This window comes from Rutidosis leptorrhynchoides, chromosome 4 (assembly GCF_046630445.1).
Source record: "Rutidosis leptorrhynchoides isolate AG116_Rl617_1_P2 chromosome 4, CSIRO_AGI_Rlap_v1, whole genome shotgun sequence".
NCBI lineage: Eukaryota > Viridiplantae > Streptophyta > Magnoliopsida > Asterales > Asteraceae > Rutidosis > Rutidosis leptorrhynchoides.
In genome coordinates, this window is record NC_092336.1 from 606,285,049 (window position 1) to 606,420,176 (window position 135,128).

The 135,128-nt window shown below is 34.3% G+C and overlaps 2 protein-coding genes and 1 pseudogene across 3 annotated transcripts in view; 1 reads left to right on the forward strand and 2 right to left on the reverse strand.

The window, feature by feature from the left end:
- The window catches only part of LOC139904000 (isoleucine--tRNA ligase, cytoplasmic-like), a 13,416-nt gene extending 7,985 nt beyond the window's left edge, over positions 1–5,431 (forward strand). For both annotated transcript variants that reach the window (XM_071885934.1, XM_071885935.1), the window contains 18 exons: positions 1–11; positions 300–389; positions 584–717; positions 986–1,145; positions 1,269–1,352; positions 1,477–1,689; positions 1,807–1,932; positions 2,043–2,180; positions 2,256–2,423; positions 2,613–2,701; positions 2,800–2,941; positions 3,039–3,102; positions 3,207–3,274; positions 3,512–3,634; positions 3,742–3,807; positions 3,953–4,064; positions 4,894–4,985; positions 5,072–5,431. The exon at positions 1–11 is cut by the window's left edge and continues 148 nt beyond it. In XM_071885934.1, the coding sequence (XP_071742035.1) occupies positions 1–11; positions 300–389; positions 584–717; positions 986–1,145; positions 1,269–1,352; positions 1,477–1,689; positions 1,807–1,932; positions 2,043–2,180; positions 2,256–2,423; positions 2,613–2,701; positions 2,800–2,941; positions 3,039–3,102; positions 3,207–3,274; positions 3,512–3,634; positions 3,742–3,807; positions 3,953–4,064; positions 4,894–4,985; positions 5,072–5,179 (1,988 nt within the window). In that variant the 3' untranslated portion in view covers positions 5,180–5,431. The remainder of the gene's footprint in view (positions 12–299; positions 390–583; positions 718–985; positions 1,146–1,268; positions 1,353–1,476; positions 1,690–1,806; positions 1,933–2,042; positions 2,181–2,255; positions 2,424–2,612; positions 2,702–2,799; positions 2,942–3,038; positions 3,103–3,206; positions 3,275–3,511; positions 3,635–3,741; positions 3,808–3,952; positions 4,065–4,893; positions 4,986–5,071) is intronic.
- A 36,979-nt stretch (positions 5,432–42,410) lies between these two features.
- On the reverse strand, positions 42,411–117,305 carry LOC139842989 (temperature-induced lipocalin-1-like; annotated as a pseudogene).
- Positions 117,306–120,192: 2,887 nt separating this feature from the next.
- On the reverse strand, positions 120,193–121,476 carry LOC139842990 (protein ALP1-like). The gene has a single exon (XM_071833083.1). It carries the CDS (start codon positions 121,474–121,476, stop codon positions 120,193–120,195), a length of 1,284 nt encoding a protein of 427 aa, XP_071689184.1.
- Positions 121,477–135,128: the final 13,652 nt, after the last annotated feature.

The window sequence follows — 135,128 nt, forward strand, 5'->3', positions numbered from 1 at the left end:
CAGGAATGAAGGTTGGTTGTTTGCTCTTTCTCACTTACCCTTACAGTTGTGGCTGATTTGGTATCATAATATAGCATCAACAATATTTGATCATTACACCGTGATTTTACCACTTTTTTAGTTGTATGCTATGGTATAATCATTAGAATATGATCACTGGAATCAAATACATAAAAAGCACGATCTAATGACAGTTGTCTTTAATTTGTCCAGTGAAAAAGTGTGTATTATATGATGGTGATTCATTTGTTACTAGTTAAGATTTGTTGAATAGTTGCTGACTAATTTCGTTCTCACAGGTCACTGACTTACATCGCCACAAAATTGATCACATTACAATTCCCAGCCCACGTGGTCCAGAATTTGGTGTGCTTCGTCGTGTAGAGGATGTAAGAAAATCATATTTTCTTCTTTTTTTGAATTGGTTTTTTTAAAATTATATGTAATTAAATTCTGTGAGAAGTATGTTTGTTTCAAAGTTGAAGTTCTATCGATTTTTTCCCTTTCTTTTCCTGTAACAGCATTAGCTGAAGGTGTTTTGGGATTCTTTTTAATTGATGAAAATTTTGTTGTACGATTTCAGGTATTTGACTGCTGGTTTGAGAGTGGGTCCATGCCGTATGCATATATCCATTACCCATTTGAAAATAAAGAATTCTTTGACAAGAACTTTCCTGGACATTTTGTAGCCGAAGGGTTAGATCAAACTCGTGGATGGTAAGATCATTTTTCATCTAATACATCTGCAAGTTAGTGATTTTGTTTCTTTATGTATATATAATTTTGTAATGATATGTTTGTTATAATTTTTAAAACACGGATAATTAAATAGTTTTTTCAAGAAAGTTGAATAAATGAGTGTTGCGGGTCATTCCTATCTGACTCAGGCAATTGACCCATTTTACCAGTTACAAATTTTTTATGCCTTTAAGGTTCTTTTAAAAAATGCATGCTTTACGAAACTATCTACCTGTAACTTTTGCAGGTTTTATACTCTCATGGTTCTGTCTACAGCATTATTTGATAAACCAGCATTCAAGAATCTCATATGCAATGGCCTTGTGTTGGCCGAGGATGGTAAAAAGATGAGTAAAAGATTGAAGAATTATCCTTCTCCTATGGAAGTTATCAATGATTATGGTGCTGTAAGTGCTCTATGTTGAATAACATATAATCGTTATTCTCTTATGGCAGAAGATATGAAATAGACTTGCATCAACCTCATACTTTAAGTTCTTATCTGACTGTTTCCCATGATATGTTTACAGGATGCACTAAGATTGTACATAATCAATTCTCCGGTTGTGCGCGCAGAACCCTTACGATTTAAAAAGGATGGAGTCTATAGTGTTGTGAGCATCTTTACCGTCATATGGCTGATTATAGACACTCTTTGGACCATTTACATGATATCTTTTGTGAAATTTTACCCTTCATTTTTACTTTTTGGTAATTGGATACCTGTCAACTATGCAGGTCAAAGATGTATTTTTGCCATGGTATAATGCCTATAGATTTCTTGTTCAAAATGCAAAAAGACTTGAAGTGGAAGGTTTTGCATCATTTGTTCCTCTTGATCGGCTCACTCTTCTTAACTCAGCTAATGTGCTTGATCAGTGGATCAACTCAGCCACTCAGAGTCTGGTTCATTTTGTTCGACAGGAAATGGATGCTTATCGACTCTATACAGTAAGTTGGTTATTGGCTTAATGTTTCTACACACACACAATGCTCACATGCAAGAGCTTTATGCTAGTACGTTGCGTCTTTATGTATGTTGAGGTTTCTAAATAAGTACATGTGCAGGTGGTTCCTTATCTCTTGAAATTCATTGACAATCTAACGAATATATATGTACGATTCAACCGGAAAAGATTGAAAGGTCGCACTGGAGAAGAGGACTGCAGAACTGCGCTTTCAACTCTCTATCATGTATGCTTTTGAAGTATATATTTGCGTTTCTAAATTGATTTCAAATATAGTTATGTCCTATATATTCATAGTTAGTTTGCACTTAGTTATTCTTTTACAATGTGTTGTAGGTGCTTTTAACTTCTTGCAAATCAATGGCTCCATTCACACCATTCTTCACTGAGGTTCTCTATAAGAACTTGAGAAAAGTATCGAATGGATCGGAGGAAAGCATTCACTATTGTAGTTTCCCTCAAGTAGAAGGAAAGGTATTATTGGTATTTTTAGCACATTTCTTCTTCATTCTTCCTGCACGTAATTGATGATTAACGATATTGCTTCAGGGGGGAAATCGTATCGAGCAAAGTGTAAATAGAATGATGACAATTATCGATCACGCACGTAATATTCGTGAGCGACACAACAAACCTCTGAAAACTCCACTGAAAGAGATGATTCTTGTACATCCAGATGCCGAGTTTCTTGATGATATTACTGGTAAACTGAAAGAGGTATTAGTGATATACTATTTCTTTCTTATAATGAATTGATTATGGGTTAGTGAAGCCATCTGCCATGTTTACAAACAGATGGATTGGGGTACAATAGCTTCTGGTCATGGTGATGTGATGTTTATATTTCTATTAACAATTATATTCCATTTTCTGTATTTTGATTATTTGGTTAAATTTACTTTACAGTATGTATTAGAGGAGCTCAATGTTAAATCTATTGTTCCGTGCAATGATCCTTTGATGTATGCTTCTTTACGCGCTGAACCTGATTTCAGGTACTTTTTAGATCTTTTTCTTACTTTTCATTTTATTACATAAAATTATAGAATGAATCATGGATTAGCTTCTTTGTTGTTGGGGTTTAATGTTCCAGTGTGTTGGGCAAAAGACTGGGAAAATCAATGAGAGAAGTTGCTGGCTCAGTGAAGGCTATGCCACAACAGGATATTTTATCTTTTGAAAAAGCCGGGGAAATTACTATTGCTGGCCACTGCTTGAAGCTCACTGACATCAAGGTGAGTGGATATTCATAAGATCAACTATGTGTGGTATTTGATATTTAAATTGTGTTATATAAATATGTTGATATCGGCAAAAATATTGTCACTGTAGATTGTACGTGAATTTAAGCGCCCAGCTGGTGTCACAGAGGAGCAGATGGATGCGTCTAGTGATGGTAGGGAAACTAGACATTTTTATGGTACTATTATATTTGTGTGTGTGTGTGCGCGCGCTTTATGAGTAACATTCCTGTGTAACGTTTCTTCTATCATTGTTTAGGTGATGTTTTGGTTATAATGGACTTGCGACCTGATGAGTCTTTAGTCGAAGCTGGTTTTGCTCGAGAGGTATCAATATTATTATTTCATATATTTAGTTAAAGTTACAACACATGTTATATTAGTATCAAATCATTATCTTTCCTGTTGTCATTGTTTTGAGAAATTAACATATCTTCATTAGTTCATTATGGAAAGGGTATATAAGCCATTTGGTTTATATTCACACATCTTGAACTATGTCTTGTTAAAAATTGAAATTATCATGGGGAACAGGTACTTATATATTTTAAACAACTTTTATAGGTTGTCAACCGAATCCAAAAGTTAAGGAAAAAGTCTGCACTTGAACCCACAGATTTAGTGGAGGTTTACTTTGAGTCATTGGATAAAGATGCTTCAGTTTCAACTGGAATTCTAAAATCACAGGTAGGTCGTAATCATACCGCGCAATCACGTTCCCTTTAGATATAAGTTAGAGATAACACTCAGTTCAGTAAAAGAAAATCAATAGTGTGTTGTATTTCTTTTTTCAGGAAGCCTACATCAAAGAGGCTCTAGGCTCTCAGTTACTCGACTTCAGCACTATTCCAACCCATGCTGTAAGACCTCTCAAGTCTCAAATACACAGCTAAATGTTTATTGAATGCTCTCCTTCGTCGGTTTTTAATGTTTCTAGTTTCTATTTTTTTACTTTAATGATTAGGCCTTTGCATCCTCATAGTACTTTACCCTCTACATTTTTAGGTAATCATTGCTGAGGAGACTTACAAGAACATTTCAAATTTTGACTTCAAAATAACTTTGTCAAGAGCCGCATTACGATTTAACGAAAATGCAGTCCTTGAATTGTATTCAGGTAAGTGGTTGCTCCTCTTTTTCTGCATATGTGACCATATAAACGTATTGGCAGGAAAAACAGCTTTGTGATGTATCAGAATGAGTCAGGTGTCTTTTGCTTGACCTGTTAAAACCTTTTGTAATAAAATTAAACGATATCTACTTGGTGTCTTTTGCTTGACCTGTTAAAACCTTTTTGTAACAAACTCTGCAAAAACTTTAATAAAACTAACGATATCTACTTGATACTTTTAAACAATCAAACTGGTTTTCAAATTGAGCCCTGTTTGACTAAAAATAGCAGTTTTTATTTTTATTTTTATCTATAATATAATAATAATAATAAATAATAGTGTACACCCTCGAATTTTCGGAATTAATAATTACTACAAATAGTTAATGATAATGATGATTATAAATAATTTTCCATATATATTAGAGAATAAAGATAATTAAGTTTGTTTTGTTTTTATTTATAGAGTAAAGTAATGAGATACGAGAGATGAGAGATAATTGAGTTGTTACAACTTACAAATTAATTGTTAAAGTTGAGTTTGTTACAAATCACTGATTGGAATTAAAATAAATTGTTGAAATTTTAAATCAATATTGGTAGTTGATGTGGAGAGAGACAATTATGACATGTCAACCGAATCAATGATTGAAAATCATAGTTATGAAATCATCTTAAGGTCATTCAATCTTTTGACAAAAGATGACATAATACTGACTATCCTTTATATATCAGATGGCTTGTAGACAATAAAATACCCCGAATTGATGATTTGGAATGCACTTGTCAACATTGTATGCAGTTTTACCTAAAAAACATATTGATTTTTGTTCAGGAGATGCAAAATATGCACAAGGATTGCAGGTATATTTGTTGTCCAGGGACCATAGCAATCTGAGATCAGAATTTCAATTGGGAAATGGGAAGGTATGTGATCAAACATTTGAGCTTTTCTTATACTTTTGTCTCAATTAAGAAGTAATGAATGACTTTTGAAGTTTTCTGGCTTGCAGATTAAAGTGGATTGCATTGAAAATCAGCCTGCTGTCGATGTGGTCCTGGGAAAACATGTGTTCTTGACAGTTGGGGATTATTTTGCTAGCAGCAAAGCTCTTTGGTAATTCGTTGATACAATTTTTGGTCAAAAATTGTTACGACTGGCATCAAAAGAAAAATTACCATACAATTCCAAGTTGTCAATTAAATTCGCCAGAGAGTTTGTATTGTTGGAATCAAAAATCGAATTGCATTTTTTTCTTTTTTTGATATCTTACGGGATGAATACAAACGACGGGAAGAAATCTTATGGGGTAACCTAAGTAATGTGCTATATTTGTTATACGGTTCAGTTTTGAGTGCTAGGGCACTATAATGGTTAGATTTTGTTACTATTCTTATTCTCATTTTTTTTCTTACTGCAAAATTTTTTATTTTTTTACTATATAGCGGTTGGTGGCCTGCCTCCTTTAGGGGAGGTCAGTAGTTCGATCCCCGTTGGCTACATAATCCCTGCTATCCATACGAATTCATAAATTGAGGTAATTCACTTCAACAAAAGGTTAGTAATAAAAAACCCTAGCAATTTCACCATCTCTTACTGCGATCTGTATTTTAATTTCTTCCAAAACCCTAGTTTTCTCTGCTTCTTAACTCGTTTATTTCCTCGTGTCAACCCGAGTATACTTCATCGCACTGCAGATTCACCGCAAAATCTAAGCATCAGATTTGTGATTTCTCTTTCTTCGCCTGTTAATTGGTACGTAAACTAGGGTTTCACTTTTTACTCCGATCTATATTTTAATTTCTTTTCTCACTTTGTAGCTACATACATCACCAGATCGGAAATCCCTCACTCAATCGCAGTTAATTCTCGAATTCAATTCAATTCATTTCCATTCAATTCCATTCTATCCTTTTTCTTAATTTAAAAAAAAAAAAGAAAAAAAAATCATGTGTGTGAGAGAGAGTGTGAGGAGAGAGAGTGAGAGGGGAGAGAGAGTCATGCATACAGGTTTAGTACGACAGGGCAGAGAGATCGTGGAGAGAGAAAGCCTAGGGTTCCGACGACAACAAAGTTTTTCGGACATCGTTTGACTTCATTTATGTTCTTTAATTTCGGTGACCATTGGGCCATTTCTGATCTTTGGCGGGTCTTCAAGCAATTCGGTGATCTTAGGGACATCTATTTGGCAGGAAAACGACTAAGAAATGGACTCAAGTTCGCTTTTGCCAGGTTCCATGGCGTTGGAGATGAGGCACAGCTTCTTCGTCGACTAGAAGGCTTAAAGTTTGATTCAAGGCCAATTAGGGTTTTTCGAGCCGTCAATCGTTCGCATAACCCGGTCTCAAATCGTTTCAATACCAGGCCTGTTTTTCAAGGTAATGGAACGAAAGATAATACTGGTGGTGCTGTCTGGATACCGAAGGGGTCATCAAAGATGGGCACTAGTCGTGGAGATGATTTCCCTGCTCTTAATGAGGTTTTTGGCGGATCTAAATCTAGGTTATTCAATGAACCTAAACTTGTAGAAGATTTAAGAACATTGCTGACCAAATCTAGATCGAAAAAGGCCTGGAAATCGAAAGAAGCTGAAAGGTTTCGTACGGTGGAAGTTGAGGATAACTCTCCATTGGTTGGGATGGAAGATTGTATTATCGTTGGTGAACTGAAAAACTTTGGTGCACTTAACCTTATTTCCACGATAGGGCTGGTAAACGGATTAGATGGTATTCATATTAAATACATTGGTGGCCTACATGTGTTACTGATATGTGACAACAGTGTTATGGCCAAAAATATTGTAAGTGATGTTAATTCGCCGGTGAAAAAGTGTTTTAATGAGTTAAAACTGTGGGATGGCCGTTCAGTTAATTCGGGTAGATTAACATGGGTCGAGATCATAGGAGTTCCGTTCAAATACTGGTCTTGTAGTACCTTTAAATCAATTGCGGAGTGGTGGGGGCCAGCCCTGGAGTTCAAAAATTGCAATATTATTCATGGGAATCAAAATCTAGTTTCCGGAAAAGTCCTGATCCATACTAAGAATGACGAACACATCAATGGAATAGTAAAATTGGTGGCAGGCATATGGTGCAAACATGTTGGTATTCTTGAATGTGATGATAAAGTAGAACTTGATTTGGAAAATGTTTCACAGTCAAATTGGGATAGTTCAGAAGATGAGGAAGGAATTCCGGATTCTTTGTCCGGTGATGAAGCTTCCGATGAACTTGAAGATGGGGAGTTTCGATCGGAAAAAGGTCAGGAGATTAGTGGCGGTCATGGCGGCTTACCAGTGCAGATGGAAGACGATGGGTCTTCCTGCATGGGATTTAAGCAACTTTTTGATAAAGATATGAATGACGATGCTTTTTTGTCCAACGTGAAAGAATCACCTATAGCCGCAAATCTCTCCAAGTCCAAGATTCCAGTTACCAAGGTGAAGAATGATAGTTTTCTTGGCAACTCAAACGTCTCGGGTAAAAAAGTAAACCCTGAGGGTTGTTATTCGGGTGCCAGTGTTGGGCCAACTCACCTCAACTTAAATGGGCCCAACTTCAATAAATCTGGCCCAGTAACTCGTGATAATCCAGCAAAGGAGACTAGTGTTGATGGGTCTAATAATCAAAATAATTCTAATGTCATTAGTTCGGCCGATCCAAGAGATAATGTGGTGATAGAGGACCTCGGGGATACCGATTGCTCAACGAATGAAGATGATTGTAACAGTCCTGTTAAGAATTTCGATGGTGACGGGGTGGAGAAGGCTAACATTTCCGGTGATTCATCCTCTTTGAATGTTATGGATACCGCTAACAACTATTTGCCTAAAAAAGCAAGTAAAGGGGGTGTTTACGCTTCTGATTCATCCAATTGCTGCTGGAATTCCATCGGCAACTGGAAAGCTTCTTCAAAAATTTTACATGCGAAGAGATCGAGTAGGAAAGGAAAAGGCGTTGAGGAACCAAGTGGGATTAATTGTGTGACATGTGGTAGTAGAAGATCGAAACTGAGTAAGAAGTCATCGTCATCTAGGAATAGCAAGAAAAAGGAGGTGAACCAATTGATATCGGAAAGCAGTATTGGAGTAGAGGAATTCAGCACCAATCTTGGTCTAAAATGGACCAAGAAAGATATGTAAGTGTCTTTTTTCTCTGTTCGTATCTCCTTTTTATTAATGAAGATTATCTCCTTAAACATTCGTGGGTTCGGGTCCGGGAAAGAAAGTAAAATTGGTGATGTTAAAAGCTTATGTTTCGTAGAAAGGCCCTCTATTCTAGCGTTGCAAGAAACGAAATGTCATAACCTAGTCGACAATTGGTTATTCGGGCTTTGGGGTTCTAGTGATTGTGGGTATGTTCAAAAAGAAATGGTTGGTAAGTCGGGCGGACAATTATTAATTTGGGATAAAAACATCTTCGAGGTTTCTAGTGAGTTAATTGGTGACTTTTTTATTGCTATACGGGGAAAATGGAAAAAGTCGGGTAATGAATCGATTATTGTCAATGTGTACGGCCCGCATGATGACATTAACAAATGTAAATTTTGGGATTCGCTTGACAAAATTTTGTGTATTGATGGTGTGTCGTGGGTCATTTGTGGGGACTTTAACGAGGTTAGAGATAAGTCGGAAAGATTGAATTGTGAATTTTTTGATAATCGGGCTAAGAGTTTTAACGAGTTCATTGACAGAAATAGTTTAGTGGACATTCCTTTGGGTGGGAGGAAATTTACTAGGGTTAGTGATGATGGGATGAAAATGAGTAAGCTAGATAGATTCTTGGTTTCGGACGACTTTCTTAACCTTTGGACTCATCTAAAAGTGGTGGCTTTAGATAGAAGTGTATCGGACCATTGTCCTATTTCGTTGACGGATGGTGAGGTGGATTTTGGGCCTAAACCGTTCAAAATCTTTGATGACTGGTTCGTGGTTGAGGGTATTGACAAGGTTATTGCCGATTCTTGGTCTGGTCCAATGGGGGGTAACCGGAAGGATTGCGTTTTCCTTAACAAGTTAAAAAGATTAAAAGGTGACCTTAAAGAATGGAGTAAAGTTCACTTTGGTAAGCTTGATAGTGAGATTGAGACGGTTAAAAAGGTAGTAACGGATCTTGAATTGAAAGCTGAAGTAGGTTGTTTAAATGATGAAGAGCGAGCTAAATGGCTAAACTCGAGAAAAACATGGATGGAAAAGGAAAAAATTAAGACAGGGATGCTAAAGCAGAAAGCCCGTGTTCGATGGATGATTGATGGAGACGAAAACTCAAAATATTTCCATAATTCCTTAAAGAAAAAATATAATAAAAACAACATCCGGGGGATTAATGTTAACGGGTCTTGGTGTGAAAATCCTAACACAATCAAAGAAGTTGCTTTCAACCATTTTAAGAGCATTTTCGAGGAGCATAATTCGGATGGACCAAGCCTTGAAGGGCTATTTTCTGAATCGATTACATCAGCGGATAATGAGCTCTTAGAAGCTCCCTTCACGGAAGAGGAAATTTGGGAATCGGTCAAATGTTGTGGTAGTTCGAAGTCCCCGGGACCGGATGGGTTCAACTTTGGTTTTTTAAAAAGTTTTGGTCCATAATCAAAGATGATTTGGTAGGTGCAATCAACTGGTTTTGGGTTTTTGGTGAGTTTTCAAAGGGTTGCAATGCTTTTTTTGTTTCCCTTATTCTTAAGAAATCGGATCCGCTGAGTTTTAGTGATTATCGTCCGATTAGTCTTATATGCAGTTATTATAAAATTATCGCGAAAATGTTGTCCTTGAGAATTCGTAAAGTGGTACCTCGTCTTGTAGGGATGGAACAAAGTGCGTTTCTTGGGGGTAGATATATTCTTGATGGTGCGTTAGTTGCTAATGAAGTGGTCGAAGATCTTAAATGAAACAAAAAGCACGGCCTAATTTTTAAGGTAGACTTCGAGAAAGCCTTTGATTCGCTTAATTGGGATTATCTTCTTGCAGTGATGAAATGTATGGGGTTCGGTACCAAATGGTGCAAGTGGATTTCCTCGTGTCTTAAATCGGCTACAATCTCCATACTCATAAACGGGTCTCCGACAAGTGAGTTTAATCTTAAAAGGGGCGTTCGCCAAGGTGATCCTTTATCGCCTTTTCTTTTTATTATTGCAGCGGAGGGACTTAATATCCTAACGAAAGTGGCGGTTGAGAGAGGAATGTATAAAGGGGTGGAGGTAGGTAAAGATAAAGTAGTCATCTCCCATTTGCAATATGCGGATGATACGATTTTTTTTGGAGAATGGAGTAGACGTAATGCGCGAAATTTAATGTACCTGTTGGAATGTTTTGAACGGGCTTCGGGGTTGAAGGTTAATTATAATAAAAGTCAATTATTTGGGATAGGCATTAGTAATGATAACGTGGAATCTCTTGCGTCTTGGTGTTCGTGTCTCGGAGGTCGATTGCCTTTCATGTATTTGGGTATTCCCGTGGGTAATAGGATGAAGAAATTGAATGATTGGTCCCCGGTGATCGAGAAATTTAACAACAGGTTAGCGGATTGGAGAGCAAAAATGATTTCTTTCGGTGGACGGTTAACTTTGGTTAAGTCGGTTCTCTCTAGCCTACCTCTCTATTACTTCTCGCTCTTTCGTGCCCCTACTTGTGTGCTTAATTTTCTCGAGAGTGTGAGACGGATTTTTTTTTGGGGCGGGACGGGTTCTAATTCTAAAATGTCATGGGTCAAGTGGGAAAAAATCCTTCTTCCTCACGAAGAAGGAGGTTTAAATATCATGTCCTTAAAAAGTAAAAATTTGGCTCTTCTTTGTAAGTGGTGGTGGAGGTTTAAAACCGAAACTAACACTTTGTGGGTCACCGTTATTCGTAGCATTTATGGTTCTAATGGAGGTCTTGTGCTTGGTAATGGGCGTGCCCGGAATCCAAACGCTAGCCTTTGGAATTCTATTTGTGATGCAGGAAAACATGTGGACGGGTTAGGGATTTCTTTCTCTAATTCTTTCATACGCTCAATCGGGGAAGGGAAAAGCACTTCTTTTTGGGATGACATTTGGGTGGGGAACGCAAGGTTTAAGGACAGATTCAAAAGACTACACAGGCTAGAGATTGACAAAGATATCAACATCAGTAGCAAAATCGAAGAATTTAAGGGAGATGGGCTCGGCAATTGGGCCTATCCACCGATGGGCCGAACGAATAGTGAACTAAATGAGTTGCGTGATACTGTTCGGAACTTGCAGCTGAACGAAGGTAAAAAAGAGTGTTGGAGCTGGAATCTTAATTCGAAGGGCATTTATACGGTCAAGGACTGTTCGGTTCTTATTGAGAAAGTCATTCTACCACGGGCGGTTAATTCTATTGAGTCGTTGCGAAATGGTTTGGTTCCAAAAAAGGTGGAGGTGTTTATTTGTCGGGCGAGATTAGGACGTATACCGGTAAGATTCGAGTTAGATAAAACGGGCATCGACTTGAATAGTGTGAGATGCCCGATTTGTGATGGTGACATTGAGACGGTGGAGCATATACTTTTTTTCTGTCAAGTGGCAAAAGACATTTGGGCTAAAGTTCTTAAATGGTGGGGGTATAATTCGGCTATATTCGGGTTTGAGGATATTTTTAATGGTACTTTCGGTGGTGTAGCACAGGATCATAAAAAGAATCAATGGCAAGCGGTTTGTTGGGTGGTTTGCTACATTTTATGGAAGAATAGAAATGCAAAGGTGTTCAAGAATAAGCTCGAGACAGTCCCATCTTTATTTAGCGAGGTTCAAGTTCTTTCATATAATTGGATTTCACGACGTTGCAAGGGTCATATTATGGATTGGCTACAATGGTTTTCACACCCTTAGTTTTAACTCCTTTTGTTAGTTGCAGTCTTTGCAATTAGCTTAAGGCGATGTAATTTGTTATCCTTATTTCTTTCGTGATGTATCGTGCTGTTAAGGTTGCCCAGTCAACCATGTACTATTCGTGATTGTTTAATATAAGTCTTTCTTGCTTTTCAAAAAAAAAAAATCTAAACTCTAAGCCTTAAACCTGTTAAAACTCTTAGTTCCAAATCTTGAACTCAAAACCATGAACTTCAAACTCTAAACCATAAACCCCAAACTACAATAGTCAATAAACCTTAAACGTTAAAACCTAAACCCTAATGGTTAATAAATCATAAATTCTAAACTTTAAATCTTAAACCCAAAATCATAAACTCTAAATCAGAACTTTTAAAGTCTAAATTTAAAACACTAATGGTTAATAAGCTCTAAATCCTAAACCCATTAATGTATAAGGTTTAGGGATAAAATTTAGGGGCGAGCTTTTATTTCAATGTGAAATTGATTTTATTAAATATTTTGATAAAAAGGATATTGTATGAGAGTTTTGATATTGGGTATATATGATATTATTTGGGTATATATGTGTTTTTATAGGATAATACAAGTATATATTATGTTCTCCCTATTTTGTAAAATAGACTAAATGTATAATACGGAGTAATTATTAGTTTTATTATTGTTATGGGAAGATATCTATATAGAGTCATATAAAGCTCTAAATTGATGATGTCATTATTAAACTAATTATTCTTTAATTTTCATAATAATGATGTCATAATTATATATTAATTTAATTAAAAAATAGTACAAAATTTTTTATAAAAGGGAATACTAATCTCTCCTAAATTGTAATTTTAATTTTCTAAAAAAATTAAAAGGCATTTATTATTACTAATAATATTTACTATTTTAAAAAATATAAATACTCAACTTTTAACAAACTTTATTATTATTTTTACTTTTAATATAATAATTATAATTATAATTATTATATTATTAATATTCAAATATGGATTCTTTTTACGAGATTAATTACGCTACATATGTATGCGAAAATACATGTCTATATATATTTGTAAAAACAACGACAAGTTTTTTAGTCAAACAGGTAATTAAAATAAATGACTTTAGCATTTACATCACTTAATATCTAAAACATGTCATTAAATTGTTTCGTTTAAACAAACCTGTGATTTCACGGGTCATTTCACTAGTTGTACATATAAGCTTATTTGACAAACTCCTTTTAAATCACATTATTTTTGATGTTTTCTTATCAAATAATTTTTGAAATACGTTACTGATTTAAAACAAAGCAAAAGAATATTTTTTACTCTAGTTTTATTCATAGATATTTCAATCTATGGATGACATCTTATTTAAAGTGCATTTTAAGTTACTAACAAGGTTTGCCAAAATTTTTTTATGTAAAACGTTGATTAACTTGAATTTTGTTGTATCAAATCAGAGTTTAATCTTGAAAAATGTTTACAGTAGTTAAATTGAATATTGAATATTATTTTATAAGGATAACAAAATTAAGTGATCTACGGGTGTTTGTCATATAATATTAGATATACAACATCATCGTATTTGCTTTTTCTTCTATTATTATTAAGTATTATTATATTATTATTATTATTGTTGTTGTTGAATGTTAAATCTTAAATTACTATACTATGTTATCCAATCCAATATGATAAAGATAATTGAAGTATATAGGTGAGTGTGTTATTGGGTCGTTAGGGCTTTGATGAGATGCTTAGAAATGGGCCCCGAAGCATTAACATGTTTCCAAAATTCTTCACGGGCATAAGATGAGATTATTTTTGTCGTCTGCTGAATTTGTGAATTTGTCAGACACTGCACATGCATTTTATAGGGTGATGATATGTGAACAACTCATATTTGTGATGTATACAACAATCATGCTTTACAATGTTGTATAATACAATACTGTAAAATATGATGGTTGTGTACTTAACAAAAATGGGTTATGTACATATCACTACCTATTTTTATATACTTCATCCCTCTCAATTTAACTGTCATTTGACAAAAAAAAAAATACACGATCTAAGAAAACGTTATAAAAATATTGTATTTTCTGTTTACTTTTATATTTTATTCTTACTTTTTTTCCTTAAATTATGTTCACAAGGGAATAACAAAAATTAATTTTTTTATTTTTTTCTATTCATAGAAGTGGATAATTAATTTAAAATATCGTAAAATAAAATACTGGACAATAAATTAAAAATGGAAGGATTAAATAATGTCGTCAATATTGCATCATAATTACGTTTTCTCGTACAAATATCTTTAACCATTTTTTATTTTCTTATAAAAGTTCTTTTCTATATGACACCACTACTATACTAACCATTGATATGGGTTGTAAGATCTTGACATATACCAGTACTCCTTTGGTTTCAAAATAAATATTGTCTCGATGTCGATATATTACTTCAAGTACAATAATGTCTCTAAAATTTTACGAGTACAAGTAAAATGTCACTTCCACAATTTATTTTCGACTTTTTGTAATTAACTAGAGTAAAGGTAAAAAACTGACGTAATTATCTTCTAATTTTAGAACTTAAAATTTATTCTATTCTAAGACAAATTAAAATAGATTTATAGACGCTTCTTTTGAGCCAAATGATCCATATTGAGATTAAACTAATCCCTTTGAAATTCCAACTCAATTAGTTTTTTTTAATAAAACGCTGTGAAATTAAACTTAGAATTCAGTTTCAATGAAATTCATGCAAATTTGTGAAGCTGCAAATCAAAAGTGGCATTGTATCTTAACGAAGATGTCACATGATTGAAACATGTCATCTATCACGACACGATTTCACTTTGACATGAGCTCTATTCGGGACCAATATATTATCTACAGTGGCATTTATGTGACAACAAGATTTAGGTTTAACCATTTACAACACCTAATATGAAAATCATGAGAATAAATTGTCCTTATTATCTTGAATATAATAATATAATACAATGTTATTGTTTACTCAAACGTGGGCCTATTCGCATAATATAAAACAAATATGAGATATCTTATTCTTAATAGTGTTATGTTATGTTATTTAACTAGTTGTGGAGTCCTCGCTTCGCTCCGGGGCTCCGTTTTGAATGCGAGTTAAAAAAAGTCTTTCCTTTTGTGGATCTATTTTTTAAAAAAGAATTTTTTTTCGACATCTAACATTGAAGGGTTGTTCCTTTTGTGAAAGTTGCTTCTTTTAGCGTTAAAGTTAGTTGATCTATTTTGTAAAAAAAATATTTTTCGACATCTTTTGGTAGCATTGAAGGGTTGTTCCTTTTAAGAAAGTTGTTTCTTTTATCGTTGGAGACAAAAAAAAAAGTGTAGCACAGTAGTGGCCTATGTGGATCCTACTGTTTGAACGCAGTGTAGAAGCCGGTAAAGCGTGGTGGGTGTTTTTGGTGTTAGTGATGAGATAAATAATAATTTATAATATAGGTATAAAGTAGGGGGTTCGATTTGTATTTTAATGAAAGTTAGGAGGTTGGTTTGTAAAAAATGAAAAATTGAATAGTACTATTTATAACAAATAAGACAAATTTTATCTATTAGTTATATTGGTAATTAGGGTTAATGTGACTATGAAATATGTTTTAAAGTCGCTTAAGATGCGACTTAAGTTGAAAATAAATACTATTGACCACTTTCAATAGCTTAAAAGCATCCATTTCATATTTGCAAAAGTTAATTGATGTTATAGTTTGTTTAACAAAGGTTCTTTTATATATATATTTTTTGATAACAACTACTCCATATGTCCTGAAAAAATGTCTGAAAATCTTATTTTAAATTCAAAATAAATTTGATAAATGTTAGAGCGACCCATATATTTACGGTAAATTTAAATGAATTATTTAATTAATTATTGATTGAAAGTAATTTCTCTCTCTATATATATATATATATATATATATATATATATATATATATATATATATATATATATATATATATATATATATATATATATATAGTTGATCTTGAGAGTTTACTAATATTTAGCAGTTATCATTTGTAAATAGTAATGTGAACACATACTTCTTTGAAACGGTAATACTCCCTCCGTTCCATATATATTGTTCCCATACAAAAAACACACAGTTTAAGAAAAAGTGACTGACGCATGTACTTTTCTGTTTACTTTCATGTTTTACCCCTTACTTTTTACCTATCTTTTTGTCTTACATATATAAAGTAGGGGCACAAAAGAATTTTATCACATTCTTCTTTTCCATTTATAGAAGTGGACAATTAATTTAGGACATTCCAAAAAGGAATACTGGATAATAGAATTGGACGGAGGGGTAGTATTTAACAAAAGAGCTTGATTGGACACCTTTAGTGGAACATCCATTTGACCGGCCTAAAATTTTGGTGTGTGCTTGTCTTAGTTTATTATTATAACTTTTTTTAACAGCAGTTTGGGATCACTTAGGGGGACTAAATCATCCACGCGATCATCTTCTGCAGTTGCATAATCCGCCACCAATTGCTGCCCTGGAGAAAAGTTGGACCAATTGGAGGGCACGATCGGTATATACCCCTCCTCATTTCCCCCGCAACACAATGTGCGAAAGACGACCTTGAGTGGATTTCAAAGTCATGGGATAACCTTGTGTGCAATGTTGTAGTCCCCCGGAGTCGAACTCCTGACCTCTTAAAAAAGTATCAGGTCACTACCATTTCAGCTACAACACAAGACTAGTTTATTATTCTTATTTATATATGATATTTAAATTATTTGTATTTGCTGGAAAATATATTTTAATAAACTATGTGAATATAATTTATTATAAGCTTTATCGAATTTGTTTTGTGACAACGGTCGCAAAACATATACGTTTGCCTAAATTGGACTCCTTTAGGTTGCCTAACGTTAACATTGTGTTTTAGATTATGTGTATAATACATATGTAGGTGTGGGTGTGTAAGTTGAGTTGGTTGCCTCAAATATAAGGTATTTTATTCCTTATCTTCTTTCCATTTTAGGAAAGAAAAGAAACAAAATGCAGCCTTTTGTCAAAATCCAGCTTCTTGATTTTTTGAAATCGAAGTTTAGCGAGCTAAATTTGTAAATTAACATCTATGTGATTCCATCAAACAATAACTTGGTGTTTTTACGAGTTTTTGATAAATCATGAATTTACGCTTGAATCTTGTTTATAATGTGAATAAACTGAAATTGAAACTTGTTATGAGTTGCATATGATGTGTATATGTTATGAACATGAGTGGAATTGCCAAAAAAGCTCGAAATCTAGAATTTGGCGTCAAAAAGATCAAAATAGCAAAACTACAACTATTGATCCTTACCAACGCGGATGAGAATTCACTCACACGAGTGAGATCTTGAACGAGCGGTTGAGATTCTCACACGCGCGGATGAGAATGTTGGTCTTGCTTGTTACATGAGTAACTTTGTACACACGAATAAAACTTCACACACACGGATGAAACGCTCACACGTGTGTTTGAGATTGTTTGGATCTGTCACACGTGTTTCAGGTCACGCGCACGAATGAGGGGCTCACACGCACGAATTAAGGGTTCACATGTGCGTTTTATATTGTATGTATATGAAGTTCGTGAATGAAAGTTGAAGGTGGACTTACCCTCTATTTATAGTTACAGTTAAGCACCTTTGTTATGTAACCTATGTAGTAAGTTACCTTAACTCCTTTTTCTTCAAGAATATTTACTAATAATTTATAATGTTATCTACAATTAGTCACCATAAGGAAGATTCTAGTTTTAACACCCCAAATTTTTTTTTTTAAAATACACAGTGGAAGTTACATACATATATTAGTCACGTATAAAGTTGTATTACACAAAATCACCGGTGTTACTTAATTAATACAAACTATTTGACCATATTGTTTATTACAAAACGTCAGAGTCAATCACTGTGTCAAACATCTTTACTTGCCTTGCAAAACCCACCAAAAGCTGCTAATCTATACCTGCAGGGCAAAACACTGTGGGGGAATTAGCATAACGCTAAGTGAATGAAAATATCTAGGTGGATATCACTACAAGCATCAAGCACAGCTTAAAGGCACTGGTCACTAGATCACTAAAGGCCATAGAAAAGAGGACCGGCAACCCATCGCTGATCAAGCTAGAATATACCGATAGCCCACACTATTGAATCACTGGTATAGTATTCCAGACGTGACGCACGCGTCATTCATACTATACCACTAATCAGTAACGCTTGGACCCGATTCTATTACTCCAAATAAGGTAAACACAATCGACCTATTACGTCAGAATTACACCCATCGACGTTGACACTGGGTGCGCACATAATCACATATAGTCACATCACTGGTCAAAGACTCCTACACAGTCTAGTCATAAGCATGGCACAGATCACTATACTTGTCATTATATAATCACATCCATAAAGATAGTCCCACTCACCTGAAAGCACAAGTACTCAGTTGTCTTATATCACTGAGCCTTTACCTTTCCGTTTATCACCTGAGAATATCAGTTCTCTAGTTAGTACACTTTTCAATCAAATTACCCATTAGAATAAATATTACAGCAATACAATAAATGGGTCATAATTGCACTTGACCCAAACATACAATCACTGTCACTCGCACGAATGAGGTCTCACTCGTGCGACTGACTATGCTCACTCGCACGAGTGAGTATTCTTACTCGCACGACTGACCTATAACTTAATAGTAGTGATTATAAAACCTACTCACACGGTTAAGTGTCTCACTCATGCGAATGGACACCTCACTCGCACGAGTGAGTGCCTCAGACGCACGGTTGAGCATGTACAGCAGCAGAATTGCATCTCGAGCTTTTTACACCCAACCTAAAGTTTTATTTAGTGTTTCAAAACCTTATTATTATATACTACACCTCAAGACGATTCCAACGATAGTTTATTCGTCGAAAACGGAGTTACGGTTTGAAAGTTACAGCCTTTTCAATTTTACCAAAAACTGGCCACTGCTCACTCGCACGGCTGAGGTCTCACTCGTGCGGTTGAGCCCTCAACCGCGTGATTGAGCCCTCAGAAGTGTGCTCAACTGCGTGGTTGAGCTGTCACTCGTGTGGAAGTTGTAGAACAGCTCCAGGTCGCTGGTTTCGCGTTTTTTGACCCCAAAACTCTATTTCTGCTTGTTTTAATCAATCCAAGGACCCACGAACACTATATAACACATATATAATCTATTTCTAACCTCAAACAAGCATAACAAACACATTCAAAGCAAGAATCAAGCATAAAAGTTAACTTTTTTAAAACCCATTTACAACTCAATTTAATTCACCAAAATCTGAGATTTTTACCTTGTTTTGATGCTTGAATTCACTTGAATTAGATGCACGAAATCACTAGCTATGAATTACACTTTTTGATTTTTGGATTTAGAGAGCAAAAGGTGTGTTTAGGGTTTAGGTTATTGCTAAAATTAGCAAGTGAAGAACGTACAGGCTTATATCTAAATTAGGTTTCTTCATTGTGAGGAAACCCTACTCCGTATAACACACGGGTATTTACCAGTTATCTGAAACCCAAGATCTTTAATAACTCATTCATTCTAAGTCCAATTCAAAAAAAGGAAATATGTTCTGTGACCCTTGTCACAAAACGCACATTATCCCATACACAATAATTATAAAACACATAATTATTAAAATCACTATACTAACATATGAAGGTAAATGTGTCATTTCTACTAGGCCTAAAGTGAGGTTGTTACAAATCTACCCCCTTAAGAAGATTCCGTCCTCGAAATCCGGTCACAGTTAAATAGATGAGGGTATCTAGAGGTCCTCAATTCCTCGGTCTCCCATGTCAGAGTGGTGCCTAAACTAATGCTTCCATTTGGCTTCTGTTGCTTGCGCAACTTGATCACTTTTCGGTCCAATATCCTAACACGTTTCCCCCACTAATTTCTTATTCGTATTCACTTTTAAATCTGAAATGCAGTTTCCCGTTCATTACCTCATTGAAAAGACACATCCTTTCTAGTTAACATTGTCAAAGAGCTTGCAATCTTTAAAAAAATCTTTACTAAATCGTCGGTAGTAACCGACCAATCCTAGAAAATTCTTAATTTCTATCGGATTATTTGGTCAATTCCAATTCATCACAGCTTAAATCTTATATGGATCCACTTTAATACTTTCATCACAGATAACATGACCCAAAAATTTGAACTTCACGTAACCAAAACTCTTACCTTGAAATTTTTTTTCCACACAATTGTTCACGTCTTAGGAGTTCTAACACTCGTCTTAAATGCTCAGAATGCTCGAATTTGGTTTTGGAGTACACTATGATGTCATCAATAAGCACGATAATAAACTTATCCAAAAACGATTTACACATCCTATGCATGATATCCATGAAATTTGTTAGAGTGTTGGTTAACCCAAACAGAATCACTAAGAACTTATAATGATCATATTGAATACGAAATGAAATCTTAGGAATGTCAGATTATGCAACACGAACCTAGGAATATCCCACGCACATATTTATTTTCAGAAAGAATGAAACTTCTTGAAGCTGATTAAATAAGTCATCTATCCTAGTAAGCGGATACTTATTCTTTACTGTTCTTTTACTTAATTCACTATAATTTATACACATTCGAGTGTACCATCATTCCTTTTCACGAATAACATTAGTTAAGAACTCGGATGAATGAACCCGCGGTCCAACAATTCTTAAATTTAGGACATCATTTCACGAATTTCTGAAGAATCTAATCTATACGGGGCTTTGGCAACCGGCGTAGCCCCTGTCACTAAATCGATCTTATGTTTAACTTCCCTGATCGGCGCTAAGCCTGACGATTCCTCAGGGAACACTTCCGGATATTTAGACACTACGAAAATATCGGACACTACCTTATCTTCCTTCTTTACAACGATCATATAAGCTAAGAAAGAATCACATTTCTTGGCCAAAGATTTCCGAGCTTTCATCATTAAAATTAATGGACAACGGAACCCGCCGCAATCACTACAAGCCACTACCCATTTCACCAGTCAAAGAAAAGAGATAATCTTCCTATGGCATTTAATACTGGCCTTATGGTCATTAAGCCAATTCATGCCTAACACTACATCAGAGCTTGGTATAGGCATCACTAGACAAGTCACAGGGAAAAGACTACCCTCAATGTCAATAATAGTTCCAGACACACACTTTGAGACTGGAATAATCCTACAGTCACCCACTCCGACACTGAAGGTTCATTTATTTCACCAACGGGCACATTTAACTTAGCACAAAATGTAGTTGACACAAATGAGTGATTTGCTCCACAGTCAAAGCACAACATCACACTAAGCTCTAGACACAAATATAGTCCATGCATCACCATCTGGTCGGAGTACACAATAAACACACTTCCCAACACTAATAATGGAAAAGTTGATATCTTACGTTGGTATTCACCATCGACTTCAACTCAACGACCGAATTCACCATCGTCGTGAGCACTGGGTGTATAACTAGTCACATGCAGTCATTTACACTAGACATAGACTACAAGGCACAATCTAAGCACATATCACTAATCACTAGTGTTCACAATTTCCATAGTCACTTATCAGTCAAGGTCCCAAATTATGTCCTTATGTCACTCGATATGATCAAATTCACGTATTTATTGTCAGGTTTAACTTTTTACACAGTTAAATTCCTTCAAAATTTAAAGCAATGGCAACAGAATTCCCTCTATTTCCCAAAAATCTGTACTTATGTCCCTAAAACACATCTTTAATTCGTTAAAATTGTCTAGGCTAGTCATAATATACGCGAACGATTCATTGTCCAACAGTCATTTCATGGTCCACGTATGATTCAAGTCAACTAAATTTTCTTCAACTTCCCCGAATTCCTGCATGATTTACTATAATATACTTCCGTTGACCAGACGCGAGTATATTTCACTAAATCATACCCTTATTCTGAGTTACTCGTTAAGGAAGCTCCTATATAGTTTACACCTTATCATTGTACACATAATCATCTATACACAGGAATATATCTAGGTATACCATTTCATCCTATTGATATACTAATCACCATTTCAAACATCGTCTAGCAATCCACTCTTATTCCAAGTCTAACACGAATCGGGTACAAATTCCCATTCAAGTCAACAGTTTCACTATTTTCTAAAGACATAACATAAGGGGCACCACCCACACCCACTTCCAAAGATCACAATAAAATTCGCAAGGGTACAGTAAAGGAAACAATTCCTTAAGGTATCACTACGAATCTTACATCACCAGTCTAATCATGCATATTAAAATAATAGGACTAATATCACACTTAACAGTTCGTTCATGATTCACATACAAGCAAATCACATATAATGTCAACAGAACACAGGGTTCAAGTCCATCATCATACTCACCGGTGGACTACTATTCAACCCTAATTCCCACTGGCCACTACGGGTGTCCCGATAAATCAAGTAAAAGAAATGTATTTTATATAAGTCCTATGTAGTCTTAACGAATCATGCATATCACTATATTTAGTCGAATATAACAGACATGCGGTATCATATGCATATGCAATACACAACCAATAATTCTCACTAATCATGGCAATCACATAAAGCATGTTAACCAATCAAAGGAAATAAATCCCAATAATGTTACTAGTAGCTACAGACACAACTGTTGTGACTAAAGCCGTTAAACCACTGGCTACTTCTACCTTGTTAGGGAGAAGCAATCATGTCACAACTGTTCTTAGTTGAGCACAATATATGTAACAAACATATATATGCATTTGTTCACAATCAAATGGTATACCTATATATCAAAACGTACCTTGAAAAGTAGTGGAACACTTTCTCTTCTGCCCAGAAGATGATGTAGATGATCTCCCAATTGATTCCACACCTACCCCTGCCCCTGACCCCACCTCAACACTAGATCTTTTTGCATACGGACATTGGCTCGCTTGATGACCTCCTAACTGACAAATCCAACAAACACCATCTGTATACGAACAAACTTGAGAATCATGCCCTATTTCCCCACAACGAAGACACCGTCATGTCGCTACTGAACATTGTCCAATATGATGAATTTTACACTGTCTACACCACTTTTTCGGTTTAGTTCCTACACTAGATTCACCTTGGAAGGATTGTCCCTTTTTTTATTATTACTATTCTTATCTTTCATAGTTGTTACATTTAGTTAAACTTTCTTTTTTCTTTGGTTGCTACTTTCAAATTTTTCATCATTTTTATCGGTTTCATTTATCACTGGAGTCTGGAACGAACAAATCGTACCTCTAATCATAGTTTCGTGTCCCGGAGGTAACACACTTAAAAACTGTTGAGTATGAGATGATTCACTTGTCACTAGATTATTTAGAACTGAATATGGACAGGACATGGAGGTTTGGTTTGGGTAGAGAAATGGGTCTGGAGGTAACTGTGGTACAAATCTACAAGGTCCAGATATATAAGGTAGCACTGGAAAACCTGAAGGTGTATTCTGGTTATTGGCTCCCAATGCATCTGGAACTGATGGCACTTGTTGTTGTACCATATCAATCATTTTCCCTCGTAACTCTTGAACTTCATCCTGTAATTGCCTAATATACCGATCCTTATCTTGTAATGTAGTTGGATACGATGCTCTGGGCTGATTAGACACACCCACAAAATCATCAAGCAAGGCTCCAACATCTCTCGGGGTCATAGGGGCTTCTGCGGGGTTTGATTGATCAGCCATACCTATCTTATCACAACATCTCACAAAAGCTTAGATGATAAACCGTTAGTACCTATCACTAACCACAATTATCTAATCACATAACACTTACATTCACTTATCCCTTTTCCTCACTTGTATGTTTGACACCACACGGGGTTTGGGAACACGTCACTCACGTGTACATGTTGCCAAGCCTATGCTCTGATACCAAGTTTTAACACCCCAGATTTTTTTTAAAATACACAGCGGAAGTTACATACATATATTAGTCACGTATAAAGTTGTATTACACAAAATCACCAGTGTTACTTAATTAATACAAACTATTTGACCATATTATTTATTACAAAATGTCAGAGTCAATCATTAGATACTACACTTCAATACGATTCCAGCGATAGTTTATTCGTCGAAAACGGAGTTACGGTTTGAAAGTTACAGCCTTTTCAATTTTACCAAAAACTGCACGGCTGAGGTCTCACTCGTGCATTTGAGCCCTCAACCGCGTGATTGAGCCCTCAGAAGTGTGCTCAACTGCGTGGTTGAGCTTTCACTCGTGTGGAAGCTGTAGAACAGCTCCAGGTCGCTGTTTTCGCATTTTTTGACCCCAAAACTCTATTTCTGCTTGTTTTAATCAATCCAAGGACCCAAGAACACTATATAACACATATATAATCTATTTCTAACCTCAAACAAGCATAACAAACACATTCAAAGCAAGAATCAAGCATAAAAGTTAACTTTTCAAAACCCATTTACAACTCAATTTAATTCACCAAAATCTGATATTTTTACCTTGTTTTGATGCTTGAATTCACTTGAATTAGATGCACGAAATCACTAGCTATGAATTACACTTTTTGATTTTTGGATTTAGAGAGCAAAAGGTGTGTTTAGGGTTTAGGTTATTGCTAAAATTAGCAAGTGAAGAACGTACATGCTTATATCTAAATCAGGTTTCTTCATTATGAGGAAACCCTACTCCGTATAACACACGGGTATTTACCAGTTGTCTGAAACCCAAGATCTTTAATAACTCATTCATTCTAAGAACAATTCAAAAAAAGGAAATATGTTCTGTGACCCTTGTCACAAAACGCACATTATCCCATACACAATAATTATAAAACACATATATATTAAAATCACTATACTAACATATAAGGGTAAATGTGTCATTTCTACTAGGCTCAAAGCGAGGTTGTTACACTAGTATCCAATATCCTAGTAGCATTTGTATCTTATTTATTTATATTAGTTATTATGTATAATAACAATAACAATACCCATCTTGCGTTGTTATTAGAATCTATTGTTATTATTATTATTTTATATAATTCAACATTTTCATTTACAACTAAGTCAAACTATAAATGTACATTATATAATGAAAATAAAATTTCATAATAATTTTTTATTATTATTAGATGTCACAAATACTGTTGATTGGTATTTTATTATAATATTATAACTTCCGCTATGTATTTATGAAAAATGGAGGAAAAAATTCTACGGTGTTACAAGTTAGTATCAGAGCGTAGATTTAACAGCATGAACATTTGTTGAATTTTATGTTCCCAAGTCTGATCTTGTGAGTGTCAAACATGATGCTGGGAAGGGATTATGAATGAGAATGATGGGAATTAGATAATTGTGATTAGTGATAGGTACTAACGGATTATTATATAAGGTTTTTGTGAGATGTTGTGTTGATTATTATATAAGGTTTTTGTGAGATGTTGTGTTGAGATGGTTATGGCTAATCAAGGCAATCCTGATGCCCCTCTGGGTTTCCTTGTACCAAAATATATGTTTAGACCATATTGCAAAGTGCAACAACCACCACCATCATACACAACTCAGACCCGTATTATTATCAGTACCAAACACCTATGACTTATCTGAATCAGTTCCAAATGTACCAACAACCTCAATATGAACCTCGTAAAAAATTTTCCTTTAAGAAATTCCTTGATCGAAACCATCAGAGTATGCGGGCAATACAAATATGACGGAGGCATTGAATTGGTTGAGGGAAGTGGATCGGGCATTTGATGCGTGTCAGTGTGAACCCGATTTGAGGGTGACGTAGGCAAGTCGGTTGTTCATTGTGATGACCCGGAAAATTTTGACCAAATTTAAACTTAATCTTGTATGATTAACGTTTCCGACACGATAAACAAAGTCTATGAAGTTAAATCTCAAAATTTTGAACTGTTCAATTAACCTTCGATTGTTCTCAACGAAACGCGAACAATTATATATAGATACATATACTATAACTTGAAAACGTAACAAAGTGTTGAGGATATGATACTGTGCATTAAACTTATTGGTTTGATTATCTGATTGATATATCTAACTACAGAGTTAAAAGATTATGCCAAATGATTCAAGTAAAAGATATTTACTGAGTCTCTTAAGAATTATGATATTATTACGTGTCTCTATTGAGAGGTCCACGTTGATTTGAGAAATCATTCATTTTTAACGGTATTTGGAATAAATGGTGAATTATTTGTTTAAATAACGTAATTTAGACACATACAATAATAAGGAATATTAACTGTTAAGAATTAATTATATGAATAACTTGCGATACGTATTTTAAAACGTGTTTATAAATATTGAGAATAGATATTAACTTGGTTATGAAACGTTTGATAAATACTATTATATTAATAAATAACGAGACAATGATTTATAGAAGTAAATGACCAAAATACTCGAAAGTTTAAGATATACTTTGGGTGGTATAATTTAGGGATAATTTAAGGCTATATTTTGACATAGGTACGTGTCCCAGAATGTAAATTACAAGTTTTCTCAGCGTACGAAGGGACACTCGAAAAACCGGAACCGTGACATAAGTCGCGTAACAACGTACGACTTATCGGAACAAAAATTACAAGTTAACTATGCATGTGAATTTAATATAATATATAATTAATTATATAAATTAAATATATTATATATATAATATAAAATTATGTCGACAAACAAGAAGTTAAAAATTTGTGAGCTGTCCCAGGGTGCCATGCGATCGCATGGCCTTGAGGCACAAATCCCATGCGATCGCATGGGGTACTTTTTCAGAAAAGGTTCTATAAATTGCTCAGTTTTTACACTTTTTCTCTAATCATATATTACTCCGTATTTATTTTATTTATTATTATTATTATTATTATTATTATTATTATTATTATTAAGATTAATATTATTATTAATCTTATTATTATTAATATTAATAATTAATATTATACATAAAATACTACGACGAGGTCATGAGCGTGTCACTTCAAAACAAGTTTTTCGAGCGGGATAAAGCTAAGGAAACTATGGGTTATAGCTATGGAGGTTAGAGGTAATATTCGTGGGTAATATTCACAAGTCAAACCTAGTGTTTATCATCTCTGTTACGTCTACGTACTTTTCTGAAATATTGAATCACAATAATAATACGTAAGCATTTATATTTATATTTTATAAATTAATAGTGTATACATACTAGTGCTCGAGTGTATATATTTATACATGCTTGTATGCTAAATTTCGTCGTTAAATAGTTTATAATCAATCACAAATTAAGTACATATATTACTGGTAAAAGGTATATGATATACATGTTTTTGGAAAGCTGGTGAAAAATCAATAACTTTTCATTTAGATATCGAATAGCTTCGATGAACGGATTAAAAGATATGGTCAACTGAATTATAATTGACGTTAATTGGAATTGCCTTTAAATCTGCAATTAATATTTAAACAACTTGTTTATAAGATTGATAAATTGGATTTTTGAATATTACCAACCGAGTAAATGAAACCTTAAATAAGGTACGTCTCGTTTTGTTAAACTATTGTCAAAATTGACTTTTGAAACGACTTTGGATAACTTTTGTATGTCGATCTCGAGCATTAGGATTATGATACACTATGACCTGACCTAGCTTGATAGACATTTATTGACCAACATATGTTCTCTAGGTTGAGATCTACGATTATTTGATATTCCGAGTTTCGGTCACAATACGATGAACAACTTTATGTTCTGCTAAGGTGAGTTTCATTGCTCCCTTTTTAATTGCTTTTGCAATATATATTTTTGGGCTGAGAATACATGCAATTTATTTTAAACGCAATGGATACAAGTACATACTTAACTCTACACTGAGTTTGAACCGAAAATCCCTTAGCTTTGGTAACTAGTAGCTGCCAGTACATAGGATATGGACTGGTGGGCGCGAATAACAGTATACGGATCCATAGGGCTTGACATCCCCATCTGAGCTAGAGCGCTAGCCTTTTAACGGACATGTGTTATTTGAGTTTAGGACACGTTGGTTTGCGTGTATTAAAATGAATGGGGTATTTATCATTATAACGTTAAAGCTTAGTTACCAGGGTGCTCTGTTACGTAGAATCTATTGACAAACTTTTGATAAACGTTTCTGGATGAAACAACTGAAATCTTGTGATCCACTTTTATATACAGATTATGCGAAACACTAAAATTATGAACTCACCAACCTTTGTATTGACACTTGTTAGCATGTTTATTCTCAGATTTCCTAGAAGTCTTCCGCTGTTTGCTTATATGTTAGACAAGCTATGTGCATGAAGTCTTACATGGCATATTTTTCAAGGAAACGTTGCATTCACCAAATCATCACCATGTATCTTATTTTGACTGCATTGTCAACGGAAGTACTATTGTAAACTATTATTTTAGGTGATTGTCTATATGTAGAAATCATCATATGTTGAAAACCTTTGATTTAAATATTCATTTATGGTGTGCCTTTTCAAAAGAATGCAATATTTACAAAACGTATCATATAGAGGTCAAATACCTCGCAATGAAATCGATGAATGACGTGTCCGTCCATATGGATTTGGAGCGATCGTCACATTAGTTATGGTTCGGTGGGATACAATAACTTCGCACCTACCGAAATAACAAATAAGTCAAATCACCCGACAACAATTTTACAGAAAGGTGTGTAGATAGTATTGCACGTCGTACGAGATTGGTAGAATCAAGAGAGAGTTCAATGGTATGCAAATGACATAACATATGATGGTGGATGAGGTGATTCGGCAATTCAATGATAAATTGTAGTTTGTACAACAGTAGGTGTTAGACTAGCATTCTCAAATTCAACACTTTGTTGAAATATTATTGCCAGAGTATAGAACTATGGCGAGTACTGCGACTATGCTATGTCATGAAATTATTATGGCGAAAATGACTGAGAGTGACGTGGGGCCCATGTTTAATCGAATAAAGGAGATGATGAGTCATCAACAACAAAGATAAACGGAGAGTCACGCTAGTTTGAAGCCAAAAAAGACTTTGTGGGGAAAAGTGAAGGGACAATTTTTCCGTGGTGGATCTGGGTCGAAATCATAGCAGAAGCAGTATCATCAGTGTAGAGCTTTTCATGACACGTTGTGTTCGACTGAGGCACGATGATGTGTTAGATTTGGTGCAATTGGGAATGATTCTAAGTCACGTTCGTATAGGACTGCGGTATTTAGTAATTTCCATTAGAGTGAGCATCGATCCTCACAATGTCCTTCGACTAGAAGATCAGATTCGGGGTCAGGGTCAGGGGCAAGGTCAGGATCATCCGGGCGATCTTCTGCCTCTGCTATTGGGAAGAAAAGGAAAATCCTCCTCTACCAGAAGGTTGCGTCTTTCATATGCAAGTAGACACAAATGTGGCTACTCATGATGCTATTACTGGTATGTTTTTGATAAACTCTTTGCATGCCCCTGTTGTAACACCCCAACTTGGCATGTAGTGGAATGTTATATCAATTTATATATAAGTAAAATCACCAATAATTCTTAAATTGCATAAAATTAAATAAGTCCAAAATAACCATAACTTGTAGTTCATAAATTAATTAAAATCTTAAAGTTTGTTCAATTAAAAATAAAATATTTAAAAGATAATCTTCAATGTCTTGTCTCTCTCACACTCCCTATATCAACCCTGAATTACCTGACATAGAAGAAGAAAAAAAACTACGACTGAGCCAATTATCCAGTGAACGGATACAAAATAACGAATATTATATAAGAAGTTAACAAAGGGTATTTTCAAATAAGATCTTAAAATTCGTATTTTCATATCAATCAAAATCAAATCGTATAAAGCCAACAAATCTATAGTTTCAAAAGGATGAAATCGAGCTCCTACAAAACGCATAAGTTTGCATATCAAATCACATGGGTCAACATATCTATACCGTCTTGGTGTTTTCGGACGTAAGAGGTTAACCCTTCCTTCATGGTGCTTTCTGAGGGAAGTGTGTTGGGTCCAAGTGTTACTGATTGGTGGTATAGTCAAAATGACAAGTGTGGCACGTCAGGAAGACTACACTAGTGGTTTAGCAATAGGACTATCGATAAACTCTAGCCCGATCAGCTAGTAGTTGAAGGCCCAGCCCAGTCGTCGGTCCTCTTGTATTGTGCTTTATGTGATTAGTGACCCATGCCTTAAGTTGTGCTTGAAGCTTATAGTGATGTCCATCTAGATATTCTCATTCACTTAGCGGTGCGCTAATTTCCCCACAATGTTCATTCCCTGCAGGTGATGTGTAGCATGTTTGTGGGTGATAGCAAGGGATAAACACCTTTTTGATGATAAAGGATAAGCAAATTTGTTTTTTATAACATTAAAATTATAGATTTGATTAAAAAAAATCAGAAGTTAAAATTTATTGCGTAGATTCACAAAAAAAATAAATTTTTTTTTTTAACAACAGGTTAACATACATATGATGTATGTTAACCAAATATGATGTTAGGATTTAGGGTTTAGTCCCTAAATCCAAAGGTTTAGTCCCTAAACCCAAAACCCTAAACACTAAACTCTAGACCGTTCATGTTAAAAACTCAATCTAAACCCTAATTTTTAAACCCCAATTTCTAAACCCTAACCTGTATTTTTCATTAGTCGTTAGTCATTTTTCATGAGTTTTGGTTGTCATACTCTAATGTATGATAACGTGCGCTATCACACATCATATGTATGATAACCTGCTCTGAATTGTTTTTATTTATATTCTAAATAGTAAATACTAACCCTAGAAATTAAAAAATCTGAAATATAAACTCTAATTTTAAAGATATAAGAAAACAAATTTACTTATCCTCAAACGGGGTGCTTAGCGTTGTATCTTTCCAAAATATATATATATATATATATATATATATATATATATATATATATATATATATATATATATATATATATATATATATAGCGTCATAATCAAGAGAGAAGCACTTTTTGGGGGGAAGGGGAAGTAAAATTTATTTTTTTTTCGAATTTTTTTTTTCTTCCAACATTACCCGACAAAATCGCCATTGACGGTGCCGTCTACTTAGGTCACGTTACGTGGTCATAAGTCTCTAAAACAATGTTTGACCCAAAATATGTCTCATTCATTTCAAATGTAAGGATGTTTCAAAGTTTACAAAAATAGTTCAACGACTAGTTACATTACAATGTTTAAAGTACAAGTGAAACCTATGCGACACAATTTAAAGTAAGTCAAAAGACACTCCATGTATTCATGTATACTCGACATCCAAGCAAGTATCAAAAAGAGTGCGGAAGCATGTATCACATAGCGTTCAAGGACCTGAGAAAACATATAGAAAACTGTCAACGAAAACGTTGGTGAAATCATAGGTGTATTAGTAAACGTTATATTTGAACCACAAGATTTAATATTTCCATAAAGTTGATTATCTAAATCGTTTACATTCCAAAAGTTGTTGCACATTCGCGAGTACCCAATTATCAAAACTTAACTGTTTTGTACCCTGTTACGTAGTGTTAGAACATACACTATACTCGAAAATATATTTCATCCGCTAACGGTAGTGAACCGTCCGAATGAGGGTTCGTCAAGCCCATGTGATCACATAACATAAGTTTACGTTTACACCATGCAAGTGTAACTAATGATAATTGAATTGAGGCTTTTTGTTCTAACTTGCTGTGGAATGTTTGTTTTCGTACTTGTGTTCAAAGCATAAAAGTATGATACATATATGTTTCTCATCCCATGATTTAAAAGTATAAAAGTTGTTGAAAAGATGGGACTATGATCTCACCTTGAGTGCACGAGTAAATAAGGTACTTCACAAAGTAAACGTGTGCAAGAACGAATGCTAGTGTTGACCTAAACAAGTAGGTCGTATCAATAACGGTAAACACGGTTGGTTAAAGTTGTTCAATTAGTCCTATGTCTCAATATGACTCGATTATATAGCAAGCGAATCCAGTTGTCAAGTTTCATGCAAGAATCAAGTATACAAGAAGATTAGAACGGTTTAAACAAGTATTGGTTATGTTTGAACAAAAGTCAACTTTAGTCAATTGAAAGTCAACGAAAAAGTCAACACGTTCGGGTCGGGTCCCGAACTATTTTTCTGAGCTAATTATTCATATATAAGCATGTTAGAACAAGTTACATGGTAATCGGAGGTGCGTAGCATAGTTAGAATTTTTGGTGTAAATGTAAAGTTGATCAGTCCCCAAACGCGACCAATGTCGTGCCGCGACATAGGAGGGCCGCGCCGCGGCATATAACGTAAGCTGGTGCCTGAGTCATTTCAAATGTCTAAGTCTCAAACCAAGTTTTATTCAAACACAAATTACGAATCGTAAACATTCAAAACACGTATCTTATATCGTTGGAAAGGAAATTTGACGAGGAATACAACTAAACACGTTTCATCAATCAAATTCATCATTTGCAATAATCGAATTTCCAAATTGAATGATTAATTAATGCTCATCATTAATGCTTCAAGTTCATAAATGCATATTGATGATTCGGGAATTAAATGCACACATATGATACGCCGTTTCGTAGGTAACTACGCATACAATACAACTAAACACTTACAAACAACATTGCAAAGCATTCAATGCATCAAAAGTTCATTTTACTTCTATCAAACCCTAACTCAAAATCACAAATTTAACAATTATGTTTATGAAGCTTTTCCATGTCAACCTACATACCAAATTGAAAGTAGTGATGCTAGTAATATATTTAATACATGCACTTCTAACATCTAACAACATTTAAGCAACCAAATCTCAAGATTAAACATACCAAATTTCAAGTTCATGCTAGTTACTTAAAATAACAAGATCGAGCATATAAATCACATATTCATGTTAGACTTGAGCCATAGACACTAATTAACTCACTTTTAAGTTTAAAAGATCAAGAACAAGAAATTTAGTGTTTTTAGAAAGTTACCTAAACGAGATGAAGTGGGTATGGAATCGAAGAGGAAGTTACAAGGATTCCAAATATGTAATTTGTTTTGATGAACACTTGCTAGATCGGAAATGGATGATGATTCTTTGAAATTTGGTGTTGAGAAAAAAAGGTGAAAGTATTAGAAAGGGATGTGATGAATGAATGGGGGAGATAAGGTTTGACCATTTGACCTAGTCAAATCTTTGGCCTCTTGGCAAGTTTAGTCCCTCGAGTTTAAAAGCGGGTGCGTGAATTAACCAAACGAATCACCTTAAATACGTAGAATAAACGAGAGATGTTATAATTAAATAATGGACTTAAAATTAATTAAACGGAAAAAGGCGGGATGTTACATTACCTACTCCTTAAAAGAAATTTTGTCTCAAAATTTAAGTAGGCGTAGTAGTCGTTGTTTCTTCCTCGTGAACTAGCATTTCCAAATCCACAAATAAATGAGGGTACTTCCTTTGCATTTGGTCTTGTCTTTCCCAAGTAAACTCGGGCCCCCTTTTGGCATTCCAACTGTGATGATCGCTCCAAATCCATATGGACGAACACGTCATTCATTGATTTCATTGCGAGGTATTTGACCTCTATATGATACGTTTTGTAAACATTGCATTCTTTTCAAAAGGTACACAATAAATAAATATCAATTTCTAAGGTTTTCAACGTTTGATGATTTCTACATATAGACAATCACCATAAATAGTAGTTTACCATAATACATCCGTTGACAATGAAGTCAAAATAAGATACACGTTGATGATTTTGTGAATGCAAAGTTTTCTTGAATAAAGCATGTATGACTCCATGCACATAGCTTGTATCACATATAAGCAAACAACGAAAGACTTCTAGAAACTTGAGAATAAACATGCTTAAAAGTGTCAACACAAAGGTTGGTGAGTTCATAGTTTTAATGTTGCGCATTATCTGTCTATAAAGGTGAATCACAAGTTTCAGTTGTTTCATCTAGAAACGTTTATCAAAATATTCTATGAAATTGAGCACCCTGGTAATTAAACTTAACGTATATATATTTTATACCCTTTGTATAATCATCTTAATAATACACGCAAACCAACGTGTACGCTTCTCAAATAGCATACGTCCGTTAAAAGGCTAGTGCTCTAGCTCGGACGGGGATATCAAGCCCTATGGATCCATATACTACTACTCGCGCCCACCAGTTCTTATAACCGGCAGTTACTAGTTACCAAAGCTAAGGGATTTTCGGTTCAAACTCGGTGTAGAATTTAGTATGTACTTGTATCCATTGTGTTTAAAATAAAGTGCATGTATTCTCAGCCCAAAAATATAGATTGCAAAAGCAATTAAAAAGGGAGCAAATGAAACTCACCTTAGCAGCATATAAAGTCGTTCACCAAAATGTGACCGAAACTCGGATTACCAAACAACCGTAGATCTCAACCTAGAGAACATATGTTGGTCAATAAATGTCTATCAAGCTAGGTCAGGTCATAGTGTATCACAATCCTAATGCTCGAGATCGACATACAAAAGTTATCCAAAGTCGTTTCAAAAAGTCAATTTTGACAATAGTTTAACAAAACGAGACGTGCCTTATATAAGGATTCATTTACTCGGTTGGTAATATTCAAAAATTCAATTTATCAATCTTACAAACAAGTTGTTTAAATATTAATTGCAGATTCAAAAGCAATTTCAATTAACGTCAATCATAATTCAGTTGATCATATCTTTTGATTCGTTCACCGAAATTACGTGATTTCTAAATGAAAAGTTATTGATTTTTCGCCAGCTTTATAAAAACATGCATATCATATACCTTTTATCAGTAATATATGTATTTAATTCGTGATTCATCATAAACTGTTTAACGATGAAATTTAGCATACAAGCATGCATAAACATATATACTCGAGCACTAGACATGGATACATTATTAATATATAAAAGATAAGATATGAATACTCACGTATCAATATTGTGATTCAATATTGCAGGAAAGTACGTAGACGTAACAGAGATGATAAACACTAGGTTTGACTTGCAAAATAATACCCACGAACATTACCCATAACCTCCATAGCTATAACCCATAGTTTCCTTAGCTCTATCCCGCTCGAAAACCATTTTGAAAGTGACACGCTCATGACCTCGTCGTAGTATTGGGGTTGGATTTATTCTTTGGACATGCATTACTATAATGACCCGATTGGCCACATTTAAAACAAACACCCGGTTATGGTGCATTAGGCCCCTTTTGAGCGACAGGGGCGTCACTTCTACAATCATTGGCCGCATGACCACTTCTTTGGCACCGGTGGCAAAACGGCTTGTCACATTCACCATAGTGATGTTTGTGGCATTTGTTGCAAAAAGGTTTATTTCCGACATAACTTTTCTTGCTGTTGGAGGTGCTTCTTGGCAGGGTTGTTGTTGTTGTAGTTGCTTGGTTGGGAGGCTTCCCACTTTCTTTTGTTGCCGCCCGATTTATCCTCGTCCTTAGGTGCCGGTACTACGATTTCGTCCACCGTTTCTATCAATTGGCGGGCCATCTTCAAAGCTTCTTGTAGATTAGTAGGTTTGAATGACATTACCCCGTGTTTGATGCTCTTAGGGAGGCCATCCATGTAAAGTTCAACTCTTAGGGACTCGGGAGTTACGAGAGCCGGACACGTTAAGGCTAGCTCGGCAAACCGTTGATTATAAGCGTTGAGGTCATTTACGACCGCTCTTAAAGTTCTTAGCTCGTGTTCGAGCTTCGGGTCTCTTCACGTGGGAAGTATTCGGTGATCATCTTTTGTAGTGACCCGTCCTAATCCATCTGGACGAATACATTACATTTGGTTACATCGTGAGGTACTTGACCTCTAAATGATATATTTTACAAACATTGCATTCGTTTTTAAAAGACAAACTTTCATTACATCGAAAGTTAACGGCATGCATACCATTTCATAATACATCTAAATGACTTAATAATAATCTTGATGAACTCAACGACTCGAATGCAATGTCTTTTGAAATAGGTCATGAATGACTCCAAGTAATATCTCTAAAATGATCAAATGCACAGCGGAATGTTTCTTTCATACCTGAGAATAAACATGCTTTCAAGTGTCAACCAAAAGGTTGGTGAGTTCATAGGTTTATCATAAACAATAAAAATTCATCATTTTGATAGACCACAAAATTTAAATACAGTACACATATCTCATGTACAAAACCATTTTTTATAACGCTTGGCAGAGTAGGTTCGTATCCTTTTCTCCCCCGTGGGATGCCTCGCGATTTTTAAATAATCGTGCACATATCTCGTGCACAAAAGTAATACACATAACCTGTGTATAAAAATCATTCTCTCGATACATAACATTCATTTCGATTTCATTGCTCAACATGGTAACCGACCTTAACATATAATGCGCATCAATAGTATCCTCAAAATAGAACATCTCGTCTGTATAATATATAAACTTCGAAGTACTAAACACCACGCCCACTAGCTCTTCCGTCTAGTGAACATTCTGGTGGGGGTGTTAAACCCGGTAGCTACCTTTAGGATTCACGTGAATTAGGGCCATACCCGATTCTAATTCTTAGGTTACCAAGCAATAATAATCAGGGGAAATATTCACAACAATTAGTGGCAATTATAACGTCCAACTAATTCAATAATCCACAGAACTTCTGTCTGCATAATAATTCATTCGAGGAATGTTTTGCTTGTGTCTATCTCGTCAAACTTTTATAAAAGCATTTCATGTATTCTCAGTTCAAAATATATTTCAAAAGCATTTAATAAAGCAGTTATAAAAACAGCGCATGTATTCTCAGTCCCAAAAATGTAAAGAGTAAAAGGGAGCAAATGAACTCACAACACGATATTTTGTAGTAAAATTATGCATACGACGATACTGAACAATGCAGGGTTGGCCTCGGATTCACGAACCGTAACATTGTATACGTTTATATTGTCGAGCATGAGCCAGGAAAATAGAATGATGGGCTTGCAAGTCTTGGCCCATGTTTGTTAGCCTAATAGAAACCTAAATCGGCAGTTCATATTGTATATTCATTTAAAACATAAATGACCCAACACTAACCCGATCCATAATCATTTTAATTAACCCACTTACATCAATTATAGATTGAAGGGTTCGGTTTATATATTCTATATTAGTCTCGCTGCGGCAACAATAGTCGAACAAAACAACAGCACCAATGGACGTTTATCACAAATATCATCCTTCATCTTTTTCTTTTACTCATCATGTAACATAAAAAAATATAAGTGATGGTATTTCAACCCCACTAGTCGGCCATTTAGAAAAGAACTCACCCATTTAAAAAAAAATGTTTCCACATGCCCATATTGCAAAAATGTCGGCCATTTGTTCCAACATGTACCATGTATGTCACGATTTCTCTTTCTTTTTTTTTCTTTTTTTTATACAAAGTTATAAAGTGCCTCCATAAGGTGTCGGCCATGAACTCTTCTTTTGTCCCACAACCATATTTAAAATGCTTTATATACTACCCCATTTGATCAAGTTGTTAAACTATAAACGTGTCCTTTCATTTTCATTTCGTTAATGTTCGACAAGTGGGAAACGAAGCTGCGGCAGGAAAGGAAAAAGACACGCATGCAGCATTTTTTTTAAATCGATTTAGAAGCTGGTACAGCAGAAACAAAAATGGGGAGTGGGAGTGTTCTTGTGGTCATGTTGAAAGGTGGCGGTTTTGGGTTGTTTTCGAACAAGAAAGAAAAGAGAGAGGAGAGAAACGGTGGTGATTCTTGGGTTACAATCATGCCGAACATGGAACCTTAAAGGGGTGTTCATTGGTGTTAACACCTATTTCCTTATGAGGTAAGGCTTAGTATGTCAACACGATACTAGAAGTAATCTAGCTTTAGGAGGGCGGAGTGTTGCCGATTGATGTTTACCCTTGGGAAATAATCCCTGCAGACCCAGTTCACAAGTATAGAAACTTGTGGGGTGGCTTAAACAATATGTCTTCCGCAGAGCGTAAAAGTGCTAGACGGATGAATTCTAGTGAGAGAAAGTGCTAGAGAGAGAGATGAAATCTCAGCTCTCAAGTTTGACAGAATGTCTGAATTGTGTAAAATGACGACCCAAGGGGTCTATTTATAGTGTCAGATCCACCAGATTGCTCGGGGACACGTGTCAGATGATGATACGTTCTGTTACTTGTGATCCGAAATTTACGCTGAAGGTGGCGTTCTCCGGCCAGGGCTTACGCGCTAGGCGGCCTTCAGGGCTTACGCACGACGGAGCAGCCTGTACAGCGGAGAACACTGAACGGATAACTCCACCAAACTGTTGTTTCCAGCCTTCCTGATGGTAATTTTATGCGATCATTATGCCTTTTATGCGTGTATACGATAGGATACACCATTAAGTTCACCTAGTTTAATGACTTAAGCATTTGAAAAATGTTTAAGTTATTAAACTTTTGATAACGCATGCCAAACTAGCCTGCTCATTGCTCATTTGCATCAGGAAAAACATTACAGGCATTAAATGCAGACGAATTTTACTGACGTTGTTATGATTAATTTTGCACGGTTGAAATCCTCCACGCGCCTCCAGCTGTAAAAGTGTTATTTCGTACCCCACATTTAAACTCGCCCGTACACGTGTCTCAATCATGGCCATAAAAATTTCATCGATAAACTCCTATATAAACCGTCATAACCCTTTTACCTTCACTTTTTTACCTTTGCCAAGATCTAAAAAGCACATTTCTCCCCAAATCTTCATCGCATTCTTCAATTTTCAACTTTTTAAGGTTTAGCATCTTCCAAGGTCAGTTATACTTCATCCTTCTGCTATTTTCTTCTTGTTGATATCTTTTTACTGTATTATTATGGCTTCTATACCAAGTACTGGCCAAGAACACGCAAAGCCTTCTTCATCAAATACTGCTAACATTCCAGAAGTTAGCACGATGGCTTCATCACTGACAAGTGAATATTTAGACGGTTTAAAGATTGCCTTCCGCCATCTTAATTAATACAACCCTGTTCTTCCTACCAGCAAACAAACTACTGACAACCCTCCTGACTGAAAAATTATGTTATACGCCTTACAAATTACCTACGACAACCTCCGTGTTCCCCTTACTAACTTTCTCCTTCGCCTTCTTAGATATTATAAGGCCTGCCTTAGTCAAATGCATCCTCATGGCCTTCAAAAAATCATCCTTTTTGAAATGTACTGCAATGCTGCTAATATTAAGCCTCGCATTAAAGTTTTTATCTCTTTGTTTAGAATTCACACAATTAGTGACTGTTGGCTTACTATTGATAGTAAACGAAATACGCATTTTGTTGGTACAAATAGAGTATCAAACTTGAAGGACTGGAAAAGTCCATTTTTCTTTGTTGATGAGACTGTTATTCCAGAGGAGTACTCCGTTGTCCGGGAATGGGGTGCTATTGATGTTGGTGTAGGAAAAGGTGTTAAGATTTCTGCCGCAGAGCAGCGGATAGTAAATAGTTTAAAAGAGCTTTACCTTCTGCCCAGATCATACGAGAAGTATGAGGGAATTCTTGTGCTGTGCAAAGTGAGTCAAGAATGGCTGAGCACTTCTGTGCCAGTACTCCGTGAGAAAAACCAGGGTAGAATGTGATATGATCATCCTATTATATATAAATGCGTGTCTATTATTTGTCATGTTTGCTTATGTTGCTGTTTATGTTTAATTTTTGTAGCCAACTCCGTGATGCAGGTTCGTTCTGCTCTTTTATCCGTTGATCTTGATGATGAAGTAGAGGTCACTGCTCGTGACAAAACTGATGAAGAGCTAGAGGCAGAGAGAGCTGCATCTGAGGCTAAAGCTGCTACTGATGCTGCTGCTGCTGAAAAGGGGGAAGAAATCATTGTCAGCAGTTCTGACAGTGAGTCCGGGTCTGAACAGACAGACACTGAACGGACATCGGATGACACTACCATCGCCGAGCAGCAGACATCAGGTTCGGTTGACATCACGGGCGAAACAAACCCCACTCCCCCTCCAACCCAAAAGACAAGGAAGAAGAGCATAGGTTCTAAGAGGGTGAAGAATACAGAGGGGAGCCAAAAGCAAAAACGCAGAAGAAGTATGTACATTCTGCTCGTTCTTGATAATGCACATGTCTCTGTTTATAACTGTTATACTTGTTCAAAATGTTAATTTGTTTCTGTTAGTGATTTTAGCAGAGTCTAATGATAGCCAAGGGAAGGCTACGGAAGGCGGTGAGCAGAGGCCGGAGGAGAACCTTGAAGGTGAAGGAGATAAGGGTCTGAAAACTCCTGACCCAAACTTTACTCCATTTGAGGAATCTGAATTCCGTGAAGAGAGACCGGAAGGCGACTCTGCTTATCATTCTCCTCTTCCTAGTGCCACTAACCCTGCTGTCACATCGTCCAATGTTCAAGAGCCATCTCTTCCTGCTCATGTGAGGACATTGCAGGCGATCATTCAAAATCCTGCTACTAAGGACAAAGAATTTTCAACTCTTCTTCAGGTATGAATAATGAAACTTCCTGCATGTATAAGCTTGCAATTTATTTATGTGAGTTGCTTGAAATTAACGATAAAATTTTTATTCTACAGAGTTATGCTATCCCTGAGCTAAAACCCCAGTTCACCGCTCTCCGCTCTGAGCAGCTTAGGGAATCAACTGCTGCAGCTCATGTATTGTTAACCAATCATCTGGATTTCGTTCGGCAACTGCAGAAGCAACAGGAGTCCATACTTGCTTTTGCCTGCGTTGAGATTGCTCAAGGTGCCAATGCTCGCAAGAGAGCTGCTGATGCTGAACGTGCCTTGAGCGGTGCTCAGTCAACAATAAAGGCTAGAGAAGTTGAGCTTAAAAGTGCTCAAGATGCTGCTGCTGCACTGTAAGGGGAAAAGGATGCTGAGAAGAAAAAGGTTGAGGAGGAGCAGGTGAAAGTGAGCGAGCTGGAGAAACAGCTGAGTGCAGAGAGGGAAAAGTCTGCTGAGCTTCTCCGGAGGGTGGAGAAAGGCGAGGGTAATTTTGAAGAGCTTAAGAAGGGTATACCGGGTCTGATAGCTAAGGTTCTTGTGTCCAAACTTGTTGGGGACCCCTACAATGATTATGTTGATGCTATGCGCACCCATGCTATTGCTGATGTAACAGATAAATTAACCAGACGCCTTGCTCTAAACCAGACTCTCCCTACTTCTATTACTAATCTGATGCCTCCTGGAACGTTGGAGAGGGTTAATGAAGAAATGGCCAAGTTAGTTAACCTGAAAATAGATGTGTATGATGAAGTATGCAGCAGAGAGGAGTCCTCTGCTCAGGATGTGCTCAATGTTCAATTTTCATAAATTTGTAACTATGTGATGAACATCCATTTGTAATAAACGTTGATAATTTGAATGCCATAAACATATGCTTATTGTAGTGACTATGCTTGTTTATATGCTTGCACCAAATACTTTGATGTTTGTTGTTTATAACCCATCTGCTATGCACTAAGCATACCATAAAATTTCATATACAATTGTATATTGTATAACTGAACAAAGCATTTTGAAAATTGTTTAAGGTAATTCACTTTTGGGTGTCTTGCATTTGTCAACTTCAGCTAAATGAGTAACAAATCAAAAATTCACTTAGCAAACATTATGCCTTCAAACATGCAGTAGGACATTTGTAGTTTGTTAGACGCTTTCCATCATCAAATTAATGAGGAATAGTGATGAAGTGTTCTTTGAAGAGTGATTATAAAATAATCTTTCCGCCATACGCCTTCCGTCATAAAATATATGAGGAAGAACTTTTGAAATATTGTTTGAAGATTAGCTATGGGTTAGTGACCTATCCTTCATATGCCTTCCGTCATAAAATATATGAGGAAGAATTGTGTAATATTTTTGGCCTTCATATAAAATATAAAATTCTTTCGTTCTGTGAAGTAAGTTTTTATAATGTTTGTCATGACAAGTATCTGAGTTTTGTATTTTGCCTCGGTGCGTTCTAGTAAAACTTTAACGTTTTCTAGCCGATCCCTTGTGCCTTTGCTGGCCGGCACAAAAGCTTTCGCCATCGGAGGTATAAAAAATACTCTCCTTCTGAGGGCAGGATATAAATGTAATGTTTTACATTTGTCACATGCAGCACTTTGCATAAGAAAAATATAAAATTTTATTGTTCAGTACTGTGCAATACATAAACAATTGATGACGAATTTAGGTGAATCAAGCCTAAATAGTACATTATGAACGTTTAGTGTATGCTATTGAAGACATAGGCACTGTAATGATGACCACAATGGTCTACAGTAAATTGATAAATTTTGTTCTTCAGAAATGCTAACAAACTGCTCTTATTGAAATGATAAATTTTGTTCTTCATAAAATGCTGGAATTTGTTTCTTCAAACGCCAAGCGCCTAGTGATGTCCGGCCTGAACACTTGATCATGGTATAAAGAGCTCCTGAACCTCATTCTCCCTGAACAACCGATTACGCCTCTTCTGATTCATATTGCCTTCTGGTAAGTTTGCAAATGTGGATCGTTCTCTTGTTGGTGCCACATACTGTGAGTGTATGGCGGCTACTCCATTCGGAGTTGGGAATCTAATCTCTGCATGAGCCGTTGTTGTTATCACTCTAAATTTAACTAACGCTGCCCGTCCAAAAAGGACATTAAATCGAGAGTTGCCATCCAGAATAGTGAAATCGATTGTTTCGGTTCTCAATAGTGAAAATGTTCCCAAGACGACCTCCAAACAAACTCTTCCCATTGCATTCACTGGCGCTCCTGTTAGCCCTGAAGCCTTCAAACTTGTCCGCCTAGATCTTACCTGCACATGTCTTGGAAAAGCCTTGAAACAATGCCAATAAATGATGTCAGCCTCACTGCATGTATCTGTGTAGATATGGCTGATGAACTTGTTTGCAATTTGTGCTGAAATGACCACTGGCTGAACGGACAAAGCCCAATTTTGAATTTGTTGAAAAATAATTGGAGAATATCTCTAGCTATCAACATTGTTATCCGACTGCTCACCGTCCTCATAGTAACTTCCATTCAACCACACCATTTTGATTACAATGTATGGAGTTGACTCACGCTCCGTGATCCGGTTTTCGTACTGGTTTCTGTTATCTCCTCCGCCATGCTCTTCCCTTCTTCTGTTATCTCCTCGATGACCTCTTCCACCATCATTCTTTTGCCATCCAAATTTCCTGCGAGGATCATTCCTCCTGTATTGTTTGCCTGGCAACAAGTGGTTTAACTCTCCTGCTTTGATCTTTGCGATGATTTCTCTCATCAAAGATTTGCAATTATCTGTATCATAACCCGATGGCTCATGAAAGTCGCACCATAGCTCACTTTTTGGAACCTCTCTTTCTTCCATAGGTGCCGGAGGATTGAAAGTGGTCTGGATTGGCTCAGTGAAAAGAATCTCTTTTGGAGTTTTAGTCAGCGCCATTATCAACGGATGCCTCTGTGACGACCCGGAAATTTCCGACCAAATTTAAACTTAACCTTTATATGTTTCCGACACGATAAGCAGAATTTGTAATGTTGAATCTCAAAAAGTTTGGAACTACATTCATGTAATCAATTACCCTTTGACCGTGTTCGACGATTCACGAACAATTATGTGTATATAGATATGTATATATAATATATAATATTAACTGAAAACATTAACAAAGTATTAGATATATGATACTTTACATGAACATATTTGTTTCGATATATTTATCGACAGAATTAAGAGATAATATCAAATGATTGAATTATCAGATACATTATGATATGATTACGGGCCTATGTTATGAGGTCCACTGTGATTTAAGAAATCTATTTTTTTGACAACTCATTACTTAACCAGTATGATAAAGATAACGATATTTATATTTTATTTTATTAAATATATATAACAATTTAAATTAATATTATATAAATTTTTATACGCGTATTATACGTACATAGTTTATACTTTTACTATACTTTAACTTTACCTTTACTTTACTTTAACTTTACTTTATCTTTAATAATTCATACTTTAATAATTCACATTAATAATTCATACTTTAATAATTCACTTTAATAATTCATACTTTAATAATTCACTTTAATAATTCATACTTTAATAATTCACTTTAATAATTCATACTTTAATAATTCACTTTAATAATTCATACTTTAATAATTCACTTTAATAATTCATACTTTAATAATTTACTTTAATAATTCAAAAAACTATTATAAATAGAATTCAATAGGTTTCATTATTTCATAGAAACTTGAAAATATATTTCTCTAAACTCTCTCAATCGAATTACACATATATATATATATATATATATATATATATATATATATATATATATATATATATATATATATATATATATATATATATATATATATATTTACTTAGTATTATTTCAAGATATTATTAGTATACATAAAATACTACGACGGAGTTATATTCAGACGATTTCAAAATAAGTTTTCAAATGGGATAGAGCTAAGGAAATTATGGGTTATAGCTATGAAGGTTATGGGTATTGATCGAGGGTATTGCTCGTGAGGTCAACCTAACGTTTATAATTTTCGTTGCGTCTACGTACTTTCCTGCAATATTGAATCACAATATTGATACGTGAGCATTCATATCTTATCTTTTATATATTAATAGTGTATCCCTGACTAGTGCTCGAGTATATATGATTATGCATGTTTGTATGCTTAGTTTCGTCATTAAATAGTTTATGATAAATCACGAATTTGATACATATGCTACTGAGATAAGTTATATGATATGCATGCCGTTGAAAAGCTGAAGAAAAAAAATTAATAACTTTTCATTTAGAAATCGTGTGGTTTCGATGAACGGATTAAAAGATATGGTCAACTAAATTATCATTAATTTTAATATTATTATTAAAACGATTATTATAACCGTTATCAGTTGATGTTATTACTAAAATTATCTTTATTACTAAAAATTAATATTTTTATTGAAACTATCATTTTATTATTTTTATCATTATTATTATTATTAATATTATTTTATCAAATAAATATGCGTACAAAGATATTTTTACCACATGTAATGTAATTACATTAATAATACATACCACTATATTTTTATGATATTAAGTGAATTTTATAAATTTTATTACTTGAGATATATAAAAGTATATTTTTATCATATATGAATTTTAATATAAATTTTTATTTATTAATAAATGACTTGTATTATTTAGTATAATAAGATCTGATAAATATATTTAAAAATATAAAACTACTATATATAAGTTATATAATAAACATGTATAGATTTTGGAAGTCATCTTGGGTCAAGTTGACTTTTGTTGACTTTTGCATGTCGGTCTCGAGCATTAGGATTGTGATACACTACGACTTGACCTAAATTGTTAGACAGATATTGACCAACATATAAATATATATACTTAATATAGGTTCGTGAATCCGAGACAAACCCTGCACTTGTTCAGTGCCGTCATATACAAAATTGCTACGAAATACAGTATTGTGAGTTTCATTTGCTCCCTTTTTATATATATTTTTGGGCTGAGAATACATGCGCTGATTTATAAATATTTTACGAAATAGGCACAAGTACTAAAACTAATTCTATGTGGGTTTAAACCAAAAATATACCCTTAGCTTGGTAACATTAAACTACTTATCTATGTACGGTAGGCGCGAATCCTAAAGATAGATCTATTGGGTCTGACAAACCCCATCCTGACTATGGGATGTTTTAGTACTTCGAGGTTATTTTAAACACACCTGATCTGGTATACTTCAGAGGGTAAAACATGAACGTTAAGGCTTGTTACTGGGTGCCTACAACTTATAGAATACTTTTATACACTTGCGAGTGTACGGATATTTATAGAAACTGAAATCTTGTGGTCTATTACCATTACGAAAATGATGGATTATGATAAACTAATGAACTCACCAACTTTTTGGTTGACACTTTAAAGCATGTTTATTCTCAGGTATTAAAGAAATCTTCCGCTGTGCATTAGCTCATTTTAAGGATATTACTTGGAGTCATTCAAGACATACTTTGAAAGACGTTGCATTCGAGTCGTTGAGTTCATCAAGATTAATATTAAGTCAATTATAGTTGGATGTAATATGAAATGGTATGCATGCCGTCAATTTTTGATGTAAAGAAAGTTTGTCTTTTAAAAACGAATGCAATGTTTGTAAAACGTATCATATAGAGGTCAAATACCTCGCGATGTAATCAACTATTGTGAATCATTTATAATGTATATGAACGGGTCCTTTCAGCCTCTCTATTGGCCTTCTGTTGTGATGAAAATCATTAGGATGATTGTTGCCTCTCCATCCACTATTGGAATTGTCATTCCTCCTCTGATTTCTATCAAAGTACCGCCCTCCGTTGTGCGGTTTGCTACTACTGCTGCCATCAAACTTGTTCATCCCCCTCTCACCGGCTCGAACATGCTTCTGTGCCACTTCCAACGCCTGATGCAAGGTTTTTGACAAGTCATACCTTAACACATGAACAAGTGCACTAAACCGTCGCTGATCCAAACAAAAAATAAAACCAGATACTAGCTGAGATTCTGGACAATTAGGTATCTTCTGTGCTTCAAGTGTGTATCGCTTCATGAAATTACTCAAGGATTCATTGTGATGCATTGTGATCTCATGTGCATCAAGATCTGTCAAAGTACAGCTTCGAAGGTTTTGATATGCATAACAAACTTTGCACGGAGGTCCAAATAACTTGTAATGCTTCTTGGCGGCAAGCTAGCAAACCATTCCCTTGCCATTTTCTGCAACACCATTAGAAACATATGACAAGCTACCTCATCATCCCAATGCTGCAACCTCATTGCACCTTCAAACATAGTAAGGAAATCCTCAGGGTCTGTTGTGCCATCATAAACTCCAATTGTTGGTATGCCAAGATTCCTGAGCAACGGATAGTTAGCAATTCGATCAATGAAACACTGAGTTGATTTTGCCATAGCCGGTGGCTTTGTAGCTTGCTCTCCAGTAATGAGGGCGAAGAAATTATCTACAGCCACAGCACGGAAGGCGGGCTATGCTAAGCGTTGCTTATACTTTGTCGGAGCTGTCTGCTTAAGGATGTCATTTAAAAGCAACACTGCCTGCTTCTCAGACATGAACTCATCTCTGCCATCAACCTCATCATCAGAATCATTATTAACGTAGCTCAAGTCATTATCATCTTTAGAGTCATCAATAAGACTGCCCAACTTGTCAAGTAGTCTAGACAACATGTACTTTGATACAGATTGCCTTTTCATGATTTGCTTGTCTTTGCCATCCGCCATCCGTCGAAAAGGTATAAATGATGGACATCGCCGTGGTTGCATCAATGGTCATCTCTCTAGATTAGTAACAAATTTTGGAAGTCTTTCTGCACTTTTGGTTGTCGTTTCTTCGATTACTGGTATTTTCTCCGAATTAGTTGCCAAATGCTTAAGCCTTTCTGCAGTTTCAGCAACTGTTTCTTTCAATCGTTCCATCTAGTGGCGGAACAGGTACATCTTTAACAGTTATCATGTCGTCAGTTGACGTATTATTGACTGCTTCAAGTACAAATGGAGCTTCAGTTGTTTTTGTTCCTTTTTCGTTTCGTGTGTTCTTTGCATTAGTGGATGGCGCCATTGTTAACACCTATTTCCTTATGAGGTAAGGCTTAGTATGTCAACACGATACTAGAAGTAATCTAGCTTTAGGAGGGCGGAGTGTTGCCGATTGATGTTTACCCTTGGAAAATAATCCCTGCAGACCTGGTTCACAAGTATAGAAACTTGTAGGGTGGCTTAATCAATCTGTCGTCCGCAGAGCGTAAAAGTGCTAGCCGGATGACTTCTAGTGAGAGAAAGTGCTAGAGAGAGAGAGAGATGAAATCTCAGCTCTCCAGTTTGACAGAATGTCTGAATTGTGTAAAATGACGACCCAAGGGGTCTATTTATAGTGTCAGATCCACCAGATTTCTCGGGGACACGTGTCAGATGATGATACGTTCTGTTACTTGTGATCCGAAATTTATGCTGAAGGTGGCGTTCTCCGGCCAGGGCTTACGCGCTAGGCGGCCTTCAGGGCTTACGCACGACGGAGCAGCATGTACAGCAGAGAACGCTGAACAGATAACTCCACCAAACTGTTGTTTCCAGCCTTCCTGATGGTAATTTTATGCGATCATTATGCCTTTTATGCTTGTATACGATAGGATACACCATTAGTTGGTAAAAAATCGAGCATAGTTTTCACAATGGTGGTGATCGGTGATGAAGAAGGTGGTGGTGCTTAAAGTTTCATGGTGGTGTTCGATGATGGTACTCGATTGGGTTTGTAAAAAATCGAGCATAGTTTTCACAATAGTGATGTGTATCATCGTGTATGAGTTGTGAATCCGAATAGTAGCAACAACAAGGGTGACGAGTGGTGGTTTAGGGTGGCTTGAAGTGGTGTTGTGGTGTTGGTTCGTTCTCAGTGATCGATCATGTACGGGTGTGTGGTTAGGTTAATGGAAGTGTGTGATGACCCAGAAAATTTCGACTTATTCTGAACTAAATTCTCAATATAGTTTAATATTTATGACACGATAAGGAAAGTCTATGAAGTTGAATCTCAAAATTTTGAACTATTCAATTACCCTTCGATTGTTCTCAACGATTCGTGAACAATTATATGTAAATAGATACATATACTATAACTTGAAAACGTAACAAAGTGTTGAGTATATGATACTGTGAATTAAAATTTATTGGTTTGATTACCTGATCGATATATTTAACTACGGAGATAAAAGATTATGCAAAACGATTGAATTAAAAGATATTTATTGAATCCCTTATGGATTATAATATTATTACGAGTCTCTGTTGTGAGGTCCACGTTGATTTAAGAAATCGTTCATTTTTAACGATATTCGAAATAAATATTAAAGTGTTTGTTTAAATAACGTAATTTGGACACATACAATAATAAGGAATATTAACTGTTGGAATTAGATATGAATAAACTTGCGATATGTATTTTAAAACGTGTTTATTAATATTGAAAATATATATTTAACAATACGATAAAATATAATATTAACTTGGTCATAAGACGAATTGTTATTATATATATATTAACAAATAACGAGAAGATGATTTATAGAAGTAAATGACCAAAACACTCAAAAGTATAAGTTATATCTCGAGTGGTATAGTTTATGGACAATTTAAGACTATATTTTGACAAAGGTACGAGTTGCGAAACGTAATGTACAAGTTTTCTCAGCGTACGAAAGGACGTTCGAAAAACCGAAACCGGGACATAAGTCGAGTGATGATGTACGACTTATCGGAACAAAAAGTACAAGTTAACTATGCATGTGAATTTAATATAATATATAATTAATTATATAAATTAAATATATTATATATATATAATTAAATAATATGTCGACAAGCAAGAAAACAAACGAAAGTGAGCTGTCCAGACAGGCCATGCGATTGCATGGCATTTGCACTGAAAGCTCATGCGATCGCATGGGCATCAGATTCAGCAAACATGTATAAAAGCTCGATCGTTTCTGATTTTTGATGCATTCCATCCATCTCTCTCTCACACTCTTATATTTATATTTATTATTATTATTATTATTATTATTATTATTATTATTATTATTATTATTATTATTATTATTATTAAGATTAATATTATTATTAATCTTATTATTATTATTATTATCAGTAGTATAATAATTGTTAGTATTATACATAAAATACTACGACGAGGTTATGTCTAAACGATTTCAAAAATGGTCTACGAGCAAGCTAGAGCTAAGAAAATTAAGGGTTATTGCCAAGGAGGTTATGGGTAATGTTCTGGGGTATATATATGAATCAAACCTAGTGTTTATCATCTCTGTTGCATCTACGTATTTTTCTACAATATTGAATCTCAATATTGATACGTAAGCACTTATATTTTATCTTTTATATATTAATTGTGTGTCCATGTCTAGTGCTCGAGTATATATATTTATACATGCTTGTATGCTAAATTTCATCGCTAAATAGTTTATAATGAATCATGAATTAAATACATATATGATATACATGTTTTTGGAAAGCTAGCGAAAAATCAATAACTTTTCATTTAGATATCGAATAGTTTCGAAGAACGAATCAAAAGATATGGTCAACTGAATTATAATTGACGATAATTGGAATTGCTTTTGAATCTGCAATTAATATTTAAACAACTTGTTTGTAAGGTTGATAAACTGGATTTTTGAATATTACCAGCCGAGTAAATGAATCCTTATATAAAACACGTCTCGTTTGGTTAAGCAACTGTCAAAATTGACTTTTTGAAACGACTTTGGATAATTTTTGTATGTCGATCTCGAGCATTAGGATTGTGATACACTATGACCTGACCTAGCTTGATAGACATTTATTGACCAACATATGTTCTCTAGGTTGAAATCTACGATTATTTGATTTTCGAGTTTCGGTCACATTACGATGAACAACTTTATGTGCTGCTAAGGTGAGTTTCATTTGCTCTCTTTTTAATTGCTTTTGCAATATATATTTTTGGGTTGAGAATACATGCAATTTATTTTAAACAATGGACACAAGTACATACTAAATTCTATACTGAGTTTGAACCGAAAATCCCTTAGCTTTGGTAACTAGTAACTGCCGGTTATAAGAACTGATGGGCGCGAGTAGTAGTATATGGATCCATAGGGCTTGATATCCCCATCCGAGCTAGAGCACTAGCATTTTAACGGACGTATGCTATTTGAGTTTAGTACACGTTGGTTTGCGTGTATTGTACATGTTGGTTGCATGTATGTTAAAACAGGAGTACTTATTATAGACGTTAAGGCTTGGTTACCAGGGTGCTCAATCTTGTAGAATATTTTGATAAACGTTTCTGGATGAAACAACTGAAATCTTGTGATCCACTTTTATATACAGATTATGCGAAACACTAAAACTATGAACTCACCAACCTTTGTGTTGACACTTGTTAGCATGTTTATTCTCAGGTTCCCTAGAAGTCTTCCGCTATTTGCTTATATGTGATACAAGCTATGTGCATGGAGTCTTGCATGCTTTATTCAAGAAAACGTTGCATTCACAAAACCATCATCATGTATCCATTTTGACTGCATTGTCAACGGAAGTATTATTGTAAACTATTATTTACGGTGATTGTCTATATGTAGAAATCATCAGATGTCGAAAACCTTGGAATTAAATATTCATTTATGGTATGCCTTTTCAAGAGAATGCAATGTTTACAAAACGTATCATATAGAGGTCAAATACCTCGCAATGAAATCAATGAATGACGTGTTCGTCCATATAGATTTGGAGCGATCTTCACAGTTGGTATCAGAGCTTGAGGTCATAGGGAACCAGAATTTGCATTAGTGTGTTTAACTGGTAATTGTTAGGATGCATTAGTGAGTCTGGACTATGACCGTATCTTTTTTTACCGAGTTTTGCTTATCATTTCTTGTCATAAATTACATGCTTATCATTCTTAAGTCTAGACACGTTTACCTGCAACTATTGCATGAATAGTGTATAGACAAAATTCATATCTTAGCGTATCTGCTAATACATATCTTAGCATATCGGTTACTGTAAACTTTTCCTGACATCTTCTGAAAATTTCCCTATTAATTTATGGGATTTTGGTATTATATATACATATGTAAATTATGTATCGGAGAATACCAAACTAAATCCTATAATCTATCTCATATCAAAAATCAATTCTCTGATTATACAAGATGGATCACGTATCAAGTTCGAATTCCTCAGATTTCGACAGCTATTCCGATATGGAATTTGACCTGAGCTCCGAAAGCAGCATAATCGGAATGGATCAGCCAATCAGCCATCATCTATTCTGGATGAATTGGGGATGGGTTCATAGCCTCCTCAATCATTGGAGACAAGAAGAAGGTGATCCCTTCCATCCACCACATTGCCCTATTGGCGATGAACCTGAAGCACTCACCGGCGAACCTGTTCGAGATACCATTTTCTCTCTCTCTCCAGAGTATTTTGTCATGATTATATACTATCACAAATTCTGGATCTTATTCATCCGCTCGTCCGAACCGCCAATCACCCCGGTGTAATAGAAGAAGTGAACGAGCTTCGAGCTCGGGTAGTGGCTTTAGAGAATATGGTGCAAAGGTTACAAGCACCAACAGCATCACCGGCATCAACAGTACCATTACCACCACAAACCACAACAGCATCGTAAACCTCAACTTTACAATCCGTTCCATGAACATCGATGTCATACGCCCTGTAGATACCCAGGAATACCAACAACAATAAATGATGAAGTATTGATTCATAACTTCATCAAAGAAATATTCTGCAGAGAATATGTAGTTTCTAAAAATTTTAAAGATTATATGTTCTAGTTCTAGTCGAAAACCAGATGAGATTAATATTATGATTAACTCATTAAATCCATGATTACTTCTAAGGAAAATATATATGAAGGTATATTTTCATGAAGATTGTAATTCTTTTGTACAAACTGTTAATAGTGAGAATATTTTAACGGGTAGGTAATACCCGAGAGATATATAAATTCACAATTAATATGTTACATTCTTCGAATCTGATTCAGCAATCATCAACTATACTCATTACTTTCACAACGAGATATATTCTTTCGTAGAAATCAAAACAACCATACTCGTTCAAATTCAATTACATATTCTGATTTTAACATATCAGAATCCAAGTCGAAATATAACCGATATCATCACTCTTAGATTCCTACATCTTTCAAAGCTATACTTTGACTTCAAAACTGTGCTAGAACATCATATGTACAATCCGTGTTCAAACCATCCGAAATTTCTGAAAACATTCCAAACAATGAACAATCGAGATGATGATCCAACCACATGTTACCCACAGTTATGTACCTGAAAAACTCTTGAAACCAAAGTCATAATTTAACACGTATTTGTGTTAGACCTTTTGGCATTTATTAGCTAAAATAACTTTTCAATCCCTTCTAAAATAGACAATTTTGTCACACCCATTTTTCATTCAAATAAGCCTCATTATAACCTTAATATATAAGTTTGCCCTTCGTCATCGTTACCGGGGAACCGTTTATATTCCACCACATTAGCAGTAAACTTACCAACAACTTCATTGATCCTTGATTTTCCGAAAAATCATTATATTTATCGAAACCCCATCATTTACTTATCCGCATCTTGTAACAAGAATTGTCATGTCAATTACTGGGAATCAGCAATCAGTATTTTGAAATTTCGCAGCATGTCTACGCCAACAAATATATGTGTACATATAACGTCTATCTCCTGGACTTACATACTTCGAATGTGAAGTTTCTGAAAAACACCTTAAACTTCAAACTAGTTCTTAGAGCTTTGAAAAAGCTGAATGAAGCAGCAGAAACTGTAGACAACCGTAACAGTTAAAAGTTTGATGATAAAAAATAGTGTGTTGGCAAAGCTCGGAAAAAGAGAAGGTTTGGAACTAGAAAACGGATTGAGCAAACTATGAAGGAGGCTGTGGACAAATCACAAAGACTAAACCTACCTTCAAAGAATCCAAATGATTCAGTATCTGCTGAAGTCATTAACGAATACCTTGCTCCTGACTCTAAACCCTCATGAACAATATTCTTCATCATCCTCTGATATTAGAAATTCTAAGATATCATCGTATCTTTCATTATAAATATCCTCTATATTTCTGAAGATATTTTCATAGCTATTCTTATCTGAAATCATTTATCTTCTTGCGTTATCTGTATCATCATAAAGGAAACTGTTTTAGTTTCTAAATTCTGAAACCTTCGAGTTTAAAATATGAATGTTATTGAAGTAGTGTTGGGAACTGAAGCATAAATTAGAATAATATAATGACACTTGATCAACGTGATTATATTACAGTAAGTTATGCTGAGTTTCTAAATGGAACGTGATGATTCACAGATCATAATGTCATCATGTGTTATGTCACACGGCTCTTGTATTCTATTTAACCTCTAAAAATATCAAGAAAGTATTTTCTTGATGATTCGGTCTTTTCCAGGGTATTCTGGTAATTTAACAAATCAAGATCGTGCCATTACTATTTCTTTCTTAGAACATTAACAATGTTCATTTCGAAATTTAAATCTGCGACTTCTGGACCATTACAAGCGGTGCTTAATCGCAAGAAGAAGAAACAAAAGGACAAAGCTCCGAAACAGAAATTGGGGTATAAATCGCAGCAAATAAAAGAGAGCATTAACTGTGGATGTCGATGATTATAAAAAGACAGAAGCAGGGACTCTGAAAAATAAGGAAAGATATAAAGCCCGACAGCAACACATAAATTACAAACCGTGTATATCAATATGTATTGCAACATAAAGACACGGGAGAATTAAAAACACTATAACCCCAAGGTAAAAGTAAAAGTAAATAAAATCCTCCGGTGGTAGATGAAAGAGAATGACAAATATGAAAGTTAGAAGTATATCAAGAATCAGAACTGAATGAAGCATTTCACGATCTTTTGGAAGTATGAAATGAGGAAGAAGATGTAGGAGTGGTAAAAATAATGAAACGGAAGAGGTCAATTTATAGCGAAATAACAGACAGAGCAATCGAGACAGATTGTAACGGCCCCGGTTTTTCCAACGTTATTTATTAATAATTATTATTATTAATACGTGTGATTAAACGAATGTATGTTATTACATTTACATGTTGCCATGATTGCCCATACATGACTTTTAAGTGCCCGAAACGTCTTTGTGACACACGGAACTTCACGAATAATATTTCTAGATATTATTTACATTCATGATTAGTTTTATTAATCATTTTAATTAACTAAGGTTATTAGTTAATTACTTGGGCTTTAATTGGGTTTATTTGTTAAACTACTTGAACTTGGGCTTTATTAGCGTTATGGACTTATGACTTTGGGCTTACAAGCCCACCCTACTTGTGTTAATGGATTAATTAGCCCACTTAGACTTGTAAGTATTACTTAGAACTTGTAACTAGTTGGTTTGAACATTTGGAATCTAGTCATGCCATAATCCCCATGAACAACCATTCTTTATCCAACTTTTAACATCTTTACTTGCAAGTAACCAACAAACAAAGCCATCCCCTTTGTAAGGGCTGCTGGCCGTCGCCTCCTAGGCAAGAGGAGAGGGATTTTGATTTAATTCTTACATTACTTCACTTGCTAGTTTACTCTCATTCAAACACACACTTTACTTGCTTCATTTTATCTCTCAATTTTCTCTAAACTCTTGTAAACACTCTTGTAAGTAACTTGAACAAATCCTCTTTCTTTTTCTTGCAAGAACCGAAACATAGACTCTCATAATCATCATCATCTTTTGTTACTTGCTTGTTTGATTACTTGTTTGTTGTTGTTACTTTGTTACTTGTTATTATTTACTTACTAGTTTACAAGAATCAAACTTCTTAGTTTAATTCTTCTTTTATCTTGAATCTTCAAGAACATACAAGACATAAACTCTCTAGTTTATGATCTTTACTTAATACTTGTTCAAAGATTATAAAGTTCATGGTTAAAAGACATACTTGAAGTTCATGAAGTAAACTTTAAAGCTTACTTTCTAAAGATCAAACTTTGGTTTGAATATTTAAAGTATGAACAACCATGAATAATTTACTTGTTTACTTAGTTTACTACTTCATTCTTGCACTTTAATTTCATGATTTATGTTCTTGTTCATCAAATGTTGCAAGTTAACTTTGATCTCATTAATCTTGAACTTAAGGTTAACTTTAAAGTTCAAGAACATATAAAGGAAACTTTTTAATTATAACTTTGTATACTTATGCTTGATCTAGACTTTTGAGTCTTGGATCTTCAAGATCTAACTAAGAACTATGTTCTACATTTTAAGATCTTGATTTCATAAGTTCATTTTCAAGTTTGTAACTTATTATTAGTCTTATAGTTCATGTAAGTGTCAAACCTAAGACTTTGATGTAACTTTGGTTCATCAAACTACATGCAACTCTTAAGTGAGTTGTGTTTCATGTCTTAGACTTGCACTAGGGTTATGATGGTCAAGACTTGGTTAAGATGATGTAGATACATCAATGAGTTGTACACTTGAAGCTATATGCATCAAGGATGAGAACCATGATGAACATCAAGCACCAAGACCACCGGAACCCTTTTAAACTTACTGTTTCTGTCCAAAAGCTACTGATTTGATGTTTCTGTAACAGACCAGTAGACCTGCGCTGTTCGAACCTTGATTTTTAGATAGAACTTTTCGAGTAGATAATTTCTCATATAAGACTCATCTTCATCCGAGTTACGGTTTAGGATTTATGATCCAAGTCAGCCTTTGTTTTAAACTTCGTTCATGAACGAACCTTACTTGTTACTTTTTGTTTGATGATGATTGATGATGACCCTTATGACCTAAATTACATACATATGAACCTTTTTAGACAACTTACTGACTTAGTACTATTTGACTTAGTTTGAGGATTTCGGACCGTTTACTTGCACACCTTTCCCGACTCAACTTAACCGCTACTACATATCATTGTGAGTTATAGCATTCCCTTTTTACTTTAACTTGTTTTGGGAACTGAGAATACATGCGGATTTTATGTTTTACATACTAGGCACGAGTACTTAAACTTTATATATGTGTGGGTTATATAACGGCAGAAAGATTCCCTTTAGCTCGGTAACGTTTAATCATTGGTTTACGAACCGGTGAACGCGAATCTTAGATATGGATCCATAGGGTTTGACATCCCCACTCGAGCTAGTCGCGCTAGCAGTCAACGAGTGTTTAATACTTCGTAAACATACGCACTCGCCAAGTGTACTTTCAGGGGGTATTTTAAACGTTAAGTTAGTTACCAAGTGCCCACGGTTAAGCATATACTTTTACATACTTTTGAAACGCTCGTTGTAGCACTGAAATCTCGTGGCCTACCTACATTACTGTTATACTTAAACTATAGCTCACCAACCTTTGTGTTGACATTTTTAAGCATGTATTTCTCAGGTGCTTGAGGTTGCTTCCGCCGTGTACTAGTCGTGCTGTAGAACCCGCTGCTTAGAGTTGTTATCGCATGACTACTTATCTTGCATTCAAACTTATTTACTTTTGAAACTATGTTATGTAATGACCATTGGGGTCACGTACACTTATATTATTTGCTTCTACTTAGCGAAGCATGCTTTTGGATTGTAAAACATTTAACGTTGTTATGACGTCACTTTTATTAATGAATGCAACTCTTTTGAAATCGCATATAGTATTTAACCTTGTAATGATCCTGTTGTTGATGGTCCATACATGATGATTTATTACGGGGCGTCACATTTGGTATCAGAGCATTGGTTGTAGGGAATTAGGTTGCATTAGTGAGTCTAAGACCGACCCGAGTAGGATTCACTAATAGGACTAATCTACAACTTGCTAGTTTACGTGTTTCTGCTGAACTTACTGCATGTTGCTGCTTACTTTTACTGCTATATGCCGTATGCTACTACATGATTTCACTACTGCATGATATTACTTGCTTTCAATTGCATGCTACTTCTGTACGATTCGTTATTATTGCCATGCTACTTATTGTTATACATGATTTAAACTGTTGGCCTAATACGTGCTTGCTTATGACTTACTGACATGGAAAATTTATTTTTCCTTGTTCAGATGTCAGATGTACCACCTGCTAGCGTTTTGGGCAGTTCAGACTCAGACTCCACCACACCACCTGCTACTGTTGCTGATACACCGGTCCCGTTACCCACTAGTGATCCCAGCGCTTCGTCTTCCGGAGCGAGTAGTAGTGCGCCGGCACTTGTGACCACTTCTGACCCTACGGAGATTCCAGCTCCGTCTGCTCCCGGACCCTCGGGGTCACAGCCCCGCATCGGTGGGATTGAGATTCCCGCGGAGTTCGGGGAAGGGCCGTTTCGTAACCACATGCGCACGCCTTGCCGACGCACTCCCGACGGACGTTTAGTGCCGATTCCGCCAGGCAGACACAGACAGATGTTGGCCGCCTTCGGACTGTCAGTTGAGCCACCCGTGTCGCCACCACATGATTCAGACGAAGGGTCTTCCACTGATGCTCCATCAGACGACACCTCTTCGGATGACTCCAGTGATGATGAGGATCCCGCTGACGTACCTATTCAGGCACCCTCCACCCCGCCGAAGAAGCGGTACCGCCCTGATGGCACCGTTATTCCAGGGGTGAATGGAGGTCGTGCTTTCACTGACGCTTTTGGTCGGCGTCGGAGGGTTACTGCCCGTAAGCGGCTTGTGTCGTACCCTGCCGACCCACAGATACGTAAGGTTCCCCGTTACGTATTGACTATTCCTGGAACCGTACCGCCTAGATTTAGATACGGACCATCCCCATCTAGGGACGTACCGTCTACATCCGGAGCTGGACCATCTACTTCAGCACCACCCGCACCATCGGCAGCACCAGCACCATCCGCTCCACCGGCCCCACCTGCTCCACCAGCACCGCCTGCCCCACCATCTCCCACTGTCGAGGAATTGACAAGGGAGGTGGGAATCCTCCGAGCTCGGGTTACTGAGCTCGAGGAGCAGTTGGTTCAGGTTTTAGACATCCTACACCCACCTCCACCGTAGGACTTTTGTATCAGATTTCATGATGTAATCTAGTTGTAGCTTTTTGTATTATTTATGTATTGTACGGACTTATTCGGATGTATGAAACTTATTATTATTAATGGAACTTTGCGTTATTTAAATTCTTGGACGATGTTCTATTTACATTATTGTACCATGACTCTGTGGTAGTTGTACCTAGATGCGTTATTTAATAACATGTGATGTTTTGATTCCATGTTGGTTAATATATACTATATTATTACATATAGAATGCTGGATTTTGACTTAAGTCAAAACTTTTGTTTAGAATACCATGGCCAACGGAAGAACCACACCTACCGCCACCCAGATTGAGGACATGATCAACGAACGGGTCGCTGTAGCCCTAGCAGAAAGAAATCTTCAAGTTCCACGTCTACCACCACCAGTTATCCCACCCGTTCGAAATGGGTGTACTTACAAGGAATTCCAGAGCTGCAAAACGCATAACTTCAGTGGAACCGAGGGACTGGTTAGTGTAGTGACCCGAACTTTTCCATGTTTATATATATTAATTGAGATTGATATTTACATGATTAAATGTTTCCAACATGTTAAGCAATCAAACTTGTTAAGACTTGATTAATTGAAATATGTTTCATATAGACAATTGACTACCCAAGTTGACCGGTGATTCACGAACGTTAAAACTTGTAAAAACTATATGATGACATATAATGGATATATATATATAGTTAACATGATACTATGATAAGTAAACATATCATTAAGTATATTAACAATGAACTACATATGTAAAAACAAGACTACTAACTTAATGATTTTTAAACGAGACATATATGTAACGATTATCGTTGTAAAGACATCTAACGTATATATATCATATTAAGAGATATTCATACATGATAATATCATGATAATATAATAATTTAAAATCTCATTTGATATTATAAACATTGGGTTAACAACATTTAACAAGATCGTTAACCTAAAGGTTTCAAAACAACACTTACATGTAACGACTAACGATGACTTAACGACTCAGTTAAAATGTATATACATGTAGTGTTTTAATATGTATTTATACACTTTTGAAAGACTTCAATACACTTATCAAAATACTTCTACTTAACAAAAATGCTTACAATTACATCCTCGTTCAGTTTCATCAACAATTCTACTCGTATGCACCCGTATTCGTACTCGTACAATACACAGCTTTTAGATGTATGTACTATTGGTATATACACTCCAATGATCAGCTCTTATCAGCCCATGTGAGTCACCTAACACATGTGGGAACCATCATTTGGCAACTAGCATGAAATATCTCATAAAATTACAAAAATATGAGTAATCATTCATGACTTATTTACATGAAAACAAAATTACATATCCTTTATATCTAATCCATACACCAACGACCAAAAACACCTACAAACACTTTCATTCTTCAATTTTCTTCATCTAATTGATCTCTCTCAAGTTCTATCTTCAAGTTCTAAGTGTTCTTCATAAATTCCAAAAGTTCTAGTTTCATAAAATCAAGAATACTTTCAAGTTTGCTAGCTCACTTCCAATCTTGTAAGGTGATCATCCAACCTCAAGAAATCTTTGTTTCTTACAGTAGGTTATAATTCTAATACAAGGTAATAATCATATTCAAACTTTGGTTCAATTTCTATAACTATAACAATCTTATTTCAAGTGATGATCTTACTTGAACTTGTTTTCGTGTCATGATTCTGCTTCAAGAACTTCGAGCCATCCAAGGATCCATTGAAGCTAGATCCATTTTTCTCTTTTCCAGTAGGTTTATCCAAGGAACTTAAGGTAGTAATGATGTTCATAACATCATTCGATTCATACATATAAAGCTATCTTATTCGAAGGTTTAAACTTGTAATCACTAGAACATAGTTTAGTTAATTCTAAACTTGTTCGCAAACAAAAGTTAATCCTTCTAACTTGACTTTTAAAATCAACTAAGCACATGTTCTATATCTATATGATATGCTAACTTAATGATTTAAAACCTGGAAACACGAAAAACACCGTAAAACCGGATTTACGCCGTCGTATTAACACCGCGGGCTGTTTTGGGTTAGTTAATTAAAAACTATGATAAACTTCGATTTTAAAGTTGTTATTCTGAGAAAATGATTTTTATTATGAACATGAAACTATATCCAAAAATTATGATTAAACTCAAAGTGGAAGTATGTTTTCTAAAATGGTCATCTAGACGTCGTTCTTTCGACTGAAATGACTACCTTTACAAAAACGACTTGTAACTTATTTTTCCGACTATAAACCTATACTTTTCTGTTTAGATTCATAAAATAGAGTTCAATATGAAACCATAGCAATTTGATTCACTCAAAACGGATTTAAAATGAAGAAGTTATGGGTAAAACAAGATTGGATAATTTTTCTCATTTTAGCTACGTGAAAATTGGTAACAAATCTATTCCAACCATAACTTAATCAACTTGTATTGTATATTATGTAATCTTGAGATACCATAGACACGTATACAATGTTTCGACCTATCATGTCGACACATCTATATATATTTCGGAACAACCATAGACACTCTATATGTGAATGTTGGAGTTAGCTATACAGGGTTGAGGTTGATTCCAAAATATATATAGTTTGAGTTGTGATCAATACTGAGATACGTATACACTGGGTCGTGGATTGATTCAAGATAATATTTATCGATTTATTTCTGTACATCTAACTGTGGACAACTAGTTGTAGGTTACTAACGAGGACAGCTGACTTAATAAACTTAAAACATCAAAATATATTAAAAGTGTTGTAAATATATTTTGAACATACTTTGATATATATGTATATATTGTTATAGGTTCGTGAATCAACCAGTGGCCAAGTCTTACTTCCCGACGAAGTAAAAATCTGTGAAAGTGAGTTATAGTCCCACTTTTAAAATCTAATATTTTTGGGATGAGAATACATGCAGGTTTTATAAATGATTTACAAAATAGACACAAGTACGTGAAACTACATTCTATGGTTGAATTATCGAAATCGAATATACCCCTTTTTATTAAGTCTGGTAATCTAAGAATTAGGGAACAGACACCCTAATTGACACGAATCCTAAAGATAGATCTATTGGGCTTAACAAACCCCATCCAAAGTACCGGATGCTTTAGTACTTCGAAATTTATATCATATCCGAAGGGTGTCCCGGAATGATGGGGATATTCTTATATATGCATCTTGTTAATGTCGGTTACCAGGTGTTCACCATATGAATGATTTTTATCTCTATGTATGGGATGTGTATTGAAATATGAAATCTTGTGGTCTATTGTTATGATTTGATATATATAGGTTAAACCTATAACTCAACAACATTTTTGTTGACGTTTAAAGCATGTTTATTCTCAGGTGAATATTAAGAGCTTCCGCTGTTGCATACTAAAATAAGGACAAGATTTGGAGTCCATGTTTGTATGATATTGTGTAAAAACTGCATTCAAGAAACTGATTTCGATGTAACATATTTGTATTGTAAACCATTATGTAATGGTCGTGTGTAAACAGGATATTTTATATTATCATTATTTGATAATCTACATAAAGCTTTTTAAACCTTTATTTATGAAATAAAGGTTATGGTTTGTTTTAAAAATGAATGCAGTCTTTGAAAAACGTCTCATATAGAGGTCAAAACCTCGCAACGAAATCAATTAATATGGAACGTTTTTAATCAATAAGAACGGGACATTTCAGTTGGTATCCGAGCGTTGGTCTTAGAGAACCAGAATTTTGCATTAGTGTGTCTTATCGAGTTTGTTAGGATGCATTAGTGAGTCTGGACTTCGACCGTGTTTACTTGAAAAATGATTGCTTAACAAATTTTGTTGGAAACTATATATTTTTAACATGTGAATATTATGTGATATATTAATCTCTTAACGCGTTTGATATTATGTGATAGATGTCTACCTCTAGAACAAGTCCCATTGACTCACCTAATAATAATGAAGAGTCAAATGTAAATTGGAATGATTCGTGGACTGATTCACAAGTTCCCAAAGAGGAACCGGAAGAAGAGTCGGAACCGGAAGAAGAGTCAGAACCGGAAGAAGAATCGGAACCGGATGAAGAAATAGAACCGGTGGGGGAAATAATAAAACGGTTAAGTAAAAGAAAATCCTCAACCAACCGACCAAGGTTAATTATGGTCAATGGTGTTTCCGCCAAGGAAGCAAAATATTGGGAGGATTACCAATTCTCCGATGAATCGGATTCCGACGAGAATTCCGATGATGTTATAGAAATTACCCCAACTGAATTTAAAAAGGCAAAAGAAAATAATAAGGGAAAGGGCATAAAAATAGAGAAATCTAATTCCAACCCCGATGAACTTTATATGTATCGTCAACGCCCGAAGTCCTTAAGTTGTAACAATGACCCGGGAACCTCTAAACCACCAGGTTTTTCTAAACCAATGTGGACAACGACGGCTCGTATTAGGGGAACATCATATATCCCTAGAAACTTGGCAAAACGAACCAAAACCGAAGAAGAAGAAACGAGCGAGTCGGAATAAGATAGTTGTATTCGTGTGGTGTAATATATGTAATATAGTGTTCTTATGCTTTATGATATATGTAAAAATTGCTTGTATTAATAAGTATTTTTTTATGAATCTAACTCTTGTCTGTTTTACAGTTTAAAAACACAAAATGGATAGACAACCCAATATTTTAAGAGACCTAACCGGAGACATGATTGATGAAATCTTGTCTAGAGTCGGCCAGAATTCTTCGGCACAACTATTTAAGGCGAGATCAGTTTGTAAGACATTCGAAGAACGTTCCAAGAATGTCTTGGTTTATAAGAGACTTTCGTTTGAAAGATGGGGGATATCACATTGGGAAACCCATAAGTTACGATGTGTTTACTTTGACGCATATATTGCGGGGAACCCAAATGCTATTTTACGCAACGGGTTAAGAAATTATTTTGACTCAATATATCCGAATATTGGACTTCGTGATTTAGAAAAAGCGGCTAACATGCAACATAAAGAAGCATGTTATGCTTACGGATTAGTAATGTTCGCTTCTCACCAAAGTGAGAACAAGAACATCGGGCTACAACTATTAAACAAAACGTTTCCACAAGTGACGGAGTCGGTAATTGGGGTAAGAAATGAGGTTTTTAGATTATTACGGGACTGTTGGACATTACGTAACCCTCGTCCCTTTGATGACATTACAACACGTTGTCTTATCTACGGCCATAACGGTTATGTTGCACAAGACCAAGGATGGGAAGTAGTCCTAGTAAAACCAGAATGCATGACTTGTTTCTGGACGTATGAATTACGTGTCTTTATTGCCTTTGCTGAACGACTTGTGTACTAGCTAGAATTGTCTTCACAACTATCTTGTATCAAAGTTATTGTGTGCTATATTTCATGCTTTATGTAAAATAAGCGGTATTGTAAGTTTGTAAAATATTGTATAAAAGTTTGAACGCGAAATATTATTATAATCAGTTTTTCATATAGAATTGTAGTAGTTGAATTGTATATTAGCTACTAAGTATGAACTTAACGTGTAGGTACTACCCGAATTTAAACTTATAAAACGCTAATATGAAGAAAAAGCTATTATAAATGAGTTCATATTATGCTATGAAATACTATTAACTACTCTTAATATTCTGTATGATTAACTTGTTCCATTTAACTATTTTGAAGGAAATGGCACCGACTACTCGACACACCGTGAATATGAATGAAGAGGAATTCCGTACTTTTCTAGCTTCAAACATAGCCGCAGTACAGGCTGCGCTACATACCAACAATAACCTTGGATCTAGCAGTACAGGAAATCGTGTAGGATGCACCTACAAAGAATTCACTGCCTGCAAACCTTTAGAATTTGATGGAACCGAAGGACCGATCGGATTGAAACGGTGGACCGAGAAGGTCGAATCGGTGTTTGCCATAAGTAAGTGTACTGAAGAGGACAAAGTAAAGTACGCTACGCATACCTTCACAGGTTCTGCGTTAACATGGTGGAATACCTATCTAGAGCAAGTGGGACAAGACGATGCGTACGCACTACCGTGGTCAGCATTCAAGCACTTGATGAACGAGAAGTACCGTCCCAGAACCGAGGTCAATAATCTCAAGACAGAACTTAGAGGGTTACGAACCCAAGGATTTGATATTACCACGTACGAAAGACGATTCACAGAATTGTGCCTATTGTGTCCGGGAGCATTCGAAGATGAGGAAGAGAAGATCGACGCGTTTGTGAAAGGATTACCGGAAAGAATCCAAGAAGATATAAGTTCACACGAGCCCGCCTCCATACAACAGGCATGTAGAATGGCTCACAAACTCGTGAACCAAATTGAAGAAAGAATTAAAGAATAGACTGTTGAAGAGGCCAATGTGAAGCAAGTCAAAAGAAAGTGGGAGGAAAACGGTGATAAGAATCACCAATACAACAACAACAGCAATTACAACAATAATCGCAACAATTATCCCAACAATCGCAACATCAATCGCAACTACAACAAACGGCCCAACAACAACAACAACAACAACAACAGCAACTACAACAATCATCCCAACAACAATAATAACCGCAATAACAACAACAATCAGAAGCAGCTATGCCAAAGGTGTGAAAAGAATCACTCGGGTTTCTGCACCAAATTTTGCAACAAGTGTAAAAGAAATGGTCATAGCGCGGCGAAGTGTGAGGTCTACGGACCAGGGGTTAATAGAACGAAAGGAACAAATGGTGTCGGAACGAGTAATGGCGGAGCAAGTAGTGTCGGAGCAAGTTATGCCAATATAGTTTGTTATAAATGTGGAAAACCAGGCCACATTATTAGAAATTGCCCGAACCAGGAGAACACGAATGGACAAGGTCGTGGAAGAGTTTTCAATATTAATGCGGCAGAGGCACAGGAAGACCCGGAGCTTGTTACGGGTACGTTTCTTATTGACAATAAATCTGCTTACGTTTTATTTGATTCGGGTGCGGATAGAAGCTATATGAGTAGAGATTTTTGTGCTAAATTAAGTTGTCCATTGATGCCTTTGGATAGTAAATTTTTACTCGAATTAGCAAATGGTAAATTAATTTCAGCAGATAATATATGTCGGAATCGAGAAATTAAACTGGTTAGCGAAACATTTAAGATTGATTTGATACCAGTAGAGTTAGGGAGTTTTGATGTGATAATCGGTATGAACTGGTTGAAAGAAGTGAAAGCGGAGATCGTTTGTTACAAAAATGCAATTCGCATTATACGAGAAAAAGGAAAACCCTTAATGGTGTACGGAGAAAAGGGCAACACGAAGCTACATCTTATTAGTAATTTGAAGGCACAAAAACTAATAAGAAAAGGTTGCTATGCTGTTCTAGCACACGTCGAGAAAGTACAAACTGAAGAAAAGAGCATCAATGATGTTCCCGTCGCAAAAGAATTTCCTGATGTATTTCCGAAAGAATTACCGGGATTACCCCCACATCGATCCGTTGAATTTCAAATAGATCTTGTACCAGGAGCTGCACCAATAGCTCGTGCTCCTTACAGACTCGCACCCAGCGAGATGAAAGAACTACAAAGCCAATTACAAGAACTTTTAGAGCGTGGTTTCATTCGACCAAGCACATCACCGTGGGGAGCTCCTGTTTTGTTTGTCAAGAAGAAAGATGGTACATTCAGGTTGTGTATCGACTACCGAGAGTTGAACAAACTTACCATCAAGAACCGCTACCCACTACCGAGAATCGATGACTTATTTGATCAACTACAAGGCTCGTCTGTTTATTCAAAGATTGACTTACGTTCCGGGTATCATCAAATGCGGGTGAAAGAAGATGATATTCCAAAGACTGCTTTCAGAACACGTTACGATCATTACGAGTTTATGGTCATGCCGTTTGGTTTAACTAATGCACCAGCTGTGTTCATGGACCTTATGAACCGAGTGTGTGGACCATACCTTGACAAGTTTGTCATTGTTTTCATTGATGACATACTTATTTACTCAAAGAATGACCAAGAACACGGTGAACATTTGAGAAAGGTGTTAGAAGTATTGAGGAAGGAAGAATTGTACGCTAAGTTTTCAAAGTGTGCATTTTGGTTGGAAGAAGTTCAATTCCTCGGTCACATAGTGAACAAAGAAGGTATTAAGGTGGATCCGGCAAAGATAGAAACTGTTGAAAAGTGGGAAACCCCGAAAACTCCGAAACACATACGCCAGTTTTTAGGACTAGCTGGTTACTACAGAAGGTTCATCCAAGACTTTTCCAGAATAGCAAAACCCTTGACTGCATTAACGCATAAAGGGAAGAAATTTGAATGGAATGATGAACAAGAGAAAGCGTTTCAGTTATTGAAGAAAAAGCTAACTACGGCACCTATATTGTCATTGCCTGAAGGGAATGATGATTTTGTGATTTATTGTGATGCATCAAAGCAAGGTCTCGGTTGTGTATTAATGCAACGAACGAAGGTGATTGCTTATGCGTCTAGACAATTAAAGATTCACGAACAAAATTATACGACGCATGATTTGGAATTAGGCGCGGTTGTTTTTGCATTAAAGACTTGGAGGCACTACTTATATGGGGTCAAAAGTATTATATATACCGACCACAAAAGTCTTCAACACATATTTAATCAGAAACAACTGAATATGAGGCAGCGTAGGTGGATTGAATTATTGAATGATTACGACTTTGAGATTCGTTACCACCCGGGGAAGGCAAATGTGGTAGCCGATGCCTTGAGCAGGAAGGACAGAGAACCCATTCGAGTAAAATCTATGAATATAATGATTCATAATAACATTACTACTCAAATAAAGGAGGCGCAACAAGGAGTTTTAAAAGAGGGATATTTAAAGGATGAAATACCCAAAGGATCGGAGAAGCATCTTAATATTCGGGAAGACGGAACCCGGTATAGGGCTGAAAGGATTTGGGTACCAAAATTTGGAGATATGAGAGAAATGGTACTTAGAGAAGCTCATAAAACCAGATACTCAATACATCCTGGAACGGGGAAGATGTACAAGGATCTCAAGAAACATTTTTGGTGGCCGGGTATGAAAGCCGATGTTGCTAAATACGTAGGAGAATGTTTGACGTGTTCTAAGGTCAAAGCTGAGCATCAGAAACCATCAGGTCTACTTCAACAACCCGAAATCCCGGAATGGAAATGGGAAAACATTACCATGGATTTCATCACTAAATTGCCAAGGACTGCAAGTGGTTTTGATACTATTTGGGTAATAGTTGACCGTCTCACCAAATCAGCACACTTCTTGCCAATAAGAGAAGATGACAAGATGGAGAAGTTAGCACGACTGTATTTGAAGGAAGTCATCTCCAGACATGGAATACCAATCTCTATTATCTCTGATAGGGATGGCAGATTTATTTCAAGATTCTGGCAGACATTACAGCAAGCATTAGGAACTCGTCTAGACATGAGTACTGCCTATCATCCACAAACTGATGGGCAGAGCGAAAGGACGATACAAACGCTTGAAGACATGCTACGAGCATGTGTTATTGATTTCGGAAACAGTTGGGATCGACATCTACCGTTAGCAGAATTTTCCTACAACAACAGCTACCATTCAAGCATTGAGATGGCGCCGTTTGAAGCACTTTATGGTAGAAAGTGCAGGTCTCCGATTTGTTGGAGTGAAGTGGGGGATAGACAGATTACGGGTCCGGAGATTGTATAAGAAACTACCGAGAAGATCATCCAAATTCAACAACGGTTGAAAACCGCCCAAAGTCAACAAAAGAGCTACGCTGACATTAAAAGAAAAGATATAGAATTTGAAATTGGAGAGATGGTCATGCTTAAAGTTGCACCTTGGAAAGGCGTTGTTCGATTTGGTAAACGAGGGAAATTAAATCCAAGGTATATTGGACCATTCAAGATTATTGATCGTGTCGGACCAGTAGCTTACCGACTAGAGTTACCTCAACAACTCGCGGCTGTACATAACACTTTCCACGTCTTGAATTTACAGAAATGTTTTGCTAAAGAAGATCTCACTATTCCGTTAGATGAAATCCAAATCAACAAAAAACTTCAATTCATCGAAGAACCCGTCGAAATAATGGATCGTGAGGTTAAAAGACTTAAGCAAAACAAGATACCAATTGTTAAGGTTCGATGGAATACTCGTAGAGGACCCGAGTTCACCTGGGAGCGTGAAGATCAGATGAAGAAGAAATACCCGCATCTATTTCCAGAAGATTCGTCAACACCTTCAACAGCTTAAAATTTCGGGACGAAATTTATTTAACGGGTAGGTACTGTAGTGACCCGAACTTTTCCATGTTTATATATATTAATTGAGATTGATATTTACATGATTAAATGTTTCCAACATGTTAAGCAATCAAACTTGTTAAGACTTGATTAATTGAAATATGTTTCATATAGACAATTGACTACCCAAGTTGACCGGTGATTCACGAACGTTAAAACTTGTAAAAACTATATGATGACATATAATGGATATATATATATAGTTAATATGATACTATGATAAGTAAACATATCATTAAGTATATTAACAATGAACTACATATGTAGAAACAAGACTACTAACTTAATGATTTTTAAACGAGACATATATGTAACGATTATCGTTGTAAAGACATTTAACATATATATATATATCATATTAAGAGATATTCATACATGATAATATCATGATAATATAATAATTTAAAATCTCATTTGATATTATAAACATTGGGTTAACAACATTTAACAAGATCGTTAACCTAAAGGTTTCAAAACAACACTTACATGTAACGACTAACGATGACTTAACGACTCAGTTAAAATGTATATACATGTAGTGTTTTAATATGTATTTATACACTTTTGAAAGACTTCAATACACTTATCAAAATACTTCTACTTAACAAAAATGCTTACAATTACATCCTCGTTCAGTTTCATCAACAATTCTACTCGTATGCACCCGTATTCGTACTCGTACAATACACAGCTTTTAGATGTATGTACTATTGGTATATACACTCCAATGATCAGCTCTTAGCAGCCCATGTGAGTCACCTAACACATGTGGGAACCATCATTTGGCAACTAGCATGAAATATCTCATAAAATTACAAAAATATGAGTAATCATTCATGACTTATTTACATGAAAACAAAATTACATATCCTTTATATCTAATCCATACACCAACGACCAAAAACACCTACAAACACTTTAATTCTTCAATTTTCTTCATCTAATTGATCTCTCTCAAGTTCTATCTTCAAGTTCTAAGTGTTCTTCATAAATTCCAAAAGTTCTAGTTTCATAAAATCAAGAATACTTTCAAGTTTGCTAGCTCACTTCCAATCTTGTAAGGTGATCATCCAACCTCAAGAAATCTTTGTTTCTTACAGTAGGTTATAATTCTAATACAAGGTAATAATCATATTCAAACTTTGGTTCAATTTCTATAACTATAACAATCTTATTTCAAGTGATGATCTTACTTGAACTTGTTTTCGTGTCATGATTCTGCTTCAAGAACTTCGAGCCATCCAAGGATCCATTGAAGCTAGATCCATTTTTCTCTTTTCCAGTAGGTTTATCCAAGGAACTTAAGGTAGTAATGATGTTCATAACATCATTCGATTCATACATATAAAGCTATCTTATTCGAAGGTTTAAACTTGTAATCACTAGAACATAGTTTAGTTAATTCTAAACTTGTTCGCAAACAAAAGTTAATCCTTCTAACTTGACTTTTAAAATCAACTAAACACATGTTCTATATCTATATGATATGCTAACTTAATGATTTAAAACCTGGAAACACGAAAAACACCGTAAAACCGGATTTACGCCGTCGTAGTAACACCGCGGGCTGTTTTGGGTTAGTTAATTAAAAACTATGATAAACTTCGATTTTAAAGTTGTTATTCTGAGAAAATGATTTTTATTATGAACATGAAACTATATCCAAAAATTATGATTAAACTCAAAGTGGAAGTATGTTTTCTAAAATGGTCATCTAGACGTCGTTCTTTCGACTGAAATGACTACCTTTACAAAAACGACTTGTAACTTATTTTTCCGACTATAAACCTATACTTTTCTGTTTAGATTCATAAAATAGAGTTCAATATGAAACCATAGCAATTTGATTCACTCAAAACGGATTTAAAATGAAGAAGTTATGGGTAAAACAAGATTGGATAATTTTTCTCATTTTAGCTACGTGAAAATTGGTAACAAATCTATTCCAACCATAACTTAATCAACTTGTATTGTATATTATGTAATCTTGAGATACCATAGACACGTATACAATGTTTCGACCTATCATGTCGACACATCTATATATATTTCGGAACAACCATAGACACTCTATATGTGAATGTTGGAGTTAGCTATACAGGGTTGAGGTTGATTCCAAAATATATATAGTTTGAGTTGTGATCAATACTGAGATACGTATACACTGGGTCGTGGATTGATTCAAGATAATATTTATCGATTTATTTCTGTACATCTAACTGTGGACAACTAGTTGTAGGTTACTAACGAGGACAGCTGACTTAATAAACTTAAAACATCAAAATATATTAAAAGTGTTGTAAATATATTTTGAACATACTTTGATATATATGTATATATTGTTATAGGTTCGTGAATCAACCAGTGGCCAAGTCTTACTTCCCGACGAAGTAAAAATCTGTGAAAGTGAGTTATAGTCCCACTTTTAAAATCTAATATTTTTGGGATGAGAATACATGCAGGTTTTATAAATGATTTACAAAATAGACACAAGTACGTGAAACTACATTCTATGGTTGAATTATCGAAATCGAATATGCCCCTTTTTATTAAGTCTGGTAATCTAAGAATTAGGGAACAGACACCCTAATTGACACGAATCCTAAAGATAGATCTATTGGGCTTAACAAACCCCATCCAAAGTACCGGATGCTTTAGTACTTCGAAATTTATATCATATCCGAAGGGTGTCCCGGAATGATGGGGATATTCTTATATATGCATCTTGTTAATGTCGGTTACCAGGTGTTCACCATATGAATGATTTTTATCTCTATGTATGGGATGTGTATTGAAATATGAAATCTTGTGGTCTATTGTTATGATTTGATATATATAGGTTAAACCTATAACTCACCAACATTTTTGTTGACGTTTAAAGCATGTTTATTCTCAGGTGAATATTAAGAGCTTCCGTTGTTGCAAACTAAAATAAGGACAAGATTTGGAGTCCATGTTTGTATGATATTGTGTAAAAACTGCATTCAAGAAACTGATTTCGATGTAACATATTTGTATTGTAAACCATTATGTAATGGTCGTGTGTAAACAGGATATTTTAGATTATCATTATTTGATAATCTACGTAAAGCTTTTTAAACCTTTATTTATGAAATAAAGGTTATGGTTTGTTTTAAAAATGAATGCAGTCTTTGAAAAACGTCTCATATAGAGGTCAAAACCTCGCAACAAAATCAATTAATATGGAACGTTTTTAATCAATAAGAACGGGACATTTCAGTTAGTCTCACCAGATGGTTCGAGAAACTTGAATCAGTATTCCGAGTTAGCAACTATTTGGAGAACAATAAAACCAAGTTTGCTTCGTGCACGCTATCTGACGGCGCGCTAACGTGGTGGAACACGTTAGCTCAAGCGAAAGGTATCGATGAGGCGTATGCTACGCCATGGGAGGAATTCAAGGCGGCTATGATTGATGAGTATTGTCCGAGAACCGAAATTCAGAAGATGGAAATCGAGTTCATGCAGTTAAAGGCCATTGGGAACGACCTTGATGGTTACAACAGGAGGTTTCTTGAGTTAGCTCTTATGTGTCCGACCATGGTCACCCCGGAATTCAAGCGTATGGAGAGATACTTCTGGGGACTCCCTAAGTCCATCAAAGGAAATGTCACCTCATCCAAACCACCGAATGTTCCCGAAGCAATGCGCATGGCGCATGCACTCATGAATCAGATTCTTATTGATGAGCCGGAGAAGGCTAAGTTTGAGGCTGGTAGTAGCGAAAAGAGGAAATGGGATAACAACCACAACAACCACAACAACCACAACAACCACAACAACAACAACAACAACAACAACAACAACAACAACAACAACAACAACAACAACAACAACAGGGGGAGAAACTACGATCAAACCCCCGCCAAGAGGCACAACAACGGTGGAAACCCTAATCCCAACAACAAAACCAACACCAACCCGAACTACAAAGGAACCTTACCTCAATGCAAGCGATGTTACAAACACCACACTGGGTATTTCAATGTTGTCTGTGAGAAGTGCCAACGGGCTGGGCACATCGGGAAGGACTGCAAGGTCACTACTTTGAATGGGAAGCCAAACACCAATGGGCTGAAGAAGTGCTACGAATGCGGGCAGACGGGCCATTTCAGAAACGCATGCCCCAACAAGCGAAAAGATGGCGGACCACCCGTGGATGAGCTTTTAATGTTAATGCAAGGGATGCACGCGATAACCCCGACTTGGTGACAGGTATATTCACAATCAACAATCTTTTAGCTTCTGTCTTGTTTGATAATGGTGCGGATAGAAGTTATGTATGTAGACATTTTTGCGATAAGATTAATTGGTCATTAGTCCCGTTAAAAGAAAGTATGCTTGTCGAGGTCGCAAATGGAAAACTTGAAAAGGTTGACCATATTAGTCGTGGAGCTATTATCAACATAGCTGGTGCAGATTTCGAAATTGATTTGATACCTATCAAACTGGGAAGTTTTGACGTGATCGTCGGTATGGATTGGTTGAACAAGATAAAGGCCGATATAATCTGCGGAGATAAAGCACTTCGCATACCACAAGGAGATGGTGAACCACTGGTTATCTATGGAGAGAGATGTACCTCGAAGTTGAACCTCATTAGTTGCGTGAAAGCGCAAAAGATTATGAAGAAGGGACGTTTTGCTGTCCTAGCACATGTGAAAGCGGTAGAAACTGAGGTGAAGAGGCGTGAATGACGTTCGAATTGTGAACGAATTTTCCGATGTCTTCCCAGAGGAATTGCCTGGATTACCACCGCAGAGAGCAGTAGAGTTTCAGATTGACTTAGTGCCAGGAGCTGCACCTGTAGCTCGCGCACCTTATAGACTCGCACCTTCCGAGATGCAAGAATTACAGAGTCAACTACAAGAGCTGTTAGACCGTGGATTTATCCAACCAAGTTTCTCGCCTTTGGGCGCACCTGTGTTGTTTGTGAAGAAGAAGGATGGATCCTTCCGTATGTGTATCGACTACCGTAAACTCAACAAATTGACTATCAAGAATCGGTATCCTCTTCCACGAATTGACGATCTTTTTGATCAACTACAAGGATCGAGCGTTTATTCAAAGATCGATTTGCGATCCGGATATCACCAGCTCAGGGTGAAGGAAAGTGACGTGATGAAAACTGCATTCAGGACCCGTTATGGTCATTATGAGTTTCTCGTGATGCCATTCGGTTTGACAAATGCACCTGCCGTGTTCATGGACCTCATGAATCGTGTCTGCAAGCCTTACTTGGACAAGTTTGTTATCGTCTTCATAGATGATATCCTCATCTACTCTAAGAGCGAAGAAGAACATGAGCAACACCTCCGATTAGTGCTTGAACTCTTAAGACAAGAGTAACTTTATGCCAAATTCTCCAAGTGTGAATTTTGGTTGAAGGAAGTACAATTTTTGGGTCATGTTGTAAGCGACCAGGGTATCAAAGTTGATCCCGCCAAGATTGAAGCCATCACCAAGTGGGAGACCCCCACTACTCCGTCGCATATTCACCAATTCCTAGGTCTCGCCGGTTATTACCGAAGATTCATCGAAGGATTTTCTTTGATTGCACGTCCTTTGACCGCACTGACTCACAAGGGCAAGAAGTTCATTTGGAAACCCGCACACGAATCAGCATTTCAAACTTTGAAGAAGAAGTTAACCACCGCACCTATCCTATCACTTCCTGAAGGCAGTGACGACTTTGTTGTTTATTGTGATGCATCGAAGAGTGGTTTTGGTTGTGTACTGATGCAACGATCAAAGGTTATTGCCTATGCCTCCCGCCAATTGAAGATTCACGAGCGGAACTACACTATGCATGATCTTGAACTTGGAGCCGTTGTCTTTGCGCTCAAATTGTGGAGACACTATTTGTATGGAACTAAGAGCACTATTTTCACCGATCACAAGAGTCTCCAGCACATCTTTGATCAGAAGCAACTGAATATGAGACAGCGTCGATGGATCGAGACGCTCAACGAATACGATTGTGAACTCCGTTATCACCCTGGCAAGGCCAATGTTGTAGCTGACGCTTTAAGCCGAAAGGAGAGGACGGCACCTCTTCGTGTTAGGGCTCTGAACATCACCATCCATTCGAACCTCAACAGCCAGATCAGAGTAGCCCAAGATGAGGCTCTCAAGGAGGAGAACATATCTCATGAACATTTGAACATACTTGTCTCTCGATTCGAGGTTAGGGAGTCTGGACTCCGATGTTATGCCGGAAGAATTTGGGTACCTTATTATGGAGATCTACGAAACCTGGTACTTGATGAAGCACACAAATTGAGATATTCGATTCATCCTGGAGCAGGCAAAATGTACCACGACCTTAAAGAACAGTATTGGTGGTCGAATCTTAAGAAGGACGTTGCGACTTATGTTGGTAAGTGTTTGACTTGCTCGAAGGTTAAAGCCGAGCATCAGAGACCTTCTGGTTTACTTCAACAACCAGAAATCCCATAATGGAAGTGGGAACGGATAACAATGGATTTCATCACCAAGCTACCAAAGACGGTGGGCGGATACGATACTATTTGGGTTATTGTTGACCGCCTTACCAAATCTGCACACTTTTTAGCGATGAAGGAAACTGATACAATGGAGAGACTTGCTCAGTTATACATCAAAGAGGTTGTATCTCGTCATGGTGTACCTTTATCGATCATCTCAGATCGCGATCCCCGTTTAGCTTCTAGATTTTGGCGTTCTTTGCAAGAAGCCATGGGAACTCGTCTCGACATGAGCACTGCTTATCATCCCCAGAATGACGGGCAAAGTGAATGAACGATTCAGACCTTGGAGGACATGCTGCGTGCATGTGTCATTGATTTTGGAAAGGCCTGGGAAAGACATTTGCCACTCGCCGAATTCTCGTACAACAACAGTTATCACTCTAGCATTAATGCTGCACCTTTTGAAGCATTGTATGGCCGTAAGTGCCGATCTCCTATTTGTTGGGCCGAAGTAGGCGAAAAGCAAATCACCGGACCCGAGGTAGTCCACGAAACCACAGAGAAGATTGCTCAGATCCAAGCTGGACTTAAGACTGCCCGTGATCGTCAAAAGAGTTATGCCGATCTTAAATGTAAGGACTTTGAATTCAACGTTGGTGATCATGTAATGTTAAAGGTTGCACCTTGGAAAGGTGTGATCCGTTTTGGAAAACGTGGAAAGTTGAACCCACGATACATTGGTCCTTTTGAAATCTTGGAACGGGTTGGACCCGTTGCTTACCGTTTGGATCTACCAGCGCAATTGAGCTCAGTTCATCCTACCTTCCATGTGTCAAACTTGAAGAAGTGTCTTGCTGCACCGGAACTTATCATACCACTTGAGGAACTTACGATTGACGACAAACTTCACTTTATGGAAGAACCTGTTGAAATTATGGATCGTGAGATCAAAACTTTGAAACGCAACAAGATTCTGATCGTCCGAGTGCGATGGAATGCCAAACGAGGACCTGAGTTTACTTGGGAGCGAGAGGATCAAATGATGCGGAAGTATCCTCACCTTTTCCCAACTCCTCCATCTACCTCAGCTTAAATTTCGGGATGAAATTTTCTTTAACAGGTGGGTAATGTAACGACCCCGGTTTTTCCAACATTATTTATTAATAATTATTATTATTAATACGTGTGATTAAACGAATGTATGTTATTACATTTACATGTTGCCATGATTGCCCGTACTTGACTTTTAAGTGCCCGAAACGTCTTTGTGACACACGAAACTTCACGAATAATATTTCTAGATATTATTTACATTCATGATTAGTTTTATTAATCATTTTAATTAACTAAGGTTATTAGTTAATTACTTGGGCTTTAATTGGGTTTATTTGTTAAACTACTTGAACTTGGGCTTTATTAGTGTTATGGACTTATGACTTTGGGCTTACAAGCCCACCCTACTTGTGTTAATGGATTAATTAGCCCACTTAGTCTTGTAAGTATTACTTAGAACTTGTAACTAGTTGGTTTGAACATTTGGAATCTAGTCATGCCATAATCCCCATGAACAACCATTCTTTATCCAACTTTTAACATCTTTACTTGCAAGTAACCAACAAACAAAGCCATCCCCTTTGTAAGGGCTGCTGGCCGTCGCCTCCTAGGCAAGAGGAGAGGGATTTTGATTTCATTCTTACATTACTTCACTTGCTAGTTTACTCTCATTCAAACACACACTTTACTTGCTTCATTTTCTCTCTCAATTTTCTCTACACTCTTGTAAACACTCTTGAAAGTAACTTGAACAAATCCTCTTTCTTTTTCTTACAAGAACCGAAACATAGACTCTCATAATCATCATCATCTTTTGTTACTTGCTTGTTTGATTACTTGTTTGTTGTTGTTACTTTGTTACTTGTTATTATTTACTTACTAGTTTACAAGAATCAAACTTCTTAGTTTAATTCTTCTTTTATCTTGAATCTTCAAGAGCATACAAGACATAAACTCTCTAGTTTATGATCTTCACTTAATACTTGTTCAAAGATTATAAATTTCATGGTTGAAAGACATACTTGAAGTTCATGAAGTAAACATTAAAGCTTATTTTCTAAAGATCAAACTTTGGTTTGAATCTTTAAAGTATGAACAACCATGAATAATTTACTTGTTTACTTAGTTTACTACTTCATTCTTGCACTTTAATTTCATGATTTATGTTCTTGTTGGTCAAATGTTACAAGTTAACTTTGATCTCATTAATCTTGAACTTAAGGTTAACTTTAAAGTTCAAGAACATATAAAGGAAACTTTGTAATTATAACTTTGTATACTTATGCTTGATCTAGACTTTTGAGTCTTGGATCTTCAAGATATAACTAAGAACTATGTTCTACATTTTAATATCTTGATTTCATAAGTTCATTTTCAAGTTTGTAACTTATTATTAGTCTTATAGTTCATGTAAGTGTCAAACCTAAGACTTTGATGTAACTTTGGTTCATCAAACTACATGCAACTCTTAAGTGAGTTGTGCTTCATGTCTTAGACTTGCACTAGGGTTATGATGGTCAAGACTTGGTTAAGATGATGTAGATACATCAATAAGTTGTACACTTGAAGCTATATGCATCAAGGATGAGAACCATGATGAACATCAAGTACCAAGACCACCGGAACCCTTTTAAACTTACTGTTTCTGTCCAAAAGCTACTGATCTGATGTTTCTGTAACAGACCAGTAGACCTGGGCTGTTCTAACCTTGATTTTTAGATATAACTTTTCGAGTAGATAATTTCTCATATAAGACTCGTCTTCATCCGAGTTACGGTTTAGGATTTATGGCCCTCTGATCGTCACTAGGTCTTTTAACGTTGTACAGAAATTTCAGACCTACTCGCACTTATACCGTTTCCACGGTCAAATGAAGATGAGTTAGCTTCTGGAATTTTTACCACACTTAAACGACTCATATACGGAGCCATGGCCACTGGTATCACCTCTGTTCGGTTTGTGTAGAGGCCGTGGTGACTGATCCAAGTCAGCCTTTGTTTTAAACTTCGTTCATGAACGAACCTTACTTGTTACTTTTTGTTTGAAGATGATTGATGATGAACCTTATGACCTAAATTACATACATATGAACCTTTTTAGACAACTTACTGACTTAGTACTATTTGACTTAGGTTGAGGATTTCGGACCGTTTACTTGCACACCTTTCCCGACTCAACTTAACCGCTACTACATATCATTGTGAGTTATAGCATTCCCTTTTTACTTTAACTTGTTTTGGGAACTGAGAATACATGCGAATTTTATGTTTTACATACTAGGCATGAGTACTTAAACTTTATATATGTGTGGGTTATATAACGGCAGAAAGATTCCCTTTAGCTCGGTAACGTTTAATCATTGGTTTATGAACCGGTGAACGCGAATCTTAGATATGGATCCATAGGGTTTGACATCCCCACTCGGGCTAGTCGCGCTAGCAGTCAATGAGTGTTTAATACTTCGTAAACATACGCACTCACCAAGTGTACTTTCAGGGGGTATTTTAAACGTTAAGTTAGTTACCAAGTGCCCACAGTTAAGCATATACTTTTACATACTTTTGAAACGCTCGTTGTAGCACTGAAATCTCGTGGCCTACCTACATTACTGTTATATTTAAACTATAGCTCACCAACCTTTGTGTTGACATTTTTAAGCATGTATTTCTCAAGTGCTTGAGGTTGCTTCCGTTGTGTACTAGTCGTGCTGTAGAACTCGCTGCTTAGAGTTGTTATCGCATGACTACTTATCTTGCATTCAAACTTATTTACTTTTGAAACTATGTTATGTAATGACCATTGGGGTCACGTACACTTATATTATTTGCTTCTACTTAGCGAAGCATGCTTTTGGATTGTAAAACATTTGACGTTGTTATGACGTCACTTTTATTAATGAATGCAACTCTTTTGAAATCGTATATAGTACTTAACCTTGTAATGATCCTGTTGTTGATGGTCCGTACATGATGATTTAGTACGGGGCGTCACACAGATGACCGCATATAATTAAAGAAGATCTCAATCTCCTTAATTCCCGAAGAATCAAATCTTATTTAGATTACGAAGTTTTTCTATTCCTTAAATTCCGAAAATCAACCGTGACTACGTCACCAGCTAAGGTGAACATGTATTTACTCATCTTCACTCTTTTATGATAACTTCTCTCATACGCTTCGAGTAATTGGATTGTTTTATCCATATTATTCAACAGTGATAAAACTCTAGTTATCGACTCATATTCGTCATGAAAACATTTTTATTGTTAGCCATGACGACCTTACTCAAATTTCGGGACAAAATTTCTTTAACGGGTAGGTACTGTGATGACCCAGAAAATTTCGACTTATTCTGAACTAAATTCTCAATATGGTTTAATATTTCTGACACGATAAGCAAAGTCTATGAAGTTGAATCTCAAAATTTTGAACTATTCAATTACCCTTCGATTGTTCTCAATGATTCGTGAACAATTATATGTAAATAGATACATATACTATAACTTGAAAACGTAACAAAGTGTTGAGTATATGATACTGTGAATTAAAATTTATTGGTTTGATTACCTGATCGATATATTTAACTACGGAGATAAAAGATTATGCAAAACGATTGAATTAAAAGATATTTATTGAATCCCTTAAGGATTATAATATTATTACGAGTCTCTATTGTGAGGTCCACGTTGATTTAAGAAATCGTTCATTTTTAACGATATTCGAAATAAATATTAAAGTGTTTATTTAAATAACGTAATTTGGACACATACAATAATAAGGAATATTAACTGTTGGAATTAGATATGAATAAACTTGCGATATGTATTTTAAAACGTGTTTATTAATATTGAAAATATATATTTAACAATACGATAAAATATAATATTAACTTGGTCATAAAACGAATTGTTATTATATATATATATATTAACAAATAACGAGAAGATGATTTATAGAAGTAAATGACCAAAACACTCAAAAGTATAAGTTATATTTCGAGTGGTATAGTTTATGGACAATTTAAGACTATATTTGGACAAAGGTACGAGTCGCGAAACGTAATGTACAATTTTTCTCAGCGTACGAAAGGACGTTCAAAAAACCGGAACCGGGACATAAGTCGAGTGATGATATACGACTTATCGGAACAAAAAGTACAAGTCAACTATGCATGTGAATTTAATATAATATATAATTAATTATATAAATTAAATATATTATATATATAATTAAATAATATGTCGACAAGCAAGAAAATAAACGAAAGTGAGCTGTCCAGACAGGCCATGCGATCGCATGGCATTTGCACTGAAAGCTCATGTGATCGCATGGGCATCAGATTCAGCAAACATGTATAAAAGCTCGATCGTTTCTGATTTTTGATGCATTCCATCCATCTCTCTCTCACACTCTTATATTTATATTTATTATTATTATTATTATTATTATTATTATTATTAAGATTATTATTATTATTAATCTTATTATTATTATTATTATCAGTAGTATAATAATTATTAGTATTATACATAAAATACTACGACGAGGTTATGTCTAAACGATTTCAAAAATGGTTTACGAGCAAGCTAGAGCTAAGGAAATTATGGGTTATTGCCAAGGAGGTTATGGGTAATGTTCGGGGGTATATATATGAATCAAACCTAGTGTTTATCATCTCCGTTGCATCTACGTACTTTTCTACAATATTGAATCTCAATATTGATACGTAAGCACTTATATTTTATCTTTTATATATTAATTGTGTATCCATGTCTAGTGCTCGAGTATATATATTTATACATGCTTGTATACTAAATTTCATCGCTAAATAGTTTATAATGAATCATGAATTAAATAATATATTATATACATGTTTTTGGAAAGCTAGCGAAAAATCAATAACTTTTCATTTAGATATCGAATAGTTTCGAAGAACGAATCAAAAGATGTGGTCAACTGAATTATAATTGACGATAATTGGAATTGCTTTTGAATCTGCAATTAATATTTAAACAACTTGTTTGTAAGGTTGATAAACTGGATTTTTGAATATTACCAGCCGAGTAAATGAATCCTTATATAAAACACGTCTCGTTTGGTTAAGCAACTGTCAAAATTGACTTTTTGAAACGACTTTGGATAACTTTTGTATGTCGATCTCGAGCATTAGGATTGTGATACACTATGACCTGACCTAGCTTGATAGACATTTATTGACCAACATATGTTCTCTAGGTTGAAATCTACGATTATTTGATTTCCGAGTTTCGGTCACATTACGATGAACAACTTTATGTGCTGCTAAGGTGAGTTTCATTTGCTCCCTTTTTAATTGCTTTTGCAATATATATTTTTGGGCTGAGAATACATGCAATTTATTTTAAACAATGGACACAAGTACATACTAAATTCTATACTGAGTTGGAACCGAAAATCCCTTAGCTTTGGTAACTAGTAACTGCCGGTTATAAGAACTGGTGGGCGCGAGTAGTAGTATATGGATCCATAGGGCTTGATATCCCCGTCCGAGCTAGAGCACTAGCCTTTTAACGGACGTATGCTATTTGAGTTTAGTACACGTTGGTTTGCGTGTATTGTACATGTTGGTTGCATGTATGTTAAAACAGGGGTACTTATTATAGACGTTAAGGCTTGGTTACCAGGGTGCTCAATCTTGTAGAATATTTTAATAAACGTTTCTGGATGAAACAACTGAAATCTTGTGATCTACTTTTATATACAGATTATGTGAAACACTAAAACTATGAACTCACCAACCTTTGTGTTGACACTTGTTAGCATGTTTATTCTCAGGTTCCCTAGAAGTCTTCCGCTGTTTGCTTATATGTGATACAAGCTATGTGCATGGAGTCTTGCATGCTTTATTCAAGAAAACGTTGCATTCACAAAACCATCATCATGTATCCATTTTGACTGCATTGTCAACGGAAGTATTATTGTAAACTATTATTTACGGTGATTGTCTATATGTAGAAATCATCAGATGTCAAAAACCTTGGAATTAAATATTCATTTATGGTATGCCTTTTCAAAAGAATGCAATGTTTACAAAACGTATCATATAGAGGTCAAATACCTCGCAATGAAATCAATGAATGATGTGTTCGTCCATATGGATTTGGAGCGATCATCACAAAATGGCGGTTGTTATTGGGTTTCTACAACAACACTAAATTGGAGTTCATGGGTGTTGGTTGTAGGTGGAAGATGGTAACAAAAGAATGAAATAAAAGTAGTGTAAACGAGTTGTAGGTGAGTTTATTGGTGGTTTCGTAAAGATGAGGAGGGTGATTGATAGTCATGGTGATCGATGTTTAAAGGTAGACAAAAACAAGGAAGAAAGAAGAGTGTTGTGTATCCATATATCCCTGTCTAACCTATATATCTATGTTTACATCTCTATACTCTGTTTAAATGAGGAAGAGGAACAAGATTAAACAGTGATCAAATAGTATTAATAATATAATAATAATTTTAATATATCAAGTGGTTATTAAACGTGTAACAGAAATCATATTCTCAATTATAGATACAGTAAAGCAGCCTTAAATTTGGTTGCTTCCTACTGACAGTTTTAGTAGAAATAGTAATTCGTACTCCGTTGATGATTTAGTGGCGGATAAAAGTGTTCAGAAAAATCCCATATTTTTAAATTAACTATATTTATTTATTTTGGTCATTATGGTATAAAATTCAATTATTAATTTATTAAATAAAATTTACATCAACTGTCCCTCTCATTTATGGGTAAAATATATGAAAAATGTTGAAATTTATTAATTAGCTTCTAAATATATTTTTAATAAGCCTAAAATTTATATAGCTCATTTTCGGATCACCGTTTATTTTAAAATCATATAATAGTTCGAATTAAACTTCTCTAAATAATAACCGAAACGTCCAACGAGTATTACAATCATTAAATATTTATTTTTAATATACTTTTATTTATATATATAGATATGTTTTAAATAATAATTATTATATTTTGTTTTATTTTATATAGATAAATTTTGGTAACTACAACATACAATATTTAAAATTAGATTTCTAATTATTATTTATACATATATATATATATATATATACACACATATCAAGTTACAATTAATTGTTCATGAATCGTCAAAACTGGTCGAAGGTCAAATGATTTCATAAAATAGTTCAAAAATTTTGAAATTCAATTTACTAGACTTTGCTTATCATGTCGAATCCATATAAAGATTAACTTTAAATTTGATCAGAAATTTTCGTGTCGTCACATCTTTCCCTTAAATCGGCCCAAGAGAATGCGTGGGCTTCATCGGTAAACACCGATTGCACATAGGTGTTCCACCAAGTGAGAGCGACACCGGCGAAAGTGTGAGTGGAGTATTTGACCTTGTCTTGGTCTCAACAACCGCTTATGCAAAAGACGGCTTTCGTTTGCTCAAACCATCGGGTGAGCACAACCGGTCCTCCGGTTCCATCAAAAGTGTGAGGTTTGCACCCCATGAAGTTCTTGTAGGAGCACCCCTCACTTGAATTACCGGCTCCATGATTGTTGTTGTTGTTATTGTTGTTGGAGGAGTAGCCGGCCATGGCCGTATCTACGGCGGTGGCTATCATCCGTTGAAGAGCTTGTTTGGGAGTTTCATTGCGTGGGACACGGCGAGGAGGCATTGTTCCTTCAAGACACAAGAATATCGTTGATTAGTATTCTCAATAATACTAATCGTGATATGGAATAAAGATAGAGATAAAATTTTCCTTGACTCGCCTTAAATTCTTTATGTCATAATGCCGGGACGTCCATATGAGTCACCGTAATATAATTCCGGCAATTATATTACCCTAATTCATATGTGCATCTGACATTACTTCATAAGGTCAAGGTGGCGTGTCAATAAAATTATACAACGAGAGATTAAGATGGAATAGAAGTTAGATATGAATAGAAGAGTTCGAGTATAAATGCACAAGTAGTCAAATAAGTCCTACTTCAAGTCTATATGCTGGTTGTAGTCTAGACTCACTAATGTACCCTATGACTCGGGGTTGACACCAATGAAACTCTAAATCCCTACAACCAACGCTCTGATACCATCTGTAGCAACCCGAAAAAATCGTCATTGACGGCGCCGTCTACTTAGGTGTAACGACCCGGATTTTTCCGCTAATATATATAAGATTAATATTTACATAATTAAATGTTTCCAACATGTTAAGCAATCAAACTCATTAAGACTTGGTTATTTGAAATGAATTTTATACAAACGTTTGGACACCCAGTATGTCTGACGATTCACGAACGTCATATATCGTAATAATTAATTAAAGGAATATATATTTGGATATATATATTTATGATTTGATTAAATGATATTTAAGCATCTCATCTCATTAAGTATAATAACAATAAGTTATATATATAAGATGAGACTACTAACTTAAAGACTTCGAAACAATATACATATATGTAACGATTATCGTTGTAATAGTATTTCACACATATATATATGATATTAGATATGATAATACACCATGTTAACATGTTAACATAACAATTTAACATCTCATTTAAGTGTAATAACAATGGGTCAATTATATTTAACAAGATCGTTAACCTAAAGGTTTCGAAACAACACTTACATGTAACGACTAACGATGACTTAACGACTCAGTTAAATATATATACATGTAATGTATTATGATGTATTTATACACTTTTGAAAGACTTCAAGACACATATCAAAGTACTTCTAGTAAACAAAAATGCTTACAATTACATTCTCATTCATTTTCATCAAAAATTCTACTCGTATATGTATGGTATTGTACTCGTATAATACGCAGCTTCTAGATGTATTTACTATTCATCTATGCTAATAAAAATCTTCTCCTTAGAAGCCATAAATGATTAAGGATCATGTGGGAACCATCGTTTGTCAACTTGCATGAATTATTTAGCAAGAAAACAAACTTAAGTATCTTTTTTTCTTTATAAAATGTAAAAAACGTATTCATGAATGCACACCATTTCTTCACTCCATTTTCTCATACTTACACTCCAATTTCTCTCTCAAAATACTCCTAACATCATACTTGATCATCTCCAAGCATTTTCACCATCTTTTAGCTTCAATTACAAGCTTTAATCATCATAAAAACAACCATCTTTCAAGAACACTTCAAGAATCATATCAAGTCTTCATGACTACTTCCAAGCTTTCTAATCCATTCCAACTTATCATCTAAGATCAAGAAACCTTTGTTATTTACAGTAGGTTATCTTTCTTATTCAAGGTAATATTCATATTCAAACTTTGATTCAATTTCTATAACTATAACAATCTTATTTCAAGTGAAAATCTTACTTGAACTTGTTTTCGTGTCATGATTCTACTTCAAGAACTTTCAAGCCATCCAAGGATCCTTTGAAGCTAGATCTATTTTTCTCATTTCCAGTAGGTTTATCCATAAAACTTGAGGTAGTAATGATGTTCATAACATCATTCAATTCATCCATATAAAACTATCTTATTCGAAGAGCTAAACTTGTAATCACTAGAACATAGTTTAGTTAATTCTAAACTTGTTCGCAAACAAAGTTAATCCTTCTAAATTAACTTTTAAAATTAATTAAACACATGTTCTATATCTATATGATATGCTAACTTAATGATTTAAAACCTGTAAACACGAAGAACACCGTAAAACCGGATATACGCCGTCGTAGTACAACCGGGGGCTGTTTTGGTTTGGATAATTAAAAACTATGAAAAACTTTGATTTAAAAGCAATACTTCTGGGAAAATGATTTTTCTTATGAATATGAAACTATATCCAAAAATCATGGTTAAACTCAAAGTGAAAGTATGTTTTTCAAAATAGTCATCAAGATGTCGTTCTTTCGACGGAAATGACTACCTCTTTCAAAAATGACTTGTAACTTATATTTACGACTATAAACCTATACTTTTTCTGTTTAGTTTCATAAATTTAAGTTCAATATGAAACCGTAGCCACTTAAATCACTCAAAACGGATTTGAAACGAAGAAATGACTGGTAAAACAAAATTGGTAAAAACTACTCATTTTAGCTACGTGAAAATTTGTAAGAAATCTATTCCAACCATAACTTAGTCAACTTATATTGTATATTATGTAATCTTGAGATACCATAGACACGTATACAATGTTTCGACCTATCATGTCGACCCATCTATATATATATTGCGGAACAACCATAGACACTCTATATGCAAATGTTGGAGTTAGCTATACAGGGTTGAAGTTGATTCCAAAATATATATATAGTTTGAGTTGTGATCAATACTGAGATATATATACACTGGGTCGTGGATTGATTCAAGATATATATTAAGTTATTCATGTACGACAAATTATGGACTACTAACATTGGACTGCTAACTGGACAACTAAAATCATCAACACGTAATAATGAAAATATTGTGAATATATTTCGATCATATTTTAATATATGTATATATTGTTATAGGTTCATAAATCAACCCGTGGCCAAGTCTAATTCTCGACGAATTAGTAATCTGTGAAAGTGAGTTATAGTCCCATTTTTACTATCTAAATTATTTTGGGATGAGAATACATGCAAATTTATAAATGTTTTACAAAATAAGCACAAGTTCATGAAACTACATTCTATGACTGTTTTGTTATACCGGATATCTGTACTTATTATTATTATGCTTGGTAATCTAAGAATTAGTGAAAAACACTAATTGACGCGAATCCTAAAGGTAGATCTACGGGCACCAACCACCCCCATTTTCGAATAGTAGAAATGCTTTAGTACTTCGAAGGGTTCTTGTCATACATTTGAATAGTGGAATGTATGATGCCAGATATCTTAAGTGCTCTATGTTAAGGTCGGTTACCAGGTGACTCATCGTATGAATGATTTTTGCAGTTGTAATGATCCTGCGCATTTGATTAAATGAAATCTTGTGGCTTATTAAATGTTATGATTATTATATAGAAATTAAACCTATGACTCACCAAAATTTTTGTTGACATTTTAAGCATGTTTATTCTCAGATGAATATTAAAAATGCTTCCGCTGTCGTATGCCAACCCAAGGTCAAGATTTGAAGTCGGTATAATTGTTTATATTGTTTAAACTTGCATTCGGAGTATTTGTTGTAATATATTTGATCATATTGTAATGGGATGTGTAAAAACTTATTTATTTGAGGAGATTGTCTTTGATAGACAATCTAAATTATGTCATTAAGACCTTTATTCAATAATAAAGGTTATGGTTGTTTTTAAAAACGAATGCAAGATTTGAAAAACGTCTCATATAGAGGTCAAAACCTCGAAAAGAAACCAATTAATATGAAACATTTATAATTAATATGAACGGGGCATTTCATTAGGTCCCGTTACGTGGTCATAAGTCTCTAAAACAACGTTTGAACCAAAATATGTCGCATTCATTTCAAATGTAAGGATGTTTCAAAGTTTACAAAAATAGTTCAACGGCTAGTTACATTGCAATGTTTAAAGTACAAGTGAAACCTATGCGACACAATTTAAAGTAAGTCAAAAGACACTCCATGTATGCATGTATACTCGACATCCAAGCAAGTATCAAAAAGAGTGCGGAAGCATGTATCACATAACGTTCAAGGACCTGAGAAAACATATAGAAAACTGTCAACGAAAATGTTGATGAAATCATAGGTGTATTAGTAAACGTTATATTTGAACCACAAGATTTAATATTTCCATAAATTTGATTATCTAAATTGTTTACATTCCAAAAGTTGTTGCACGTTCGCGAGCACCCAATTATCAAAGCTTAACTTTTTTGTACCCTGTTACGTAGTGTTAGAACATACACTATACTCGAAAATATATTTCATCCGCTAACGGTAGTGAACCGTACGAATGAGGGCTCGTCAAGCCTATGTGGTCACATAACATAAGTTCACGCTTACACCCTGCAAGTGTAACTAATGATAATTGAATTGAGGCTGTTTGTTCTAACTCACTGTGGAATGTTTGTTTTCGTACTTGTGTTCAAAGCATAAAAGTATGATACGTATATGTTTCTCATCCCATGATTTAAAAGTATAAAAGTTTTTGAAAAGATGGGACTATGATCTCACCTTCAGTGCAGAGTAAATAAAGTACTTCACAAAGTAAACGTGTGCAAGAACGAATGCTATTCTTGACCTAAACAAGTAGGTCGTATCAATAACGGTAAACACGATTGGTCAAAGTTGTTCAATTAGTCCTATGGCTCAATACGACTCGATTATATAGCATGCGAATCATGTTATCAAGTTTCATGCAAGAATCAAGTATACAAGAAGATTAGAACGGTTTAAACAAATATTGGTTAAGTTTGAACAAAAGTCAACTTTAGTCAAGTCAAAGTCAACGAAAAAGTCAACACGTTCGGGTCGGGTCCCGAACTATTTTTCAAAGCTAATTATTCATATATAAGTGTGTTAGAACAAGTTACATGGTAATCGGAGGTGCGTAGCATAGTTAGAATTTTTGGTGTAAATGTAAAGTTGATCAGTCCCCAAACGCCACCAATGTCGCGCCGCGACATAGGAGGGCCGCGCCGCGGCATATAACGTGAGCTGGTGCCTGGGTCGTTTCAAATGTCTAAATCTCAAACCAAGTTTCATTCAAACACAAATTATGAATCGTAAACATTCAAAACACGTATCTTATATCGTTGGAAAGAAAATTTGACGAGGAATACAACTAAACACGTTTCATCAATCAAATTCATCATTTGCAATAATCGAATTTTCAAATTGAATGATTAATTAATGCTCATCATTAATGCTTCAAGTTCATAAATGCATATTGATGATTCGGGAATTAAATGCACACATATGATACGCCGTTTCGTAGGTAATTACGCATACAATGCAACTAAACACTTACAAATAACATTGCAAAGCATTCAATGCATCAAAAGTTCATTTTACTTCTATCAAACCCTAACTCAAAATCACAAATTTAACAATTATGTTTATGAAGCTTTTCCATGTCAACCTACATACCAAATTGAAGCTAGTGATGCTAGTAACATATTTAATACATGCACTTCTAACATCTAACAACATTTAAGTAACCAAATCTCAAGATCAAACACACCAAATTTCAAGTTCATGCTAGTTACTTAAAATAACAAGATCGAGCATATAAATCACATATTCATGTTAGACTTGAGTCATAGACACTAATTAACACACTTTTAAGTTTAAAAGATCAAGAACAAGAAATTTAGTGTTTTTAGAAAGTTATCCAAACGAGATGAAGTTGGTATGGAATCAAAGAGGAAGTTGCAAGGATTCCAAATATGTAATTTGTTTTGATGAACACTTGCTAGATTGGAAATGGATGATGATTCTTTGAAATTTGGTGTTGAGAGAAAAATGTGAAAGTATTAGAAAGGGAGGTGATGAATGAATGGGGGAGATAAGGTTTGACCATTTGACCTAGTCAAATCTTTGGCCTCTTGGCAAGTTTAGTCCCTCAAGTTTAAAAGCGGATGCATGAATTAACCAAACGAATCACCTTAAATACGTAGAGTAAACGATAGATGTTATAATTAAATAATGGACTTTAAATTAATTAAACGGAAAAAAGCGAGATGTTACAATAAGGCTAGTTGAAATTGCAGACTTAGTGATGAAAAAGTATAAGTGCTCAGTATCTCCTAATCAATGTAAGTATGCAAAGACTTGAGCATTAACTGAGTATGAGAAGGTAAAAATAAATAAATTAAATATAATAAAAACTTTTATGAATTGTACACATCAGCAAAAGCAACCGGCAACCTGAATTGTAAGTAAGTGTATACATACAATAGTACAAAAATCAAAGTTTAATACATACAATAGGAGGTTTGAAAGTAGGTTGCATACAATAGGAATTTTATGAAAGTTCAATGCATTTTCATATACTTTCCCTACTTAAAAAGCAAGAGTTATTTAGTTATACTTGACAATAATTTTTGAGAGTGTTGAGTGCACGCTCGTAAAAGTCGACTAAATACTATCACACAAATAGCGCGGGAGGGGTGGGGGGGGGGGTCAAGGGGGTTGGGCCCCTGGGTGGTGAGCGGGCAGGGGTCAAGGGGGCAGCGCCCCTAATGAGGCTCGGGGCAACGCCCATAAACCTCAACCGAAAAGACATTATCCTTCATATCGAAAAGTTGCATTCTGACAGTTTTTTCTGCCAAAAGGTATGACTTTTATTCAACTAAATTTTCCGCCAAATGAAGGGTTGCACTCTTTCATTTTCAACCGCCAAGTTAATAGAATATTCATTTTCGTTTTGACAGTATGCTTTTCATTACAACAAAAACAAAAAACAATTACATTATCACTAATACTATAATTTGATATTTTCTTGTCTAGAATCAAATTTTGTTCTTGTCTTTTCACAATTAAAATTTCGTGCAACCCAAGTTTTCTAAGGATCGAAGTATTTATTTATAGAAAATGTTTCACGATTTAAGAATCAATCAGAGATTATTAATTCACAACCGTTATTTGTAAAAGTATTTTTTCCCCTTTTATACAAATTTGTAGTATTTAGTATTTAATTTAAACGACTTCCAATACATTGAATGAATAAAATCCAATTTAGCAACAACTATGTATGGGTGTGCCTCGCATACTATCAATTTTTAATTGTGTTTTAAACGACTACTATTGGTGGACGGTGGTATCCTAAAAAATTGGGGTGTACAAGTAATTATTCTGGTCGTATTTAGATAAATAGTTGATAAACTTTCAGGCATTTGATTGTCCAATTAGTTATACCGTTCGAACATTTAACCAACTTGCTAAATGTCATCTTATCATGACTAAAAAACAAAAGCCAATGGTTATCTAAAATCATGGTTTTGTGCTACAAAGTGAGGATGCCATATTATTTAAGACATGCTTAGATTGCAAGTGATTTTACCCTTTTTGGTTAATGGTGGAGACCTTTATCAATCAATCAATCACTAGACCAAATAATTGACAGTGACTATATAGAAAATATAAAATATACTAATATCAACAACATGAATAATCATCGTAAATGTTCATACGGAGTAATATTTTCGATTAAATATTTAATTTGTAACCGATGCGATGAAGATGAGCATCATCTATACATTTCTTGCGATGTATCGGCACAAATTTGGCATATAATAAGTCATTGGACCAAACTCTCTTTTCCCATCATGGAATGCTATTGAAGATGCTTGATTATGAGTAGATGGTGTCCCGTTAAGTGGCAACTAACGCACCACTGTCAGAGTCATAGTCATTGTTGGTGCATGTAATCCCCAGCCATAGATAGCGTATCGTTTTAATACATTTAGTCATATAATAACGTACTTTGAGACTATTGATTATATATGTGATTATGCGTGCTTAATTTGTTAAACAATCAATCAATAAGTTAAACTGCATACACAGTCGACCGAGTGTGTCCACACACTCGACCGACTGTGTGACTCAGTCGACCGACTGTCTAACACAGTCGACCGACTGTGCTTGGCATACAGTATATATACGGGTTAATGCCTCCGTTGTGAGGTTACACACTCCAATAACCCTAATCGGCTGCCATACGTTTCATTCGATCCCTAACACCGATTACCACCGAAATTACTCGTTTAGGCTTCGTTCTAATCTAGATTAAACCCTAGGTTTGACCGATACGAACCCAACGCGACCCTTATCTCGGTTTAGTTGTTTCTAGTGAATTCCGCCTCTAGTAACGATCATAAGCGACTTAAGATCCGTCCAAACAACATCTACAGTCATTACAACATTTGGGTACATTTGGCGCCTACACAATAGCCATGGGATCATTCCAAAATTTATTCTTAAATATTTTGTAATTGCGGTTCTTCCAAATTAGATACCCATTTGACCATTCGACGGCTTACATTTTTAATCCCATGATCGAAGATCTTCGATTAGGATTACCAACAAACGCTTCACCCACACTAACATTATAAAATTTGCCGAGACCCCACCATTTATACACTCACTCCCAAATATCCATTGCTATTTTACATAGCACCAATGAGTGATCAGTGGACTCAATGTTATCCTCGCAAATGGGACATCGAACCGAATGAAGATCAATTTCATGTTTCTCTAACTCGGTTAACACCGACAATCTTCTTTTCATTGCTCTTCGAATAAAGATTTCTACTTTTTTTTAAAAAGAGTTTGTTTCTTAACGTTTTCGGTTGACGTCTACCATCCGCGAGCATCTTTTCATCAAATAAACAAGTATTTTTAAAGTAAATTGGCCATTAGATTTTTAGAGTAAATTGACCATTAGATGACAGTGCCCATTTCCACAAATCAAACTCCCTGGAATGACAAACAAATGAGTTTAACTTGTTAGTGAGCATAGTTAGTTCATCACAAGTTCTGCCAAACTAATCTTCGGACCATTCCAACATACTCGATCTTTGACACTATCTTTTTGTTTGTTTCCAATCGATAAAATCTTCGAAACTTGTTTTTTAAACTTTCTCCACAAAGCCACGACTCTTTCCTGAAAAACGTACTTGCACCATCACCGATCGAATTGTAGTTTGATGTGTCAAACGGTACTCCAACATTTGACAAGCTTCGACCGGCACTAATAATGTTTGGCCAAAGACCAACTGATGAAGATAATGAGTTATGAGTAGCATGTAACAGACCCCCGAATGATCCATAAATACTTTGAAAACCTTAACCCATAGTGTCTTGGTTTTATTACCGACCCGATCCTGCCCCAAAATAATCGTCTCCCACTCTCTCGAGTTCTTTATCACACAAGGAAGGGCCTGGAAAATCGAAAAGTAATATAACCAAGGATCGATTTGAAAAGTGTTACACGACCAGTGAAAGACACCGAATGATCTTTTCGGCGCAAAATATAGCTTTTGAATCTATCTAGGACCGAACTCCAATCACACAAGCTTTTCATTTTGGTATCGATGGGGAGTCCAAGGTATTTGAACGGAAAAGTATCCAAAATGAAACCAAACTGACTCGTACATAACTTAGTTTCTTCTTCCGATACTCCTATGCCAAAAATGTTAATTTTGCACATATTGACTTCTATGCCCGAAGTAAGCTCGAAGAACTTTAAAAGTTTCAGCAAACTACAGATGTTATCTCTTCCCCATTCACCATAGAAAATAGTGTCATCCATATTGGAGATGCGAGATGATAACTCTACCGCCACTAACTTTTGCCCCTTTAAATTTTAAAATGTTTATTCTCAACATCAACTTTCGTTAATATATTGAGACCTTCGACTGCCAAAATAAAATATGAAATGCCACAGCGGATCACCTTGCCACACTCCCTACCCATCGGGAATTCATTAGTAGGCGACCCGTTTACTAAAATAGAAATGGTAGGCGATTTAAGGCAAGACATGATCCACCCCCACCACCTTTCACCAAAACTCACACTTGCAACACTTTTAAAAGAAAATTTCAATTGAGGCTATCGAACACTTTTTCAAAATACACTTTAAAAACTAATCCCTCTTGACGCGGTCTCATTAGTAGCAAGTACACCATCAAATATGTTGATTTTTATTCTATTTTTTAAGTGCCTATATACGACTATATCAATAAATAAATAATTAAATTTAGATAATATCAATAAAAGTACTTAGTATATAGACATAACTAGTTGGACGACCTGACTTTGCGCCGGTTCTTCACTCTTTATTAACTTAATTACTTTGCTAATTATTGAAAAAGTAACTATGTATCATCTTTTTTTGTTTTATTTTTCATTTTGTCGGGGAATGACCCAAAATAGTTATGTGATTGATTTGTAATAAGCGTTAAATTAATTATTCATTATTTTTTGTGTTAGTTTTCGTCTTGTTGAGAGAAAAGATCCAAATGCTCAATCAATAAAGTGAGACGTACATCAACGATTGGTACAAACTATTCAATGAAATAGGAAAAACTATTTATATAATATATATATATATATATATATATATATATATATATATATATATATATATATATATATATATATATACATACATATATATATATATATATATATATATATATATATATATATATATATATATATATATATATAGGCAGAAGATCCAGCGCTAAGCAACATTTTTTGGATAAGGGGATAAGTGATTTTGTGATTTTTATATCTTTAATTCTACAGCTCCGATTTTAAAAAAAAAAATTTGCTGGTATCTATTTTCATTGTGTAGATTCAGATTTTTTTTTTAACTGGAGCGTTAAGATGCATCTGATGCATGTTATCCGCTATTTGATGCATGTTAACTGCCTTTCATGCATCAGATGCATCTTAACAAAAAACAAAGAAAAATTAACTTTTGATTAAAAAAAACAGTGTTTAGGGTTTAGAAATTAGGGTTTAGAAATTAGGGTTTAGGGTTTAGAAATTAGGGTTTTAGAATGAGTTTTTAATACGAACGGTTTAGAGTTTAGGGTTTAGGGGTTTAGGGTTTATGTGACGACCCGGAAATTTCTGATCAAATTTAAACTTAATCTTCATACGATTTCGATACGATAAGCAAAGTATGTAATGTTGTGTCTAGAAAATTTTAAAACGATGTTCATATATCCAATTGACCTTCGACTGCTCTCGACGATTCACGGACAATTAATTGTAATTAGATATGCGTGTATGTATATATAAATAATAATTCGAAATATAATTTGAAGTATTATATGTTGTTGTTATTAAAAATTAATAAAGTAAAAATAGGATATTATAATAATTATTATTTAAAATATATCTCTATATATAAATAAAGTATATTAAAAATAAATATTAAATGAATGTAATACTCGTTTGATGTTCCGATTGATATTAAGCAAGTTAAATTCAAACTTATGTAATTTTAAAATAAACGGTGATACGAAAATGAGTTATATAAAATTTAGGCTTATTAAAAATGTATTTAGAAACTATTTGTTGAATTTTAAAACTTTCTATATTTTACTTGGGGTTAGGAGTGAATAATTAATATAATTTTTATTTAATAGTTAAAAATTGAATTTTATACCATAATGACCACAATAAATAAAAGGACCCAATTTAAAATTTTGGGGATTTTAGGAACACTTTTATAGATTAACTGTTTAGCAATGGCCACAATATAATATTTCAGGTTAAAGTGTCGGTAGAAGATGCCAATTGAATGGCTGCTAAAATTATTCGTGTATACTGTTTCTTTTCAAATCAAGTTTCAATTATCACATGAGGTTATTATATTATAGATTATATTAGTATTTATTATTAGATTAGTTTTATTATATATTATATACATAACATACAACACAGATAGATGGATGAATACATTACTCTCACCATCATTTTTTTTTCTTCTGCATTTTTTTTGCACAATTTAATTGGAGTTTCACTCATCGAACACACCATCGCATCCTACAACCTTCGACCACCACTTGCGGTACACAAACCACCTTATTCTCTTTCTTTTTCCTTACGGCTACAACTATCAACGAGCCACATCCACTTACCACCGATTATCTTCCATTTTCTTCGATCAAACCGTCACCATCAACAACAAATACTACCACCATCGTTGCTATATATAACCGTCACCATGTTCATCTTATTTTCTTGTTTACTCATTCACAACCATCAATCACCACTTATGACCATCATCACCAACTCCACGACTTCACTCCACCTTCACAACCGCCACCAAGAAACTCTCCCACTCACTCTCTCTTTCCTCTCTTTCTATTCATAAACAACCAACGAAACCCATTTAACCATTCTCTTCGGCATTATTACAGCTACTCGAAGGCTACACCTATACATCATCATCATCCATAACCCATCTAAATTACTGTGTTTACTGTTTCTGGTTCGGTCTTTTCTTCATTAAATAACACCACCACAATCATCACAATCCTCTTCACAAAACCCCTACAACGGTACGTTTCATGTTTCTGTAATGATAATGGTGATTTATGATGAATATAACGAAGATAATAAACAATGTTGATATTATTGTTGTTACTGCTACTGCGAAATTTTTCTGTCCTTGCAACCGTAAACCACCCACAACCACGATTATCTTCAACTTCATTTTAAAACCAGATATTTACGTTACTAAAATCCTTATTGTTCCCTGCTTACTCTTTCTATCCTCTGTGTTTTAAATAAAAGAAATATTACAAAGTTCGAATTTGGCCGACAAGCAATAGATAAAGATGACCCCCCACTTGTGTTATAAAAGAATAATCTATATTAAATTTCGCTGCATGTTTTGTAATTTATCGAAGTGGGGCGGTTTATTTATTCATTCTGTGATTGGGATGTTGTGATGACCCGAAAAAATTTCGACTTATTTAAGCCAATTCTCTATACGATTTATTATTTTGACACGTTAAACAAAGTCTGTTAGATTGAGTCTCAAAATTTTAGAACTGTTTCATATATACAATTACCTTTGACTACTCTCGACGATTCATGAACAATTATATGTATGTATATATATATATATATATATGTACAAGTAAAAACGACTTTTCTAGAGTAAAACACTATTTGCTACAGTAAAAATGACTTTGCTACAGTAAAACACTATTTGCTACAGTAAACACTATTTGATGTCGACAAACTAGCAAACAAAAACGGATAAGGCGGCCATGCGATCGCATGACAAAAACACTGAAAACTCATGCGATCGCATGAGCTACAGTTTTTGGAAACATGCCTATAAAAAGGAAGTTTGTTCGACGAATTTATTACACCATCTTTCTTTTCTCTTCTTCTGTGTTATAAGTTTATATTTATAATTATATTTAAAATTTTAATTTAAGTTTAATAATAATAAGGTATATTTGAGGGTGTTTTAATTCGGGTTTCAAACCGTTTTAAGCTAAGGAAATATTGGGTATTAATTGGGGTATTGTTCTTGAATCCAAGGCCAACCATACAGTCGTCTACCATCATTACGTCTACGCAATTTGCCTACAATATTGAGTCTCAATATTGAACTGTGAGTTTATAGTCTCCCTTTTTAAATACTTTAAATATTTTTGGGCTGAGAATACATGCAATTTATTTTAAACGCAATAAGACACAAGTACATACTAAATTCTACACTGAGTTAAACCGAAAATCCCTTAGCTTTGGTAACTAGTAGCTGCCAGTACATAGGATATGGACTGGTGGGCGCGAATAATTGTATATGGATCCATAGGGCTTGACATCCCCGTTCGAGCTAGAGCGCTAGCCTTTTAACGGACGTATGTTATTTGAGTTTAAGACACGTTGGTTTGGGTGTATTAAAACGAATGGGGTAATTATCACTATAGCGTTAAGTTTAGTTACCAGGGTGCTCTGTTACGTAGAATCTATTGATAAACTTTTGATGAAATCTTGTGGTCTATCTTTATATATGTTTATGACTCGAGTAATTAAACCTATAACTCACCAACATTCGTGTTGACTTTTTAGCATGTTTTATTCTCAGGTCCTTAGACTGCTTTCGCTGTGATGTGCTTGTTGCCTGCATGGAGTCTCTCATGCTTTGTACAAAGTTTATTGCATTCAAAATAAAACTGTGTTGTGTAATAAATAATTGGACTGTGATGTTAACCTGTAAATTAAAGACGTATGTATTTTGGGGTTTTGCTTATACCTAAGCACTCGCCCACATGTTTATAACTTTCTATGTTTAGAAAGTCACTTATTTTAATGAATGCAATATTTTATCAAAACGTATCATATAGAGGTCAAAACCTCACTGTGGAATAAATGATTAACGTGCCGCGTCAATAGCGATTTTGACGGGTCGTTACAGATGTGATCCAACTAAAAAGAATTCACGTGAACTGGACTGGATTAGGTTGTTATCAGATCACGAGTTAAGTTTGCTAATTGGGACATTTTCCTTAGTTTGTTGGGCTGAATTGAAACCGGGCCAATTACTATTAGATAATTTGCACTTGGGCCACAATTGGGTTTCATGATACAATAATCAAATTAATGAAATGAAACAGTTGGGCTTCTGTTTAGTGGACTGAGTATTTGAAACAAGTTTGGAAATAGGAATCGATGGTGAGTTAGTGAATATGTTTATTTTCTTTCACGCTTTTGATTGAGGGGATGCATAAGAAGACGTAATGGTGTTGGTGGTCGTATTAGGAATGAAATGATGATAATACGGATTAAGATGATGATAGTTGATTATGATCATTATGATTATGATTATGATATAGGAATAAAAGAGATGATTATGATTATGATATGGTTTTGTTCATAGTTATTAATGATGATGATAATGAAACACGTTTATTATGATGATGATGTTAAAGATGATCATGATGAGGAGATACATATGATATTGCTGATGATTTCGATGATAACGGGTTATGATGTATTTGATGATGATCCGAATTAATATTTAGGAAGAGAAGAATTAAGGAAGCAGAAACATATAAGCTAAATAGAATTGTTATGGGGATTTCATCAGAAAAGTGTGATCAGAGGAGTAGTTAAGGATGTTATCAGGTTAGCGGAACGTCGCGGGTTCAAACCAATACTTGGGCATTTTTTTTAGGGCTACTCCTTTGAGGTTGTTATTACTAATACTCTTATTATTATTATTTCATTATTATTATTATTATTATTGTTGTTGTTATTATTTATTATTGATTGTTATTAAGTAATTATTATTACTAATATTAAAAATAAGATTTTTAGTATAACTAATATTATTGTCATTATTATTATTACTATTAAAATATATAGTATTGTTATGATTAATATGACTATTAATATTTCTATTAAAATCATCAGTTTTATTAAAAGTACCATTATTATTTAAAATATTATTTTTATGAAAACTAACATTTTATCTTATCATTATTATCTTTTCTATTAAAATTATTATTATTACTAACATTACTTTTATTTTTAGTATTATTATCAAAGTTATTAATATCAGTATCATTACTAAATCTAATTACTTTTAATATTATTATTATTATCATAAAAAGATACAAATTTTTATTTATTATTATTGATATTATTTTACCAAATTAATAACTATATAAGAATACTTTTAAAACATATCACATAACAACATTAATATTTTCATAATAAATACTAATTAATTATCTAATGTATATAAAAAAAAGTATAGTTAATTTAATTATTAATGAAACATACAAGTTACAAAAATAATAATTAATAATAATATCTAAACTTGTTCGATTACAAGTATATGCTTTAAAAGATATATGAATAATATAGGTTCGTGAATCCGAGACCAACCCTACATTTGTTCAATGACGTCATATGTATTTTTACTACAAAATACAGTATGGTGAGTTCATTTGATTCCCTTTTACTCTTTATATTTTGGGACTGAGAATACATGCGCTGTTTATATAACTGCGTTACTAAATGCTTTTGAAATATATTTTGAACTGCGAATACATGAAATGTTTTTTATAAATGTTTGACGAGATAGATACAAGCAAAATATTCCTCGAATGAATTATTATGCAGACGGAAGTTATGTGGATTATTATTGAATTAGTTGGACGTGATAATTGCCACTAATTGTTGTGAATATTTTTCCCCTGATTATTATTGCTTGATAACCTAAGAATTAGAATCGGGTATGGCCCTAATTTACGCGAATCCTAAAGGTAGCTACTGGGTTTAACACCCCCACCCAGAATGTTCACTAGACGGAAGAGCTAGTGGGCGTGGTGTTTAGTACTTCGAGGTTTATATATTATACAGACGAGATGTTCTGTTTTGGGGATATTATTTATGCGCATTATATGTTAAGGTCGGTTACCAAGCCAAGCAATGAATGAAAAGTGAATGTTATGTATCGAGAGAATGATTTTATACACAGGTTATGTGTGTGACAACTCGGAAATTTCCAACCAAATTTAAACTTTAATCTTTATATATTCCCGACATGATAAGCAAAGTTTGTAAGTTGAATCTCAAGAATTTTAAACTGTGTTCATACATTCATTTAACCTCGACCAAATTCCAAAGATTCACGAACCATTATAGGAACGGATATGATTATATATATATGTATATATTATAACTTGAAAACATTAACAAAGTATTAGACGTATAATACTTTACATAAACGTATTTGTTTCGAAATATATATTCAAATAGTTATCGATGGGATTAGAAGATGTTATCAAATGATTGACTTAACAGATACATTGAATTATGATTACGAGTCCCTATTGAGAGGTCCACTTTGATTTAGAAAACCTTTCCTTTTTAAAGGTATCCGGAATTGTTGGTAAAAGTGATTTTCAAAAGTGTCATTTACAAGAGTTAGTCAAAATTTAGTAATCATTTCCGTTTAAATTTCAAAAGTGTACTTTACTTTGATTAACTAGTGTCCCTTGATAAATCAACCATTTAGTTTTTCATATTAAAAACATTGTTTGGTAGAATAACTACTAATATTTAAAAAGAGTTAAATTATATAAAACGAACTTTGAAATATAATTGGTTTTGAAACACTAAATATTATATCATTAGATAAGTATTTCGAACATATATATTATGTACAAATTTAAAATTTTAAAAAAATATATACACATATATATATATATATATATATATATATATATATATATATATATATATATATATATATATATATATATATATATATATATACACACATACACACACACACACACATATATATATATATATATATATATTAACTTAGTCATAAAACGTCTTAATTTAAAATAACATATTTTGATGAACAACGAGTTACTGATTTATAGAAGCAAATGACCACAACACTCAATTATGTAAACTACATTTTTATAAAGTAATTTGTTGATGAGAAAGTTAAATTATTAATAAAGGTACACGTCGCGTAACGTAAAAGGCTAGTTTTCTAAACGTACGAAAGTGCACTCGAAAAACCGAAAGTGGTACATGAGTCGTGAGACCACGTCCGTGTCATTTTTGTAAAAATTATATTTTTACCATGAGCGTAAATATAATATAATATTTAATTAATTCTAAAGATTAAATATATTATATATTAAATAATATATATAAAGTAAGTATTACGTATGTATATGATGTAAAAATGGGTGTCGGCAGTCTTGATTCGCACATGGGAGCTGAAAATTGTGTCCATGCAATCGCATGGACAAATCCTCTCAATACCATGCGATTGCATGGTTGGGGTTGGTGGCCAAAATCATTTAAAAGCCGAACTCGATCAACTCTGCAATTCATTTTCATATTACGGAGTGTTACTTAAATTATTATTATTATTATTAATATTATTATTATTAGTATTAGTATTATTAGGAGTGATAATACTTGTATTATACATAAAATACTACGACAAGGGGTACGCGCGAGCTATTGCAACATGGGTTTTATGAGTGGGATAGGGCTAAGGAAATTATGGGTTATAGCTATGGAGGTGATGGGTATGGTTCATGAGTATGATCGTAAGGTCAAATTTAGTGTTTGTCATCTCCGCTGCGTCTACGTACCTTTCCTGCAATATTGAATCTCAATATTGATACGTGAGTACTTGTAAATTAATTTTTACTTATTGATAGTGTATCCCTGACTAGTGCTCGAGAATATAGGATTATGTATGCTTGTACTTTTGTTATTGCCCTTAGACAGGTTAGGTTGAATCTTTGAATTAGTTACACTTGCGGTTGAGATAAGGTATAAGATATGCATGTCCTTGGAAAGCTAGCGAAAAATTAAGAACTTTTCCTTTAGATATCGAATGGTTTCGATGAACGGATTAGAAGTTATAATCAATTGAATTTTCGATATTTTTATTAAAAATGATTATTATTATCGTCGTTATTATCGTCGTTCTAGTTTTTATCAAATTATTATTATTATTAATGTTATTATTATTATTATTATCAATAAACTGTATGATCATTAAAAATCGTTATTTTTATTATTACTATCGTTAAAGTTATAATTATTATTATTATTATTATTATCATTAAAATAGTTATTTGTAATATCATTATCATAATATTAGTTATTATTAGTATTATTATAATTAAAATAGTAGTAGTAACACTTAATTATTATAATTACTATTATTATCATTAACATGAACGCGACATAAAAGACGATTAAAAACTATTAAACGAAATGATTAGGAAATAATAAGTAAGAGTATCATGATGAAATTAAGATATTATATGATATTGATTTAGATAAAATTATCGTTCTTATTATTTTATCATTACTATTATTATTAAAAGTATCGTTAGTATTAAAACTATCATTTTAACAAAAATTATCATCTTAATAGAAATGTCATTGTTATTATAAAATATCATTATTATTATCATTTTAAATAGAATTATTATTTTAAAGATAATATTAAAAAGCATCGTAAATATTAAAGTTATCATTATTAGAATTATCGTTTATTCATAATATCACTTTTAGTAAATATAAATATTGATATTATTATTAATAGAATAATAAAAATTATTATTTCAAAATAATACAAGTAAAAATTAAACAATAATCTGTAATAAGAAAAAATAATACAAGTACAAGTAAAAATTAAATATACAGTTATTAGAAAATGAGTTACGTGGTTAATCTGTAATAAGAAAAAAAGTTAAACAATAATAAAGTAAAAATTATGTGATTTAATAATAATAATAATAATAATAATAATAATAATAATAATAATAATAATAATAATAATAATAATAATAATAATAATAATGAATAGTTGTTAGATAGTAAAATTTATGTGGTCGATTTATAATGAATGGGAAATTTTATGGTTAAATTATAAAATGTGAAAAGTTTGTGATAATTTTATAAAAGCTATAAAGTTAACTATTATAAAGGGTGTGGTATAAAGTTACGAATTATTATATAACTAGTTAAAGACCCGCGAATTCGCGGGTTTTATTTAAAAAATTATTAATATATAACAATAATCCAAACAACTATTCGCGGCTTGAATATTGTTTATGTAACCCTTATTACCAAGCTATTGGTTCATCAATGTTGGAGGTTTACTGACCCTGGGTAAAACAACCCTGCCACCCACGCATCAAGAATGATATTGTAGAACCCTGGTGTGAGATATTGATCGTTCTTCATACCAAGATAAAGCACCTCAATCACTTCAAATACATTCTGGATTGCTTACATTGTCGAATCATTTAGGATCTCTTCTATTGTTCTTTTTGAACGAAATATGTCGGTGCAGGAACGGTTTCAACGGGGCCCATATGACGCTAAACGGATACCATATGATAGATAAGTGTCAATGCCCCATGTGTTGGCCCAGGATCTTTTTTCAGTTGAGGCAAAAGAACAGTTGATGTATTACACCATTACCTGTCACAGGACATCCCAACAGTTACATCATTACCTATCACTAACATATTACTAATGCCAAAGAAAAATCTATTACACTGGTGCTATGACTTGAGACGACCCGACCCAATCCATAGGGACGAATACAATAACATATGATTACATCGCGAGGTACTTGACCTCTAAATGATACATTTTACAAACATTGCATTCGTTTTAAAAGACAAACGTTCCTTTACAACAAAGGTTAACAGGTATGCATACCATTCATAATATCCAAACTATAAATGACCTAATCCATCATTTACTTAATAATAATCTCTAATGAACTTCAACGACTCGAATGCAACGTCTTTTGAAATATGTCATGAATGACTCCAAGTAATATCCTTAAAATGAGCTAATGCACAGCGGAAGATCCCTTTCAAACCTGAGAATAAACATGCTTTAAAGTGTCAACCAAAAGGTTGGTGAGTTCATCAGTTTATAGTAATCATTTCATTTTCATCATTTTAATAGACCACAAGATTTTCATATTTCCATTTCTCATAAACATACGTCCCATGCATAGAGACAAAATATCATTCATATGGATTGAACACCTGGTAACCGACATTCACAATATACATATAAGAATATCCCCATCATTCCGGGATCCTCCTTCGGATATGATATAAATTTCGAATTACTAAAGCATCCGGTACTTTGGATGGGGCTTGTTGGGCCCGATAGATCTATCTTTAGGATTCGCGTCAATTAGGGTTTCTGTTCCCAAATTCTTAGATTACCAGACTATATAAAAAGGGGCATATTCGATTTCGATAATTCAACCATATAATGTAGTTTCGACTACTTGTATCTATTTCGTAAAATATTTATAAAAGTTGCGCATGTATTCTCAGTCCCAAAAATATATATTGCAAAAGCATTTAAAAAGGGATTAATGAAACTCACGCATATAAATATTGTAAAATAGTTAATAAAGCATTTGCATGTATTCTCAGCCCAAAAACGTAAAGAGTAAAAAGGGCAAATGAAACTCACGCATATAAATATTGTAAAATAGTTAATAAAACATTTGCATGTATTCTCAGCCCAAAAACATAAAGAGTAAAAGGGGTAAATGAAACTCACCATACTGTATTTTGTAGTAAAAATACATATAACATCATTGAACAAGTGTAAGGTTGGCCTTGGATTCACGAACCTAATTTATTTATAAATATTTATGTATTTGTCAATATTTGTCTAATACATTAAGTTAAGTCATAGTGTACCACAATCCTAATGCTCGAGTCTAATACGTCAAAGTCAACAAAAGTCAATTTGACTCAAAAAAGATTTCCAAAGTTTATACATGATTATTATATCGTCGTTTAAATATTTAAAAGATTTGTTAAAGTATATAATATAATTTATTTATTAATAAGTAAAACTTTATTTAAAATATACATTTGTATATCTTAAGTAATAAATTTATAAAGTTTCATTATGATAGGTTTTATTAATGTAATTATATAATTTGTATATTTATTTGATAAAATAACATTGATAATAATAATAAATAAAAGTTGTATTTATTTTGTAATAATAATTATTATTATTCTATTAATCAAGATATCAATATTTTTATTTACAAAAAGAGTTATTATGATAAAAAAAAACAATTCTAATTATGATAACATTAATATTTACAATACTTTTAATATTAACTTTAAAATAATAATTTTATTTAAAATTGATAATAATAATAATGATATTTTATAATAACACAGATTTTTCTATCATAAACGATATTTTTAGTAAAAGCATTAATAATACTTTTAATAATAATAAAATTGATAAAAATACTAAAAATGATAATTTTATCGAAATTATTATCTTACAATATTTTAATTTCATCATGATACTCATACTCATTATTTTCTAATAAATTCGTTTAATAGTTTTTAATCGTCTTTTACATCGTCTTTGTATTAATGATAATAATAGTAATTATAGTAATCAAGTGTTACTAATATTAGGTTTTAACCATAATAATACTAATGATAATATTAATAATAATTATAACGATAGTAATAATAATAGCAATTTTCAATGAGAATAATAATAATATCAATAATGGTAATAATAATAATCATAATAATAATAATTTGATAAAAACTATAACGACGATAATAACGACGATAATAATAATCATTTTTAATAATAACATCAAAAATTCAATTGACTATAGTTTCTAATCCGCTCGTCGAAATCATTCGACATCTAAAGGAAAAGTTCTTAATTTTTCGCTAACTTTCCAACGATATACATATCTTATACCTTAGCTCGTCCCTAGTATAACAATCTTTAAGATTCAACATAACCTAACTAAGGGCAATATCAAAAGTACTAGCATGCATAATCCTAAATACTCGAGCACTAGTCAGGGATACACTATTAATAAATAAAAGTTAAGTTTTGAGTGCTCACGTATCAATATTGAGGTTCAATATTGCAGGAAAGGTACGCAAACGCAACGGAGATGATAAACACTAGATTGACCTCACGAGCATACCCTCGAACATTACCCATCACCTCCATAGCTATAACCCATAATTTCCTTAGCTCTATCCCACTCATAAAACCTGTTTTGAAAACACTTAGACAGCACTCCGTCGTAATATTTTATGTATACTACTAATAATAATAACTCCTAATAATAATATGATTAATAATAATAATAATAATAATAATAATAATAATAATAATAATAATATAAATAATAATAAAACAGATGGAGTACTCGTGTATGTGTGTGTTAGTGTTTGATGAAAAAAAATATATTAGACAACAGATTACGTTGGCTTTATAGCCATTTTCTGATTTTGACTATTCTGGGACTCGTTCTCTGAACACATTATAATCTTCGTAACTCGTGAGGATTAAATAAATCCAGCTGTCCCATTATTTAAGGCTGCCGACAGCCAATTCTCTTCATTACGTATGACATATTGAAGTTTATTTATAATTTATTTAATATATATTATATTTAATCTTTAGGATTAATTAAATATTATATTATATTTACGTTCATGGTAAAAATATAATTTTTATAAAAATGACACGGTCGTGGTCTCGCGACTCATGTACCACTTTCGGTTTTTCGGACGCACTTTCGTACGTTTAGAAAACTAGCCTTTTACGTTACGCGACGTATACCTTTATCAAAAATTTGACTTACTCATCAATAAATTACCTTATAAAAAATGTAACTTATAAAATTGAGCGTTGTGGTCATTTACTTTTATAAATCAGTGACTCGTTGTTTATCAAAATATTTTATTTTAAATTGAACGTTTTGTGACATGTACCTTTATTATTAACTAGACTTAAATTAATTAAAAACTAACCCACTCAAAGTGTAACTTAATCTTTTGAGTGTTTTGGTCATTTCCTTTTATAAATCGACGTCTCGTTATATAACAAAATATATATTTAATCTTATTAGTTTGAATCAAAACGTTTTATGACTAAAATAAAATATATGTACATTTAAAATTTATAAATTTATACATAATACCTATGTTTGAAATATTTATCTAATAATATAATATTTCACTTTTCAAAATTAATTATATTTCAAAGACCAATATATATATAACATTAAAGTCGTGTGAATACTAGATATTGTTATATCACCTAACGCTTATGCTCAAAAACTTAATCTGATATAACTTATTTATGCGCCAACATTTACTTTAATTTCTCAAACACTCTAGTTAATATATCTAATTATAAATCGAATCAATGAACAAGGGTTACTATCTTTTACCTAACTAATATATCTAATATACATAAACACGTTCTATATACGTTGCAAGTTATCAACCAAGTGTTATGAAATTCAATCCTCCACTAACTTTTGTCTAACTCCCAATAAGTGACACTTTGTTCTTACTTGTAAATCACTTTACCATTTATTCCGAATACCGTTAAAAGTAAGGGTTTCCTAATTCAAAGTGGACCTCATAACAGAGACTCATAATCATAGTTCAATGTATCCGATAATTCAATCATTTGATATTATCTTTTAATCTCGTCGATAAACTTACATCGAACAAATACGTTCATGTAAATTATTATCTATTCAATACCTTGATAGCATTTCCAAGTTCATAAAATAGATCTCATAGCTTATGTTCATATCAACTAATCCGTTCAATGTTTTATAATATATATCAATCTAATAAGCACACATGTATATATACATATATATTTATTTACACGTAATTGTTCGTGAATCGCTTGGCATGGTCAAAGGGTATTTAATTAAATGAATACAATTTCAAAACTTTCGAGACTTAATCATTACAGATTTGCTTATCGTGTCGGATATATATAAAGGTTAAAGTTTAAATTTGTTCGGAAATCTCCGGGTCATCACAGTACCTACCCGTTAAAAGAAATTTCGTCCCGAAATTTGATAGAGGTCGTCATAGCTAACAGTAAGAGTGTTTTCATGACGTATATGAACTGATAATTAGGATTTTATCATCATTGATTAATATAGATAAAATGATTTGTTTTGTGAAGAGCACGAATGAAGCTATCACTTAAGAGTGAAAATGAATAAAAGTGAGTTTGACTTAACCGGTGTCGTAGTCAAGATTGATTTCCGGAATTTAAGGAATTTAGAAGAAATCTTCATATTAAGATTTGATTCTTCGGTAATTAAGGAGATTCAGATCTTCTTTAATTAAAAGCGATAATCTGCTTCGATTGCTCTGTCAAAAATTTTTCCTATAAATCCACCCTCTCCATTTCCTTACAACTCACACCTTCTGTTCTTTCTTCCTCAATTCCTACTTTAAAGTATTCGTTAATATGCTCCATCCCATCCTGATCCTTGATATCCTCTTAACTTGCATATCTGTCATTCTTCTTTTTAATCTGCCACCAGAAGAATCTATTTACTTCTACTATACTCTTGGGTTTATAGTGTTTCTAGTTCTCCCATGTCTTTACATTGCTATATGCATCGATATATATGGGTTGTAATTTCCGGGTTGTTGTTAGATTTTACACCTTCCCTTATATGTCGATGTCCCTGCTTCTGTCTTCTATAGTCATCGTCATTTATAGTTAAGGCTCTCTTCGATTTGCTGCGGTCTATACCCCGATTTTCTATTTCGGAGCTTTGTCCTTTCGTTTCTTCTTCTTGCAATTAAATAAATCTTGTAATTGTCCGGAATTCGTATGTATGGATTTCAGAAGGAATATAGTAATTGTTCTAAGAAGGAAAGGATAATGGTAAATCCTGATTTGTTAAATTACCAGAATACCCTGGGAAAGACCGAATCATCAAGAAATATTTTCTTGATATATTTAGAGATTAGATAGAATGTAAGAGTCGTGTAAATGGCACATGATGACGGTATGTTCTGTGAATCATCACATTCCATTAGAAACTCAGCATGAATTACTGTAATATAATGACGTTGATCAAGTGTCATTATATTATACTAACCCATGTATCAGTTCCCAACACTACTTCAAAACATTCATATTTGAATTTTTTTTTTTTTCAGAATTTAGAAACTAACACAGTTTCTTTTATGTTGCAGATATTACGGAGAGATAAATGATCTCAGATAAGGATAGTGGTGAAGATATCTCCAGAAATATGGAGAATATGTATAATGGGAGATACGAAGATATCCTATAATATCTAAGGTAAGATGATGATGAAGAATATCTGTCTGTGAAGGTTTAGAATAAGGGGTAACGTGTTTGCTAACGTTTTCAGCAGACACTGAATCATTTGAATCCTTTGAAGGCAGATTTAGTCCCTGTGATTTGTCCACGGCTTCCTTCATACTTTGCTCAATCCGTTTTCCAGTTCCAAATCTTCTCTTTTTCTGAGCTTTACCAACTTACTATCTTTTATCATCAAACTTTTGACTGTTTAAGTCATCTACCATATTTATGTTTCCTCTGCATTTAATGCTATAATATCTGAATCACTGATTTTCAATCCGAGGTGGGTTCAGAAGAATCGTGTTTTAGATGATTAAACGCTGGTGGTAATATGGTGGAATATGAAAGGTTCCTTAGTAACACTGATGAATGGGCAACGTATTTATCGGGGTTATAATAAGACTGGTCCGACTGAAAAGTCGAAGTTGACTTGCTGGAGCTGTGACAAAATTGGCTACTTTGAAAAGGAATCGTAAGGTTGTTTTTGCTAATAAATGATAAAGAATTCGACGCGGGTATGTGTTAAATTACGACTTTGGTTTCGAGAGCTTTTCAGGTACAAGACTTTAGGTAATGTGTGGTTGGATTATCATCTCAATTGTTCATTGTTTGAAGTGTCTTCCGGAATTTCGAAGAGTTTTAGATGCAAATTGTCATAGTCACTATCCAAATGATGAAATCTTCCTGAATCTCGAATGATTTATATTCCTCTGAGTGTTACGAATAAAAGTGATGTTCTGTCACAGTTTTGAAGTCAAAGTATAGCTTTGAAAAATGTAAAGATCTAAGAGTGATGATTTTGGTTGTATCTCGAGTTGAATTCTGAAATTCTCAAAATCAGAATATGTAATTAGATTCGAATGAGTGTGGTTGTTTTGATTTCTTATAGAAGAATGTATATTGGTTTAGTTAATGATTATTGAATCAGAATTGAAGACTGTAACATATTAATTGTGATTTTATATATCTCTCGGGTATTACCTACCCGTTAAAAAAAATTTCACAAATAATATTTTGAACAAGAATTCTCATTACAATCTTTATGAAAATATATGTGGGTATATTTTCTTCAGATGTAGTACAGATTCAATGAGTTAATATCATACTAAGCTCATTTGATTTTCGGATTGAATTAGAAATGAATTTTCTCTATAACATTAGAGATTACATAATCTTTGCGGAGTATTTCACTAATGTAATCAATGCTTCAATATTTATATGTATTTCCTTAGTGAATCATGCTGATGCTCATAGAACTCTTGCTAACTTCGCAAGATACGAATATTGTTTTCTCGTAAATTTCGGGTATATCGAAGATGAAAGTGTATAATCAAACATGTTATTGAATGATACACTTGATTTATTATGAAATAAAATTCATTGAGTTGAAGCAGAGATTGTAGTTAACAATGATTAAATTGTTAACGAAGAATGTACATCATAGCAAATTAATAATATGAATTAACCAGATAGTTAAGTTCCATACATAATAGCTTAGTACAGAAAGATTTATTATGGTTAAAATATATATATATATATATATATATATATATATATATATATATATATATCTGATACCACATGAGACGACCCGACCCAATCCATAGGGACGAATACAATAACATATGATTACATCGCGAGGTACTTGACCTCTAAATGATACATTTTACAAACATTGCATTCGTTTTAAAAGACAAACTTTCCTTTACAACAAAGGTTAACAGGTATGCATACCATTCATAATATCCAAACTATAAATGACCTAATCCGTCATTTACTTAATAATAATCTCTAATGAACTTCAACGACTCGAATGCAACGTCTTTTGAAATATGTCATGAATGACTCCAAGTAATATCCTTAAAATGAGCTAATGCACAGCGGAAGATCCCTTTCAAACCTGAGAATAAACATGCTTTAAAGTGTCAACCAAAAGGTTGGTGAGTTCATCAGTTTATAGTAATCATTTCATTTTCATCATTTTAATAGACCACAAGATTTTCATATTTCCATTTCTCATAAACATACGTCCCATGCATAGAGACAAAATATCATTCATATGGATTGAACACCTGGTAACCGACATTCACAATATACATATAAGAATATCCCCATCATTCCGGGATCCTCCTTCGGACATGATATAAATTTCGAATTACTAAAGCATCCGGTACTTTGGATGGGGCTTGTTGGGCCCGATAGATCTATCTTTAGGATTCGCGTCAATTGGGGTTTCTGTTCCCAAATTCTTAGATTACCAGACTATATAAAAAGGGGCATATTCGATTTCGATAATTCAACCATATAATGTAGTTTCGATTACTTGTATCTATTTCGTAAAACATTTATAAAAGTTGCGCATGTATTCTCAGTCCCAAAAATATATATTGCAAAAGCATTTAAAAAGGGATTAATGAAACTCACGCATATAAATATTGTAAAATAGTTAATAAAGCATTTGCATGTATTCTCAGCCCAAAAACATAAAGAGTAAAAAGGGCAAATGAAACTCACGCATATAAATATTGTAAAACAGTTAATAAAACATTTGCATGTATTCTCAGCCCAAAAACATAAAGAGTAAAAGGGGTAAATGAAACTCACCATACTGTATTTTGTAGTAAAAATACATATAACATCATTGAACAAGTGTAAGGTTGGCCTTGGATTCACGAACCTAATTTATTTATAAATATTTATGTATTTGTCAATATTTGTCTAATACATTAAGTTAAGTCATAGTGTACCACAATCCTAATGCTCGAGTCTAATATGTCAAAGTCAACAAAAGTCAATTTGACTCAAAAAAGATTTCCAAAGTTTATACATGATTATTATATCGTCGTTTAAATATTTAAAAGATTTATTAAAGTATATAATATAATTTATTTATTAATAAGTAAAACTTTATTTAAAATATACATTTGTATATCTTAAGTAATAAATTTATAAAGTTTCATTATGATAGGTTTTATTAATGTAATTATATAATTTGTATATTTATTTGATAAAATAACATTGATAATAATAATAAATAAAAGTTGTATTTATTTTGTAATAATAATTATTATTATTCTATTAATCAAGATATCAATATTTTTATTTACAAAAAGAGTTATTATGATAAAAAAAACAATTCTAATTATGATAACATTAATATTTACAATACTTTTAATATTAACTTTAAAATAATAATTTTATTTAAAATTGATAATAATAATAATGATATTTTATAATAACACAGATTTTTCTATCATAAACGATATTTTTAGTAAAAGCATTAATAATACTTTTAATAATAATAAAATTGATAAAAATACTAAAAATGATAATTTTATCGAAATTATTATCTTACAATATTTTAATTTCATCATGATACTCATACTCATTATTTTCTAATAAATTCGTTTAATAGTTTTTAATCGTCTTTTACATCGTCTTTGTATTAATGATAATAATAGTAATTATAGTAATCAAGTGTTACTAATATTAGGTTTTAACCATAATAATACTAATGATAATATTAATAATAATTATAACGATAGTAATAATAATAGCAATTTTCAATGAGAATAATAATAATATCAATAATGGTAATAATAATAATCATAATAATAATAATTTGATAAAAACTATAACGACGATAATAACGACGATAATAATAATCATTTTTAATAATAACATCAAAAATTCAATTGACTATAGTTTCTAATCCGCTCGTCGAAATCATTCGACATCTAAAGGAAAAGTTCTTAATTTTTCGCTAACTTTTCAACGATATACATATCTTATACCTTAGCTCGTCCCTAGTATAACAATCTTTAAGATTCAACATAACCTAACTAAGGGCAATATCAAAAGTACTAGCATGCATAATCCTAAATACTCGAGCACTAGTCAGGGATACACTATTAATAAATAAAAGTTAAGTTTTGAGTGCTCACGTATCAATATTGAGGTTCAATATTGCAGGAAAGGTACGCAAACGCAACGGAGATGATAAACACTAGATTGACCTCACGAGCATACCCTCGAACATTACCCATCACCTCCATAGCTATAACCCATAATTTCCTTAGCTCTATCCCACTCATAAAACCTGTTTTGAAAACACTTAGACAGCACTCCGTCGTAATATTTTATGTATACTACTAATAATAATAACTCCTAATAATAATATGATTAATAATAATAATAATAATAATAATAATAATAATAATAATAATAATAATAATAATAATAATAATAATAATAATAATAATAATATAAATAATAATAAAACAGATGGAGTACTCGTGTATGTGTGTGTTAGTGTTTGATGAAAAAAAATATATTAGACAACAGATTACGTTGGCTTTATAGCCATTTTCTGATTTTGACTATTCTGCGACTCGTTCTCTGAACACATTATAATCTTCGTAACTCGCGAGGATTAAATAAATCCAGCTGTCCCATTATTTAAGGCTGCCGACAGCCAATTCTCTTCATTACGTATGACATATTGAAGTTTATTTATAATTTATTTAATATATATTATATTTAATCTTTAGGATTAATTAAATATTATATTATATTTACGTTCATGGTAAAAATATAATTTTTACAAAAATGACACGGTCGTGGTCTCGCGACTCATGTACCACTTTCGGTTTTTCGGACGCACTTTCGTACGTTTAGAAAACTAGCCTTTTACGTTACGCGACGTATACCTTTATCAAAAATTTGACTTACTCATCAATAAATTACCTTATAAAAAATGTAACTTATAAAATTGAGCGTTGTGGTCATTTACTTTTATAAATCAGTGACTCGTTGTTTATCAAAATATTTTATTTTAAATTGAACGTTTTGTGACATGTACCTTTATTATTAACTAGACTTAAATTAATTAAAAACTAACCCACTCAAAGTGTAACTTAATCTTTTGAGTGTTTTGGTCATTTCCTTTTATAAATCGACGTCTCGTTATATAACAAAATATATATTTAATCTTATTAGTTTGAATCAAAACGTTTTATGACTAAAATAAAATATATGTACATTTAAAATTTATAAATTTATACATAATACCTATGTTTGAAATATTTATCTAATAATATAATATTTCACTTTTCAAAATTAATTATATTTCAAAGACCAATATATATATAACATTAAAGTCGTGTGAATACTAGATATTGTTATATCACCTAACGCTTATGCTCAAAAACTTAATCTGATATAACTTATTTATGCGCCAACATTTACTTTAATTTCTCAAACACTCTAGTTAATATATCTAATTATAAATCGAATCAATGAACAAGGGTTACTATCTTTTACCTAACTAATATATCTAATATACATAAACACGTTCTATATACGTTGCAAGTTATCAACCAAGTGTTATGAAATTCAATCCTCCACTAACTTTTGTCTAACTCCCAATAAGTGACACTTTGTTCTTACTTGTAAATCACTTTACCATTTATTCCGAATACCGTTAAAAGTAAGGGTTTCCTAATTCAAAGTGGACCTCATAACAGAGACTCATAATCATAGTTCAATGTATCCGATAATTCAATCATTTGATATTATCTTTTAATCTCGTCGATAAACTTACATCGAACAAATACGTTCATGTAAATTATTATCGATTCAATACCTTGATAGCATTTCCAAGTTCATAAAATAGATCTCATAGCTTATGTTCATATCAACTAATCCGTTCAGTGTTTTATAATATATATCAATCTAATAAGCACACATGTATATATACATATATATTTATTTACACGTAATTGTTCGTGAATCGCTTGGCATGGTCAAAGGGTATTTAATTAAATGAATATAATTTCAAAACTTTCGAGACTTAATCATTACAGATTTGCTTATCGTGTCGGATATATATAAAGGTTAAAGTTTAAATTTGTTCGAAAATCTCCGGGTCATCACATGACTAACACTATAATACTTGAAACTATTAATCATAGCTTCCACATGTTACAAAATAAAACACCTACTTCACCATTTTTGAATAGAGTGTGATCATCTTATGCATAATCAATATCAAAGTAACAATAATCCCAAGGGGTGGCCTAGTCGAGTTGTCGATATGATAGATATTATATCATTTTTTATAAAACTCAACTGTTTAAAAACCAAGGTTGTAAAAGTCGCGAGTCGGGGACGCATCGGTCGAGACCTAAAAAGGACGCGTCGGCCGAGTCGGGGGACGCGTCGGGGACGCATCGGTCGTTGACCAACGTTGACTTTATTAATAATTTCTTAAATATATATTTATATATATGTGAAATAGTTGAGTATGTACCATAAATTTCTTAAATAAGAACTTGAATTTAAAAACAATCAAACTTCAAACTTAATTAATGTTACCGAGTACATAATCAGTAAGGACACAGAGAAAAGAGCGGCCCAAAATATGAAAAAACCCTAATTTTAAAATATATCAGATCTTGACGAAAATTTGACTGACTTAGACCGTTTTTACCGTCTTTGACAGACTTTGACCAAACTTTTAGCTCTGACCGTTTTTTGAGTCGTTTTCAGAAAAAACGGGACGGAGAACCCAAAAAAACGACGCATCGGCCGACGCGTCGGTCAAGTCGGACGACTTTTACAACACTGTTAAAAACTATCCAACCCATTAGTAATTATTAATACTACCATTAATGATATTGAACTGATGATGATGATGATGATGATGATGATGATGATGATGATGATGATGATGATGATGAATAGTTTGAAAATAAGTACCGCGGACAGTCGTCAGTCCAAGATACCTTCCTGGAGTAGGTGTACGACCTCCGCGTCTCCTGACCTCCTGTTTCACAAGAAAAATAAAAACTATAGATAAACAAATATCCATTACAAATAAACACCAAATTTAAAACTCCTTATACCGAAATCATCTCTCATTTTTCAACATATATTACCAAAAATAGATTTCAACCACCAAAACCCTTTAGTATCCATTGGCACATCTTCAACTTCCGTCGGTGGATTTGTATGTGCAGTCTTCTTCAGTTTGATGATTGTCATACCCTTCTTCCTTAGCCTTCTCAACCAACTTATTATAAATCTCATCATCAAGCTCATTCTCATTCTTCCTGCTCAAAATCTACACACACACACAAAAAAAAAAAAAAAAAAAAAAAAAAAAAAAAAACCCAAAATTCAGCTATATATTATGAAAATATAATTATAACACAAAAAATATAAAGCATACCCATAAATAGCTTCTGGAAGGCTGACCAATGAGTGCATACTGATAATGACCATCTAGATACAAAACCCAGTAATCACCATGATCAGGAATGATTAGCAAAAAAGGTGGCACGTGAAATTTAACCTTCAATTTAGCTTCATCACATTTAGGATCAGCTTTATAATGAGTCCCTTCAATGTAACCTCTCTTACCATCACTCCAAGTTTCATTCAAATCATTAACAGTTCCATCTTCTTTCAAAGTTTTTGTAGCCCTTATGTTCATACCATTTTTGAGTTCAAATCTTGATGGGAATGATGCAATTCTTACCATGTTATTGAGATAAAAACGACTTATTTTTTGGTGGTATACCTATGGTGCATTGACAAAAGGAATCATTAAACAACAAATTAGTACCTGCTATCTTTCCTCATCTTCTGTTCTGTCGTATCAAAGTCATTATATCATGAGGAATCTTTAGCAACTATCTTTAATAATCCAAGTAGACTGTAGACGTGTATCAACTCGCTGCAAATAAATTCAGAGAGATCGAAAATAAACTAAAAAGTCAATAATCACAGTTGTTTCTTGTTTACAGAATGTTTACCAACTATTGCTCCCAAATACAGTTAGAGAATAATTCTTTTGATTGAAAGAAACTACATATATACGAAATATCATATGTGAAGAATGACATATATAATATTGTGCATCACCTTGACAACCATCATAATCATGATCAGATGTATGAATATGAAAAAATTATATGCCCCAAAAAAGCACTATAAGTTCAACACAACCCCTTCTAATGCAAACTGAATTTGTTTTGTTTTAAGACGTTCCTAAAATGACAAGTCCACCCCATATTGTCACGTGTTAGATTATGGCATCACCCTTATAACCAACCAGCCTATCATTTCATCCCCTAATATAAATGAAGAAAAAATATGAATACCTGCTCTAATAAGAAAATTGTCACATCTAGATGGGCAGACGTTGTCGCACGAGCAGAATCAGTCAAATCATCAATACGGATGTAATCGGTCCTTTCTTGGTGGTTGTGATACGCTGATATGTAGCCACTGTTGGCTGGAAAAAACCGGATCACATCTTGCCCTTCAGCATCCCTGAAGTGCTAAACCAAAGTCAAACCAGTGAGTCCAAGATGAGCATGAGCACCATGGGGTTCAATCAACAACAAATACAGAAAAAGCATCTAGGAGAAAAAACAAATAACAATTATGTACCCGTATCTGAGTAACAAAGGTTTTGAAAAGTATGCCATCTATTAACCATTAGCTTTGGTTAATCTGTAATAAGAAAAAAAGTTAAACAATAATAAAGTAAAAATTATGTAATTTAATAATAATAATAATAATAATAATAATAATAATAATAATAATAATAATAATAATAATAATAATAATAATGAATAGTTGTTAGATAGTAAAATTTATGTGGTCAATTTATAATGAATGAGAAGTTTTATGGTTAAATTATAAAATGTGAAAAATTTGTGATAATTTTATAAAAGCTATAAAGTTAATTATTATAAAGGGTGTGGTATAAAGTTACGAATTATTATATAATAGGTAGGCTTCTAATCTTTTATGTCTGCTATAACTCATACTTTTATGTTTTGAAAATTATATGTATTTTTTAGTTTATTACTCTCAGTTCCATATAGATTGTTCACCATTCATATTTTGAGCTATCCGAGTAGTAATTAATAGATATAAATATTAAGATAAAGTTCTTTCACACCTTTAATTTTTGTATATATAAGACAAAAAGTATAAGTAAAAATATAAACGGTAAAACTGTAAATTAAAGAAAAAGTATAATGTATTAATGAGATTCATGAATTAAAACACTACAAGAAAAATGGTCATTTGTGACGACTTATTATTTGGTTACTAATAATGTTATTCAAAATTACCATTAAAAAAGTTGTCATTAATCAAAATGGTCACTATAGTGACCAACTTTAGTATTTTGGTCTCTAATATTTTTTGTGACGGATCTATAGTAACGAGATCAACCTATCTTGGTCACTAACTTGATTTAGTGACCAATTTAGTGTTAAAACTCATTTTTCTCGTGAAGTGTCTGTATATTTTTTATGTAGAATATTAATTGGGAGGAATAAGTCATATTTGTATTTAGTGTGCATATAAAAAAAAGAAAGAAATTTCAGATCTATTGTTGACTTTTATGTTAAAAGGAGCATTATATGACAAAATATGGGACAAGAACATGAAACATCAAAATAAAGCGTAACAGTTACTTGACAGATCTCTTTTGTAAAGGTGTAGTTGATATTGTTACATATTTAAAATTTACATATACTTATATACTCATGCTTTGGTTCTAAAATTTTGTAGACCCAATACATTTTATTAATACGGAGTATATATCTTGTAATGATATTTCTAATAGATAACATGTATGTCATTTTCAGAATCATAAGAATCAGAATAGTGATTGGAGCCCTGAGTTCCTTGTAAGAAGTCTCAAGTTCGAATCTTGTCTATAATGAATATTTATTGGTAGTCAGGAATGAGTTGGAAACAGTCAAGAAGTAATTCTGCTGGACTGCGTATATCAGAATATGGGGTCAGATTAATCACTAGATAACCCGAACAGGGAAAACCTTCTGATTTTTTTTAAGGCAAAACATTAATATTTCAAATAGGACACCAATAGAACTTACAATATGATCTCATATATTTGTAGAATTTATGATTTTTTTTTTTTTTTGGAGGTAAACAGTTAAATATGAAGTTAAATATGAAGGGTATTGTCCGAATAAATTTGGGACCCTTTTGACTTTGTTTATGAATTTGCCTCTAATTTATCAAGATTGGTGTCCGAAAATATTAAATACTGAGTACCTATTTGAAATAGATTAGACCACATATATTGGTGATTGTGACGTGGAGTGGTTGAGATGCACTTTTTGAGGAAAAACTGTGACTGGGCCATGACATTTTGGGGGGAGTTGTAATGGGGGCTTTTGTCATGGTAAGACCGTGACGTGACATTTTCTTTTTCTTATTTTTTTAATTATTTTTAAATTATTTTTTTAATTTGTTTAATACAAAATATAAAATAAATTAGACAAAAGTACATTAATTATTTTTAAAAAAAAACAATACAATTAAAAAAAAAAATACACGCAAAAAAAAAAACATTACAATACATTATTAAAAAAAAAACACTAGTTATGCATCGAGCGAAAGTTTGGCGGGAGGTTCCAAATATGAGCCGTTAAATCTTCACGAAGTTGATCGTGCACGTCTCGATCGCGAATCTCTTTCTCTCGGGATCGACGATCTTTGACCCTTCTCCGAATATTGCGACGAGGCCGGTTTTCGGGTTTATCTAACCATTCTTGTTCCCAAGTACTTAACGCAAACCCGTTATCTTCTTGTATCATGTTGTGGATAACAATACAACTATACATTATCCTTCTCATCTTATTAACACTCATAACTCGTGCCGGTGTTTTTAAAATCGTAAACCGACCTTGTAAAACACCAAATGTACGCTCAACATCCTTTCTAGCACTCGCTTGAAATTTAGTAAATTTTTTTCTAGGCTCTTCAATAGGAGTCGTATACCCCTTTATTAGTGTTGTCCAATCGGGATATATCCCGTCCGCCAAGTAGTAACCAAAGGGATACTGGTTTCCGTTTACTTCAAACGGTGAAGGTGCGGCTCTATCCGTACGAAGGGAATCAAACAACGGAGAATGATTTAACACATTAATGTCATTGTTTGAACCCGACATCCCAAAAAACGCATGCCATATCCACATATCGTATGAAGCAACCGCTTCAAGCATTATCGTCGGGTGACCGTGATCACCTCTGGTATATTGACCTTTCCATGCAACGGGACAATTTTTCCATGCCCAATGCATACAGTCAATACTACCCAACATTTCCTTGAAACCATGTTTCTCCTCGTGCACCGAATACAACCGAGCAATGTCAGTTGCATTAGGCTTCCTCAAATATTCTCGCCCATATAAGTCAATTATACACTTGCAAAAATTATTTAAAGTAACATAACCCGTTTTTTCCGCCATTTTAATATATTCATCAAATATATCCGCGGTAATCCCATACGACAATTGCCGTAACGCGCAAGTTATTTTTTGAATAGTTGAGAAACCAAGACGTCCAAGTGCATCCGGACGTTGTTGGAAAAAAGTAAAATGATCTGGGACATTAGGAGTATAAGAGTGTTGAAGAATACCGTCTTTGATACGGAGAAATAAAACTTTGCGCATCCGAAATCGTCTCTTGAAAATGTCGTCCGAAAACGTCGGATTTTCACAAAAGTAATCGTTCCACAATAATTGACCCGCTACTTCACGATCTCTATTTAAAAAACGTCGTAGTTGTCTTTGAAAACGAGTTCTTGGTTGGATTTCTTCCTCTTCTTCGGACGACGTTGAATCGAATAACAAATCAATACTTAAGGCTAAAAAATCCATATTTGTTAGTTACTAAAACAAAACGAAGATATAAACTTTTATATATATGCGAGTGTGTATATATGTGAGTGTGTAGTGAATAAAAGTGTGTGAAAAATGAAAATAAAGAGTGTGTATTTATAGAAAAAAAAAAAAAACCAACGGCTAGCTCCCAACGGCTATGAAATTTTGACCAAACAAAACGTGCCACGTCCCCTAATCTTGCGTTTGTACCAGCGTTTTTTCGCCACAAACGCCCCGCCACTAACGCCCATTCCGGGCGTTTGTGGGGCGTTTGTGGTCGGAAAACGGCGACAAACGCCTGCGTTATCTGTGGTCTTATGTACGCTTAAAATAAACAGAGACAACTCTAACACAAAATCATAAACGTTTTTAACGAGATGAATCATGAATGTAATTGGTTGGTAAAAATTAGTAGCAGAGGGCATCCTATTTTTAGTTTTATACATTCTTTATTCTTTACTCTAGTAAGGTTTTTTTTTTTTTAATAGAATTACAAAAAGTCGCACAGTACGTATTTGGAGTCCAACATATCTCGTTGACCCACCTCACTATCCCCTGTTTCATGCACTACGATTCCTGCTGTCGCCTTCTTACCCTTCAAACCCGTACGACAAATATTAACCAACGGATATTTTTTGACCCAATATAATATAATAAATTACACAAATAAGCACTTTTAGCCCCTCTCTCAAATATAAGCGGTGTCAGACGAAATTTTTTAAAAATAAGCATAGATTTCGCCTAAAGTCTAGGCGAATTAGGCGGAAATGTTGATATACAATGAAAACACTCCACGACATCAATAAACTTGCGCCTATTTTTTTTTTTTTTTTTTTTTGAGCTTTATAATATGATTTCGCTTAACCTACCCAATTTAGGCGAATCAGGCGGAAAAATTCTTGGGCGAATTGTGCGTAACTTTTTAACCAATCAAAAACTGTCACGAGTGTTTAATTTTTCGCCTAACTTAATACATATTGGCGATTTAGGCGAAATCGTGTAAAAGTCACTCCTACCTACCTTTTGAGTTCAAACTCGCCAAACTTTTAGAAGATGAATATGCAAGTTACAAAGTGGTCATCATCTTTCATAATTGGTTGCTAGATATCGAACTTATGAGACGTCATCATCTTTCATCATCATTATCATCATCATCATCACCTTGTTAGGTAACATACAAATTCATCCGCTAAATTTAATTTCCCTTATAATTTTTGACATACCTGAATTGCGCTGCCGATCACGGTGGTGCGACGTCGTTGGTGTACACTTGGAGCGTTTCCCCTAATTCGCCTAAAATTGTAGCTTAGGAGAAAGTTTGAAGCAAATTGAAAAAAAAAGGCGGAATATTTTTTGTACACATGGAGCGTTTTTATTGAATGCAAAGTGTTTCGCCTAAATCCCCTAATTTTTAGGCGAAATCAGTGCTTATTATTGAAAAAGTTGTCTGACACTTCTTATATTTGAGAGAGAGGGTGAAAAGTGCTCACCATGAATAATTTTTTCTTTTATTTTTATCATATTATAAAAAAATATGGAGTACTAAAAAATAATACTCCATACTATTTACTATTTACACCTTAAAATAACAAGCCTAACAATAAGAAAGTTGTAGAACAAAACGTATTACGGAGTAATTTTTTTTACTTCAACGTACTTCAATAGTTTCTTGGTCATTGAAAAAAAAAATTGCTTAATAATATAGAAGTAAGTTATAATAATTAATAGTCAGAGCCGTCTTCAAGACATGTGCAGAGTGTACAATCGAATATGACCTCAAATTTTTAAGAAGCCCCTAAATTTTGAAATTGTCTTTTGTAACGACTCCAACCCATTATACAATCGAATACGCGTAATAAATATTTTTTTTATATCAGCAAGGTGCGCTGCGCGCAGCCCCTTGTGTGCGCGGCGCGCACAAGGGCTGGCAGCCCGCTGTCCAAAATTTTCAATTTCCGTTTAAAGATCTCCCACTTCCCGACACTTTTAGACGAAACGCTTTTCACATCATATTATAATAATTAAAACTAACACGTTTCAATGATAAAACAAGTTTTACGAAACCGGGCCCACATATGCCGAATTACGAGTTTCGTACAAAATACAAGTTTCGACCAAATTAGTTTAAATTCCAAACTACACTTTGAGCATGGTGTTTGGGGGTTAAACTACCCAAATCTCGGTCAAACTTCAAAAAGCTATACGTCCAAAAGCTTCTCCTAACATAACAAAGCGGGATCACTAATCCAAACGAACACCCTTACCCTTGCCCACGCCTGAGCCTATAAAAAGGTAAACAACGAGAGGGTAAGCAAAACGCTTAGTGAATGCAATAATTATACATATACATATATAATATACCTACTTGCAAACACTTACACACATACCGCATACATGCTAGCAATATAATTAGCATACCATCTCAAGTACGAAGCTAATAATCTCCAAAACCGCAACTAGCATAATCAATGGCATATAATCGAACAATATAATATGCTACACTACAACGCATAAACAATACATATGGTTAACCATACCCGCGTCATAGTGCTACCGGCTCGTTGGTTCACACCATACGCATCGGTTATGATGCTACCGGCTCTTTGGTTCACATCACAACCCGAGTCATACTCGCGCTAAGTGCTACCGGCTCTTTGGTTCACACTATAATACACGTTCTACGATGCTACCGGCTCTTTGGTTCACATCATAGCACAATCGCACGTACTATGGCACTACCGGCTCTTTGGTTCATACCATAGCACACAAATAAATACATTATATACATACGCATATAATCATTCCACTCACCTTGTATCCAAACGAAGGTAAGCCCACAAGCTCTTCAATCGTCAACGAAATCACCTATAATATTAATATAAAGTCAACGCTCAACTAGTTGGACTAACACCAACAACCTACTCATGTGCATTTAATGACTTAATGCATTAAATCACCCACTTACACCAAAACCGTCCATTTAAGGTCAAGTCCATCATTAATCACTAAAAGCTAGTGATTACGGTAAAACAACGCTAACTACCACAAAATCGGGGTATTTCATATCCATCTTTCCCAATTAGGTCAATCATTTCTCAATTGACCATTTTAAAGTCAACACACCCATTTCGGGTCATCCACTTCCCCAACTAACACCCATTTACTTAATAACTAGGTGTGCTAGTAATTAACTAACCAATTAAGACTCATAAACACCAATTTTCACAATTAATTGAGCTCTTACACTTTAACCCAAACCACAAACCCCCAATTTGCACTAACTTGGGTTTAACACAAATTAAGTCTCATTCTAAGACACTAAACACAAAATTAACTCTAAAACGAGTTTGAGACTTACCACACACTAAAAGAGATGCTAGGAGTAGAGCACACTCAAGCTTTGAACCTGATCTAGCGAAAACCCTCTTGAAAAGCTTCAAGATCTACTTTCTCTCTCTACTCTCCATCTACTTTATGAAGAAGATGATGTGGTTGGTGAATGTGAAGTAATGAGCCCAATCAGTCCTCTGGAGGTCATAAACTCGGCTCCAAGTGAAAAGTCCAAACTACCCTCCATTTAAAATGAATTAAAAACCAGAAAACCAGGAGCAGTGCGCGGCGCGCTCTCCTCGGTGTGCGCGGCGCGCACTAGTGTTCTGAACGTATTCTGACCCAGTTTAACTGCACAATGTTACCCACACTCTATGTACCATATTTACACTGTTGAACAATGATAATTTGGGTCTTACAACTCTCCCACACTTGAATCGGAGCGCGTCCTCGCGATCCAAGCCGCATGACAAGAGGAAAGATAAACTAACACAAACTCTTCGGGCTCCCAAGTAAACTCGGAACCATTACTATGACGCCACTTAACTTTATAAGTTCTCACTTCTTTATTCCTCAACCTTTTCACCTTTTCGTCGAGTATCGCAATCGGCTCCTCAACATACTCTAACTTGTTGTTTAGTTCAATTTTGTCTAATGGCATCCATGAAGAATCATCCGCAAGACACTTACGGAGATGGGAAACATGAAATGTATTGTGGATCCCCGCAAGCTCTTCGGGTAATTCCAAACGATACGCAACTTCTCCAACACGAGCTAAAATCTTAAATGGTCCAATAAACCGAGGAGCTAACTTTCCCCGTTTTTGAAACCGAATAATACCCTTCCATGTCACCTTCTTGGAACTCAATCAGTCGTCTACGCTTATCGGCATACGACTTTTGTCTATCTTGAGCCGCTTTCAAATGAGTCTGAATCATCTCAATCTTACTATTCGTCTCTAACATCAAATCGGTACTCCCGATTTCCTTTTGTCCCACTTCACCCCAACAAATCGGAGTTCGACACCTTTGCCCATAAAGCATCTCATAAGGTGGCATTCCAATACTAGTATGGTAATTATTGTTGTACGAGAATTCCACCAAGGGCAAGTGCTCATCCCAACTACCACAGAAATCGATGATACATTCACGTAACATATCCTCCAATGTTTGATTCGTACGTTCAGTTTGACCGTCCGTTTGAGGATGGTATGCCGTGCTCATTCTCAATTGGGTACCCATATCTTCATGAAACTTATTCCAAAACTGAGATATAAAACGAGTATCTCGATCCGAAATAATAGATATAGGAACCCCATGTCTCGATATCACCTCCTTGATAAACAACTTTGACAACGCCTCCGACGATATCGTTTCCCGAATGGGAAGAAACAAAGCACTTTTCATCAACCGATCAACTATCACCCAAATCGAATCAAATTGGGTTCTCGCCATCTTTGGTAACTTTGTAATGAAATCCATGGTAATGTGCTCCCATTTTCATTTCGGGACTTCCAACAGTTGTAACTTACCATACGGCTTTTGGTGCTCGGCCTTAACTTGCAAACACGTGACACATTGTTCAACATACTTCATAACATCACGTTTCATGTCCGGCCACCAATACTCTTTCTTCAAATCAAGATACATTTTCGTCGCGCCCGGATGAATGGATACTTTGACTTATGTGCTTCATCAAGTAGCACTCGTCGGAAATCTCCCATTCTAGGCACCCACACTCGTCCTTGAAAGGACAACAAACCATGCGGACCTAAATTAATAGACTCCGTTTGTCCTACGATTCGTTCCTCATGCTTATTGTTAACAAAAGCTTCAATTTGAGTTTCGCCAAGCTTTACAAGAAAATCGTTAGTAATAATCATGCATAACGATCCTACTCGTGTCGCCGGATGTTGACTCTTTCGACTTAACGCGTCCGCGACCACATTCGCCTTACCCGGTTGATATAAGATTTCACAATCATAGTCTTTTACCACATCCGTCCATCTACGTTGACGGTAATTCAAATCTCGTTGATCAAAAAGATGTTTTAAGCTCTTGTGATCCGAATAAATCGTACACTTGACACCATACAAGTAATGGTGCCAAATTTTTAACGCATGAACCACCGCTGCCAATTCAAGATCATGAGTCAGATATCTCTTTTTGTGTTCCTTTAATTGTCGAGAGTCATACGCGATGACTTTACCTCGTTGCATTAGAACACAACCGATCCCATTTAAAGAAGCATCACAATAAACCGTCATGTCTTCTACACCTTCCGGCAACACTAGAACCGGAGTTTGACATAACTTCTCTTTCAATAATTGGAAAGCAATTTCTTGCTCGTTTTCCCAATGAAATCTCGCGTTCTTCCTTGTCAACTTCGTCAATGGAGAAGCGATCTTGGAAAAGTCTTGGATAAACTGATGATAATAACCGGCCAACCCGAGAAAACTTCGGATTTCCGTAGGCGTAGTCGGTCGTCCCCAACTCTTTACCGTCTCAATCTTCCCCGGATATACTTGAATACCATCTTTGTTCACAATATGGCCAAGGAATTGAACTTCCCTTAGCCAAAATTCACATTTGGAGAATTTTGCATACAACTTCTCCTTCCGCAACGTCTTCAACACACCACGCAAATGATGTTCATGTTCCTTCATACTCTTCGAATAGACAAGTATGTCGTCAATGAACACAATTACCGACTTGTCCAACATAGGTTGGCACACTCGGTTCATAAGATCCATGAATGCTGCCGGTGCATTTGTAAGACCAAAAGGCATAACTACAAACTTAAAATGCCCATAGCGCGTTCGAAAGGCCGTTTTCTCAATATCTTCCTCACGAACCCGCATTTGGTGATAACCGGACCGTTAGTCAATTTTAGAAAAATAAGTCGCGCCTTGAAGTTGATCAAACAAATCGTCAATCTGAGGTAATGGATAGCGATTCTTGATCGTCACTTTATTCAACTCCCGATAATCGATGCACATCCGCATACTACCATCTTTCTTCTTTACGAATAAAACCGGAGCACCCCATGGCGAAGCACTCAGTCGAATGAAACCTTTTCAAGCAACTCTTGGGTTTGATTTAACAACTCTTGCATTTCCGTTGGTTCTAAACGATAAGGTGTTTTAGCAATGGGAGTAGCACCCGGAACCAACTCAATGTGAAATTCAACTTGTCTTTCCACCGGAACACCCGGTAACTCATCCGGAAAAACGTCTTCGAATTCACTAACCACCGGAATTTCACGATTGGATGGTGGCTCTTCACGAGTATCAACTACATGAGCAAGAAAAGCCATGCCACCACTAACAAGAAAACGACGTGCCCGTGCATAAGTGCATAATGGCACAAGTCTTCTCAGTCTCTCGCCATGAATAATTAACTCTCCCCCACTTGGGGTCCTCACACGAATAGATTTTTCATGGCATGCAATATCGGCTCTATAACGATCGAGCCAATTCATACCAACGACAATATCGAATTCACCCAAAGTCATCGGGATAAGATCAATTTTAAACGTTTCGGTACCAAACACAATATCACAATCATTACAAACATCAACCCCTAGCACCGTCTTACCATCCGCTATTTCAACTTCTACCGGATGACTTAACTTAGCTAGCGGTTTATCAAGCTTAGACACAAATCTTGGAGAAACAAACGATAAATTAGCACCGCTATCAAATAGGATCCTTGCCGGATTAGAGTTAACCATGAAAGTACTTGAGATAACTTCGTTTGATTGCTTGGCCTCATCATGGGTCATTAAGTAATTTCGCCCCCTCGCCGTCCCCGCCGCCTTTCCTAGTTTCTTTACTTGCTCATTCCTCAAATCGGGACATTCCGGCCTTCGGTGCCCCTCTTTATTACAATTAAAACAAACGATTTTGTTGGAAGATGAGTTCGTACAATCACGGGCCATGTGCCCTTGTCGCCCACAATTATAGCACGTGGGTCCAAAACCCTTAGAAGCCCCCTTTTTCACACTACCGACGCTCTCGGTCAAACTCTTACTCTTCTTTTTCGAGTGGCTAGTAGCTTCAAATTTTCATTTGCCAAAGGTGAAGTCACTCTTTCTCGGAGCAAGCGACTCAAAACCTTAGCGATATCAAACAACTAATCAAAAGTTTTCGCCGAATTCCTACTAATCCTTTCTTGATAGTTATCTTTCAAGGTTCGGTAGAAATCTTCTTTCAACATATGGTCATTCCCAACATACTCCGGGCAAAATTGGGCCTTTGATAAAATGGTGGACTTGAGAGTGTTCAAATCCATTGACCCTTGCCTTAAAGTTCACAACTCGTCCTTAAGCCTCGAAAGATCGGCCGAAGTTCGATACTCCTTGAAAAATTCCTCCTTAAACTCATCCCACGTCAAACTCATACTTTGTTCTTGGCCATAAAGTCGGATTTTCGCATCCCACCACAACTTGGCATCACCCCTCATCATGCTACTACCATACCTCGTCCTCTTATCGGGAGGGCAATCACTAGTACAAAAAGCCCCCTCCATGCCGGAGATCCAACGAGCACTCTTGAGTGGGTCTCGTTCTCCCTCAAAGGTGGGAGGTTGAGCATCTTTGAAATTTTTATAGTGAAAGTCTCGCCTTCCGATGTTATCTTCTTGAAGAACAATCTTAACTTGTTCCTTGAGTAGATTGAGTACTTGCTCATCAATCGAATCTAAGAACATCTTCTTAACGTCCTCTAGAAAGGCCGCGTGACGCCTTTGCATAATGGCCTCAACCTTGGCCGTAAACTCGGCGTCCTCGCTCGTACCGCCTTCATTGGTATCATGTCCGTTTCTCATCTTCATTCTATAAAACGGAAATAGGTTAAACCATGAAACGAAGAGACATGACACGTATATAAAAATACACCTCACCGCCCCATCTTGCTCAACAATCGTCGTACATCACTTGTTTGACACGATTTGAACCCGTAACAATGGTAGCTAATCGTTGTTACGCGAGCACGTCACATTAACTTGCTAGTACAACGTCTATCTCGCTTAATGATTACAAACACAACACAAAAAAATTAGCGCATAGTTAGTTCACCTAAACCTAGGCACTAACCAATCCCCGGTCCGACCCGTCTCCTACAAGTCTCGCATAAAGCGAATAAACAATAAAGTTTAAGTCTAGGCACCTATCTCAAGTCGCCTAAATCCCTTAGACCATGCTCTGATACAACTTGTAACGACCCCAACCCATTATACAATCGAATACGCGTAATATTTTTTTTTTTTATATCAGCAGGGTGCGCGGCGCGCAGCCCCTTGTGTGCGCGGCGCGCACAAGGGCTGGCAGCCCACTGTCAATAATTTCCAATTTCCGTTTAAAGATCTCCCACTTCCCGACACTTTTAGACGAAACGCTTTTCATATCATATTATAATAGTTAAAACAAATACGTTTCAATGATAGAACAAGTTTTACGAAACCGGGCCCACATATGCCGAATTATGAGTTTCGTACAAAATACAAGTTCCGAACAAATTAGTTTAAATTCCAAACTACACTTTGAGCATGGTATTTGGGGGTTAAACTACCCAAATCTCGGTCAAACTTCAAAAAGCTATACGTCCAAAAGCTTCACCTAACATAACGAAGCGGGATCACTAATTCAAACGAACGCCCTTACCTTTGTTCACGCCGGAGCCTATAAAAAGGTAAACAACGAGAGGGTAAGCAAAACGCTTAGTGAATGCAATAATTATACACATACATATATAATATACCTACTTGAAAACACTTACACACATACCGCATACATGCTAGCAATATAATTAGCATACCATCTCAAGTACGAAGCTAATAATCTCCAAAACCGCAACTAGCATAATCAATGGCATATAATCGAACAATAAAATATGCTACACTACAACGTATAAACAATACATATGGTTAACCATACCCGCGGCATGGTGTTACCGGCTCTTTGGTTCACACCATACGCATCAGTTATGATGCTACTGGCTCTTTGGTTCACATCACAACCCGAGTCATACTCGCGCTAAGTGCTACCGGCTCTCTAGTTCACACTATAATACACGTACTACGATGCTACCGGCTCTTTGGTTCACATCATAGCACAATCGTACGTACTATGGCATTACCGGCTCTTTGGTTCATACCATAGCACACAAATAAATACATTATATACATACGCATATAATCATTCCACTCACCTTGTATCCAAACGAAGGTAAGCCCACAAGCTCTTCAATCGTCAACGAAATCACCTATAATATTAATATAAAGTCAACGCTCAAATAGTTGGACTAACACCAACAACCTACTCATGTGCATTTAATGACTTAATGCATTAAATCACCCATTTACACCAAAACCGTCCATTTAAGGTCAAGACCATCATTAATCACTAAAAGCTAGTGATTACGGTCCAACAACGCTAACTACCACAAAATCGGGGTATTTCATATCCATCTTTCCCAATTAGGTCAATCATTTCTCAATTGACCATTTTAAAGTCAACACACCCATTTCGGGTCATCCACTTCCCCAACTAACACCCATTTACTTAATAACTAGGTGTGCTAGTAATTAACTAACCAATTAAGACTCATAAACACCAATTTTCACAATTAATTGAGCTCTTACACTTTAACCCAAACCACAAACCCCCCAATTTGCACTAACTTGGGTTTAACACAAATTAAGTCTCATTCTAAGACACTAAACACAAAATTAACTCTAAAACGAGTTTGAGACTTACCACACACTAAAAGAGATGCTAGGAGTAGAGCACACTCAAGCTTTGAACCCGATCTAGCGAAAACCTTCTTGAAAAGCTTCAAGATCTACGTTCTCTCTTTACTCTCTCTCTACTTTATGAAGAAGATGACGTGGTTGGTGAATGTGAAGTAATGAGCCCAACCAGTCCTATGGAGGTCATAAACTCGGGTCTAAGTGAAAAGTCCAAACTACCCTCCATTTAAAATGAATTAAAAACCAGAAAATTGTGCCCAGGAGCAGTGCGCGGCGCGCACTAGTGTTCTGAATGGATTCTGACCCAGTTTAACGGCACAATGTTACCCACACTCTATGTACCATATTTACACTGCTGTACAATAATAATTTGGGTCTTACATCTTTATTATAATTCAGTATTTATATAACGTGTCACAATATCATTAAGATAAAAGTTTTAATTAGTAATTAGTTAGTTCACAAATCGCGAGTTTAAATAATTAGTTTATATGTATTGAAAGAGTTTATGGTTTGGGGCTCCATTTTTGTTTATCGAACATGGTCTTCGAGATTAATGGGACGACCCTGTTAATAGTATATATATATATATATATATATATATATATATATATATATATATATATATATATATATATATATATATATATATATATATATATTATATATATATATATATATATTTATTTATATATATTTAATATTTAATATATAATATAGAAAGAAAAGTGGTTAATAAAATTAATAACACATGATTACACAACAATAAAATTGTTACGGAAATTCTAAGAGGACCCCCTTCCCCTAGCCCCTGACATCTTTAATTACTGTATTTTATTTATATAGATTCCGACATTCCGTATATCTAGATACTTCAGAATCATTATATGTATTTTTATTTTCATATTTATTCCAATTCCAATTCTAATTATTTGTTGGTCTTTTATTTCTTTATTTATAATTATTTACATTATTTTTGACTCCTTTTTTAGTTATTTAATTAGTACTCTATCCGTCTCATCTTAAATGTACATTATTAATTTTTCAAAGTCAACAATGAACGCTTGATGAGACGGAGGGAGTATTACGTATTTTTTAATTAAAAATTAGATAATTATAACTAAATAATATTACCTTCGTCCCATTACAAGTTCGTCCCATTACAAGGGTCCACTTACTTTTTGCAAACAATTTTAGAAAATTCTATGAACTTCATTCTCCATCAATCACTATAATGGTTCTGATCCAATAAATATCCGATGAATCGGGCAGATATCCGATAAATCAGTCATCCATTACAATTCCTAAACTCTAGTAAAAATAAATATGGAGTATATAATAAAATACGTGTAAAATCCACCGTATAGTTGTGAAAAAAATTCGACTATAATAAAAATATATACTTCCTAATGGTTATAGAGTATCTTTTATTTTTTATTTAAGATAGTAATTAATTGATTTCTTATAATTATTATTTATATTTATATTATATTTATATTTATATAAATAAAATAGTGAAGTGATGGGATGAAATGAGATTTATAGTTACTGTATGGAGAGATGACAGCCTATAGAAAAGCGAGGGAGGGTGTTCCAATAGTCGGACCCAAATTGTTATTGTAATGTGTGAGTTGAAATATTAGTGGCCACTTTGTACCACTCATGTATACTAATATCCCTGCAACCTAACACATCCAGATATTAACTAAAGACCCAAAGTTCCAGTTTGGGGCAACTTCCAGTTTCAATTTGCTTCTTCGACCGCCTCGGGTCGATCGGGTGGCATCCTCACGATGTGGGATCCTAATGTTTTTACTAGTTGTAGGGTAATTTCTTTTGATAATATTCTTATTGTGTGTGACGATCGTTCTAAATCCATTTGGCCGAATACGTCATTCATTGATTTCATTGCGAGGTATTTGACCTCTATATGATACGTTTTATAAACATTGCATTCTTTTGAAAAGGCACACCATAAATGAATATTAAATCAAAGGTTTTCGACATCTGATGATTTCTACATATAAACAATCACCTTATATAATAGTTTACAACAGTACTTCCGTTGACAATGCAGTCTAAATAAGGTACATGGTGATGAATTGGTGAATGCAACGTTTTCTTGAAAAATATGCCATGTAAGACTCCATGCACATAGCTTGTCTATCATATAAGCAAACAGCAGAAGACTTCTAGGGAACCTGAGAATAAACATGCTAACAAGTGTCAACACAAAGGTTGGTGAGTTCATAGTTTTAGTGTTTCGCATAATCTGCATATAAAAGTGGATAACAAGATTTCAGTTGTTTCATCCAGAAACGTTTATCAAAATATTCTACGAAATTGAGCACCCTGGTAACTAAACTTAACGTATATATAATTTGTACCCTTTGTATAATCATCTTAATAATACACGTAAACCAACGTGTACGCTTCTCAAATAGCATACGTCCGTTAAAAGGCTAGTGCTCTAGCTCGAACGGGGATATCAAGCCCTATGGATCCATATACTACTACTCGCGTCCACCAGTTCTTATAACTGGCAGTTACTAGTTACCAAAGCTAAGGGATTTTCGGTTCAAACTCAGTGTAGAATTTAGTATGTACTTGTATCCATTGCGTTTAAAATAAAGTGCATGTATTCTCAGCCCAAAAATATATATTGCAAAAGCAATTAAAAAGGGATCAATGAAACTCACACTTTATAATTATTGTAAAACAGTTATTAAAGCATTTGCATGTATTCTCAGCCCAAAAATGTAAAGGGTAAAAGGGATCATATGAAACTCACACTTTATAATTATTGTAAAACAGTTATTAAAGCATTTGCATGTATTCTCAGCCCAAAAATGTAAAGGGTAAAAGGGATCATATGAAACTCACACTTTAATATTGATATACAATATTGTAGGAAAGCACGTAGACGCATCGGAGATGATAAACACGAGGTTTGATTCACAAAAATACCCCCGAACATTACCCATAATTTCCTTAGCAATAACCCATAATTTCCTTAGCTCTAGCTCGCTTGAAAACCATTTTGAAAGTGACAATCTCATAACCTCGTCGTAGTATTTTATGTATAATACTAATAATAATAATAAGATTAATAATAATAATATTAATCTTAATAATAATAATAATAATAATAATAATAATAATAATAATAATAATAATAATAATAATAATAATAAATATTATACGGAGTAATATATGTGTTTTACAAAACAGATTTCGATCAAATTTATAGATGTGGTCAGGCCAGGTCTGCCATGCGATCGCATGGCTCCCAAGGCCTTTTCCCATGCGATCGCATGGGGATGTTTTACAGCTCACATTTGTTTAACTTCTTGTTTGTCGACATAATTTTATATTAATATAATATATATAATTTAAATAATTAATTATATATTATATTAAATTCACGTGCATAGTTGACTTGTAATTTTTGTTCCGATAAGTCGTACGTCATCACTCGACTTATGTCCCGGTTCCGGTTTTTCAAATGTCCTTTCGTACGCTGAGAAAACTTGCATTTTACATTTCGTGACTCGTACCTCTGTTAAAATA

Coding starts and splice junctions, on each gene's coding strand:
- LOC139842990 (XM_071833083.1), bottom strand. CDS start 121,476: ATGGATTTTTTAGCCTTAAGTATTGATTTGTTATTCGATTCAACGTCG.